Here is a 141,967-nt window from a genome sequence, read left to right on the forward strand (position 1 = left end):
GAGGAAGTATCAGGCGTTTGCAGGAAGGGAAAGTATAGTCATCGAGGAGGGGGGAGAGAAGACGGACCAGAGCATTGGTTCTCAGACCTGAGCAGCTGCGCATGTCAGCCTCACCTGGACAGCGGCTAATGCAGACCGCTGCCCTGCCCCCCAGCGTTTCTGATTCAGTAGATCTGGTCTGGGGCCTGAGACTCGCATTTCTTCCAAGCTCCCAAGTAATCCTGATGCTGCCGTCCAGGAACCACCTTTGAGAACCACCTGACAGGCGGTACAGCCAGCTTGCCCCGCAGAAGGGAGCACTCACTTGGGCTTAATGACCATGACTTCACTGAAGGCCATCAGCGTGGCTCCATTCTTGTCCAGTCACGCTCAGCTGGCCCAGAGCAGCCAGGTGGGTTTCACCGGGTTTGAAATTTAGCCAAAAGGATGCTACAGATCATGAGAAAGGTAAATGCAAAGGAGTGGTGGGACTGATCGACCTTGGAACTAAATGCAGACAAGGTGAGAGGGATGTGAGACCGTGGAGAGGTGACAGGATCCAGGACTTTGAGGCACTGGGGTCTGAGTCCTAGCAGGAGTGAACTGGAAGTTGAGGTTAGGGATGGGGTGAGATCCTGGCAAGGGGTGGCCAAGGTGGGCTGGATGACGGGGTAAATGGAGGATGGGGGGCTCATGGGAAGTCCATCAGTCTTCTTGGGCTTTGAAAACACCAAGACTTAAAAGAGGACCTGGTTAGAGAGAGTGACAGTGAGAGACAGTGAGCCAGGAGCCAAGGTCCTCAAGCAAAGAGGTGCTAACCTGGGGGCCGGGAAGTGGCCACAATAAGGAGTGGTGGCAAGAGCTGTACTCTGATGACAGGAGGTCCAAAGCCAGAAGGTTTTACAAATGACAGAGGAGGAAGGTCTGGCATGGGAGAACAAGGAGGAGCCCCCCCACTCCAGGGCCCCCAGGGCAGAGGCAGGAATGGCAGCAGGGAGCAGCTGAGTACGCTGAGCCAGAGTCTATGTCCTTGTCCTCGAGGCACACATTAGAAACAGCTGGGGACTCAGGAGACCATACCCGCGCCTGGATACCAACCCCCATGTAAGATTTTAATGTTAATAGTCTGGTGAGGTGCCTGAACTTTGGAGGGTTTTCAAGCCCGGGAAGAGATTTGAATGTAGCAAGATGGAGAAGGGGACACTAAGGAGTCTGAGGATGTGGGGGCTTTGCCTGGGATGGGGGTGGGGCGCCCTGCCAGAGATGGAGAGAGGATTGGGTAAGAGCTGGCTTGAGGATCTGAGTCTGGGGGACGGAGTGGAGGCCTGGGCTGGAGGGGGCTCGAGTCCCTGATGTGGTCTCAAGACAGATCATGATGGTGGTGGGGCTCTGACTGTCGGGGAGAGGGAGAGATGGGATCTTGCCTGGAGCACAGAGAGGTCAGTGTTCCCCTCTTCACCAGCAGTGGGGGCCTGGAGACTGGAGGGACTGGCAGTCCTAACAGAAGGCCTGGGGCTCTGGGGCCCGCTTCCCTCCAAGTTTCCTCCTCCCCACATCCGATCCTTCAGTGGGCTCTAGTGAGGCCGACAAAGTACCAGGTAGAGCCTAGCTTGTGGAGTCAGAGGGTCTTGGTTCAAATCTCTGGTCTAGGTGACCTTAGACGAGTTACTCAATCTTTCTGTGTCTCAGTTTTCCAATCTGTAAAATGGGGCTAAGAATAGGACCCATCTGCCTAGGATTTTGAGAACATTGAATTAATTTACAGATGGTTGCTCGAAGAGTGTCTGGCAAACAGTAGGCCCTTGTTCTTTGTAAAACATACCCCAAATCTTCTCCCTTTATCCATCCCCATTATTACTACTCCCGTCTAGGCCACTGTCAGCACCCACCATCATGGCTGGGAGTCCTGTTTTCACACCCTCCCTGCAGAACCACAAAACTCCAAATCAATCCATGCCACTCCTTTGCTTAAGTCGTCCTATGGCCTCCCATCCGTGGCATTTAGAATAATGCTCCTGGATTATGATGTCCCTCACCATCTGGCCTCCTCTCCACCTCATTTCCTCCCCCACTAAATTCCTAATTCACTCACCTTCTTCTTCGGTAACAGGCCACGCACTCTCCTGCTTTGGACCTCTGCCTCCTCCTTCCACCCCAGATCATTCCTTCCCCTAGACCACGCATGGCTGCGTTCTTCTTCCCCCTCAGGTCTCAGCTGAGGCTTTCCATGACCCCAGTGTTGTGTGACCTCTGGTTATTCATTCTTTTCATGACCATTTAAATCCTGCTACATGGTACTGGCTACCCTCTTGTATTTTTTCTTTCTTCTTTTTTGAAAATGCCTGTGCTACTTTGAATTTCCCTGAAAACAGAGACTAAGACAAGGCTCTGAGTGTGGATGTGCTCTTTGGAAGATGTTACCAGAAGCAGTGGGTGAGGATGCAGGGAGAGTACATGGGCTGCCTCAGCGAGAGGAAGGTGTGAAGTCAGCATCAGCCTGTTAGCCTTACTGCTGAGGGGGAGGGGTGGCATCTCACCAGGGCGTCCGGGAAGCATGTGGAATACCTCACAGACTTGTTCTGGCTGAGGGACGGGAGGCTGGAGCCTTGAGCCCATCAAGGGGTTGATGGGCTGCCATCCCCCGTTGGCTGAGGGCTGCCTTTGGGGCATTATTTCCCTGACTTCCCGGTTGTGCTAACCTGAGGGTCAGTCTAATTCTGGAAGCCAGAAGCCCGGCAGCCCTTCCCAACACAGCTGTGGCTGAACTCAGAGACTGGCTACGCCACAGGCTCTGGGGTCTGCTGCCTGATGCATTTTGCCCTCTAGAGTGTAAGTTGTTAGTGAGTGGAGAAATCTTGTGTCCCAAGAGCCCAGCACAGTGTCAGACAGATAATCAGTATTAGTAAATACTAGTTGAAGGAATTTAATTCACCCTTTCTTCCATCTACAGGTATTTACTATTGTTATCTGCATTTTTACATTTTTTAAAGTTTTTTTTTTTTTTAATTTTGAGAGAGCATGCAAAAGCAGGGGGAGGGGCAGAGGGAGAGGGACAAGCACTCCCCACTGAGCAGAGCCATATTAGGGTCAATCGCAGGACCTAGAGATCATGACCTGAGCTGAAGTCAGATGCTTAACTGACTGAGCCACCCAGGCTCCCCTTAAAAATTTTTTTAAGTAATCTCTATGCCCACCAGAGGGCTTGGGCTTATCAACCTTACAACCCTGACATCAAATGTCACAATTTCTAGCTCTAAATCTGGAATCATAGAATGCCAAAGCTGGGCGTGAGCTCAGACGTCTAACCACATCTGCCCCCACCATGGACTCAAATTCCCATTGACAGATGGGGAAGCTGTGATCTGAGAGGAGATGTTACCTGCCTATGGTCAGTCACACAACAAGCTAGGGCAGAGGCTGGCCTGCGCTTGGGTTCCCAGGGCCTTTGAACATGTATGCCAATGGGTTCTGGAAGTCTATCTCGAAGGAAGAGAAAAGAGATTTGACTATATATGTCCTGTAAATTATAAAAGCCCAACATAAAACATAAAGACAGTAGGAAAAATATGTGCAATAAATTCAACAGACTAATTTCTGTTAGTTTTATTATGTAGTCAGCTCTTCCGTTAGCAAAACCTCAAAAGAGAGATCAAGGACAGTTTGCAGAAAAACTGCAAATGACAGATAATCACATTTTTAAATTCCAGTCTCAATGAAGAGCAAAGAAATGTGAACTAAAACAATGTGTTTGATTTCATAATCAGTTTTGGGGAAAATCTAATATACTTTTCTCTCCTTATTTTGTTTGGTGAATGCTGACTTCATTTTGGTGAGGGATCAGGGAAGCAATCACTTTTCTGACATTGTATTGACAGGAATGTGTTTTGGTAGAATCTTCCTGGAGCTTGATTTATCATCTTATTTCAGAAGCCATAAAACTGTTCATACCCTTTCTCACAGCAATTTCCCTTCTAGGAGTGTCTCCTCAAGATATGATTGGAGAGCGTAAAAAAAGTATGTTTTTAGGATTTTTAACTCATTGTTGTCTATAATACACAGAGAAAAACCAGAAACAATGTAAGATTTACCAATAGCCCTTAGTCATAGTTTAAAATATCCAACAATAAAAGATTGGTTCGATACATAATGATTTATCCATCTGATAGGGACTTAATGAGATCAGGAAGGCAACGTTTAAGGGAAAGAAGCTTGCTGGGGAGAAGAAAAGTCTCACAGCTCTCCTGGTCTACCTTCTGATATTTCTGATAGCATACTACACAGCCATTACAGATATTTTTGAAAGATATTTTTTCAAGGTATCTCATGAAAAATGCTCCTAAGATACTCTGGGGCTTAGAAAGAGCAGGACACAAAACGATGTATACATGTGATTACAACTTAATGGCGACATGGTCATTTTGGCTCACACCGATCCAGTGCCCTGTAAACACCAGGTATTATCCCACTTGATCTTCATATAACTCTCTACGGGAGGGGCTGTTCTCATCCCCATTTTGCCAGTGAGGAACCTGGGGTTCAGTCACTAGCTGAGAGTAGCAACGAGAAAGAAGCAAGGCCAAGACTGAAGGCTGAGGCAGTATCACTGAGAGAGAACCTGGTCTTACCCACTGAGCTGTCGGGAGGCAGAAAGGCCAGGGTGGGGGAAGGGCAGTACCTCAGAAACGTCCCTGCTAATAGGGTTAAGGTCCTTGTATCAGTAGATAAACACTTCAGTCTTCAGGTGCTCGGAACGAAAATTGTGGAGGTCTTCCTGATTCCCCTCTTTCACACGCTACATCTGGTCCCTCAGCAGGGCCTCCTACTAGCCTTAACTTCAAAATATGCTCCGAATCTGGCCCCTTCTCACCTCCTCCACCAGGGCCACCTGGAGCCTCTGACCTAGTTTTCCTTGCCCCCATTGTCTCTGTGCACCCTGCCCCCCATACCAAGAATACCATGTGATATAACACAGTGGCCTGGTGCTGGTGGGAGGGTGGGGTTGTTTAGAATCTCAATAATATCTTTGTCGTGCTTAGGAGGAGAGTGATACTTGTGTCATCAAAAAAATTTTTAAATAGAAGACTGCCCAGCCTCCCCTCCCCCTCTCTGGCCTCAGAATCCCCAGGTGGGTGGCTGCTACCCTAATTCCCAGCCCTTCACCCTCAGGTCTCTGCCCACTTGGAAGCTTTGGAAGCACCTCACAGAAGGTGACCTATTGGCGCCCTACTGCAGGCCATCAGGACCTTCCCATCTTGAAGGCCCCACCTGCAGGCCCCAACAAGCTTGTCTGGTTGCTGTTTACTGTCCCAGTCTCAGTTTCCTTCCTGTTCATTGTCTGTCAGAGGAGGGGGTCTGGCAGGCTCAGGGGCTTTGAAGTTAATGGCTGCTTTTATTTCCTCCTCCTGGAATCTGGGTCTTTCTTAGGGTCTTGTGCCATTGTTCCCCACAGACTCCTAGTCAGTCTGGAAGGCTCCTTACCACACACCTATTCCAGAGCTCACAAACTAGGGCTGATGTGCAGTGTGGCCACATGGCATTTTTTTTCTTAAAGCCAGTGTTTTAAAAGTTAAGGGGTACCTCAATTTCTTCTTTTGTTTGAAAAATCTTACGGTCTGGCGGTACCAGGCCCAAATTCTAGAGCTGGAAGAATCAGAGAGTGTTGAAAGGGCCTCTTCCTTTGGATGCGCCCAGGCTCTGGCTTCACAACAGCCCCCCTCACCCCCATATTGCTTCCCTTCACCTACCTGGTTCCTCCGCCCTTGACCCTCACAGAGAGAAATACTTCTCTATCTCCCTCCCTTTTTCCAAGTGTGTCAGGGGTTGAGGGTCAGGGAAGGTAGACCAGGAGAGCTGGGAGACTTTTCTTCTCCTCAGCAAGCTTCTCTCCCTTAAACGTTGTCTTCCTGATCTCATTACATCCCTATCAGATGGATAAATCATTATGTATCGAACCAATCTTTTATTGTTGGATATTTTAAACCGTGACTAAAAGCCACCCAGGTGCCCAACCACCTCCTTTAAATCAGGCACTGTGCTTGTTGTCTTCAAGGAGCTGACACTGTGTGAGGGTAAGTAATAATATTGGTGGGGAAAAAGAGAAAAGTTTCCCCCAGGTGTTATCCAGGGAGGAGGAGGGGTGAGCTCAGATTAAGTGATAGGGCATAGAATGTCTTTGGGAGGAAACATTCGTGGGTGTCTTAGTCCACTTGGGGTGCGATAATACAATACCGCAGTCTGGGTCACTTACAAATGACAGGAATTTCTCACAAGTTCTGGAGGCTGGGAACACAGATCAAGATGGTCCCAGTATGGTCATGTTCTGTTGAGAGCCTTCTTCCTGATTCACAGCCAGCACTTCTCGCTGTGTCTTCACAAGATGGAAGGGGCTAGAGATCTCCCTGGGGTCTCTAATCCCCTTCATGAGGGCTCCACCCTCATGACCTAATCACCGAAGGCCCCGCCTCCTAATACCATGGCTGGTGGGGTTAGGATTTCAACATACGAATTTGGCAGGGAGGGGGCGGGTTATATGTTGGGGGACACGAACATTCAGACCATAGCTGTGGATTGTCCTCAAGGAGGACAGAGGCAGGGGTTGGGTCAGCGACACGATTTGCAGGACCCCGTGCAAAATGAAAATGGGGCTTTGGGTCATAACGCAGGAAAATGTGCTATTGAGGGTAGTAGACTATGAAGGTTTCTCCTTTCTCCTGCCATCTCTCAACTTGCCATGGATTTTCCTAGTTTCTAGTTAATGTTCTAAATAAAAAAACTTAAAATATGAGCATGGAGGTTTTTTGTTTTTGTTTTTTTAGGATTTTATTTATTTGACAGAGAGAGGAGCAAGAGAGGGAACACAAGCAGGGGGAGTGGGAGAGGTAGAAGCAGGCTTCCTGCTGAGCAGGAGGAGCCTGATGTGGGGCTCGATCCCGGCACCCTGGAATCATGACCTGAGCAGAAGGTAGACGCTAAACGATTGAGCCACCCAGAGGCCCCAAAATATTAGCATGAGTTGTACTGTTCATCTTTATATTATGCAATGTCACTTTTCAATACAAAAATAAGAGTATTTAACTCCTATGTAGAATCCCAGAAGTTACACAATTCATGTTTCATAGCTCATATGTGCACATGTATTTAGTTTGTACAATAATGGTAGAAATGCTGCAAAAAGTTAACTTAATCATTCTTAATTTCACTTCTTTTTGTTTATTTTCTTTTTTGTTCTGCTTTGTTTTTGTTTTTAATAAAAATTGTATTTAAGGTGTACAACATGATACTTGTATATATATACACACACACACACACATAGTGAAATGATTACTGCAAGTCAAACTAATTAACATATCTCCTCACATAATTACCTTTTTTTTCTTGTGATGGTGAGAACACCTGAGATCTATTCTCTTACCAAATTTCCAGTATACACTGCAGTGACTATTGACTACAATCACTGTCCTATACTTTAGATCTCTAGAACTTACCTATTCTACATAGCTGCAACTTTGTACACTTTGAGCAACATCTTCCCGTTTCCCCCACCTCCCTGACCCCAGTAACCACTATTCTAGTCTCTGCTTCTACGAATTGGACGTTTTTAGATTGCACATATAAATGATACTACATAGTTACTTTTCACTCTGTAACTGGCTCACTTCACTTTGCATTATGCCCTCTGGGTTTATCCGTTTTATCTATATGACAGCATCTCCTTTTTTAAGGCTGAATAATATTCCATTGTATGTGCGTATTCTCTATTCATTCATCCGTCCATAGACATGTAGGTTGTTCCCATGTCTTGACTATTGTAATGCTGCAATGAACTTCTTGAGATGTGCACATCTTATCAATACTCTACCTTTGGCTAACTGATGGCTAAGGAAGGGCAAAAAGGAAGAGGAGCAATTGGTCGTCCCATCTTTTCCTTTTCTTTGGTGTCACAGATGTGGTTGCCCAATACAAGGAAACAGCACTAATAAGAAAGGAAATGAGAGGGATCCTTGGTCATTCATGTGTCTTAGAACACTATTGCCTTCTGTTATAGGTTGAATTGTGTCCCTCCAACTAAAGATGTTGAAATCTTAACACCCAGGATGCCAGAATGTGACCTTATTTGGAAATAGGGTTATTCCAATGGAGTTAAGATGAGACCAGACTGGAGTAGGGTCTCAACCCTGTGTCCCTGACTGGTGTCCTCTATGAAAACTGTGAAGGTGGAGGCAGAGATCGCATTTAGGCGGCTGCAGAACAAGTGACATGAAGGACTGACGGCCACCACCAGAAGGCACCAGGAAGCATGGCCTCTTGGGATGCCTCCGGGAACGCCCATGTCTAATAGGTCTAATAGGTCCACTGAAATTCTGTGCTCATGAGACATGGAGAATATCATATGGGAAGGGCGGCAAGGAACAGCAGACAGTCTCCTCGGCCCACGTGCCCGCTCCACTGTCCCCTCAGACTTCATTTACAAACACCATTTTGAAAATAAAACTCCAGAATTTCCGGCAGTGACGGTAGGGTATTAAACCAAGTACAAGGCCCTTCTGAGCACTGGTCTGTGCAACCATAGGTTACACACGTGTGAACTGGCCCCCAGTGGGGAGGGAGATTTATTTGTCTACTTTTTGATCTTCTACCTTTTTTTCTGTTTAAAGATTTTGTTTATTTTACAGAGATACACAGAGAGAGGGGGAACTCAGCAGAGGGAGTGGCAGAGTTAGAAGCAGGATTCCCGCGAAGCAGGGAGCCTGATGTGGGACTCGATCCCAGGACTCCGGGATCATGACCTAAGCTGAAGGCAGCACTTAACTACTGAGCCACCCAGGTGCCCCTACCTTTCTCTTTTAATTAAAAAAGTAATATGGGCCAGCTTTCCAAATGTCCTAGGTTTTGAGCTCTGTTTGCAAAATACTGTCTTTTTATTCTTCCTGCCTGGTTCTCAGAGATAATCTATAGAGTTGTATCTCAAGAATTTCTGGCCAAGGATCATAAAGGATTTGGCCAACGTTCTTCTGATTATGTACAGCATACTTCTAGAAACAGTTTGAGAGCGTTGGCTTGGTTTCTGGTTAAAGACCAAAGGGGTAAGTAAACAAGGCTTATGTCTTTAGGTTTATGGTCCAGATGTCTTCCTTCTGTCCCTATAAACAGAGCCAGCCTTCATGAGTCGAGTTCTAAATGAAGAAATGCAAACCATTAAGACTCAAAAGAAACACTGCTCACAGTATATGCTTATCTTCCCCTGAAAAGCCGAGTGCCTGAAGAATTTTTATCACTGACCCCCTTGACCCTGCAGGGTGGTCATGCCAGCAAAAGGCTGGAAACAACCTAAATGTCCAGCAGAAGGAGACTGCTTACATGTCTCATGATGGATCCATTCGCTGGGACACGGGATAATGCGCGTCTCTGCAGCCACAGGTGTGGGACGAGGAGGAAGTAATAAGGTGCAGAGGGATGTGGACCGTAGACTGTCGTTCATGTACAAGGAAAAAGGCAGGAATGTCTAAATTATTAAATGCACAGATCACTTCTGGAAGGAAACATAAGGCGCCAGTTTTCCTCGGGAAGGAGAACGAGTCCTGGGACCAGAGTGAGAAGACAAACATTTCGCCCTACATATTTTAATGTGAGAGCTTGTATCCCATGAAAAAATGAGAGAAAAAGAAAAATTAAAGTGAGCATCTGGTAATATTAGATTGACTTGTCCACTGAAGAAGAGGGGAAAGGCCAGAGAAATTTTCTTTTTCCTTATTTTATACAGAATATATAAAATTTATATAGGAAGGTAGGATGGTCTTGCCCTGAACCTTTGATAGGTAGGATGGTCTTGCCCTGAACCTTTGGCTTCCAACCTGTGGGCTTCAGAGACTGGGGGTGGGCAGGTGTTAAGTGGCTCACAGTGAGCCCTTGATAAAGGTTTGGTTTTGAATGAATGACTGAGTGAACCAACAAATACTTCTTGGCTTGGGTGGGATGTAGTGGCGGGAGAGTAACTAATTGTGTGGTTCCGGGTTGGTGGCTGGAAACCTCTCCTGCTAGGAGCACCGACGTCATTTCTCCCTGTGGACAGGGACTGACCACCCAGACCATCCGTGCATTGCATATTTGTTCTTCAGAGATATCAGGAAAAAGAGAGTCTCCTGTGAATGATACGCAAAGGACAGCAGAGTACCCATGACTTCCTGAATCGTCTTAAAATCGCTCCTGGAGAAAAGCCAAGTATCTGCCTCCCTGGGCCATACGACAGAACTCCCGATAAGGAGAGCGGACATTCTGGAAAAGAGGAGTCCAAGTTAGTGAATCATCAAGGCCTTTCTTCATTTGGTGGACCCTGCATAGAGAGATGATAATGCAGCTATGAGGAAGGAACAACAGCAACACCGACAAAAAGCCAAATGATACCGTGACTTGTTATTCAGTGGAAGGCCCCACCAGTGAGCAAGGACATCATGTCATTTAAAAAAAAAAACAAAAAACATTGATGGGGCACCTGAGTGGTTCAGTTGGTTACACGTCTGCCTTCGGCTCAGGCCGTGATCTTGGGGTCCTGGGACTGAGTCCTGCATGGGGCTCCCCGCTCAGCAGGGAGTCTGCTTCTCCCTCTCTCTCCCTCTGCCTTGCTCGGTCTTTCCCTCTAAACAAATAAAATCCTTTTTTAAAAAATTGGCTTTTTTTTCTGATTATAAAAGTAATACATGTTTCTTGTAGAAAAGTTAGAAAATACAGATGTTGGGGCACCTGGGTGGCTCAGTGGGTTAAGCCTCTGCCTTCAGCTCAGGTCATGATCGCAGGGTCCTGGGATCGAGCCCCACATCGGGCTCTCTGCTCAGCAGGGAGCCGGCTTCCTCCTCTCTCTCTGCCTGCCTCTCTTCCTGCTTGTGATCTCTGTCAAATAAATAAATAAAATCTTAAAAAAAAAGAAAATACAGATGTCCTAGAATAAAAAGCAAAAGAAAATTTCCCATAATCCCACCACTCTGATTATAGTTAATATTTTTACAGATATTCTTCAGTTTCTTTTGTGTATGTGTTTCACCAGTCCCTGTTCTAATAGTTTGGTACAATAGAAAAAAATGTGATAAAACTCCCTGTAAAGAAACCTTTGTACTCATCTGCTTCTTTCTTTTTAAATAAATTTCCAGGGATGCCTGGGTGGCTCAGTTGGTCAAGCTTCTCCTTCAGCTCAGGTCATGATCCCACAGTCCTGACATCGAGTCCTGCATTGGACTCCTTGCTCAGTGGGGAGCCTAGTTCTCCCTCTGCCTGCTGCTCCCCAACTTGTGCGTTCTATATCAGTCAAATAAATACAATCTTTAAATTAATTATTAAAATAAATTTCCAGAAGTGGAATAGTTAGGTCAAAGGATACATTTAAATTTTTTTGAGTTTTATCTTTTAGTAAGAGGGTGTTAATTTATATTCCCAACAACACTTACATTTGTCAAATTTACACGTTGTGTTTCTAAAAATCCTCAACAAGGATGTACCACACTGTTTCTTAAAAAAATTTTTTTTTTAAGATTTTATTTATTTATTTGAGAGAGGGTGTGACTGGGGAAGAGGCAGAGGGAGGGAGAAGCAGATTTTCTGCTGAGCAGAGAGCCCAATGTGGGCTCCATCCCAGGACCCTAGGATCATAACCTGAGCCGAAGGCAGATGCTTAACCAACTGAGCCGCCCAGGAACCCCTAAAAATTTTTTTTGTAGTGTCTTTTCTAGTGAGTATGAACATTTTCAAAATGATACTAATCCATTTGAATTTCTTCTTTCACGGCATGCCTGTTCATCCATTTCTGAATTTTGGTGTTAGTGTTTCACGTAGTACTGATTTACAAGAGGTCCAAATAGTAGTAAGACAAACTTAAGTCACGTTTGTTAAAAACATTTTCTCCAATTTGTCATTTGCCTTTTCAGTGATACTCGACATGTCTAAGTCTTGCACACTCATTCAAATATATATACTCATCCTTTGGTTTCTTCCTGTGCTTTGTATCTGGGCTTTCTCCTCTGAAATAATTCACCTATGTTTTCTCTTAATTGTCTTGTGATTTTGTTGTTGTTTGCTTGTAGTACTTTGGGCTTGATAAAGCTAATTTATAGGTAGGGACCCATAAAATGGAGGCTACCCTAGTGACCTGTTCCACATCACAAACCCAAACCTAAGTCAGACTGCACTCTTCCGGAAACACCTGGCAGGGAAACCTACATACACCAATCATGAATCTCCAAATTAGCTTTAGCTAGTTTACCTTACCTTAGAAAATTCCAGGACCGGCTAGCCTTCTAAGGAAATCCCCATCCTCCTACTGAGCCAATCATACCCTGCTTCTGTATTGCCTTTTCTAACATCCTGGAAAACTTGTTCTTGCCTCAGATCCCTTCAGAAGACAGCTCCGCTGCTGGTGAGGCACTGTCTTCCCACCCCCCCACCCACCCCCCGCCCCCCACCCATGGACTGTCTTCCCTTGAATAAAGGACATCAAACTTGTCACTAAATTTTTTTAGTCATTTGACAGGTTCTTATATTTACCTTGGAGATGGTTTAAATAAATCTCTATAGTTACTAATTTCCCCAGCCTAATTTATTGAAGAATTTATCCTTTTCCCCACAAAAGTGAAATGCCACACTTATTTAAGGATGATACTTAAATATCTTGTATACACATCTTGACTTCAATTATTCCACTGATGCTTACCTGCCCATTGTTGTACCAACACCACACTATTACAATTGCAGCTTGGCAATATGCTCTAAGATTCTTAGTTTTTCTTCACAGATATTTTTCCCTTTGAGTCTTAGAAAAAGTGTTATGTGTCCTCCCTCACCCACCGCTATCTATCTGTAATCATTAGAATTTTATTAAAAGAACTAACTTGAGGGGCATCTGAGTTGCTCAGTTGGTTGAGCATCAGACTCTTGATTTCAGCTCAGGCTTTCAGCTCAGGACTCTGAGTTCAAGGCCCAGGGTGGCCCCACGCTGGGCACAGAGCCCACTTAAAAAAAAAAAAAAAAGTTAATTTGAGTCAAGTCAGTATTTTCACCTCCTTCTATTTCTCCAAACCTTTCTTATTATGTTTCAACTTTTCTAATTTTTTCATTAACAGCCTGCACTTAACAGTAAATTTATTCCTAGGTATCTTATACTTTCACAAGAGCATATATATATATCATATATATACATACACATATATGTGTATATATACACACACACATATATATTACATATATATTATACTACAATAAATATATGTGTTACATTAAAACTGCTCTTTAAGCTCCAGTTGAAGCTTATCAATGCTGACTTAAAAATTTTTTTCCAGGTAGGTTATGTGCTTGCGGGAAATCAGAAACTAAAGATTCTTTAGGCATGCCTATTTTTTGTTGTTGTTGTTGTTCTTTTTTTTTTTTTTAAGATTTTATTTATTTATCAGAGAGAGAGAGAGGGAGAGAGCGAGACAGAATGGCAGACAGAGGCAGAGGGAGAAGCAGGCTCCCTGCTGAGCAAGGAGCCCGATGTGGGACTCGATCCCAGGACGCTGGGATCATGACCTGAGCCAAAGGCAGCTGCTTAACCAACTGAGCCACCCAGGCGTCCCTGTTGTTCATTTTTTTATACTTGTCATGGCCATTATCCTTTTACACGAATTATCTTATGTGATAATACATTATCTCCAGCAGGCTGGTGCAATTTTTATTCCCATTTTACAGAAGAAGGTTCCCAGCCTCAGAGTGTGTGAGGAACTTGGCAAAAAACATACACTTTGTAGGTGTATTTGAGACACATATGTAACTCTCCAAAAGTAACACACACACACACACACACACACACACACAAGTCAGCCAACAGGACAGCTCACAGATGAGCCAATAGATCAGCTGATTCATGGGAGTGCCTTTCCGAAAACAATCAGCTGAATTAAAATAACAATGCTTTCCATCCACCGTACCCTTCCAAAAGACAGGTTTTCCTCCAACCTAAGACGAGATCTACACTCTGCAGGAACCTGATAAATACCAGTTGGTATACTGATCCTCCTTTAGAATTAAGGACTCGTGGATAACCAAGAGTGGCTTTTCTCGAGCTTTCGTGGGAACTGTCCGTTTGGGAATCTACCTCCGGATAGCAGGACAAGTTTAGGGGAAAGAAAGAAAAAAACCGGAAAGAAAAAACAGGTGAAACCTACGTAAGGCTGGCTACAGAGAAGCACGCGGGAGACAGAACTTTCTGGGGGCATCCTGCCCGCGCGTTTCACGCGTGGTGCGCGCAGGTGGCGCTGCGGTCCCTGCGCTCCGCGTGCAAGCCCACGAGGCGCCCGGGAGGCCACCCAGAGACTCCTCGAAGGTGAGAGGAAGCTTTCCACCCAGGCAGGGGAGGAGGGCGGGCAGGAAGCGGAGCCAGCCCTGGCGAAAGAAAAGACTCCAATTCCCAGCCCCCCGCCCCGCGGGGGTGCGGGCCGGCGGCGCATGCGCGACGCCCGGCCCCCAATTCCCCCAGCGAGGGAGGGAGGCCCCCGGCGGCCGGGAGGCTGCGAGCCGCGGCGGGACCCGAGCGCACACAGGGGCGCGGCGGCGGGGGCGAGCGGGGCTGCGGAAGCGGCGGCGGAGAGCCCCGCTCGTCCGCCCTGACGCGTGCAGGCACCCGAGGGCACCGCCGGCTCGGCCCTGATAGGGGCCTGGCGCCCGCAGCCCCCCACGGCCGAAGAGGGATGCGTGAGTTTCGCCCCGGCTCTAGGGCAGGATGTGGGAGCAGGACAAAGGCTGGGCGGCGGGGGAGGAGTGGGGGACGGCGAGCCGGTGGCCGCTGCCGGAGCCCCAGCCTCGGGCGACCTACCGGAGCCGACAACTTTCTCTGCAACTTTTGCAAAAAGGAAGATAAAAATTCTGCCAGTTGTTGCACAGCTCCAGGTCGCTCCGGCTCCCGCGAGCAGAGGGCAGAGGGGCACCGTACCCTCGCCGGGACCGGAGGCGACCACCAGCTCCGCCGAGCGGGGCAGGAATGGGCGCCCGTTCGGGCCGCAGCTGGGGACGAGCTAGGGTAGGGGTGCCGGGGGTCGGAGCCGGGGAAGGGGGCGTGCTGCGGCTGCTCGAGTTGCCGTGTCCACACAGGGTGCGCCCTGAGGGCCCGGTAGCGTCGGATCGCTGCGCTGCAAACCCGATGATGGATGAGCCGTGGTGGGAAGGGCGCGTCGCCTCGGACGTCCACTGCACCCTGCGCGAGAAGGTCAGTTCCTCCCCGCCGCGGTCGTGGGGCTGGGCATTTAATGGGGTCTCGATTCGATGTCCTCACGTCGTCCCGCGTAGGTGCTCAAACTCCCGGTGCCTTGCCTTCGTCCTGCCCTTCCCCTTCTCCCGGAGTGTCGTGGGGGGAGACATTCGAGATTTGGAGAGTTTTAACTGGTCTTACTTATTAAGAACCCAGACGGCTCAACGGAGATAGTCACTAAACTCCTTAAAGCTGCGTTTCCCATAGTATTGACAGCTGAGGTAATTTTAAACAGTGCGTTTAAAAAAAAAAAAAAAAAGGCTGTGTATTTATTTTAATGTGAAATTTAAAAATGTATATCTAGCAAGTTCTGCGTAGGCTAGATGGTAATGATTCCCATTGGTTGTAACGATGTAGCAGTTTAAGATAGAAAAAGTTGTGACTCGATGTAAAGAAATGATAGGTAAATGAAAGTACGTGGTATATATAGTTATGCCCCCCTCAAAAAAAAAAAATCTCTGGGATGGGACTGAATAAAATTGAAGAAACACTAGTCTAAAAGAGAGGTTGCAGAACTGGGAGAATCTAGGGAGAAAACAGACACTCCCCTCCCCCTGCCAGTTGCCTCTGGGGGCAGCTGAAATGTGATCCCTACACTCACTCCCCTCACCTTAAAGGGAGAAGTGCTGATGGGCACGGAGAAGGTAGAACTTCCGAGGTTGGTGGCATGGCCTGTGTGTCTTGCCTCCTGTTTCTGGGCTGAGACTGGGAAGGGTGGTATGGGGAACAGGTGTGAAATAGGGGAGTGTGTTGGTTTTCTTTCTTTCTTTCTTTCTTTCTTGAGATTTTATCTATTTATTTGACAGAGAGAGAGAGCGTGCATGAGCAGGGGAGAGAGAAAAGGCAGACCCAGTGAACAGGGAACCTGATGAGGGGCTCCATGTAGGACCCTGAGATCATGACCTGAGCCACGCAGGTGCCCCCTGTGTATTGGTTTTCTAGGGCTGCTGTGACAAGGGGACTTAAAACAACAGAACTGTGTTCTCTCACAATTCTGGAGTCTAGGAATCCAAAATCAAGGTGTTGGTGGGGCCATCCTAATCCTTGGAGTTCCTTGACTTGCAGATGCGTCATTCCAGTGAGTTTGGTTGTCACAGGGAGTTCTGTTTATGTGTCTGCCTGTTTTCTCTCCTTGTAAGACCACCACTCATTGGAATAGGGTCCACTTTAATCCAGTAAGACCTCATCTTAATTAATTACGTCTGAAAAGACCCTCTTTCCAAATAGGACCACCTACAGAGATTATAGGTGGACATGAATTTGGGGACATAGGTAGATACTATTCAGCCCAATATAGGGAGGGAGAGGTCTTCCTTGTGGGGTACCTGGGTCCCTACACAGACAGGTCCCACAACCAGTGCATTTGTATCCATTGTCTATGGAGTTCTGCTTAAAAAGTCACCAGCTGTTGGGGCATCTGGATGGCTCAGTGGATTAAGCCTCTGCCTTCTGCTCAGGGTCCTGGGATCGAGCCCCACCTTGGGTTCTCTGCTCAGCAGGGAGCCTGCTTGCCCCTCTCTCTCTGCCTGCCTCTCTGCCTGGTTGTGATCTCTCTGTCAAATAAATAAATAAAATCTTAAAAAAAAAAAAAGTCACCAGCTGTTGAGGGTTTTTTCCCCTCAAGGAGGGAGTGGCTGTTTTCCATTATTATTATTACTAACTTTTTTTCCTGTACCTATTAATCTACCTCTGTCTGACCTTGGTTCCCCAGGCTGTAGTTTTTTTCTGCTTCCTTTGGTCCTCTTCTGGGAGGGCAGAATGGCCAGGGTGCAGCCCATTCTGGTCATCTGGAGAAGGAATCCGGGTCTTGGTGGTCAGGTAGAAAGCAGGGATAGCTGTTGGTATACCAGGCAGTCTAGTCTTGGTTCTTTCCCAGAGCTGGTGGCTAAGTGAAGTAGTGAGAACTGCCATGGAAACTGGGCTTCCTTGTCTCTCATAGGCTTGAGTGTAGTCAGTTCTGCTCAGATCTTGGGAGCAATGACTGTCCTTGATTTGTCCCTTTGATGCAGGAAGGCTTTCTGCGAGCAGCATCAACTGAACTAGCTCAGTTACCTGAGGAACCCCCCCATGTTTCATACGAGCCTTCCAGCCGCTCAGAGGAGCAGGGGCTGACAGTCCCCTGTTAACTGTGCCTCAGCCACACTGTGGTGCCATGGTAATTTCTTACGGGCTACCCACCTCAGCGAGGACACATATGTCCAGATTTTACAGGTTAGAAATAGAAGCCTCACCCAGGGGTTGATGCCCGGGGTCTTTTAAGGGCAAATCCCACGTTTCTTTGGCTATGGTGTCCTACTTCCTCAATATATTAACTATTTTTCTTCTTTATTTCTTCTCTCTGCTCAAAGAAACAGATGTCCCTTGAGACAATTTGGCTTTATGGAGAGTTTGCAGAGAAAAGTGAGGACTAGGGGGAACCCACACCAGCCTCTCACCTTTCTTAAGGAATGAGGGCTGGCCTTTAATTTTCCCCAGAGTAATTTTTTGGTAGGCGTCTATCCCAGTAATACGTTTCTAATGCTGTAGGACAACTTCGCAAGTGTCCGGCACTTAGTCGACCCTCATTGTTTGTCACATGTTGCCAGGTGAACACAGAGCACGTTTGCTCGTGTGCTGTTGAATTGTCAGTCATTGAACCAGGCGCGGTTCTGCTCCCTGACAGATGTAGGAAGCAAGGCTGATCACAGAGATAATGGGAGCCCCACTTTGTCAGATGTGCGATTCCAGAATAACATTGTACTAGCGCGTGCAAAATGGGACCCTGTGGAAGTGAACTGTGGTGTTGGATGCGAACTAGTTACCATGGTCAGACTCTGAGCCACTTGTTTAACTTCTCAAAACTTGGAACCTGGCCCCATTGTTCATTCTCCCCACTACCACCAGAACTTAGATCGTGTCGGTTCCCTGCTTAAAGACCTCCACTGTCATCCTGTTGCACTCACAGTGACCTCTGCCTGTAGTACCTGACACGTTGGGCCCTGGCCCGCTCTCGGACCTTGTCTCCTCCTCCTTCGCATACTGACCTCCTTTCTCTTCCTTGAATAAGTCCAGCTTTTTCAGCGTCTCCGGGCCTTTGCGCACTGGCTGTTCCCTGTACTTGAAGTCTGTATTCCTCTTTTACTGTTCTCTGTGTCTCTCCATCAAATCATCCTGATTTCTTTCCTTTATAGTATTTGCCAGTACCTGGCTTTCTTTATTTTCTGTTGATTATCTTATCCCCTGCACTAGAATGTATGTTCTGCAGGAATTGGCCTGTGTCTGTCTTGTTCAGTGCCAGTGTCAGTATCCAGAATAGAGTCTCCCTGATCTGAGCAGAGTGGCAAGAAGAATGAATCTCCTTTGGGATTTAAAAAAAAAAGATTTTATTTATTTAATTGTCAGAGAGACAGGCAGAGCGAGAGAGGGAACACAAGCGGGGGAGTGAGAGAGGGAGAAGCAGGCTTCCCGCGGAGCAAGCAGCCTGATGTGGGGCTCGACCCAGGACACTGGGACCATGACCTGAGCTGAAGGCAGATGCTGAACGACTGAACCACCCAGGCGCCCCTCCTTTAGGATATTTTATAGGAATGTTAGGAGCGAGTGAGGACCTGAGAACTTGGGAGATATGTCACATGACAGGCACTGTGTCTTTCCACTTAATGATTGTTAAATGTGAAGCTCAGTGTTCACATTGATCACTGCTTTCACGTAGTGTGTGGTCAGAGTAAGGCCTGGGGCTTGTGACCACCCTCGGAAGGCTTCACAAGTGTGACAGGTAATCCTTATGAAGAAAGGCATCATTATCCCATTGGGCTTTTGGGTGGCAGGGGGTTGAGGCTGGGAAAGCCTTCAGTTTGCCAAAAGTCACGTCCTTGGGACCTGACAGCTAGACACCATCAGCAAAATCTAAGCAGTTAGCCTAAAGCATCCTGACCATGTGGGGGAGAATGGAACCCTCCTCCCGCCCACATCCCTCTGGAGAAATGTCTCCCTCTCTAGCTACTTTATTCCCATGCTCAGCCTTAAATTCCTCCCTTTGTCATCCTTCCTGGCTCTATTGCTTCTGCTGGAACCGACCTAGAACCCCTTTCTCCAGCTCCTTCCTGCTGGGGGTTGGGCTGCCAGCCGGTACCGGGGTGTGGGGCAGTGGTGGTCAGGTTTCTTTCTTGTAACACCTGTGCCCTTGAACTTCAGTGAGCACGAGGCAGGGAACAGATCCTCACTTTTTTTTTTTTTTTTTTTTAAAGATTTATTTATTTATTTGACAGAGAGAGATCACAAGCAGGCAGAGAGGCAGGCAGAGAGAGAGAGGAGGAAGCAGGCTCCCTGCTGAGCAGAGAGCCAGATGCGGGACTCGATCCCAGGACCCTGAGATCATGACCTGAGCCGAAGGCAGCGGCTTAACCCACTGAGCCACCCAGGTGCCCCCAGATCCTCACTTTTAAAGCATCACATCCTTTAATGTGTCTCTTTCAATGTCCGTGGTGGTTTTTTTCTTCCACTCATTCTTCTCCCTTAATTCCTTAAACTTCCCCACTGCAAGGCCAATGGTGACAGTGAGGCTGTTGGTGATGTTTCCCCATAACCAAGTGTATATATCCCCATGAGTATTCAGTTTAAAGCTGAGAGCCCATTAAAACCTGGGGCACCTGGGTGGCTCAGTCAGTTAAGCATCTGCCTTTGGCTCAGGTCATGATCCCTGGGTCCTGGGATCAAGCCTCACATCAGGTTCCCTACCCAGCAGGGAGCCTGCTGCTCTCCCCTGCTTGTGGTTTCTTGCTCTTGCTCATTCTCTCGAATAAAATATTAAAAAAAAAAAAAAAAAAACTGAGAGCCACCTTTTCTTTTTTCCCCAAAAGAGGAACCCACCTTAAGTTTAAAATTTAAGACCCCCACCCTCCCAAAGCCATGTGGACAAGCCCTACCTGGCATAATCTCATAGCTTTATCTTCGGGACCCTGGGGAACCTGTGTGCCAGAGGCTCCCTCCATCCTTTTCACCTCCTAGGGTCGGGGTCATGTGATATCTTGGGGGTCTTCTTGGCCTGCCCCAGACCTCCAGTCAGCCTACTTCCTGAAGCTTGCCTCATTGTGTCCTTAGAGAACTTTACCTGTCCGAGACACGTTTCATGAGCCAGTAGACTGACAGAGGACATTTTTACTGATCTGTGACTAAATTTATACAAAGCTCTTCCTATACACCATCAAGAAAAATGATGTTTAGTGATGATAATCTTGGCGGCTACTGTCTGTTGAACACTCACTGTTTCCGGTGGTGTGCCGAGCGTGCTCTGCTCCCCAAGCATTGACCCCGAGCGCTGGCATTGACCTTGTTTTTACAGATGGGTAACTACCACACTCAGAGGGTGTGAGTAATTGTTGAGAGCAAACAGATCATTGTATCAAAGCTTGTGCATTTACAAAATCATCCATTTTAACAAAGATTGGAAATCCATGGCACAAGACCATCCAGGCTCTGCCGTCCATGGCACCATAGGCTTTGGGTTTCAGTCGGTGTGATGATGACTCTCCATGTTGGGTTTTCTTTCAGCCATGCTGAGAAGCTAGCAGTCCTGGGCTTTGGCCTTGCCCTGGGCCTTGGAAGGGCTGATTGCCCGGCCGGGGCCTTCCTTATTTGGTCCTGGCCCCTCACCTGTGGGTGATGCTTCTCACCTTGAAGCGGTTTGGCCTCTGCTGTTACATGTCCCTGGGGTGGACATGGTGGTGTTCTGACTTGTCAGGGCAGGGGAGGAATGCCTCCAGGGCTTCTCTGACCTGAACTCTGACAGCTGGAGGTGGGAGAATCTCACCCCAGCTCCCCTGCCCCTGAGTTAAAGCCACATCGTTTTCTAGTGGCTTCTAAAGCATCACATCCTTTAATGTATCTCTTCCAATGTCCGTGGTTGTTTTTTTTCTTCCACTCATTCTTCTCCCTTAATTCCTTAAACTTCCCCACTGCAAGGCCGACATTTGACTTTTCATAGAAAGTGTTGATCCAAGTCCCTGCTCCGCAGTTTGACTGGGTCACGCCCTCATTGGTTTTTCTATTCCCCTCCCCTCCTTTGGGGCTTCTGCACACCCAGGAGTGAATTCTTCCCAAATCAGGAGCCCAGACTAGATCTACCAATAATACCAAATGCTCTTGACACTGGCCACAAGATGTGTCTGCCCAGCTTAGTTCCAGAAATGTGTCATTTAAGCCCGTCAGACCCCATTGGCTGGTTTGGATAAACCCTTACCTACTGACAGAGCTGCCTACGGTTGTGGTCTTCAAGGGAGATCCTAAGCTGTTGGCCCTTAGGGCCCCTTCCTGGAGGGCGAGGTGAGGCTTTTAGTATAAACAGACTTCCCTGCAGCACTGTTGACAAGGGTGATTGGGCTTCCCCCACTCCCCCACCCCTGGGTTGTATAGAGAGGATGGAAGACGGATTGGGAAATGGCGTGCTCAGTGGGCCCACAACACTCACCTGAGGCTTGGTCTCACTGCACCTTACCTGTGGAAGAAGCACATTATTTTGGAGTCTTCCTTTCGCCTGCCCGTCAGGATGGTGTGATCCCTGCCCCACCTGCCTCCCAGGTGTCCCAGAGAAAATACATGGATATGGGCGTACTCAGTCAGCCTTTGGGGCCTCATGGATTTTGGGGTGGGGCAGGGGTTGGCAGGTGCCCCAGCTGACTGAGGAAGCCTGTGCCAAGTGAGGGAGGACGTTTCAGGCTTTGAGCTGGCCCTGTGCCTCTGCCCTTGACTTGTTCTTTGTCTTCCTAAACCACACACCCCCTTGGGTAAAGCGAGCGCAGCCAACGATTCTCTCGTATGTCTGAGCACCTGGCAGGTGACACTGTGGGTCTGCAGTTTTCTCTCTTTTTGTTTTTTTAAAGTTCTTAAACCGGGTACACACACACACACACACACACACAGTGGGGTGGGGTTTTTTTGCTTGTTTGTTTAGGAGACTGCAAAAACAAATAAAAGCAAGCAGAAGAAAGTCAAGTTCCTCCTCCAGTCCCAGCACTTGGAAGTAATCTCTGTTGAAACTTTGGGTTAGGTTCTTCTCTTCCTTTGTGTGGATGTCATCATCATCATGCATTTTATTTTGTTTTCTGTGTTTTGTTTTTTTGGTAAGAGCGGGGGGGGGGGGGGGGGGGGGGGGCTTGTCTCTAAACACTCTGTTCATTTCACAGTGTATCATGCCCACATTTCTGTATCATTCTTCTGTACCCAATTCCTGGTTATTGGACACTAGCAAAAAAAAGTAGAAACAAGTGATTGTGCTTATTTAGAATAATTAATATGAGAACATGGTAACAAAAATTAAGCTACACAAAACGGTAGATAGTGGGGCGCCTGGGTGGCTCAGTTGTGTGTTGAGTGGCTGCGCTGGGCTCAGGTCATGATCCTGGGGTCCTGGATTAGGACCCTTGCTTAGCAGGGAGTCTGCTTTTCTCTCCCTCTCCCCTCCTCCTACTCATGCTCTCTATCTCTCTCTCTCTCACACACACACACACACACTCCCTCTCTCAAATAAAATCTTGAAAAAAGAAAAGGGGGTAGATAGTGTATAGGCTTCTTTCCACCCTGTTCCGTTGCACTGGTCTCCCTTTCTAAAAGGTACCACTGATCCCAGCTTCTTGTGAATCCTTCCAGAGTTATTCTCTGCATAAACAAGAACACCTCTGTGTGTGTGTGTGTGTGTGTTTTCTAACACAGGTGTAGTAAAATTTACACTTCTTGTACCATTTGATTTTTTTAATGTATATTTTGTAATAATTCAGATTTTATCTGTGAAACCAGTGAGCAGAATCTACATGATGAGGACGGATTTTTTTTTTCTGTCTTTTCTGCTCAGTTATATAATAGATACTAATAAATTTTTATTGAATAAATGGCTGAGATATTTCTTTTTGGTCATTTTTAATCTAAATATATATATTTCATCTTACAAAATGCACTGTAGGGATGCCCGAGTGGTTCAGTCAATTAAACATCTGCCTTTGCTCAGGTCATGATCCCAGAGCCCTCCATTTGGCTCCCTGCTTAGAGGGGAGCCTGCTTCTCTCTCTGTCCCTCTCCCCTGCTCATGATTTCTTTCTCTTTCAAATAAATAAAATCTTTAAAAATAAGCCATTGTATAATATATTTCTGGAACTTAATTTTTTTCTTTCTTAACTGTATACATTAAATAACTTTTTATGTCATTAACTATTTTTCTACGATGTCATGCATTGTGTTTAATTGTGTGGATACACGGGGATTTGGTTGGCTCATCTCCTTCTTGGATATTTAGGTGGAGTTATTACTCATTTTGAGTTAAAACTGAGTTACAGTCTGCAGTAAGATGTACAGATCTTAAGAGTACATTCAGTTACAGTGCACGGTGAGTTTGGGTAAATGTATGCAGTCATGTAACTACCACCATATTCAAGATACAGAACAGTGCCAGAGCACCTAGCTGGCTCAGTTGGTAGAGTATGTGGTTCTTGATCTCTGGGTCATGAGTTCGAGCCTCACTTTGGCTATTAAGATTGTTTAAATAAATGAACTTGAAAAGAAAATCGTTAAAGGGGCACCTGGGTTGCTCACTGGGTTAAGCCTTTGCCTTTGGCTCAGGTCATGGTCTCAGGGTTCTGGGATCAAGCCCTGTATCGGGCTCTCTTCTCAGTGGGGAGCTTGCTTCTCCTCTCTCTCTCTGCCTGCCTCTCTACCTACTTGTGTTCACTCAGTGTCAAATAAACAAATAAAATCTTTTTTTAAAAAAAATCCTTAAAAAAAAAAGATATAAGCATTACCAAAAAATACAGAGCATTGCCATCAACCTGGAAAGCTCCAGTGTGCTTCTTCTCAGTCAGTCACTCTCCATCCTGCTCCCCAGTCCCAGGCCATGGTCTGCTGTTTGTGGATTGTATTTGTCTTTCCTGGAGTTTCATGTAAATGTAGTTACCTGCATGGACTCTTTCCTGTCTGCCTTTTTCTATTTTGCATAATGTGTCTGAGGTCCATCCCTGTTGTTGTGTCTGTTAGGAGTTTATTTTTTTCCTGCTGAGTAATACTCCATTTGTTTATGTGTATAACACAAGTCTTTGTTTGAGGCACTCCCTAGTGTACATTTGATTATAAATTGCACCGTGGTGGTGATCCTAGTCTGTCTGTGGGTATGGTCTTGGGAATAAATTCCTAAAATGAAATTGTTGGTGACAGGGTAAAATATTAAGAAGGCACATTGCCCATTAATAAATTTCCTGAAAGATTGTGTCTGTTTGCACTTCTACCAATGGTGTGAGAGAGTGCCTGCTTCCTAGCAGCTTTGCGAGACCTAAGTATTGGATTTTATTAAAAAAAAAAAAAAAAAAATCAATGCCCTTTGGATAGGTCAGAGGGTGTCTCCTGGCTGTGTTTGAAAGGAATGGGAACCCAGAGTGGAAGAAGCTCTGGAGGGTAGTGAGAAGGGAACTCTAAATAGATATTCCCAGGACCTGGGGAGCCCCGTCTGCAGAGGGAACCAGCCTGGGGCACGTGTCAGTCTGGGTGAGGGCTGTTGAGGTCCTCTCCTACCTTGGCTGGAAAATGCACTGTGCTCCTTCTTAGACCACTCCGTGTGTGGTGCCACTGGCCCCCAAGGAGCAGTTCCTTAGAAATTGAATCCTTCTTGAGGCCAAATTTGCATTGTCCTGAGGTTTGGCTCTCTTGGAGGTCACAGGAGCAGGCAGAGCCAGAGGCTGGGCATTCTTTGGGATACAGACATCCACACTGTATCACGAGCTACCCAATCCAGAAATGACTGGGCAGTGACTTGGGTGTGTGGGCTGAGGCTACAAGGATGGGCAGGGAGGGTCATTGAAAGAGAAGCATCAGAAACTAGATGCAGTGACTATAAGGAAAAGTTGGAAAGAACCTAAATACCCATCAGAAAGGAATTGGTTTTACTGTGATTGGTCTAGTACACTAAAATATGGAGGGCCCATGAGGTATGACATTATGGAAGACAGCTTGGCACATAAACACTGCTGGTTTTCTGATCACTGTGAAAAACCCTGACAACTCAGAGCATGTCTGACTCTGGAGTGTCCCTCTGTTTTAATTTTTTAGGATAGAGATTTTTAAAGATACACAAAAGTAGAGAACAGAGTAAAATGAATCCGCATGTACCCTCCACCAGGCTTAGTACTTGTTTCATCTCTGCTTCAGACAGCATGTCAGTTTACCCATAAATATCTGGTAACAGACTTTTTTTTTTTAATGTAGCAACCATGCCATTATCACACCTAACAAAATCAACGACAATCACTGATAATCCATTACTGTCCGGTCCGTATTTACCTTCTCTACGGGTCTAAAAAATGGCTTTAATCATTGGTTTATTCAAAACATTATCCAGATAAGGTCCACATATTACATTTCTTAAAAAAAATTAACTCTTGGGGTGCCAGGGTGGCTCAGTCTGTTGAGCGTCCGACTCTTGATTTTGGCTCAGGTCATAATCTTGGGGTTGTGGGATCAAGCCCTACCATGGGCTCTGCATTCAGTGATGGATCTACTTAGGATTCCCTCTCCCTCTGCCCCCCACCAATAAAAAAAGAATTTTTTTTTTAATTACTCCTAAGTTTTTTATTTGCTGTGGCCTCCCTGCCCAAGTCCCTTAAAAACATTTTTTTTCCTGTAATGTTGACTTTTGGAGAAGCCAGGTCATTTGTTCTGATAAATGGCCCCTACCTTTGATTTGGCCTGTTACTTCCTCATGGTATCATTTAACTTGAGTTCACGGTTCACAGTTTGTTTCCTATACTTTCCTACTTTTGTGGGATTTGAGTATGTTGTAGCCTGCTTGCTGTCAAGCTGTCGGCTCAAACAGCACTTCTCAGAGAAGCCTTCCCTGACTCCCCGACGAGGTTGGGCCTGGGCCCCTTATTGCATTCTCAGACCACCCCGTGTTATTCCTTCATTGCTCAGCATGGTTTGCAATTACACAGTTCTTAAGGGGAATATTTGATTTAGAACCAGCTTCCCCCCATAAAGAGCAAGCCCGTCAGGGCAGTCTGGGGCTATGTCTCTTCAGTTCCAAGCAGAGTGACTGTTGCACATCAGGGATGCTTATCTGGAGTCTCTGCCCTACAGCCTACCCATTGTCTTCCCGGACTTCACTGTTGAAACAGGCTTATGGGGTGGGTAGCATGGCTCCCAGTAACTCCATCCTGCTGGTAGAGAAGAGGCCTCTGAGAGCTTAAATGCTCAGCCAGGGTTTCCCTCTTAAGTGGGAGAGCTGGGACTTGAAAACCGTGGACATGCTGTCTGGAGTCTTAGGATGGCAGGAGAACGGCAGCCAGCCTTGAAGTCAGCGATGGCGTAACATGAACTTCCCTTCAAGCGATCTGAGAATGTGCGGGTTAGTGGCCTAAAGCGCTTGGCTCTGAGTTGTTATCTCTTTTTTTTTTTTTTTTTTAAGATTTTATTTATTTATTTGACAGAGAGAGATCACAAACAGGCAGAGAGAGAGGAGTAAGCAGACTCCCCACTGAGCAGAGAGCGCGATGCGGGGCTTGATCCCAGGACCCTGGGATCATGACCCGAGCCGAAGGCAGAGGCTTTAACCCACTGAGCCACTCAGGCACCCCTCTGAGTTGATATCTCTTGTCAGTATCTCCTTTGGAGCTCATTTTCTGTTTTGAAATAATACCAGACTTACAGAAGAGTTGCCAGCATGGTACAAAAATTGTGAACATTTTATTTAACATGTTTGCCTTACCCTTCCCTCCTTCCATCTTTATTCATTTTTTCTTCTAGAACCGAGTTGCATGGGGCGCCTGGGTGGCTCAGTGAGTTCTCTGCCTTCGGCTCAAGTCATGATCCCAGAATCCTGGGATCAAGCCCCAAGTGGGGCTCTCTGCTCAGCAGGGAGTCGGCTTCCTCCTCTCTCTCTGCCTGCCTCTCTGCCTACTTGTGATCTCTGTCTGTCAAATAAATAAATAAATAAAATCTTAAAATAAAAAAAAAAAAGAACCGAGTTGTAGGCATCATACTCCATTATCCCTTAACTCTTCGGGGTTCATTTTGCATGGGATTTGCCATGAAGTGGTTTCTGGGGGGCATTTTTGTCAGGCCACTAGGGACATCTTCCTAGGTGTCAGGAACCTCCCTGGAGGCCTATTTGGGGAGGAAGGGATTTTAGCACTCTGGTGAGAAGGGAGAAAGCCTAGGGGCCACAGGTAACCTTTCTAGACCATGAGTCTGGGGAAGGCAGAATTCTGGCCGATTTCCTTGGGCCATCTCCATGACCTCATTGGCAGATAGCCTCTTTATTCAGCATTTACTGAGCCCCAAATACAGCCTGTAGACCTATAGGGGGCTCTGCCAGGGTAGTGTAGACTCAGCCATGTCCTGGGGACCCCCAACAGTAGTGTAACAATAGTCCACATTTATGGGTTCTTGCTTGACAAATACTCCCTTCCACAACCCAAGTCCTCAGCAGCCCCCTCTAGTATGTACTATAATTATCCCCTTTTTACAGCTGAGACATCCTTAAGTGTAGCTAGTTAAATGACTTACCTAAGGCCGTACAGCTAAGAAGATGGCAGAGCTGGGATTGGAAGGTACACAGCCTGGCTCCAGAGCTCACCTTGTTAACGGCTGTACAGATGGTGATACCTCGTTGCCTAGAGATGTGTGAAAAGCTTCAAAGAGGAGGTGCGGTTTGGGCTGGGTTCAAAGAATAAGCAGAAGTTTGCTAGGCGGAGGGAGGTGGAGGGAGGTGGAGGAAGTTCATCTCCCAGAGCCCAGGGCAGTGTGTGATGGCCACTCAGTGACCTGCGAAGGGCAGTCTAGTGAGTAGGGGAGGGGGGGAGAGAGACCAGAAGCTTTGGCTCTGGGGAGATGGGGCTCCCAAAAGTGCAGATGTATCCCATGAGTGCTCAGAGTGCTAAGAGGAGGGGAGTGCTAGATCACTGGGAAATGGCCTTGGCCTTGGAGACCTGTGTCTTCATCGTTGGTGATGATCCAAAGAAATGGCATCTGAGCTAGGGCAGGAAGTGGGGAGACGAGAGTTTTAGGAAATAGAGTCAAAGGACCAGTTAGCAAAAGGAGGGAAGGGTTTCAAGTTTCTTACTAGTTGGAACAAAGTATTTTTCTGTTGCTGTGCCTGATTGGCTTTTTTCACAGTGAACATGGTTCTTGGAAAGCTCTTTCTCTGGGAGTGCCTGGGTGGCTCAGTGGGTTAAAGCCTCTGCCTTCGGCTCAGGTCATGATCTCAGGGTCCTGGAATCGAGCCCCACATCGGCCTCTCTGGTCAGCAGGGAGCCTGCTTCCCCCTCTCTCTCTGCCTGCCTCTGCCTACTTGTGATCTCTGTCTGTCAAATAAATAAATAAAATCTTTAAAAAAAAAAAGAAAAGAAAAGAAAAGAAAGCTCCTCCTAGCGTGTGCTAATTTCGGTTTCTTCTTTAAAGACTTACTTTAGTTAAGGGAGTTGATGTGTTTTGGGTGCTTGTGATAGGCCAGATGCTGTTAAATGCTTGGTGCACATTCTCTCATTGATTATTAATGTTGCTTTAAAAAAAGACCAGTTGGGATGCCTGGGTGGCTCAGGTGAGTAAGCGTCTGCCTTCAGCTCAGGCCATGATCCCGGGGTCCTGGGGTCAAGCCCCACATCGGGCTCCCTGCTCAGCAGAAAGCCTGCTTCTCCTTCTGCCTATCTTGTGTTCATTCTTGGATTCAACATACATTGTTTAAAAGCTGATGACATGCCAAGCAGTACCATCTCCTGGGAATAGAAGTGGTGAACACAACTATGTTCTCTACCTTCACGGAGCTTGTAGTCAAGCATCAGGCTCACATGAAGCACATGTAGAGCCCAGGTGGGTGTCCTGCTATGTCCCCGGGAAATCTGAGACGACGATAAGTTTGGAAATGGGGAATTCACTAGACCACTAGGCTGCCTCAGGCTGGGTGGTGGAAAGCAGTAGAATTTTATTCTCTCACAGTTCTGGAGGCTAGAAGTTCAAAATCAAGGTGTCTGCAGGACTGTGCTCCTACCAGAGATTCTCGGGGAGGATCCTTCCTTGCCTCTTGGTGCTCCTTGGCTTATCGCTGCGTTTGTGCATTCTTGGTCTCCATCTTCACCTGGTCTTCTCCTGCATCTCTCACTGCCCAGTCTTTCTCTGTATGTCTGTGTGTCTCCGTTTTCTGTTCTCATGAGGAAACCAGTCATTGTGAGCCCACTCTAATCTAGTACAACCTTGTTGTAACTGGGTCAAGACCCTATTTCCCAAAAAAGGTCACATTCTGAGGTTGTGGGTAGATAGGGATTTTGGGGAGAGATTACCCAATTTAGTACAGGGGGAAGCCTTAATTTTTCTGTGAATTCTCAGAAGAGTCCAGTACCTGTGATCAGCTGACCACAGTGGCAAAAATCCTGAGCGGTACGTCAGCAGGGGAAGCTGGAGAGACTCAGGGGTCGTGGTCATGCTTACCCTCTTAACCTGTTTTGGGCTCCGTGGTTGGGTCAGGGTGCCAGAGGATCCATTAGAAGGAGTCTGAAAATTGAGGAAGGGACCTGAAAGTGTCATGTGATGAGCTATTGAGGCCACCACTTAGGAATGGAGACCCAGGAGGGAAGATTGATCCAGGGTTGGACCTGTTATAGAGAACCACCCATGCACCTAAATAAAGGAGGGTGTGGGAGAATGAGGGGCACCCCCAGTTGAGAAGGTGTGAGGGATGTGGTCATATCGAGAAGCTGCCGAAGTGAAGAACTTGGAGGATGTTTTATAAAAGGCCATGAGTGTTGTCTGTGGAGGTGTTGGGAGGTCTTTGGAGGGGAGCAGAGTGGGAGAGGGACTGCAGAGAGGCAGGTGCACCTGTGTTTGGCCACGGCTGGATACCCAGACATTGTTGCAGGGCCTGTCACCAAATGTGCTTTGGAGGGTAGAGGCTCTGGTTTCTGGGAATAAGGTGTGTCTGGAGCTGGCCCACTCGTGAGTTCAGGGGGCCCGTGATCCATGTGGTGGCTTGTGGAGACCTTTCTGTCCACTGGAGGTACGCTACCGGCCAGAGGTCAGCAGGAGGGAATGTCACTGGCATTGTGGGCTCCATGTGCCACAGGCCACCCTCTCTGAGAGTGTTGAAATGGTTTTCTCGCAGAGATGTTGGTTCTTTACCGAAAATACCCCCTAGGGCTTTATGAAGCAATTGGGGCGGATAGGGGAAGGAAGGTGAGCCTCGGGCCTCTCAGGGCCTCCTAGGTCAGTAGCGTGCGCTCCTGAGGCCTCTGAAGAACCAATCTATCCCCCTCCCCTTTCTTTTTCCCTTTCAATTTGCAAGTCTCCACTTCCTGTTGGTCACCTTGGTTACACATGGTGTTTCTTCATGTCTTGCTACTCTTTGTTCTCAGGCAGACACGATCCCTCAAGCTGTTTCCCAACCAGCTGGCCCCGTGCCTGGAGGCCCAGCCTCCCTAGGGAGGCACCAGTTGGCAGCACTGAGACGAGAGCATGGCGGGAAGCACAGAGGAGACCAGTGTGGTTTTCCCTCAGTGGCTGGTGTGGGAGAGCAGCTCAGCCCCATGCTGCCTCTTGTGCCATTTATGAAGTGGTGGTCACACACAACACAGCATCACACGCCAGGTCCCTGGGCCAGTTCCTCTGATGTCCCAGTCCAAGCTTTGCCACTAACCTGCAGGGTGGCCTCCGTTTTCTGGGTACCCGACCGATCCTGGTGGTGGTACCGCTAACTGGGCCCACCTCAGCAGGATGAGTGCCGGGATGGAGAGCCCAGGAGTAACAGTTGTCTGTAGGTGAGTGAGAGGAGTGGGGGCATGCGTGTGTAGAGAACCAGCTCTGTGTACATGCTCATGCTTACCTCTCAGTGCTGCGATTGCTGGTGAATCTAATTTTCTTTGTATTGATATATGTGTTTCCTAAAATTTCTGTAGTAATGAGTTATTTTGTAATTGGTTGAAGATAACATTACTTTGGATAGAAAACACAAACCTAAACTATCCCATGGAAGCCACAAAACCATGTTACAAGCATGGAGTCAAAAGACCAGATTCAGAGCCATCACTTACGACCTTAAGCAAGTTCCATAGCCTCTCTGAGCTGTCCTTGTCTGGAATACCAGGATGTGGAGCATCCCCACCTCACGGGTTTGTTGGAGGATGAGAGGACTGAATGCATGGGACACAGTATCTGGCAAATGAGATACATATGTATTTGAGATGATGTGTGCAACACATGTATATAAAATGGAAGCTTGTCTAGAACTATTCATCACAATGGGTGATTCCAGATACTTGTGAAGACCAGAGAGGAGTTATAAAAGCCTGGGGATACTGAATTCTAGGGGAAAGAGAAAGCTCTGTCCTTGCCTTGGGGTGGCATATGCCTCAGTCTACCCAATAGGAGATGATTTCCAAGGAAGAATCAGTTGTGGCTTTCCAAGGAGGATTGAGAGTTGAGTTTCTATAGAATATATAGAAAAGATATGTGTACATAATACATGAGGTGGGGCAGTTGGCAGGTCGAGGGCGGCATTTAATTTGGACCCGAGACCCTAGACATGGGGCAGGGCACTCAGCCCTTGGCTGCCTGGTGGCATCTGTAGCCTCTTGTGCTGGTCCTAGGCTCCTAATATCCATGGCTTTGTGGAAATTCTTACCAGGGCAATTCTGCGGGGAGAAGCAGTGGTTTTTGATCTCAGCGAGCTTTTCAGTAAATCTCTCGGCTTAGCATCATCGACTGATTGGGAGTTGAGCCAGGAATTTTCTCGGGAGTCTCACCTTGCAGATGCATTGGGGTTTAATTTCCCTGGCACACCCATGCCCAGCGGCCAGCATCCTGAAGCACCATCTCCCAGAACTCTGGGAGTTCTGGAGTTCTGGGAGTTCCCAAGCTCTCTGGGTTGTTGTTACTCTCCCTGCACCCCAAAAGGAAGGGTGGTAAGGAAGATCTGTGGGTAACCAGATTTAATTGGGAGTGTCCTAAAACTGTGTTCAAGTTTTTTCCCAAACAAGTGTTTCAGGGCTTCTAGTGAGGTCATACATGATCCCTTTTAGGAAGGAACAAAGTAGGATACAGTATAAAGTGTGGCCCACAGATCTCTGTTCTTCAGGGAGTGAACCTTGGGTCTGGGATGTGATGGAACACACATTAGGAAACATTGCCTTGGAAATGACTGAGTGCAGAGTGCATAATTTACCATTCTTGAAGTCCCCTGTAAAACACTACCTGCTTCCTCTGTGTTCACCCTCTGCTGCTGTTGTGTAGACTGAGGCACACACCACCCCAAGGCAAGGACAGAGCTTTCTCTTTCTCCTAGAATTCAGCATCCGCAGGTTTTTACACCACCTCTCTGGTCTTCCTGAGTATTTGAAATTGCACATTATGATCGTTTCTTTCAAGCTAAGATCAGGAACAAATAATTTTTACTTACCTTTTCATTTCAAATATTTGTCTTTGTCCAAATTTGAATGTTTTGTTAATTATTAAGGGTCTTTTTTATGTCAAGTATTGGGGTCACAGAGCTGAACAAGATGAAACCATCCCTTTCCTCATGGTAATTACAGTTGAGGAGTAAAGAAAGACACTAAAAGTGGATGGATAGATGGATGGATGGATTACAGTTGAATTTCAGTTGAGGAGTAAAGAAAGACACTAAAAGTGGATGGATAGATGGATGGATGGATGGATGGATGGATGGATGGATGGGTGGATGGATGGATGGATGGATGGGTGGATGGATGGAGAAAAGTTCTAGATGCTTGAGGAATATCTGACAGGGCATGACTAGGATGTACTTTTCAGAGGTGACTTTTGAGCTGAGATCCAAAGGAAGAGTAGATTAATAATGAGAAGTAAAACCATAAGGCATTTAGAAACAACTCAGTGTAAGACACCAAGGGTTAAAATGAAGACTTCCCTTCCTCCCTTAATAGGAGAAACCAGGGGTGACTGGCTGAACGTTTATAGTGCATGTGACCTTCAAACTTCTCTGAGGTTAGCCTCAAAATGCCGCCAGAGCCTGTGTGTGAAGAACACGGGCTGACTTTTCTCCCCCATCTGTCCTTCAGCAATGACAGGCGAGGGTCCCTGCCTGGCTGTCCTGGCCGTGTGCTCGGGGCCTGTTTAACTAACTACACTTTAGCCTGGCCTCACCTGTTCTCCCATGCACATTTGAGCCTAGCCCAGGTGTAGAATATTTGCCACCTCTGCCAAGGTCAGTGCCTCTGTGGGGGAGGGGAGAGCAGTGGCGGCGAGATCTATGCCTGGAATCTTCGGAAGCCCGTCCAGGCAGCCCTGCTCCCTCTGTGTGCATCCCAGTTTGGGCTTTGTAGGCCTTGTGATTCACTTGTCCGCGGCCTTTCTGGGAGCACTGTCCCTCTCAGATAATCCTCCTGCTTTGCAACCCGCAGACAGAGCTCTTCTTCAGCAAGCAGAGTACTTATTAAAGGACTCAGCCTTTTCTGGACATGTACCAGCTACCTTTCCCCCAGAATGGTGCCCCTAGTCACAGAAGTGTCCTGTGTCATAGCAGTCCCCGCCTCTCCCTCATTGGTTACCCTAGTGAAGGATTCAGGGCTGTATAAGGGAAACTGTGGCAAGGCAGGGATAGCCACAGGCAGAAAAAGCATTCCCCCAGCTGGTGTTGGCTGAGGTCACTCCTGTGTTCATCACGAAACACTCTCTGTCCATTCATTCATTCAAACATTCATTCACTCATTCAGCAGACACTCATTAGCCCTTGCTGTGTGCCAAGTCCCAGGGGCACGGCCAAGACATGGAGGGAAAAGTGACTCCCTCTCTCTCCCAGAGGTCACATTCTGCAGGATGGCGGGAAGAGGACAGTTACTAAGCAAGCAAACCCCTTGCTCGACAGCCACTGCGCAGTGTGGGAAGAAAGGGTCCTGTGGCGTGGGAGGGAGGTCAGGGAAGACCTCTCTGATAAGTGACCAGCACAGACACCGCAAGGAGGAGAAATGGCCCAAACGTCCAGAAGGGGGTTCTGGTGAAGTCATGACACAACCTTACGGTGATAAAACGCTCGGCAGCTGCTGAAAACATGGTTTCTGGGGCTGTCTTGAAGGGAAATTGGGATACCCTTGTAGGTTATGATCCCCTTTTGTGGACATTTGCAGAGAGAAAACATCTGAAGAGTCCATGTAAAACTTAACAGGACTTCTCTGTGCACGAGGGATCAGAAGTGATATTGGTTACTTTTTTCTACTTTTGGAAATTTGTTGGCGAATATATGATTTATAACTAGTAAGGAGGAAAGAAAAAGAAAGATCACTGCTTCCGGGTTAGACTTGGGTGGGATCTTACGTCTTGTGTGGACGAAATAGGCTAGTTAGCACAGTGCTGGTGTGGGGCATGGTCTTATGAAAGGGCTGATTTTCTCACAGTTAAGATGTGGGATTGCCAGGGAATCCTTGGAAATACATTTTGAGTGGGGCCTTAGTACAGTGGGTGTCTAGTCTCTGCCTCTTTTTCTTTTCAGATTGGAAACACAGTCATTGAAATTCAAACTGGTTACACATTGAATGGTTTTTTGTTGTTGTTGTTTTTAATTTCAGTCGTTCTTTTGGAAGTTATTTTTAAATTTGTTTTTAAGGTTTGTTGGACATACAGCGTTCTGTTAGTTCCAGCTTGTACAACACAGTCATTGGATAGTTCTATGCATTAAGCTATGCTCACCATCATAAGTATAGTTATGTCTGTCGCCATATAACATTATTACAGTGTATTGACTGTATTCCCCATGCTGTACTTTTCATCCTCAAAATCATCTTTTTTTATTGACATTATAGTAGTTTCAGGTGTATGACATAAGGACCAAATATTTGTATATATTGGGAAATGATCACCACAGTAAGTATAGTGTTCATCACTTCACGTAGTTACATATTTATCTTGTAATGAGAACTTTTAAGATTGACTCTCTCAGCAACTTTCAGAAGTACGAGTCAGTATTACTAACTCTAGTCACCATACTGCACATTACATCCCCAGGATTTATTTACTTTGTACTTGTAAGTTTGTGTCTTTTGACCATCTTCACCCATTTCGCCCATCTCCTACTCCCTCGCCTGTGGCAACCACCAGTCTTTTCTGAGTTCGTTTGTTTGCTTGTTGGTGTGTTGTACTACAAGTGTTTTTTAAGAATCCAGTGTTGAAAGCATGAAAATAAAAATCACACAAGATCTGAGCCCTCCAGAATACTGCTGTGAACATTTTTTGTCTAATAGTTTTTTCTTGTCCTTTGTTACAATTTTTTTTTTCATTATTACTATTTTGAAAAACCAAAATAAACTGCTTTGGTAACAGAAGGGGTTTTTCGTAAAGATGGATTCCGCCTCCCGCACCTGAGCTCCTCACTGTCCTCTGTCCCTCTGTCCCATCCTGCTCCTCTCTGAATAGGGAGGACGGTGTGCTCTCCTGTCGGACTCAGGTGATGATGGGCCAGGGGCTTGGGAGGCGGAGTTTCTGGAAGCCCCTGCCTGTCCTGGTGCCCTTCCTCATTGATGCGCTCCTGCCCCCACCCCCCGGACTTCCTGCTGGCCACAGAGATGTTGCCCCTGTGCTGCTGAGAGGAAGGTCATTCTGCCTGGCCGGGTTCCTGCCCCTTTCCGCCCACACTGGCTGCTGAGCGTCTGCCAAGTGCCTGCCTAATCCGGGAGGGCTTTACAGGCCGCCCCTCTCAGGCTGCTCTTTTGTTTCTGGAATCCAGGCCCCTCCGGAGGAGGGGCTGGCTTCGTGCACCCTGGCTGCTGGCGGCCAGGGCCTTAAGCTGCCTTAGGTCAAAAGTGCTGGGGGAGGAATGCGGATCTTTAAAGCAGAGCCCTTGCAATGAAGACCTTTCCCCCTCTAATTGGGTTAGGGAAGGAATCAGCTGCGCCCTCCAACTAAACCAGGGAGGCACGCTGGCATTTCGTTTGCCAAGGAATCACCCTTCTCTGCAGCAGAAACCCAGGCTCAGAGCCCCTGATTGCATCTGGCTTGGGGTTCTCTGGAAGACCTGGGGTGGGGGGTTGGTTTCCTCTCCCGTGGAGGCCCTTCGGCCCCCTAGCCCCCCAGCCCCCCTGTAAACTCTCAGGTAGGGAGCTTCATTCCACCGGCAGAAGCAGGTTCCTTTGAGAGTCCAAAGAGCTTTTCACAGAGGCAGATAAGCTCAGTTTATCTGAAGTTTGATTGCCCCGCTCGAGGAAAAGGCCACTAAAGCTTGCTGATTGCCCTTAAGTGCCATGTCCTTTGCAGTTGTGGCAGCGTGACACTCATTTTTTCCGATGATGGTGCCGGGGCTCAGAACTCACCAGGTTAATCAAAAGTGGGGTTGGGACCCCCCAAGCCGCCTGACTTCTGTGCTGGGCGGTTCCCCAGTGAGTGGGGACGGGAGTGGACTGGGTGCAGGGAAGTGCATAACTGATTCATCCTTGTTCTTGTTTTTTTAAGACTATTTTTTGGGGCAGTGTGAGGTTTGCAGCATTACTGAGCAGAGGATACAGAGGTATTCTGTACCCCACAGCTGCCTCCGTTTCCACATGCCCCACGAGGCAGTACCTAGTACCTTTGTTCCAGTCACTGAGCTCAGTGACACAGTGTCGTCACTTAAAGTTTTCGGTCTGCTTCAGGGTTCTGTCTTGGCAGTGCACGTCCTGTGGGTTTGGACAAATATATGATGACGTGTGTCCGCCATCATAGTAGGTTACAGTCATTTTCGTTGACCTGAAAATCCTCTGTGCTTGGCCTCTTCTGTCTGTCACCACCCCCGCAGCCCCCAGCAGCCACTGCTCTTTTTACCCTCTCCATAGTTTTGTCTTTTCCAGAATGTCATATAGTTGGAATCCTGTTAATATGTAGCCTTTTCAGATCATCCTCTTTCCCATCGTTATGTGCATTTGAGTTTCCTCCTGCCTTTTCCTGACTGTCCTTTTTTACTCATGCCCATGGTTCTGGACCAGCTGCCTCGGTGCCGGGCACACACCGGACTCTGGGACAGTGGTATAGGCCACACGGCCCTGGCCCCCATCCTGGGGAGCAAGAGCTTAGCTGGAGGACACGTAAATAAGTAAACTTTGGCCATGAAGAGTAGCATGCTCTGAGAACCAGGGGGACCTGATTTGGAATGGTCAGAGGCCAGAGAAAACATCTCTTAGGAAAGGATATGTTACCTGCCAGAGAGAGAGAGCACAAGCTGATAGAGGGGTGGCAGGCAGAGGGAGAGGGAGGAGCAGGTCCCCACTGAGCAGAGAAGCTCCAGGGGGATTGGATCCCAGGACCCCAGGATCATGACCTGAACCGAAGGCAGGCATTTAACCGAGTGAGCCACCCAGGTGCCCCAGGAAAGGACATTTAAACCAGGACACGGGGAAGGAGCAGAAATGGGTTGAAGAGCCTCCCAGGGCAGCTGTTGTAGGTTTCAGAATCCTGCCCACTTTTGGCACCAGCTGTCTGCTAACTCCTTGATGGGTATTGTTGCCCGTTCCAGAGGTCCATAAGTCTATAACTTTCTCTTTCTTTTTCTTTTTTTTTTTTCTTTTATGCACAAATGGCTTCCTTTGAGAATCTGCTCAAGCCACTGGACCCTTCCCCAGAAAGGATACCGAGGGAAGACCTACAGTGTGTTGCTCTGAGCTCTGTTCTGCCAATTCATCCAAGAGAAAAGTCCAGAAGCTGTTAAGTTTGGCTGAGTTGAGCGGGGAGGGAAGTCCGGACTTTGCATGTCTTCCTTGTTGTGTGGTGGGACTTTGACCTGCCTTGATGAGGGCTGTGCAGACTGGGCCGAAGGTCAGTTGTCTGATGTTCTGTAACCAAGGATCTGTGAGTGTGGTTGCTTCTTGTCAGGAGCCTCCGAGCTCTTGGCCGAGAGGAAATAGCCACAGAGCCTGCAGGTTTGTAGGGGCTGCTGGAGGGTAGAGAGGGAGACTGCTGTTGGAGCTATGGTCCCCCATTGGCTGCTGCTCTCAGCCATCTGGCCGTGGTCCTGGAGGGGCCCGGGTCTTCACACATAGTCATCCTGCCGGTCTTGATGCCCTGCTCAGAGCCCTTCCATGGCTCTCTGGTGCCCTCAGGACAGGCTAGATATTTTAGCAGGGCACATAAGATAGGACTGTGCCCACCATCCCCGCCCGCTCTGTCCAGGCACACCCTGCCTGTCTCTCTGTTCCAAGTGCTTTGGATTCCCTGGGAAGAACACCTGTGTAGCTTTGCAAGTGCTGTTTTTCCTACGTCTTCAGCAGGTCAGTCCCTAGACATCCTTCAAAATCTTGGCCGGATACATCTCTCCTCCTTGAAGTCACCACTGACTGCTCCTTTGTACCGAGAGGCTCAGGGCATTTGCTGCTCGCTGTAATTCAGTCCCTCATTCCTCCCTAGCTCTCCCCGTCCCTGCCTTCATTCCTTCCACAACTGAGTATTGGGCACCTGACAGTGTTCCCCAGTCACCTCAGGGTGGTGACTGAACGGTGAGGAGCCAAAGCAGACCCAAACCCTGCCCTCAGGGGGTTTGAAATCCCATGTTGGCCTCATAAATTCATCATAAATTCATCAGTGAAGATGAATAATACACAAGTCAAGTCTTTCCTTTAAAGAAGTTAAACTGATGATAAAAGGGCATCTCCATTATTTAAACAAAAAGAAAGATGGGGGAGCCTGGCTGGCTGGGGTGGTGGAGCTCTGAACTCTTGATGTCCAGGTTGTGAGTTCAAGTCCCACATTGGGCATGGAGATTACTTAAAATGAAGGGTTGAGAAAAAAGATAAATTGAAAGTCTTGTGGTCTCAGATCTGGTGCAGATTAAGTAAAGCCTGGGGTCTCAGGACTTTTTCAACCTCTGTTTCTTTATGTGTAAACATAAGGGAGAGGCAGTAATTTATTCACTTGGGAGCACCTTCTGTGAGCGGAGCTCCAGGGTTCCTGGGTTCTGTGGGGGAACGCATCAGAGGAGAAGAGGTCCCAGCGTGCAGGCTCATGTCAGGCTTCCCTTCACTGGGAAGGCCTTGCTCCCTCAAAGGTGTGCAAGGCAGTCACTGCCCCTGGCTTTCCTTTGTAGTATGGGTCACAGTTTGAACTTGTGTAATTGCCTTATCATTTGATTTCTAGCTCTCGCTTACTGGGCCATAAACCTCGTGAGAATGGGTGATGTGTCCATCTTCTTCTTTTTACACAGCTGTGTTGAGATATAATTCATATGCCATAAAAGTCACCGTTTTCAAGTAAACAGTTCAGTTGCTTTTAGTGCATGCAGAATTGTGCAACCATCAACACTATCTAATTTCAGAATCTCTCATGATCCCAAAGAGAAACCCCATATCCACTAGCAGTCACACTCCCCGCTCCCCATTAACCTCTACGCACCCCTAGCTCCCAGCAACCAGTGATGGACTTCATGTTTATATGGATTTGCCTATATTGGGTATTTCATATAAATAGGACCACAATATGTGGTCTTTTATGACTGGCTTTTCTCTACATAGCATGTTTTTAAGGGTCATGTTCATGTTCTTTCTTGTGGCCAAATAATATTGCACGGTGTGGATATCCTGTGTGTTGTGTACCCATTCATCAGCTGGTGCACGTTCAGGTTGTTTCCATTTGGAAGCTACTGCCACTGCCGGCTGGTTGGGTTCCACAGACCTCCCCCCCCCAAAGTGGGTCCTTAGCTTCTCACAGGAGAGATATCAGACGTGAGACAAGAGGAAGTGAGAGCAGTTTGGTGGAGACCTAGAGCAGATAAAGAGTGTCTGGGAGACTCAAAGGAAAGAAGAGTGAGTCTCATCTTCTCCTGTAGTCTGGGTTTTTATTGAGGATGGTGGTCTGGTGCAGTGTCTTCTCAGGCATCCAGGAACAAAGAGAAGTATTTAGGTGTCTGCCAGAAGGCTCTTACGCCCTGGAGCCAGGAGTCTCGGTGACTCATCGGTCTTGGAAAACCGTTCAGGATGACCCTATCTCTTCTCTCTTTAGATGTTATCTGTTGTGCTGAAAGACTCAAGAAATCATTAACTCCTTGACCTTTACAAGGAGGACAGCCATTATCTGTACCGTAAGGTGTGTGTGTGTGGTGGGTCGGTAGGTCCTCACAAGAGTAGAGGCAACAAAAAAGTAGTCTTTCTTAGGGTCCTTCTAGTTTCCCTAGCTCATGTTGGCTAATGCTGCTAGAAGCATTACTATGCAAGTTTTTGTGTGGCTGTAGGTTTTTAGTTTGTTCACATCCTCACCAACACGTGTTTCTTTTCTGATTTTTGTTTTTACAGTGGCCATTGTGGTGGATGTGAGGTGCACTCTCAGGTGATTTTGATTTGCATTTCCCTGGTGACTAAGTGTTGCATATTTTCTCATGAGCTTATTGACCATTGCTGTGTCTTTGCAGAAATATCTATTCCGCCCTTAGCCCATTTTTATCTATTTATTTATTTATTTATTTTTAAAGATTTTATTTATTTATTTGACAGAGAGAAATCAAAGTAGATGGAGAGGCAGGCAGAGAGAGAAAGAGGGAAGCAGGCTCCCTGCCGAGCAGAGAGCCCGATGCGGGACTCGATCCCAGGCCCCTGGATTATGACCTGAGCCGAAGGCAGCGGCCCAACCCACTGAGCCACCCAGGCGCCCCCTTAGCCCATTTTTAAATTGGGTTTTCTTTTTATTGTTGAGTTGTAGAAATTCTTTATATATTCTGGATACAGCCTCCTACTGATACACGATTTCCAAACATTTTCTCCTATTCTTTGGGTTGTCTTTTCACTTTCTTGATGTTATCTTCTGAAGCATGAGAGTTTTAAATTTCGAAGTCCAATTTAGATCTTTTTTTCTTTTGTTGCTTCTGCTTTTGGTGTCCCTATCAAAGAAACTGTTGTTGAAGTCCTAAAGATTTGCTTCTGTTTTCTTTTAAGAGTCTTACGGTTTTAATCTTAAGTTTAGGTGCATGTCTGTCTTATTCTAGATTATATCCCCAGTGCCTGGAATAATGTCCGATATATAGAAGGTACTCAATACTTACTGAGTCAGATGAAGGAATTAATTTATCTTGGATGAAGGTGCCTGGGTGGCTCAGTCAGTTCAGCATCTGCCTTTAGCTCAGGTCATGATCCCAGAGTCATGGGATCAAGTCTGGCTCTCTTCTCAGTGGGGAGCCTGCTTCTCCCTCTGCCTCTCTCTCTCTCTCTCTTTCTCTCAGAAATAAAATCTTTAAAAAAAAAAAAAAGTTAAAAAAAAATATCTTGAATGAATGAATGAACAGATATCTCTTGTCCCAGAACTGTTGCTCCCTACGAGAAGCCCTAGGGCTAGGCAAGCTGCATTGCACAGGTGAGGAGCTTCGGTTTGTTTTAATCTTGCCCCCAAGGAACCAGCTGTGCGTGAGCTCCCTCGGTTCCTTTTCTGCCAGCTCTTCCTTGCCCATTTTCCCTCCATGTTGTTTCTCTTTAGTTTCTCGACTGGACAAGATATACTACAGCAGGGGCGCCTGGGTGGCTCAGTGGGTTGAAGCCTCTGCTTTTGGCTCAGGTCATGATCCTAGGGTCCTGCGATCGATCCCCGCATCGGGCTCTCTGCTCGGTGGGGAGCCTGCTTCCTCCTCTCTCTCTGTCTGCCTCTCTGCCTACTTGTGATCTCTCTCTGTCGAATGGATAAAATCTTTAAAAAAAAAAAAAAAAAAAAAAGATATACTACAGCATTTCCTCAGTAAATCGTGTCTGGCCTACTTTGGTTAAATTGCAAATAGGGTAGGTATATAAGGAAATTTTTCCTGTCCTAAAAATCTTGGTTGGTTTGATATTTCTTTTGTTGGCTTTTCTGGTGTTAGAGAAATATGTTCAGATAACACGGCAGTGTCCAAATTACAAAGTAAAAGTTGCCTCCTGGCCGGGAAGTATGTTTGGAATTTACATGTGGGGAAAAAAGTGTATGTACAAGCGGAGAGCATGAAGGTAAAATGAAAACTAAGGATCTGGGCGAAGGGTATTTTAGGAGTGCTTTGTACTCTTATTTTAACAGCTTTCTTTGTACATTAAATATTTTTTTAAAAGTTCTCTCTCACAGTCCCACCCACAGAGGGAATTAAGCCGGGGGACCCTTAGAGGGTCCTGTGTTTACATTCACTTTTCTTTTTTTTTTTTTTTAAAGATTTTATTTATTTATTTGACAGAGAGAGATCGCAAGCAGGCAGAGAGGCAGGCAGAGAGAGAGGAGGAAGCAGGCTCCCTGCTGAGCAGAGAGCCCGATGCGGGACTCGATCCCAGGACCCTGAGATCATGACCTGAGCCAAAGGCAGCGGCTCAACCCACTGAGCCACCCAGGCGCCCCCTTACATTCACTTTTCATCTCCTCCTCAGCTGTTGAGGAGGTGACAAAGATGAAGGCCGGTGACCAAGCAGGCACAACTTGGTGAAATAGTACAGCCAGAATTTGGGTGCTGGTCCCCGAGCCGCAGGCCTGTACATACTCATCTTTTCCCCAGGGAATGACTGTCTTCGGGGCCTGTTATCTCCATCACCTGCCTCTGTCATCATATTCTTGGCACGTCACGGGCCTGTGCTCACTGAGGGCAGATGGGAGGTGGTCCAGGGGTTTCTGGAATGCGGGGGGTATGGCTGCCATCCTGGGACTTGGAAACAGATGAGTTATGGAGGGAATTGCTGCCCGTAACCAGCCAGCAGGCAAACCCTCATGTCTCGCTTTTCCCGGGCATCCGAAGCGCTCAGGAGGCAGCCCTGACCACCCCACCCCCATCCTGCCTGTCCTGCAGGAGCTGAAGCTGCCCGCCTTCCGAGCCCACTCCCCACTCTTGAAGAGCCGCCGATTCTTTGTCGACATCTTGACCCTGCTGAGCAGCCACTGCCAGCTGTGCCCTGCAGCCCGGCACCTGGCCGTCTACCTGCTGGACCACTTCCTCGATCGCTATCACATCACCACCTCCAAGCAGCTGTACGCCGTGGCGGTCTCCTGCCTCCTGCTCGCAAGTATGTGCACTCGTGGCTTCCCACCGTCCCCCTCCTTGGAGCCCGGGTGCTCCTGAGTCATTTTACATTTCTGAGGTCTTTGTATGTCTTCTGTGTCTGTCCTTTGCTGAGTGCAATCTGTAGTCATAATAATCACCATTTTCTTCAGCATCAGTAATATCCTGGACTAAGTCATGAGGATTTTCGTAGCAGATCTTAATGAATCCGCACAGTGACCTTGGAAGACAGATACTTGTAGTACCCCCCCATATTACCAAGGCACAGAGAGATTAAGAAGCTTGCCTCGGGTCATCTAGCTTAGTAGATAGCAGCCAAGATTTGAGCCCAGAATGGCATGATGACAGACCTGTTCTCTGAAGTCTGTGGCCCCTGCTTCCTGGCATAGGGGCTCTGAATATGCTGGAAGGGAAACCTGAGCAACCGCCCTTCTTAGAGATGTGACTGCTTGACCGGGGCCCAGTGGGACCCATTGTGTGGTCACTAGGCCTGGGCACTGGCCGCCTAGGATTTGCATCTTTGAGCAAGGCCTCACAAAACAAGCAGTGTGGTTTTGACCTCTGTCTGTCTGCCTTGGTGGAGATGACCACGTGGCTGTGCTGCTTGGGTCATGCACTTAAAACACAGTTTTGTCCTGCCATCCTGCCCTGGTTTACCAGCAGTCTGAAGAGAGGGATCAGCTGTCCAGGTCTTGTCTGTCTGACCTCGTGCATCTCCGGCCAAGCCCCCTGCTGTCGTAGAACTTTGCACACAGCACACACTGTCTCTTCTGTCTGGAGAGCTTCCCCTACACCACAAACCCGGCCCACCTATATGGTCCTCATTAAATGTCACTGGGCCCTGCATCCCTGAGAAACCAACCCCCACTGCCCTCATGAGATAGCCCTGGTACACGTTTCCCTGCATCGAGTACATTTCATTAACACCCACCTCCCCTGAGAAAGAGCTTCAGGGAAGGTAGGGAGCTGAGTACATCACAGGGCCTCCAAAAAAAAAAGTTGGTGGAGTAAAGGAGTGAATGGAGCTAGGGGTTCCTTTTGTGCTAGGTCCTGCGCTTCTCCAAGGTGGCCATCTGTGGTCATCACTCTTCCTTGACGTCTAGTGTTTTCTCCATAGAAATCAGTTAGATTTGACATTCTCCTCCATGATACGTAATCGTCCTGTTTTATTACATCAGCCGTTCCCGAATCCTTGAGTCGCACGGGTGCCGCAAGAAGATGGTACCCGTTTTCTCCTGTGGCTTTGTCTGCTCTTGGCACACTGCCATGAACCTCTCCAGGCGTGATCACCCAGTTCTGGAAGCATGGCTTTCGAGTTTTAAACACTCTCATTTCCCGCCACGGCACCGTTCACTTGCCGTTACTTGTCACCAGTCCCTTTCGTGGCTTGCAGTTTACAGCCGTCCCTGTTTATGATTTGCTTTCCCTTGGGCCAGCTGCATTGGCTGTGTTCTGCAGAGAGGGCAGCCTTGCGGGGTGGGAATCTGGCCTGCCTGTTCCTTCCAAGTCCCAGATCAACATGCTGCTCTCTTCCATCCTGGGCTTACAAGGCATCCCCGCTAGCCTCAGCCTAGGGCAGAACGGGCATCGCGTTTCAGGCGGCCCGGGAGGAGTCTGCACCGTGGCCTTTGGCCTGCTGCTGTCTGTGATCTGTGGGCTGCATCCAGGCCCCATGGGGGCAGGGGACTTAGATTTCCCCAGGGCCGTGCAGGCTGTCCCCCAGCGTCTGTCTGGGGAGCTGGGATGTGAGGCACACACTGGAGACTCCTTTGTGCTGCTGCCGCCATGGTGGAGGGAAGGGGGCCTTTCAGACGGAGAGGCAGACGCCAGCCCCCTCCGCCCCCCCCATGTCTGAGGGGAGCAGCCAGCCTGGAGCAGCAAGAACGGATTTTGTAGGACACCTGCCATATGCTCAGAGGCCTCCGGAAAGAAAAGTTTCCATGACAGCCTGAAACCCTATTCATTGCTTCCTCCCCTCTGCCCAGGCTGACTGTCAGCCACAAGGGGGGGGGTCACCTTGCCTCAGGAAGCTTGGAGTTCTGCTAATTCAGTACCAAATTATTCTCAAGAAGAGGTGTGGTTCCTGTCCCTGACTTTCAGTTCTTTGGGTTTTAGAGCTGCTTCCAGATAAGGGCCTTGGCACAGATGGAACCTTCTCACCTACATACATTCCCTCTGCCCTCATAAATGGGGTCGATCAAGGGGTCCATGTCCACAGGCCAATGGAAGGAGATGGGAAAAGCAAGAGCCTATAGGTGGTTTCATGGCGGACAAGTGGCAGAGCCGCCCCTTGGTCTTCCTGTGCCTGAGTTAACTGCATTCCCTATACAGGAGAGCACCCCACTCTAATTATAGTCTGGCTATAAGTGTAAATCGGGTAGAGACGCTCTCTCCACTTTCTCCATCTTATACAGCTTCCCATCCCCTCTGTCTTTTTGTTGGTGTTGCTGTAGTTGCTTAATTAAAAGGATAATTGGACATCCTGGAGACCCCACAACTTCCAGGTGAGTTGGCTTTGACAGGACTCCTTCACTGTCATCCCAGAGGCAACAAGCTTTGTTGTTTACCCGTCCCTTTCTGTGCGCCCAGGCCTGGGCCAAGCAGGGAACGATCTTCCCAGCCAGCTTACGTGGTTGTGCCATCATCTGCCCATTCTTGAGGTTCAGAGAGGCTGAGTAACTTGCTGAGGGTCACACAGCTCAGAGTTTTGTTTATTCTTTTTTTTTTTTTTAAGATTTTATTTATTTGTTTGACAGAGATCACAAGGAGGCAGTGAGGCAGGCAGAGAGAGAGAGAGAGGAAAGCAGTCTCCCTGCTGAGCAGAGAGCCCAATGTGGGGCTCCCTCCCAGGACACTGGGATCATGACCTGAGCTGAAGGCAGAGGCTTTAACCCACTGATCCACCCATGCACCCAGAGTTTTGTTTATTCTTAATTGGGGTAAAATACATAACAGCATGAAATTTACCATCTTAACTGGTATAAAGCATACTGCTTCATGCTATTTAATACGTTCACATTGTGGTGCAACTGTCCGTCCCCTCTCTTTATTCCAGAACATTTTCATCACCTTGAAAGGCACCCTTGGATCCACCAAGTGGCTGCTTCCCACTCCTTCCCACTCTCAGCCCCTCATCTGTTTTCCGTCTCTCTGGATTTGCCTCTTCTGGATACTTCCTCTGAAAGAGTCACACAGTCTGTGAGCTTTTAAGTCTGGTTTCTTTCCCTTTATCTCACTTTTCAGGGTTCATCCAAGTTGTAGCACACATCAGTGTTTCATTCCTTGTTGCGCCCGAATAACGTTCTGTCGTAGGACGTACCGCCGCTTACCCTTTCATCTGCTGATGGACATTTGCATTGTTTCTGCATTTCGGCTGCTATGACCAGTGCTGCTGTGGACATTCACTACCAGCTTTGTTTGAACACCTGTTTTCAGTTCTTTTAGGTGTAAACTCAAGAGTGGAATTGCTGATTAGAATTGGCTCTTCAATGTTGAACTTTTTAAGGAAACTCAAGAGTTTTGCTTTTGCCTGGCTCAGAGATGACTGGGGGTTGAGTCCTTGGCCCCGGGCATGGAGCAGCCTGAGGTAGGAGAGAGGATGGGAGGAGCACCTGGGTGGCTCAGTGGGTTAAGTGGCTGACTCTTGATTTCAGCTCAGGTCATGATCTCAGGGTCCTGGGATGGAGCCCTGCCCCAAGCATGGAACTCGTTTAAGATTCTCTTTCCCTCTGCTCCCTTCCCCCTTGCATGTGTGCTCTCTCTCTCCCTGAAAAAATTGAAGAAAGGGGAGAGGGTGGGAAAGAAAATCAGAAGAGCCAGAGGCATGACCAGGGTGGCCTTTTTGCTAGGACAGTATGACCTTAAATATAAGACATTATTATGATGATTTAAAAAAAAGACGTGGCGCCTGGGTGGCTCAGTAGGTTAAAGCCTCTGCCTTCGGCTCAGGTCATGATCTCAGGGTCCTGGGATCGAGCCCTGCATCGGGCTCTCTCTGCTAAGCAGGGAACCTGATTCCTCCTCTCTCTCTCTCTGCCTGCCTCTCTGTCTACTTGTGATCTCTGTCAAATAAATAAAATCTTTAAAAAAAAAAAAAAGTATGAGATACATTTTTATAAAAAATCCAGGTAAGTAGCACTTGTATAAAAAAATTCGTTTCCCCCAAACCTGTTGTCCTGTTGCCACAGTTTGCTGTGTATACTTCCAGACCCAGACTTACTTGTGTTTTTTTATAATTAGGAAAATAAATCTATTTTTATTCACAAGGAGGAAAAATGAATCCTAGATTATGCCCATATGAACTGCCCAGTAAACAAACGTTTTAAGATTCCCCCTTTGTCCCTTCTTTTTCTTTTCTCTCTCTCTGTAACCCTAGTTCCATCATACTTTCTCTTCTGGACCGTGAGCCCCATCCTGCCCCTTGCTGACTACTTCTAGGAAAAGCTAAGGGTGACACGTCTGTTTCTTGGGGTAAAGTTCTGACTTCTAGGATTTTGTAGGTGAAGCCGAATCCTCTGCTACCCTTCATCTCAGCTATCCTCCTCCCCAGGAGAGGGAGGCATCAAGCAAGAGGGTGGTCACGTGCCCTTTTTGCAAGACACTGGTCCCCCTATGGAGCAGGGTCCTTGAGCCCAGAGTGAATCTGCCATGCTGTGCTACGTGTACCCAGAGAAAGGCTCCTTTTCCTACTGTACATTTTTATTTATTTTTATTTTTTTAAAGATTTTATTATTTATTTGAGAGAGAGAGCATGTGCACAGGAGCAGAGGGAGAAGGAGAGACAGGCTCCAGCAGACTTCACATGCTGAGCTCAGAACTCAAGACGGGGCTGCATCCCATGACCCTGAGATCATGACCCAAGCTGAAACCAAGAGTCAGATGCTTAACTTTCTGAGCCACCCAGGTGCCCCTTTCCTGTAGATTTTTAAAATTAGAAATGGTATATTTACTGGGGCAGTGAGATCCAGAGAATAAAGTAAAAAACATGTTGCCCATCCCACTTGCCAAAGATAGCTTCTGTGTTTTCCAAAACCGAGCTGGTGTATTTTTCAGAAAAGTTGTGTGCATGTACAGGCACATGGTTCTCATGATTCAAAGATTCTGTACTTGAGAATTTTCCTATTCACTAAAATTTATTTGTAACCTCAAAAGTCTGTATGTACAGAACTTGGGCAGTCATTTGAGGACACGGGCAGTGACCCCATACACCCTGTGCATGTTCGCAACTGAGGTCGAATAACGCAAGGCTCTGGCTTCTTGTTTTCAGCTCTTGGACCTACAAACGAGGGTCCTTTTCTCTGTTTAGTGCCACACTTCCTCGTTTTTGTGCTTGTTGGTGGTTTTACTGTCCTCAAGGGACGCCTTGGTGGCTCAGTCACTTACGCGTCTGCCTTTGGCTCCGGTCATTAACGCAGCATCCTGGGATGGAGTCCTGCTTGTGGGATCCCTGCTCAGTGGAGAACCTACTTCTCCCTCTTCCTTTGCCTGCTGCTATACCTGCTTCCGTGCTGGCTGTCAAATAAATGAATAAATCTTTAAAAACGTAAAAAATAATACAGCCCTTAAGGAGCTCCTGGCTGGCTCAGTCGTCTGAGGGTCTGATTTCAGCTCATTTCAGCTCAGGTCCTGATATCAGGGTTGTGGGATTGAGCCCTGCCTCGGCTCCATGCTCAGCAAGGAGTCGTCTCTCCTCTCTTTGTCTACCCTCCCCACAAGCACATGTGCTCATGTGCTCTCACCACCCCCCCCCCGCCATAAAATAAGTAAGTGGATCTTTTTATAAACAAACAAACAAATAAATAAATAAATGGGCCCCAAGCATCACGCTGTCTATCATTCCTGAGCACAAGGCTGTGATGTGTCATACAAAGAAAACAATGTGCTGGATCAGGTTTGTGCGGGCGTGAGTTCTCATGCTGCCAGCTGTGGGTTCGGTGATAATGAATCAGCAGTCTATTGACCAGAAATACACCGGTTCGGCATTGATCGATGGATGAAAACATGACAGAGGCTCAGAGGAGCCCAAGGCTGTATGTGCCCTGGGAATGTGGTTCTGTGTTCGTTGGTACAGTGTCCCCAGGGCCTTGATAGAACACAGCTTCTGTGAATAAGCAGAATGAGCTGTGTCCTTACGCAAGGGGGTTAGTACCAAAAACGCGTTCTTTGTAGTCCATCAGGGAGCGTCTTTCCTGTCGGTCTGCAGGGTTTACCTTACTCTCGATCGATCGCAGAATTCTCTGTGTCATAAACACTGCCGTCTGTGGGATGACTCCTGTCGGTGGACATTTCAATTGCTGTCCATTTTTTTCGCTACTATAAATAAACAGTATGACAGCAGCACTCCTTTTGCCTGTAACTCTGCCAGTGTAAGTAAGTGTGTCTGTGAGAAGACTGCCCCACCGTGCCGTTGCTTTGGTCAGAGGTGTGTGCATTCTGTGCATTTCAGATTCGGATGGGTAGTCCTAAATTGCTTTGCAGAGGCTTTAACTAACAGATGATGAGATCCCTTTTTTCTTAAATTGAGCTTAATTTCTGGGAGCCTTTGGAACCACGCTTCTCCACCTAAATAAACCACCAGAAGAGTTGCAGTGTCCCTCCCCTTTGCTGGCCCCTCACAGGTGTCTACTTGTGGCTTTTCTTCTGTGCTCCCAGCAAGGGGTGCATTCATGTCCCACCTGTCTGCCTGTCCTGTCCAGCATGCCCAGATGAGACATGAGCTCCCCAGACCCAGTGGATTTTAAGACTCCTTAAGCCAGAAATCAATAACCTCATCTCTTAGCAAAGGTCCAGATAGAAGCCATTGCCTGTCTAGGGCTTATGCTCTGGACCTCAGGAAATTCTAGGAGAGGCCCTTATCTCTCCCAGTCAAACACCTTCACTCCCCCTCAGTCACCCCTGCTTTGATTACTTAGCAACTGCTGCTTCTTCCAAGCAGCTTCTTTGACAGCAGGGCAAGGGGGGTGGGATGGGGTCTCTGTTGGAGATCTGGAAACTTGAAAGCAGTGTTAATCCCTCCTGGTAGACAGGAGTGAAGGAAGGCCTGAGGAGGTTAAGCACACAGCTCTTCCCCCAAACTGGGAATGCTTGAGATGCCTCTAGGGCACTGATTGTAGCCAGCAGATGCAAAGGGGGCCGTTTTCCCAGGTGTCCTTTTTTTAAGGTGTACTTTAGACAAAGCTTAAGATTTATTTACAGGATTAAACCTTTGGAAGGAAAGAAATATGGCTGCCTCCCTTGACAGGAGGTAATTCGTGTAAGGGTAGTTAGTAGCAGGGGCGCCTAGGTGGTTCAGTTGGTTAAGCATCTGCCTTCAGCTTAGGTCATGATCTTGGGGTCCTGAGATCGAGTCCCACGTCAGGCTCCCTGCTCAGCAAAGAGCCTTCTTCTCCTTCTGCTGCTTCCTCTGCTTACTAGCTCTCTCGCAAATAAATAAATAAAATCTTTTTAAAAATACAAAATAAATTGAAAAAAAAAAACTTTGAAAAGAAAGGTGGCTAGGAGGAGTACTAGCATTTCCTCCCTACCGTGGCCTTACATTTCAGGAATCGGGATGGCTTTGACATTCCACATGTGCATTTCATGTGACAGCCGTCAACATCAATTATTTCCTCCAGAAAGCTGCAGCAACATCGATGTGCATCTCCTAATCAGTGGCATTTCGCTGGCAGCCACACAGCATGGGGCGCACTGGAAAAAATGGCCTGTCTCATGAGGGTCACACCAAGTACATCCGGGCCCACGGCTCTGATGTTGCAGGGAAGTGAGTGAGGACATGGTGACTTTTTCCATTTCCTGTTCCCATCTCTGCAGGCTGGCAGGCTTATTTAGAACTATTTTCAGGGAAAGGATTCTGGGTGATGTGTCTGTCAGAAAGCCGACTGGGCCAGGAACTCAGAAATGTTGTTTGCTTTATAGCAGGTTTAGTGCTCAGGCCTGTTGGTCCAGGGCCTGAGGTTCTGGGATCCAAGTGGGGTTTTGGGGCCGGGGGTTGTGTGTGTGTGTGTTTGGGGAGAATAAGGGAGGAATCTTAAGATGCATGGGTTAGTTGAAAATGGGAGTGTTAGGAGCCCTTGACCCCCAACATGGGCAAGTTGCTCAAAAAACATTTATTTGACTCTGCTGTATACAAGAAGTTGTGTATCTGGGGAGGCGGTGGCAAACGAAATATCTACAGCCCTTGTCACTGAAGATAACTCAATCCACACACTTGATACCTACTATGCACTGAGCCTGGGGTACCGTGGGGCACAAAGCAGATCAAGTCCCCGTCCTCATGTTGCTTAGGATCTGAAGGCATCTCCCAGAGAAGCAGCCTTCAAGCCAGGGATTACCAGCAGGGCTCTGGGCACCTGCCCAGCCCAAGCCAGTGGCCCTTCTAAGAAGATCTAAGTGTCTTTACTTTCAGGAGAATAGCCTGGCCTACGTCTTAGAGGGAAAAGGACCAAGATTGACGTCAGGTGCCTGTCTGATCTTCCACATTTACCTGCAGCTTGGCTGCTGGGAGCTGAGTGTCTTTCTTCTCGTTTACTTTAAACTTCAACCCTCTCTGGATGTGTCTTACCATACCTTGTCGCCTGTTACATCCAGGATTGCATTTAAATATTCTCCTGTTAATGCTGAAGTGAAGAGGCAGACCTATGGGGTTCTTACTCATTGGGCCACTCCCCACTGGTAGAGCCACCGCTGAGTTTCCAGAGCTTTTGCTCTGCTGGTCCCAGCAGCCTGCGCTTTGCTGGGAACCCCCACCACCACCACCACCTAGTCAGCGTGACTCAGAGTCCTACTAGCAGGGCAATGTCCACTTGTTTTAAAACTTTCAGACTCAGCCCATTATACCCTTGGGTGGGGAGATTAGAGATGATTTTTTTCTTAAGATTTTATTTATTTATTTGACAGACAGAGATCACAAGTAGGCAGAGAGTTAGGCAGAGAGAGAGGAAGAGAAGCAGGCTCCCTGCTGAGCAGAGCCCGATGCGGGGCTCGATCCCAGGACCCTGGGATCATGACCTGAGTCGAAGGCTGACACTTAACTGACTGAGCCCCCCAGGTGTCCCAAGGTGATTTTTATGTTAGTTGTGTTTGCCTGGATTTTCAAGATTGTCTTAAAGAAGTATCTGTTGCCTCTTCCTCCTGAGTGTTTAATTACAGGCATGTCAGTGTCTAGACAGGAAAAGTGTCTTCTTTGTCACCGACATGTTGGGGTTCCTGGAACTCTTCTAGGAAACTGTGGGCATTTGTAAAGCAGATTCACACTGAGATAGTCTTGGACTAAGGCAGAATCATGTTCTGGAACCTTCTTTGGCAGTTATTCTGCTGCTTCTGGCTTCTATGGTCCCATCAGTGGCATCCTCTGAGAATTTTAAACTTTTTTTTTTTTTCCAGTGGGAGAGTGATATTTCTTCTTTGTAGAAAATTAGAAAATAGTGAAAACAATCAAGATTAAAATAAGGGGCTGGCTAAGTTGGTGGAGCTTGCAACTGTTGATCTGAGTCGTGAGTCTGAGCCCCGTGTTGGGTGTGGAGCCTACTTAATTAAAAAAATATAATAAAATAAATTACTTGCAAATTCACTACATTATTTTTTTCTGTAATCAAAATTTGGGGGTGGAGGGCAGATCCTGGCCCCAGTGATCAGGGAAGGGTAATACTTGTTTATATGCCAGGCAGGGTTTTGAGTTCTTTGCACGGGTTTACTCATTTGATCCTCAGAACAATCTTATAAAATAGACCGTTGGTGGTTAGGTGACTTGCCCGAGGGTACGGGCATCTCCCCGAGTCCTTGCTTTCAGCCACCACACACAACAGCCGCCTTTGTCCTATAGCTAGCTGGATGGCTCCCTTCCATGGCCGCCCCGGGAAGACAGGCCAGCAGGTGGCGAGGTTTGCTAGGAGACTCCTGGCTCTTTGTGGAGCCTGCGGACCCACGTGTTGGCTGACCAGGGTGAACTCCTCGGTCTTCAGGACCAGGTCTCTTGGCTGGAAGCCGCTCCCCTTCTAGCCTGGAGAGAGAGACGTGGCCGACGTGGCCTCCCCTCCTCCTTTCCCCTGCTCCAGCGGAGGTGCCGGGACCCCTGATGTCCACACCTCTAGCCCTGCAGGCCAGGAGGACTCGCTCCTGGCTCTCCCTGCAGCCACAGCGCCATCAGGCCTGGTCCCGATCGGCCCCCTGCGAGCTGGTGGGGTGCATTCCGCGGAGCAGCGACCTCTGTTACTGGAGAGAAGAGAACGCCGTCCCTCTGCAGGAAGCCCTTGCTCAGCCGCGGCCCCAGGTGCCAGTTGTGTCCCTGACAAGGGGCCTCTCCCCCTGCCACCCCGGCTCTTAAGTAGTCAGGGAAATAATTCGTGAACCAGAGTACAAAGGAGCCCAGGAATTGCCAGAGCCACTGTGTGACACCATTGTACCCGTGGCTCCGTTCTGAGACAGGGAAGTCCTCGCAGCCTGACAGGAAGCCAGTGTGTGACCCAGCTGGCCACATGCCACCTCTGACCTGGGAGGCCCTTTTTACGATTTCCTCCTGAAGAGAACAACCACCCACAACCTCCCCTCTTGTCTGTGGTTCCAAAGTAGGACTCGGGAATTGCCTCAGCCGGTCAGAAATGTGCTGTCATTCCTTCCTTGGTTTGCTCATTCATTCATCCTGCCGGTATTTGAGCCCTGCTCTGTGCAGACTGGAGATGCAGCCGTGGGTGGAGCAGTCTGCTCTGGGGGAGGAGGGAGACAGGTGCTGAGAGGAGGGACACAATGTAAAGCAGCTTGTGGACGGGGCCAGGTCTGTTGTGTGCTCCATTGTCTCTGAGGCTCGGTGCCTGGGACACATATCCGTGTGGAATGAGTCCTCTTCAGGGACAGGGACTGTAGACATTGCTGCTACTCACAGTCTCCCTGGGGCTGTCAGCCACTGTAAGGATCTTTCTTTGCCTCCTGAGCAAGGATGAAACTCACCCAAGCCTGGTCCCAGGTGCACCTTCATGCCAGGTCTCCCCAGCTGGCCCCAGAGACCAGAGGGTTTTTCTCCAGGACATTTCCTAACCTCCAGATCTCTGCAGCAGGTCAAGGGGGAGGGGACACTCCCTGCTGCCCGCCCCTGCTGTCGGCTTCACAGATGCCTCCCTTTAGCTGGAGGGTTTTTCTGCTCCATCCCTGGCTTTTTCTCCCCCCTTTATCAGACCCTGTCCAGAAACCAACCTGTCATTGTCCCTGTGACTACAATTGCACAGTTGGCCCCGAATCGACAGAAGTGCACCGATAGCAAGGACCGGTGTTGGTGGGGCGCCGGGCACCATTCCAGAACACTGAGCTCTCACGTCAGTTATGCCCGTCACAGGGGCCAAGATGTTGAGACTTTGCGAGTGGCTGGGCCTCTGTAGAAGCCGGGGAAGTCACCATAAGAGTCATCATCATGCCCTCTCTGCTGCTCCGCCAAGCAAAACAGCCTTTGAGAGGGATCTGTCCTCAGAGCAGTTTCCTGGCTTCTCCATCAGTCACTTTGCTCAAAGTCTGTCTCCCGTGGCTCCTGAGAAAGACGGTGCCTGCCGGACCTATGAACGGTGTCCCTGAGGGAGACAAGTATGAAGCCCCCTTCTGGCCTCCAGTAACTACAGAAAGCCAAGGAATTTTTTTAGTGGAAAAGCTGGTTTGGGTGGCTGGGTCGGGGTATGGTCCCTTATTACAGAAAGTGTCCCCCGCAGAGACGTGCTCTTCCACATCAGTCCTGTCATTGGAAGAGGAGAGTGGGTCCTGTGGAGCGTACACATCTTCCATGGAAAGGCTCTGGGATCGGAGTGCTAACTAAAGCAGAGGGGGGATGAAGACGAGAGTGGTTGTGCAAACAGGGCCTTTAGCTGGGGAGAGGGCAGGGCACAGCTGGCCTCCTGCCCGCATCCACCATGCACCCAGAGAGCCGTGGAGACTTCCTGGGATAGCGGGGACCCCGTGACTGCGAGATGCTCTGGACTGTGGAGCCATTTATTCATTATTTAAGGAAATAAATTTGGGGGCACCCAGATGACTCAGTCATTAAGCATCTGCCTTCGGCTCAGGTCATGATCCCAGGGTCTTGTGGTCAAACCCCACATCAGGCTCTCTGCTTGGCAGGAAGCCTGCTTCTCTCTCTCCCACTCCGCCTGGTTGTGTTCCCTTTCTCACTGTCTCTCTCTGTCAAATAAATAAATAAAACCTTTTTTAAAAACTAAAAAAAAAAATAAATAAATCTGTATTAAGTTTCTGCGGGATGCTGTGCTGGGTGAAGGGGTGCTGTGATGTTCTTAGGAGACTCACAGGAGCCCTGCCCTCCTGGATCAGATAACCAGATTTCCAATTTTCCTCTGTCACTGACCAGCTGGGTGGTGGGAACAATGGACTCGGTCCTTCTGAGTTCCTGATTCCAAGTGGAAGACACTCCCAGCCCCCAGGCTTACTACTGGAATGCACTGGGAGACTGGCCCTCCCCAGCGGCTGCCTATGTTTCTTGATGTGGTGGAACCAGGCTTACAGCAGAGAACCAAACGCGGCGGTCCCTGTGCTCCCAGAGCTCAGACCCTGGTGCGTGCGCATTCTGCCTCTTGCTGGCCAGCTCAGTGACTGGGAATTCCTGCCCCTGTAGGGAGGACCCATCTGGGAAAGGCTGTGGGCCCTAGAGTCCCCTTTGCCTCCCTCTCTGAACCTTGGAACTTCCAGCCCCAGAGTGGAGTTCAGGGTCACAGTCCAGGGGAAAGAGGCTGGAGCCAATCTACGTCCAACACAGCTGGGCCAGTGGTATCGGCAGCCGGGGTGGGGGAGGGTTGTTGGAGGGGACCTTTTATTGAGTTTATTTTTCCCCTTTCTCAGAGCCTGTAAGAATATGGCTTGGGGCACCGGTGTCTGCCTTTGGCTCAGGTCATGATCCCAGAGTCCTGGGATCAAACCCAGCATTGGGCTCCCTGCTCAGTGGGGAGCCTGCTTCTCCCTCTGCCACTCCCCCTTCTTGTGTTCCCTCTTTCACTGTCTCTGTCAAAAAAAAAAAAAAAAAATCTTAAAAAGAAAAAAGAAAATCTCTTGTAGCGCTGCCTACCAAATTTGGTTCATCTGTACCTTTCAGGACTTTAGAAGAAGATTGCAGATTTGGGGCGCAAAGGATGAATACCATGTTCTGTAACTTACAGAGCAGCAGCTGCTGCCATTTATGGGTGCTGTCTATGCCCGAGGCCTAGAGCCAGTCACCGTGCCCGTGCTGTCCCAAGCCTGCCTACTACCACTGTTGGCGGTCTGGGTTTCCTGATGATCACACCAGTTGTATCTGTATTATGGGGGCAAGGATGGAAAACTGGCACCTGAGCCTGAACTTAGGAGACTTTTAGGGAGGGCATTCCCAACCTGTTTTCAGTCAGGGCCTTCTTCAAAACCTGGGCTCTCTCTGGCCACAGAATTCTCTGCTTTCATTAAATATTCTCAGCTCACATTAAATATTCTAAGCTCACATTAAATATTTGCCCCTTCTGGTGGCCACTTCTTTGCCCTCATAGGAAGGAAGAATCTGTGGAAGAAAGAACTAACAGCCAAAAGGTCTGCATTCAGCTTGGTCCTGCCCGGGAATTCATGGGCCTGTCCTTCTACCCCTGGGCACCGGGGAAAGCTTCCCCTTGGGCTTCTGCTACCTCTACTGCCCAGCCCTTCCCAGTCACCTCCGAAGCTGTTGGGCCCACCCAGAGGGCCAGGTGAGACTGGGAAGCCTCTGGAGTGGTTCTTTATCCCTTAACGTTAGCACCCTACAGAGTAGGACAGAGGGCTTCTGAGGGGTGTGGGATAGCCATGGGGGTCTCATTTCCTAGCCCGATTTTGTTCTCGTTCTCAGATGACAAGGTGGGGGGGCTTTAAAATAGGAGAGTGGCCCTTCTTGGGGAATAGTAGCTTTGCCTGTTTTTAAAAGCATGCAGTTTAGGATGTCAGGGTGCTTTAGTCCCTTACGCGTTTGAATCTTGATCTCAGCTCAGGTCTTGATCTCGGGGTCGTGAGTTCAAGCCCTCCTTTGGGCTCCATGCTAGGTGTGAAGCCTATTTTTAAAAATATTTTTAGGGGCACCTGGGTGGCTCGGTTGTTGAGGGTCTGCCTTTGGCTCAAGTCGTGATCCTGGGATCCTGCCCCACATGGGGCTCCCTACTAGGCGGGGAGCCCGCTGCTCCAGACTCTACCCTCCCCTGCTTGTCTGCACTCTCTCTGTCAAATAAATAAAATCTTTAAAAAAAAAAAAAGAGAGAGAGAGAGAAGAACTGCATTTCTTTAGGTAGGAAGGGGGTCCAGCTGTTTAAAACCTGGTTCTCCTTAGCCAAGAACTGACCTCAGATTGGAACCTAGGTCTAGCTCCTAATTGAGTCTGTAGACGGGCATCCTTTTTTTTTTTTTTTTTTTTTTTAAATCTTATTTATTTGACACAGAGAGAGAGATCACAAGTAGGCAGAGAGGCAGGCAGAGGGGAAGGGGGAAGCAGAGAGCCTGATGGAGAGCTGGAGCCCAATGCAGGCAGGGCTCAATACCAGGATCATGACCCAAGCCAAAGGCAGAGGCTTATCCCATTGAGCCATCCAGCATCTTGCTGGACCTGAAGGACTGACTGGGGCGGGACGGGGGGTTCACAGGGAGCAGTGTGTAAAGCCACCTGCTTAGTCATGGATGAGCAGCCCTATGCCTGGATATCACAGATGGCGCCCCACTGACGTTTTACAGAATTCTACTCTGCACGTGCACTGTTTCATATTGGAATTTTTCTAAAGGGCGTCGAAATGTTGATGATTGTTGGAGGTAGGTAACATCTTCTTGGGGGTTCATTATAACATTTCTCTCTTTTTGGTATATTTAAAATTTTCCAAAATAAAACATTCTTTCAGCTATTAAAAATACTGTGTCTCTTGGCCCTCATTCAGAAAAGTCAGGAATTCTGTTTGCCCAGCTTGAGGCTTGTTTGCTAGGACCTTGGGTGGAAGAAGAAAAGCCAGGCTTTGGAGGAGTCAGTTCATAGAGACAGAAAATAGAATGGTGGTTACCAGGGGAGGGGGGAGCAGGGACAGTGAGTTACTGTTTCATGGGGATACAGTTTCAGTTTTGCAAGATGAAAGGCGTTCTGGTGATTGGTTGCACAACAGTGTGAATGTCCGGAAGACTGCTGAACTGTGATGGTTAAAATGGTAAATTTTATGTTATGTGCATTTTAACACAACAAGCAAAAATGCTATTAAAAAAAAAAAGGATGGGACGCCTGGGTGGTTCATTCAGTTAAGCCACTGCCTTCCGCTTAGGTCATGATCCCAGAGTCCTGGGATCAAGTCCCATGTCGGGCTCCTTGCTCAGCAGGGAGCCTGCTTCTCTCTCTGCCTCTGCCTTCTTGTGCCCGCTCTCTCTCTTTGACAAATAAATAAAACAAAATCTTTTTTTAAAAAGGGGGGGGGCATGAAAAGCTGGCCTGTGAGGGTCCCTTTGGAGGCTTGCTGAATTGACAGCTGTCTTGCCTCTGTGGTTGATTAGGCCACTTGGCTAGACTCACTGTGATCAGCACGGTAATTGTGTGACCTGCGTGGACTGGCTGCGGCCTTCCAGGTTGTGCACCAGCCCCCGGAGAAGCGGGAGGAACCGTCAGCCAGGTGTGCAGAGGGCTCTCAACAGCATTCTTCACAGGTTCCGCTGCACTGAGGGCTCACGTGCTTCTCTGCCTGAGCTCCAGACCCAGGGTGAGTGCTTGGGGAATTTTAGGATTTAAAAAAAAAGAAGTCTTTAAAAGTATGTCGATAAGGTTCCCCCTGCTCAAATTTGGGTGGTGTGACCATCCAAAAAGAAAAATGTAGATGGGGCGTCTGGGTGGCTCAGTCATCAGGCATCTGCCTTCAGCTTGGGTCATGATCCCAGAGTCCTGGGATTGAGCTCGGGCCTGTATCAGGCTACCTCTCGCACTCCCCGTGCCTGTTTTCCCTCTCTCTGTTCAATAAATAAACAGATAAAATCTTTTTTTTTTTTTAAAAAGAAAGTAAAATGTAGATAGAGTGATAGAATTGTTAAAAATTCTTTTTCGGGGGTATTGGGGTGGCTCAGTCCTTAAGCTTCTGCCTTCTGCTCAGGTCATGATCCCAGGCTTCCTTCCCCGGGGAGATGTGCTTCTCCCTCTCCTACTCTCCCTGCTTGTGTTTCCTCTCTCGGTCACTCTCTGTCAAATAAATAAAATCTTTTGTTAAAAAATACTTTTTCAACTCCAATGTAATTTGTTCAGGAAAGACTCATTTGTGAATGCCAAAGCATTGATTGAGTTAGGTTGTTGGAGGACAGGATATTCACGGAGTCTGATGGTGCCACCTCACAGATTCCTTACTAATTTCACAGGAAAATGGTACCTTTAAAATGGAGAGATCTGGTGTCCCCACCACCTTAACCAAGTGATCTAATGTGGCATCGCTATTGCTGGGACAAACTGACATGATGTAACTCCTGATGGGATCCGGTAAGAAGCGACAGAACATGGCCTCTGTAGTTTCCTTACCCAACCTGTTGGGTGCTGAGGAGACAGTCCAGAATATGGGGCGTAATTTTTCTTTTTTCTTTCTTTTTTTTTAAGTAAGCTCTAGGCCCGACGCGGAGCTTGAACTCAACCCTGGGGTCAAGACTTGCGTGCTCCACCACTGAGCCAGGCAGGCATCCCCAGAACTTGGACATTTGAGAAGAAAATGGGTGCAGATTCACCCAGAGTCAGTGCCATGAAGAGCAAAGCATGGAACTAAACAGATGTAACAGGCACCATGTGTGAGCCTTGTCGAATCTGGATCCAGAAAAACAAAAAGTTCCAAAAGGCATTTTGGGGACTGTTGGGGGAAAGTCAGATGTGGATCGAGTATGAGAAAATGCTGTTGCAGAGGCACCTGGCTACTCAGCCAGGAGCCTGCAACTCTCGGTGGAGGATGGATGGTGCGTTTCAGCTCCCTGTTGGGTGTGGGGCCTACTTCAAAAAAAAAAAAAAAAAAAAGAGAGAGAAAGGAAAGAAAATGTTACTGCATTAATGCTGATGTTTGTAGGGTTGGTAATAACGTTATGATTATGTAGGAAAATGACGTCAGGCATGGATGCTGTCCAGGGGTGGCATGTCACGTCTGCAGCTTGGCTAGAAATGGTCCCTCCCGCAAAACCAGTGTGTGTGTATACACACACACACACACACACACCCCTCAAATGTGACTCAGAGTCAGCACTTGGTAAATCTGGCTAAAGGGCCATTTGTGTTCATTGTTAACATCATTTCATCTTTCCTGTGGATTTGAACGTTTTCCAAATACAACGCACGTTGAAGGAGTCATAGTCTGTGAGTGTGTGGCTCTGATCTGACTTGGAAAGACTCAAGACGTTTGTCCCTCACACGTCCCGTGGGACCTGCCTAAAGAGTTCCAGGCATTTGGTGTCAATGCATTTTGTCGATAAGGAGAAGCGGCTGAGTGGCCGCGCTCAGTGGCCGAGGCACCCGGGACAAAGGGCTGGCGCGCTCTTGCGCTCTCGTCGTGGGAGGAGGGGAGGCAATGTCCGCCAGGCACGTGCGGCACCAGGAAACTCATAAAATCTTTTCTGGCCACGAACTGTCTCCTGTTGGGGAGTAGCTGCTCAGCTGGGGTCTGCCGGCCAGCCGCGAAGAGCAGGAACTACGAGGTCACTGCTAGATGTGCAGCGAAGTTCTCTGAGCTTTTGCTCTGACAAATGTCAGGTCCAGAGCAAACTCACTGAGGATTCAGACCCTGCTCTGCTTGGCCCTGGCCTGCAGCAGCTTCTCCAGCCTGGGGAGCAGGTGAATTCAGATGCCTTAGTAATCCATGGCCCCTTCCACTGGAGGGTAATCCTTTAGGGCCTGGTGACGAGGGAAAAGGCAGAGCTCTGAAAGGTTTGAAAAGCTCTGAGGGCAGGCAGGAAACTAATCTCATTGAGCACAGCTGCCGGTCAGAGCAGATTGCTGGGCGAGGGTCTTAGCACCACCCCCAGGTTGATACACGCTTTTGCTGGGGCTATGACCTTCACGGTGCCACCCTCTGCTCTGGGGAAGAAATGAGTCCTTGTATCTCCTGAGTATCTGTGAACAGAGTTGGCTTAGTTCAGCACAAGGTTCAGGGAAAACATCACAATTTTGCAAAAATATTTTCTTTCTTTTTAAATTGCACAAAGATAGGCTCATTGGAGAAAAAACTTAGGGGATGCAGGTAATCTGAGAGAATCAGAGGACAATTAAGATGGCCTAAAATTCAGCTATTAAGAGAATACCATTCATCTTTTCAACGAATATTCATGGGGCAGTTACTACGTACCAGGCAGTGTGCTGGGACCTGAGGACAAACTGCAGATGGGTCACACGAGATTCTTGTCCTCACGGGCTTCAACCTATTTAATGACCTATTGGTTAGGTGCTAGTCATTAATATTACTAGTTGATACTAAGTAGTCTGAGCATGAGAAGTGCCTTGATGACATCCGGTGGCCTCGGAACCGGAGAACGCATGATAGGGTGAGTGAGGGGTGAGTACTCCCAGCTGGAGGAAGGGTCCCCTGCTTAGGGAGGGTGTAGGGGGCTGTAGGGGGCTGGCAAGGCCTCGTCAGCCAGGCCCCACCCCAGGATTTCCAGCCATACAAGCGGCTCTTGCCCCTTGGGCAGCATTGACCTTGCTGTTCCTGCTTGAGTTGCCCTTGTGTGCAGGACAGGGGAAGGTGTGCGCCCTGAAGGTGGCACCCCGCCAGGCTTGGGTCCTGACATTAGAGCTCCGGAAGGAGAAAGTCTGGGCTTGTGGTCAGCTGTGGAGGGGCCACTCTGCCGTCTCTGCTCCTGCCCGGCAGAAACCAGGCTTTGTGTCACACCGTCTTTGCCTGCGTAGTGGCCTCCTTACGGCTCTCTGAGAAGACAGAGATGCTTGCTTCCCAGAGGCCGTGTTTCATTTCTCAGGGACATTTTTTGAGGTCTGCCTGAGATGTGCATTATATCTGCTGTAAGGCAGCCTGAAGTGGTTCCTCGCTTCTCTCTCCTGAGAAGGGTGGAAATCTGATGGGAACTGGATCACGAGGAGCTCACTGTGGTGCACAGGTGTGTAGATGGTTTGTCGTGCTTTTAATCGGCGCAGACAGACGCGTGCTTTCTGAGCTCAGCAGGCTGCCCCGTCTCTCCTGACACTCACTCAGCTGTTCTGTCTGCAGTCAGCTTGGGCTCAGAGGCCACAGGCGACCACGCTGAGGCCAGGCTCGGGAGTCACTGTGTTGTGAGGGTCAGGTGGGACGGGGACTGTGGTCAGGGAAGGCTTCCAAGGGGCAGGGATGTGGGTGAAGGACAGGGAGAGAGGTTGGCAGAGCGAAGAGGGGAAGGGGAAGGGTGCCCCAGGCAGGGGGCTGTGTAGATGAAGGCTGGTGGGCCACCGGGGTTGGGGGTGGGGGGTGCTTCAGAGAAGGGCACGGACGGAGCCACAGCCAGGTGTGTGTGGTTTCTGCAGGGCCGGATGGGTTAAGGCTGGGAGGCCCGTGGCGGCCCCACCTGCAGAGCCTCCCACCGTGCAGGCCGCCCCTGGAGCTCCCCGCCCCTGCAGAGTGCCAGGATTGCTGTGTAAACACCTCGGTTCCCTTGACCCTGGAATGGGGTCGCTGAGGCTCGTGTTTAATGTGTGTTTGTGTCTAGCCCCATGCAGCTCTGTTTCATGCCGTTTGTTTCCAGGACCTTCCGGTATTTATTCATGGTTCCTTCGGTTCCTTCAGTACCTTCTGAGCTGTGTGACGTGCCTGTGTGGGGGGGGTTTCACATCTTTTTGCCGCTGCCATTTGATAGGAATATATCGCAGTTATCTGTTCCTGCCAAACAGATCGTGCCCACACTCGGCGATCTACACAGCAGTGATGTGGGTTGCATGCCTGGCGTTTCCTCTGCCAGTTTCATCCGCGCTCATTCATCCAGCCCCGGAGGGACGCGGCTGGAAGGGCTCATTTGTGTGTCTGAGAGGTGGTACTGGCTGTTGCCTGGGTACCTCTGTTCTCCTCGTGGTCTCCCCACCTCCAGCAGGCTAGACCTGCACTCCCAGCATGGCACTCCAAGGGAGGAAGGAGGAAGTCCATAATGTCACACCCACACCCATTTTCTCTAAGATATAATTGACATTTAACGTTGTATTAGTCTAGTATATGTGCCGCTGAAGCGAGCACATCGTTGTATTATTACACAGTTATTATTACACGCGTGAAACTGTGTAATAATAAAATAATAAAATAAAATAATAAAAACCAGTTGATCTATGTATGTATTGTGCAGTGATCCCCAAAGTAAGTTTAGTTAACATCTGTCACCTCACATACAGTTTTTTTTCTAGTGATGAGAATTTTTTTAAAAAAGATTTTACTTATTTGAGAGAGAGAACATGTGCGAGAGAGCACAAGCCCCGGGAGCAGCAGAGGGAGAGGGGAAAGCAGGCCTTCCCACCGAGCAGGGAGCCTGATGCGGGGCTCCGTCCCAGGACCCTGAGATCATGATCTGACCTGAAGGCAGAGGCTTACCTGACTGAGCCACCCAGGTGCCCCTGGAAGTTTTTGCCTTTGGAACACCTTCACAAGTTTCCCCCACCCCTGCCTCTGGTAATCACCAGTCTCTTCTTTGTGTTTATGGTCTAGCTGTTTGAGATTCCACATATAAGTGAGATCATACATTATTTGTCTTTCTCTTCCTGGTTTCTTTCACTTAGCGTAATACCCTCAAGGTTTATCCGTGTTGTTGCAAATGGCAGGATTTCCTTCTTCATAAGGCTGAATATTATTCTGTTGTATATAAAGACCAAATCTTTACCTGCTCATCTGTCAGTGGACACTTGGGTCATTTCCCTGTCATGGCTATTGTAGTCCGTGCTGCAGTGAAGGTGGGGGTATGGATAACTTCAAGATAATGTTCCCTTTTTGCCTTTCCTCCCTTTCTTGTCTTCTCCCACATTCCCCACCTACCCGTCTTTCCTAGGCTCACCTCCGAAGCAAACCGTTTCTGAGGGAATCCAAGCTAAAAACCTGTTGACAGGGCTTAAACCCAGGGCTGAGGGGATGGGGAGCCATTGTTGGGCTTTTCTACATGGGGGGGGGGGCAGGGTCAGATTTGTAAGGTCATTCTGACTCTGGCTGTCTGACCCCTGACCTGAGATTGAACTAGTGAGGGCCAGACGGGATTGGAGAGAGGGCTCCGTTATTTCCCAGGCCCTCGCTACTGTCGCTAATGGCCACTGAGCACCTCCTGTGTTCCACGTGCTGGCCTGAACATGTGGTGTGCACATCCTCATTGTCCCTGACAAGCTTTAGGAGGTTTAGTTTCCATTTTACAGAGGAGGCAGCCGAGGCACGGAAAGGGTGAGACACCTGGGCACGATCACGCAGCTGGAAGTGATGGCTTGGGGAGCCAAGCCCTAGTGTGTCAGATCCAGAATCTGTGTTCTTGGTCCCTTGGCAGTAGGTAGCTTTCTGTCCTCCATGTCTGCACTGTCCAGGCACTTGAAGGTGGGTCTTTACCTCTTGGGGCAGGCAAGTGCCGTCTTCCAGTAACCTCTGCTTCTCTCGCAGGTAAGTTTGAGGATAGGGAAGACCACGTCCCCAAGCTGGAGCAGATAAACAGTACAAGGGTCCTGAGTGGCCAGAACTTCACCCTCACCAAGAAGGAGCTGCTCAACACGGAGCTGCTGCTCCTGGAGGCCTTCAGTTGGAACCTCTGCCTGCCCACGCCTGCCCATTTTCTGGACTACTACCTCCTGGCCTCCGTCAGCCAGAAGGATCAACACTGCCACAGCTGGCCTGCCACCTGCCCCCACAAGACCAAAGAGTGCCTCAAGGAGTACGCCCACTATTTCCTAGAGGTCACCCTGCAAGGTGAGGCCCGACGGCCGGACCTGTTCCCCTTTCCCAACCACACAGAGGCATGTCCACGCACGGAGTCCTTACTGAGGAGAGCCCATCCACCCAGAACTCTCCTACTTCACAGGGGTCCACAAGGGGTGGGCAGTGGGTCTTCCAGCATTACTGATACTGTGTAACGATAAATAGCAGCTTGGATACCGGCGGCTGGCACCCTACTGATGTACTGATCACCTGCTAATTTTTCTTATGATCATTAGGTCTTAGGTCATTCCAGAAGAGCTGTCATTGTACAGGTAGGGTGGGGGAGGGGTAAGTTTTAGTAATAATGTTTAACAATAAAGTTACCCTGTTTGGGGACATTATTTGAATTGACTCGTCCCACTGTCTTAAAATCCAAGTATCTTGGTATCTTAAAATACCAGGTCAGAAATACTGTTGATACAACCACCCCTGATAACCCGCCCCAAACCAAAATGGTTCCGAGTAACAAGATCAACAATTAGGATATCAAGCATTAGTGGAGCATATACTGTGAACCAGGCCACTTATTTTAGTGCTTTGGGTTATATGATGTCATTGGAATTTCCCAGTGACTCCGCATGAAAATCACTCTGTTATTCTTGTTTTACAAATCTGTTTCCTCCACGGGTGCTCAAGAGGTGAAGTAACTTACCCAAGGTCATTGCTAAGACTTGAATTGAAGGAGTCTGGCTCTGTGCCGGCTCCTGTCACCGTAATGCCACCTGCTTGACTCTGACTTTAACAGGCCGATGCCGAAGTTGTCAGAAATGATAAGCAGTATAAGAACGAGGACACACTCATCCCCAGTGTCCTTCGTGAAAATCCTGGGCCTCTGAGGAGTTGGCCTTTGCACATGAGAAGGGCCGGCTTCCCCGTGGTGCCAGACATGTTAGTAGGACACTAAGATTCATTTCACGTCGTATCCGTGTACCAAAACAGCTCATGGATTCCTTACATACGTGTAGTTTTGATTGGCCAGTCATAGGTCCGTCGAGCTGAGGGGGGAGAAGGTTCCTCACCTTTAGTTCTGAGTATCAGATGCTTATGGCTGTTCACTCATTCAGCAGGTTTTTATTGAGGCCCTGGGAGCCCAGAGCGAGGTTCTGTGGTGCTGACGGCCATGGTTCTCTTTCAGATCATATTTTCTACAAATTCCCGCCCTCTGTGGTTGCTGCGGCCTGCGTTGGGGCTGCCAGGATCTGCCTTCAGCTTTCTCCCTACTGGACCAGAGACCTACAGAGGATCTCAAATTACACCCTAGAACATCTCAGCACGTGCATTGAAATCCTCCTGGTGTAAGTTCCACCCCCTGATCTTTCCGTGTTTCTGGAACTTCCAGGCACTTGCCCTCGAGACCCATGTTACACAGTTTCTCAGAGTCAGAGGATTGTGGTGGCTCCCCTAGGCAGTGTCTCCCGTAAAGTGAGCCATGGTGACAACTGATAGAATTGAGGTTTGCAGAGGTGAACCTTCCTGTTTTGGGTAGCTCTGGGTTTGCAATGTTAAGGTCAAGGGGTGGGGGAAAAGAGAAACTGTGTGTGCATACCCTTCTGAGTGTCTGGGCTGTGTGCTCTGAGCCCCGGTACATCAGTCAGCCTTATGGATGGTTACACTGAATGATTACACTCGTGATAAGCTACTTTCCTTAGACGTGGCCACAAAGCTGACCTCTTAGCCAGCTAAGCTCAGAGGGGCTTAACATAAGAGGCCTCAGTGGGAATACTGGGGAGGACATACTGGGTGTATCAGAGAAGGTGCGTAAGGGCAGCATAGATCCATCGCTATGAAACTGGTATTGAAGGAGGAAGCGTTCAGTGGTGACCTCAGGGAGGAGACAGAGAGAACTGAGAAGTCCCCTGAGCTGCACCCCCTTTCCTCTTTCGCCCAACAGGTGGCAGCATTTGCTAGATGCTGGCCCCACTCACCAAGGGGCCAGGCCCCCTCCCCCACCCACAGCTGCCTCCCAGCCTCCTGGTGAAGGAAGCTTTGCTGGTAGCTGGCTGCCTTTGTGTTGTTCTTCCAAGCCGTCCACCCTGCTCCCTGGACCTTGTTTTAAAATCTGTGTTTATCGAAGGTGCTCAGAGCCAGAGCATATCTTCTGGTCTGAATGCAGATAGGTGCCCCCAGATTTGCAGCCACCAGCCCTGCCTCTTCACCGTGGTGGTGGCTTCTGGGATGCCCAGCTTCTCAGATCCGAGGCCTCCCTGTGCTCCAGTCTTAACCTGAGTCTCTGTTAGATTAATGGAATTGTTATTTCAAGAAGCTTTATGGGAAGCGTTTTTTAAAGATGGAAATAAACCTGTTGATCCCCTTTTCAGAAGGTGAAACGTAGGCCCCAAGGGTGGCTGGCTTGAGATCTGTTCGGGGGTGCCTCGAAGGCAGAGGTTTTTCTCATCAGCTGCCGGGCTATCCCTCCTGGAGCTTGCGCTCAGCAAGGGGCCGGATGGTAACCCGGAATTTATCATCTGGGGGGTTGACTGCTGAGATGGGCCAGTGTAGTAGCTTAGAGGACAGCGAGGCTAGTCTCCAGGGGCCAGAAGGGGTTTCTGTAGGAAGCAGATCCGGGCTTGGTCTGAGGTCTGAGTTTTGTCAGAGAAGAGCGGTGACGGCCCTGCGGGCAGTGAGCATGGGCTGGGCGCGGCCGTGGGGTCACAGCACACAGATCTCGAATTCCACTTAGGGGCTCACTCAGGGGTCTGCTGCTATGGCTTTTGACCTCAGGTCTCACCCAGGTCCTCTCCTTTCAGAGCTTATGACAACGTCTTCAAGGACGCTGTCGCAGTCAAGAGCCAGGCCTTGGCAGTGGTGCCCAGCACAGCCCCTGCCCCCACCCAAGTGCTGTTCCAGCCGCCCGCCTACCCCAGCCTCAGCCAGCCAGCGACGCCGGGCCTGGCCTCGTTCCAGACCCCCGTGCAGGACCTCTGCTTGGCCTATCGGGACTCGCTGCAGGCCCACCGCTCCGGGAGTCTGCTCTCTGGGGGATCCGGCTCATCCCTCCACACCCTGTACCCCACCCTCCAGCCCCTGGATGTGTGCCCTGTGTCCCTCCCCGCGCCCCTCCGCATGCAGATGGCCATCACAGCCGAGCCCAGGCACTGCCTCACCACCAGCTACGGAAGCAGCTACTTCAGTGGAAGCCACGCGTTCCCCACAGGCTGTTTCGACAGATAGGGCACCTTTGGTCCCCACAGGGAGGCCTTGGAAACTCACCTGGGCAGAGGAAGAGGACACAGTTCAGGGGAGCTCAGCTGAGTGAGGCAACGGGGAAGCCGTCCCCACAGAGCCTCGCTGACTTCGAACACAGAGGGTTCATGTTCTTTTTAATGAAAGCCAACAAAAGAGCAAAATAGTCAATGCCATCCCTCCCCCGAGTGAATTCCTCTGGAAAACGTCTTCCACATGTGCAGCTGGGGTGCAGGGGGACGGCTCAGCCACAGTCCTCTGGAGGAGGGACCCGGTGGAGTGAGAAAGACCTGGTAAGAGGCCAGGAGACTGGACACCGGTCAGTCCACGAGCATGTCTGGTGTCTGGCATCAAAGACTTTATTCCTTGCCGGCATCGGTGACACTGAACAAGGAGGGACTGCCTGACGTGTTCTCAGGACCCCCGGCAGATGCCGAATTTGGTGCTCTTTCCCTGGCTCCGTACAGAGGAGCCTGCGTGTGTTTTTGCCTGAGCGTCTGCCTTCTAAGGCACGGTGGGTGGTTGTCTTGCTTTTGTTGTTAAATCTAAAACCTTATTTGGCTTTTTAGATATTTCACCCGCTGCTGCTTCCCGAAGTGACCTAGCTTTCTGTTCAGTAAGATATCTTGTTTACATACTGTATCAGGGATTTTATGATACTTGAAAATTCCTTAGGAGAAGAAAAAGGTAGATTGCCACACTGCCTGTCGCATGCAAGCTGTAGGTTCGAACCCAGCTTTGTAACAGCAGAAAATGCGTTTTCAGAAGCATGTGGTTGGGGAAAGCCAGTTTCCAGGCTCTCACTTCCAGAAGATTCCACGTCTTGGATGCTGTGTTCACCTGTAGAACTTCAACAACCACCCAGAGGAAAAAAGTGATTGAAGGGTAGACAAGGGTTTACCACTAACAACCCCCACCTCCCTCCACCATGGGCTTAATGGTGCACGAGGTTAAACCCAGCCGTGGCTTTGAGTTTGGCTAATAGGGAAGGATAAAAATGTGGAATATTTGCTTCATGCCAGCTGACTTGGGGAGTGGGCTCGTGCATGGGTATATGTCACAACCACTGAAAGGCAAGCGATTGGTTGGATCGAAAGCCAGTATTTGGGTCCCTGCCGCAATTGGGCTCTCAGGAAGACTCCTGTAACCATGTGCAATATGTTTCTATTCTGACTCATGGCTTGTGCTCATTGTTTTGTTTGTTTGTGTTTTTGCTTTTTTTTGGTTGGTTTGGGGTCAGGGGGACACAGTGTTCACCCATCAGAACTGGGGTGCAAAGAACCACAGAAGCAGTTTTTGTTTGTTTGTTTGAAGAAGAACCCATCTCGGTTTTCTTGGCTTCCGAGCCAGTCCAGGAGACTGGCTCAGGGCCTGCCAGGGAGGCAGCTACATGCTGCTGAGTTGGATCCGAAGGTGATTTCCAGAGCGAGTGGAAGCTTCCACGTAGAAGCAGAATAAGAAGAGGTGACATGGATAAGGGCGCTGCTGCCCCTTTGTCACTCGAGTGTGGGATAACTACACGTTCGTTTGTTGCTTTTCTCTTTTTCGTTTGCCAACCTCCTTCTATTTATGTGAAACTGGTTTGGATTCCAAGTTAATATGTCCATCTGTTCTGGGACTGGGGCTTGTGAGGGGCCCCCCAGTAGAGCTCCCAGCCAGCCCAGCAGCAGAAGAAGGCATCCTGCAATAAACATGTCACCTGCTCTTGGTCTCTGTTCTCTTCCTGCCCTTGTCCTCTCCGCCAGCCCCGGGGGGTGTCTTCCCTCCTGCTGGGAAGTTGACGGGGGGGGGGGGGGTCAGGGGGATGGGGTAGGTGTGGGCTACATGAGACTGCCCGCCTTGGAGCTCGGTGCTGCCCCCCGAGTTGGAGCTGGGCCTCCTTGGGGACACCCATGGCGGAAGTTAAGGTTGGACACCCCAGCTCTACCAGTACTGGTCACAGTTCTCTCTCCACAGAAACGGAACCTGTGATATATGTAGCCAGAGGGATGCGTTGTAAGGAATTGGCTCACCCAGATGGAGCTGACAGGTCAGGAACTGTGGAGGACAGGCCAGGAGGCTGGGGTCCAAAATGTGTGGGGCAAGCCAGAAACTCAAGACTTCTGCCACAGTCTCTGGGGGAGAACTCCTTCTTCAGGGGACCTGTTTTTGCTCTACAGCCCTCACCTGACAGCATAAGCACACACACACACCCGCCATGCGCACACACGGAGAGTAGTCTCCCGTACTTAAGACTTACTGATCGGAAGGGTCTCAGTCACATCTACAAAATGCCTTCCCAGCGACACCTGGACTGGGGTTTGACTAAACGGCCACGCACCGCAGCCTGGCCAGGCCACCACGTACAACTCACCACAGCCACTTGCTGGCTGTCGGGAGGCAGCTGCCTCCACAGCCCTGAGCCTCCATCTTCTCACCTTTTGAAGTGGGGGTGATAACACTCCCCCCAGAGGGTTCTCCTGAGGATTAAGCGACGTAATGCATGTTGGAACCAAACATGAAGTCCCCTTCAGGATGCACCATTGTTTTATATGCCAGTAAGAAGAATTAAAGGAAAACCTGCCAAGTAGACCAGGGCACCGTGTTTAAGATACTGCTGATGAAACACTGCTGTCAGGAGGGTTACAAAGTAAAAATTTATGTACCATAGAGTCGATGATGGAATTTGCTGTCAACCCTTCTAGGGATGCGGTGTAAGCGTGGCGCTGAGTGGTTCTCACAAAGCACGGATGCCTTCAGTGAGGATGGGAGTTGTGGGGAGATACATGTTCAGGGCATGAGGCTGAGGTCCAGCCCCCATAGCTGTTTGGGAACCACGTGTGTTGACAGGGCAGGGCAGGGCTGGGGATAGGATTCCCTACCTGCTGTGTGCAGGCCAGGCGAGGCAGGAGGCTCTAGGTTTTGGGAATTCGACAATAAGGCAAGTCATGGCTCTACCAAGAGCACCCACTTCACTATCCCTCTGTCTTTAGGCCTCAGTTTCTCCACCAGTTACTTTAGAGCTGGTTGAGTAGTGTGGTTTTGGGCTCAAGAAGGGGACTGAGCCATAGAGGTCCTGGGCTCCTGCCCGCCTTTGCCCCGAGGGATCCTCTTGTACTTCTTCCACCCATGGGCCGTCCGTGTTGGATTTGATTCGTGCCCATGCTGGGCAGTAGTTCGGAAAGCTTGAAAAAGCGCAGAGATGCATTGAAGGCCCCTCCGGGGCTGACCTGGTTCATTCCAGAGATTTTCAAACCCGAGCAACCTGCACACTGGCATGGGGCATTCTCCAAGAGGAGTGGGGTCTGGAGATCTGCATTTCTAGCTGGCTTCCAGGTGACTCAGACTCGTGTTTTCTCTGACATTCCAGCGGAGGACTTCACACAGGGCCTGCTTTCTGGCCCAAAAGACAGAGGAAGGAAACCGCATGCCTGTCTGAATTTCTGAGCCGCCTGAGCTCTTGACGTAGACCTTCTTCCATCCTTGTTTGTTCTATGCAGTTCTATGCAGTTCTTTCTTTGTTCTATGCAGTATTTCTTTTGCCAAGCCGTGTGGAGGCTTGGGACATGCAGATGCATTTTCCAAGGAGAACCTGCTTCCCTTTAGGTTTAACATCGTAAATGCCTGGATTTGCGTTGGGGTCAAGGTTCCACTTCCTCATGCCTTTTGGGTTCAAACTCCGCCCCCCGCCTCCTGTTCTGCCACCAGCATGCTCCTCTCCCTTCATCCTTTCCATCCGTGATTCTCAGCAGGGCCCATTCTTGGCCTCCTGGAGGACGTTTGGCAATGTCTGGAGATGTTCTGGGTCATCACTAGTGGGGTGGAGGGTGGCAGGCATATAGCGGGTAGAGACCAGGGACCCTGCTGAACATCCTACAGCCCAGGATGGCCCCCACAAAAAAGAACAGTCGAGCCCAAAGTAACAGCAGTAGAGAGGTTAAGAAGCCTCAGCATGTGTTACCTCCCAAAGAGGTCTGTAAGAACCCTAGTCACTCGTTACTCTTATTTTCTTCATAGCTGTTAAAGCCATCTGAAATGATCTTGTTAGTTGGCTTACTTGGTTTGATGGTGGTGCCCTCAGCTACCTTCCCCCAGTAGAACATGAAGGATATTACCACCTGGTGACGGTGGCATGAATCATAGGTGTTAGCATTTATTGAGCATTTACTGTGTACAAAGTGCAATGCTAAGGAATTTGCTCCTCTTGTTGATAATCATCCTAGTAACGCTACAAGGTAGGAACTATTATTAGCCGTATTTTACAGATCAGAGAATGGGGGCACGGAGAAGTTATTTGCAGTGAGGAAGGCAGGAGTCACAGTTCACACCCTGGCAGTTTGAATCTGTTCTGCCGCCTTGTAGTACCTCATTCGAGGGCTTTGGATGAGTAAAAGGCTCTGTAACGGTCCCAGCTCACCACTGCACTCACCTGGTGGGGAAGATATGACAGGATAAGGGATATGGGTTCATAAAAGAAAAGGGTTGCCAGCCGTTTGTTCTCCTGATGGACGACGTGGCAGGCAAGCTCAGCAACAGAAATACAGAAATGGCTTCTTGCACATCTGCCCTAGGCTAACGTGATTTATGGCTCCAGCTGTCTTCCCCCAGCAGGCTTTGATCTGGGAGGGTCCCCGAACCCCATGTGAAGGTGGAGAGCTGGGACCAGGCTGGGCCTTTCCCAGAGCATCCCCTGGGAGGAACCCTGCCTCTGGACTGGCTCTGCCCATCCCTGGCACCACATGCCTAGGAAAGAATCTTACCAGCCCTCATTCACCTCATTCTCGGTTTCTCAGGGAAAACCTCTGTGACTTGAATTTCCGCAGAAAGGCCATAGCATTTCGCAGGAGTCTCAAGTCCAGATGCCTACCAGGACCAGGCAGGAAACACAGTGAGTCCAGCTGAGTGACCGACACAGCATGATGCAGTGGATACTGCGGTGAAACTAGCGTCTCCCTAGAGGATGTGGCTTCTACTCTGCTCTGGTCAGTTAGTACCTTTCAGGGACATAAGCTCCACATTGCTGAACCGTCAGAGTTCCAGAGCCACTGGAATCTGTACTTTCTAGGAAACCTACTAATTTTTCATTTAATTTAAAATTAAATTTTAAAAATTCTTAACACAATAGAAGACCAGTAAAATACATTGTAAGTTAGAATAGTTCTTTGGCTGGAAGTGTGAAACTTCTAGTATATAGGTGAGAGCATTGGGCCTCAGAGGTGGAAGGTCGAGTTTGTCTGATCTTAACTAGATGACCTTGAAAAAAGCCACCACTCTGCTCTCTGTCTTCCCATTTCTAAGGTGGGAAGGCTATCAGCTTGGGCTTATGGTAACTAAGCATGGAATGTACAGTATCATTATTCAACAGTGAGCTCTATGAGATAGAGTGTAAATAATTGGGCCTCTCCCTTCTTTGGGAACTCAGGTGAGTTTCTGAGCTTCACTTCGGACCCAGCTCCAGCTTCTAAGGAAGAACTCGAGTGGTCTGGCTTCTGCTGGGCCAGCTCTGACCAGTATTTCAGGCTGCTGCCCTGGATGGACACAATGGGCAGGATACACAGGAAGTCATGCTTTCTGCAAACATGGGAGGCTTGGGACCCAGAAGAGTCTCCAAAGTCCTTTGTGGCTGGGGAGCACTGCACAGGGACAGTTCTCTAGTCTCCATCCTTAAGGGTACAGTTCAGGAGGACTGGCGTAGGGCCCAGGGGTCCTTTTAAGAGGACCCTCAGGAGATGGCTCGGGCACAGCCAAGTTTGGACACTTTTTCTGCTCTAAATACTCTGGCCCTACCTGTTCCCATTCTCCCCAGTAGAACTGCAAGAGAGGCCCTTAGAGCTGTTTAATGAGCGCTTACAATGTTCCAGGGCCTGTATTTGACACTTCGCTCATGCTCTCTCTCTCAAGAGCTTGTATTATTACCACCGTTTTCCAGACCAAGACACTGGGGTTCAGGAATGCTCTAGGTCTCAGTATGGGTAAGTGGTAGGAATTGGTTTCAAATTTAGAAATGCCTGTCTGAGGAACCCAAGTAGCCTCCAATGCCATGTCACCCGTAGATGACATAACACTCGGCCACCAAAACCCAATCACTTGGATCTCACTGCCCACCCTTCGCCCCGCCCCCACAACAGACACTCCCACCTTGTCCTCTTGGGGCGTCAGGTGGGTGGTGGAGCGCCACCTAGTGGTGGTCTGTGAAGATGGCTTTGAAAAGCGCCGGCTTCGCTGGATGAGCTTTCTGGGGGGGAAGCAGTTACCCACCCCGGAGTGAAAGAAATGACTCCCACGGGTCAGAATGAAAGTCACGAAGAGACTGGGATACGGGGCCCCCGAATTGAGGCCTCTGGAGTGGGGAGTCACTATAGTATCTTGGACAGTGCAGCAAAATGACGAAGCTCTTCTTTCTGGAAGCCCATGAACATGGGTTTTTACCCTAACTAAATCTTTGCAACTTCCCCATGACCCGGGAAGGAAAGGTCCTCTTGGTCCATGTTGCACACGGACAAGGTAAGACCCACAGAAAGCCAGCAGCTTGTGCCTGTGCCTGGAGTCAAGTGAAGGAAGCAGCTAACCCTCTCATCATGCTGGTTGGGAATGGCGGTGGTGATGGTGGAGGTGATGGTGGCTGGTCATGGTGGCCACAGCTAACTATTTAGTGAGCTTGTAGCATGACAGCTCTACAGGTGAGCACAATTATTCTCCCCATTTTTAGATGAGGAAACCGGCTCAGAGGAATGGGTGAACTTACCCCAAGGGGCAAAGCTTCTAGGCCATGGAGGAGGGTGAAATATTTCAAAGCCTGTCAGTGTGTCCCCAGAGTCCAAGCTGTCAGTCAGCCTGAGAAAACCTCCCTGCCAAGATGCCGTCAGAGTGATGCTTTCCTCCAGCTCGCTTTATTCCATCTACCACCTACCCCCCGCCGCCCCTGCCCCCGAAGCTGGATTGAGAAACTGTAGCCTCCATCAGGTGGCAATACCCAAACCCACATTATTCTCAGAGACACTTGCTGTCATGTGACCGTGGGCAATTGTCTTCCCCTCTCTGAGCTGCTGTTTCCGTATCTGTGAAATAGAGTTTAAACTAGTTGAGCTCTGAGGTCCTGCTTTTCTATGCGTGTGTCACTGTAACAAAACTGGCTTAAGAATTTCTCCCCTGCTGGGGCACCTGGGTGGCTTAGTGGGTTAAACCGCTGCCTTCGGCTCAGGTCATGATCTCAGGGTCCTAGGGTCGAGTCCCGATCTCTCTGCTCAGCAGGGAGCCTGCTTCCCCTCTCTCTGTCTGCCTCTCCATCTACTTGTGATTTCTCTCTATCAAATAAATAAATAAAATCTTTAATAAAAAAAAAAAGAATTTCTCCCCTGCTAACCATTTGAATTTGTCCTTGAATCAGTCGCCAAAGGAAGAACAGTCTCTCTCCTCTCCTCTCCCTCCTCCTCCTCCTCCCTCTCCCTGCCTCCCTCTCCCCACTCCTCCCTCCCCTCCCCCCTCCTCTTCCCTGCTCTCCTATTCTCCATCCTCTCCCTTCCTCCTCCTCCCTCTTTCTCTCAATCTCTCAATTTTCAGCCTAATTATGGTTAACTCTCTGTTATTTAGAGACTTATTATCCAAGCTCATTATGAGTAATTATTCAGTCTGGAGGGGAAACAGCAACACTGCTAGTTTAATTTAATGCTTACCTAGTTCACTTAATTAGCAATAAGTCTTGGCAAAACGATGGAATGCACGGGTACTGGCTTGGTGGGGGCTGGGGGGAGGCTGAGTGCTGTTCTTGGGAAGATAAACAAGTTTCAGGGCAGAATGTGGGAGGAGGCAGGAGGGAGCTGCCAGTAAGCTGGGCCATGTCACCAAGGATGGCCTGTGACAGTGAAAGGCTGTTCATGACAGAGGCTGGTAGCACTTATGAGGCACCTGCTGTGTGCTAAACCTTGTGCAAGGCACTAGCAAACCTAATTTCTAAGGCCCCATATCTAGGACTTGGACAATCGAGATAATTTCTCATAGCGGGTACATTCTCTTTTCAGTAGCCTTGCAGTAATTTTGATTTCACCAAGGACAGTGTGGCTTACTTGATGCTGCTTTTCCTGTTACGTCTGTCTTCACTTAGGGAGGCCTCAGGCTCGGGGCTTTAACGGGATGTAGCTGTTGTCCAGTTTTGGCCTTTTTTGATAGTTTTCATCAGTTTGTGGAAAATGATGTTAAAATGTAGAAGTGATGTAAAGTTTCTATTGTAGCAAAAATAAGTGAATTGTCATACAGAAAAATATAGGGTAAGAAGTCAAGGAGGGGTCCTTGGGGGTCTAAGGAGGAAGGAGAATGGGAAAAGGACCATTCAGTGCTCTGGGTTAGGGATTCTCTGGTCAGGGCACAAGCCGCCCTTCCCCCCACCGTGCCCACTCCCATGCCCTGGACAGACAAAATCAAGCAGGGATGACCCAAAGCCTTCCTCAGAATCCTGGACTCAGCTCTAGGAACCCAGCAGGAGGTCAGACCACCTTCAGACCACCTTCCCCAGCCAGCTGAAGCCCCTCACAGTGTGTCCCAGGCACCGCTGTCCAAACTAGGACATCCCAGGTCCTTCTTGTCCCTCTTGGCACTCCCATGACCCCCTTGCCATCTAATACTCTCTCGTTTCTCTTCAGTCCTTTATTGGTCCTCCTGGCCCCCTCGTGTGCCACTAGGTAAACTGAGGCCCAGAAGGATGCCTCCACAGCCAATGAACAGCAGAGCCACGGCCATGCCAGAACACCTTTCTGGCCAAGTGGTAGTGTCTTCCTCCTTCATCTGCCAGCCTTGGAGGCCAGCAGCAGGACCCTCTCCTGGAAGTGCCCCCCACCACCACCTGATACTCCTGCCCTGCGGCCCACATGAAGAGTCAGTGTGTTAAAGGAGCCCTGGGTCTCTACCCTCAGAGAAGTGGATGGCAAGGGTGCCAGGAAATGTGCCCACCCTGCTTCTTGAACAGCAGGGGGTCGGGAGTATTGCTGTCCACATTCAGGCCTTCCTCTGCCACACTGCTGAGCCCACAGGTGTCTCAGGGCCAAGGTTTGCCCTGTGTAGCCATCCTCCAGCCTTTCCCACCCTTACCCAGCTAGAAACTGCCCCACGACACCAGAAAACAAAAACAAAGACAAAGAGGTTCAGAGCAAACAGAATGTTTTCTTCTTCCAGCTTTCCTGGTGGCTTTGGGGCCCTGGCTGCTCAGGCCAGTCTCTTGCTCACACGCTCATAGGTCACACCTCCGATGGTGGAGATCTGAAAGAAGCAGCCAGAAAGAGGGAATCATTGCAGGGGTCCCTAAGTGAGACCGAACACAGCTCGGGGAAGACAGGCCTCCAGTCCCAGCCGCGAGTAGAAGTGAGCAGGTCGCACCACTTCTCTGAGCCTCAGTTTCCCAATTTGTTACACGAGCTCCTGTGTAGACTCAGCGAGGCAAAAGTGCTAAACAGATGTGAGGGCTGACGGGGCTCTTTGTATTGTAACCTTCCATCTGTCCACTGAAGTTCCACCTACTCCAGGCACTTCCCTTGTGTTACCCCATTTAATTCTCCCAACAATGCTGTAGGATTGTACCCATTATAGAGGAGTGAATACTGAAGTCTGGAGGAGTCAAGTAACCCCTTTAAGATGGAGAGGCCACACTCAACTTCACCACACAGCATTTATGGGGCACCTAATCCGTGTGCATGCCTCTGCCCTTGTGCGTGCGTGTGTGTGTGTGTTCATGACAACCCTGAACTCCGGGCACTGCTCACAGCACGCAGACTCCATAGTCAGGAGCCTCTCGGAAGCAGGAAACAGGTTTCTTCAGTTCTGGAAGATTGATCCTCGTCTTGGACACAACCTGCTTCTGGTTCTGCCGCTCTGGGTGCTCCCCACACACCTCACAAGCTGGGAGCTTTGCTTCTGGGAGTCAGAACCCACTGGCTGACATTTCATGTAACAATGTGTCCAAAGCATTTATAGATTTTCTAAGAGGTTAATTTCCATCCAGGAAAAAATGGAGAGTCACTTTTGTTCTTTTATATATATATTTTAAAATACTGTGCATCTCTTTAGTTGTAGATTTTATTTATTTGTTTGTTTGTTTGTTTGTTTGTTTGTTTAAATTAAAGGTCCACTAGCCTGGGGAGAGCTGGCAGAGAGCCTAGTCTAGAAGTCAGCCTTTGGGACCTGCCTCCACCACAAACTAGCTTTGTGGCTTTGAACAAGTTACTTGTTATCTCTGAGCCTCTGTGGCCTCTCTGTAAAAACAGAATAATGGGAGGTCATGTCTCCTCTTCGGTTTCTAGCTGGGTTTGAGATGAAGGAAAAAGAATACGAGGGAGAAAAAGAGAAGAGAAGATGGGGGAAGGGGGTGGCAAACCCCACCTCCCGCATCACTTCCCTTCTGGAGAGTCTTGGGGAGGGCAGTCTGGACCCCAGGGAGCTCTGGCCCAGGACATGTGCTCCCAAGGGGAGAATGAAGTATGGAAGAGCCTACCTTTGCTTTTAACTTCACATCCATTTCTTTCACCTAGGGAAAATTCTGGAACCCCAGGGGAAGAAACGGAAGTGAGGTGAAGGGAGAGCAGCCCCTCCAGGCTGTGTTGACAGAGCACCGGGCGTGGGAAGGGTCCAGCCACAGATGTGTGTGTTACCCCTGCCAGCATTTTTTCAAAGGTTTAATTCATTGCCAACGTTTAGTAGTCTGAAGGTTTCACAAAGAAGTGCAAAGTTCCAGCTTCTCTTAAAAAATCAGAAGATCTAGCAGGGAGGGCTTGAAGTCCCTTGGGGGAGTGGAGCAGCATGGTGGCTGCCCTTTTGGGGCTCACCCAGACTCCCCCCTTGGTTTAAACTCGGAGGAGGGTCCCATGGGCTTCCACGCTTGGGCCGCTGAGGCGGCAGAGTCACTGCCAAGCGTCAGTTCCCAGCACTGTCAGAGAAGCTAGGTGCCCTCCAGCTAACCACTCAGCTCCTAGCCCCTCAGTGCCCTCACCTGGAAGATACAGGGAAACATCCCTACCTAACAGGGTATTGTGAAGGTTGAATGAGATGATGTCCCCCGGGCACTCTAGGGGCACATGGGAAATGCCCCTAGAGCCAGGGCTGGAGGCAGAAGAATGTTCTCATCATCGTCCCAGGAACCAGCAGACACTCACCTCCACCAGCTTGTCACCCACAATCTCCGAGGTCTGGCGATAGTTGGGGAACTCCACCGTGATCTTCCCACCCTCCATGTGCACGGTGGCCTGGAAGAGAAGCATAACACGGAACCTGAGCTGGCAGAGGCCCCCAGATGTGGGCCAGTCCCCTCTGGGACTGGACTTGGCTCGGAGGTGCAGGACATAGACGACACACACAAGTCCCTCAACCTCGCTGTGCCTCAGCTTTCTCACCTCTGAAATGGGGGTAGTAACGGTACCTCCTCCAGAGTTCCTAAGAAGACTAGGATTTCATAGGACATATGGGAAGTGCTTAGAACAGTGCCCCACACGTAAGGAGCACTCCTTGTTAACTGTGGAGTCGGTTAGGATCCTTATTGTTAGGATAATGATGATGTCATCTCGGATGTGGATTGCAGCATTGTCATTGTAAGCAACCTAAACAGCCATCCGAGCTCTCCACCAGTGAATAACCTCAGTGTCTATCAATGAGGGCGTGTTAAAGGAAGGGTAGCATTACCATACTGTAAGATACTGTGTGAGCATTAAAAAGAATAAGGCAAATCGATCCGTGCTGACACAGAAGGGCATCCTGAGAAATTAAAATCCACAAGTGCCAGAAGATGAACTTTAGGAGCACTCATTCTGTACCGTGGTAGCCATGGCTGGGGGTGATAGAGGGGACCCAGCATCGGTGGAAGATCTGCGGGATCAGGTTGGGTTAAGAGAGGACAGTCACCTTTTACTTCTTTCTTAGTAAGATTACAGTTTCGGACCCACGAGAGTCCGATTCTAGGGCTATGCATCGGTAGGCTACGCAGGAAGGCAGCCCGAGCAAATGGTTATGGTCTCTGAAGCCAGGCTGCCTGGGCGTGAAGGTCTGCCAGCGCTGTGTGACCAGGGCCACGTGACTGAACCCCAGGGCTTAGCCTAACTCCCTCCTCTGTAAAATGGGATAGTAACTGTTGCGACTTCGTAGGATTCGCTGCATTAATGTGTGTGAAGTATTCAGCAGGTGTGTGGAATATACATTAAGTGCTTGGCAAGTGTTAGCAGTTTTTAACAGTTTTGTTAGTGTCTGTTAGAGGCCTAAGCATTAAGAACGGGGAGTGGCTAACTTGCTGAGTAACTCAAGCGCTTAAGGCTGGACGCTAGACTCGAGAACCGAGCCTCAGTTTGGGGTGGAGCCCCAGGGAACAGGTTTGAGACCAAGAAGTTAGCCAGAGGCTTAGGGAAAGAGGGAAGGGCAGCTAGTGGCTCTCTCACCTTGAACTTCTTGCCTCCCATGGTCTCCATGTCACACTCCTTGCCGATGGTGAACTTGTTGGTCATGGAGTGGCCACCCGGGTAGTGCTGGGACCAGGTGAAGTTCTGCCCGTCCTGCTGCACCTCCGTGACAATCTTGAAGTTTCGGCCCTTTTCGATAGCATCACTGGGGAGTCCTGGACCAGGGATGAGCAGAACAGCATGTAAGAACTGCTGACAGCCTGTGGCTCTGGGGGAAGACTTTCCTCCCTGGTGCTGGCTAGCATGATGGTCAAAAGCACAAATCCCAGTTCTACCATGAACTAAGAGCTTGGATACCTTTCTGAGCCTCAGTGTTCCCATCAATAAAATGGGGGTAATAAGGTCCATTTCACAAGGCTGTTGCGAGGATGAAATTAAAGTGATTGTGTCTTGTAAAACTCCTGGCATATAATTGACAATAAATACTAGCTGCTCTTCTGACAACACTATAACACAAATAGAACAGACACTGCCACACTCCTAGGGTCTTAGATGAACGGGACCATCAAGACTGTCTTCTAACACTGGTGTTTCACAGATGAGGCAATGAAGACCCAGATCAGGAAACGGGCTTTCCAGCCTCTCCTCAGAGGCTAACAGCAGAGCCAGGTCTACCACTGAGACTGGCCCCATTGCAATTCTACATGAGGCTGTTGTAGGTGACACCAAGTCACTGTTCCTTCTGGGCCACTCCCAGTAACTGACTCAGAAGGGCTCTTGTCTCCCCGAGGCCCCAGAGCGCACGTGCCCTGCTCTCAGGGCCTCTCCCTTGGGGCCTTCCTCTGACTCTTGACAATGGCACTGCCTCGACTTAGAGAGTGCCCCAGGATTTCTGCAGGAGTGTCATGGCCACGGTCCCATGGGTTCCTCACAATGGGCGCTACAAACGGAGCTGTGAAGGGGAGCAGTTTTCTAATCTCGGCCCACAGTTCCTAGCGCAGTAAGAGGCCCATGTTTGTTGAATGGCCAAATGAATGCATGGCTTGTCACACCTGGCCTCTGGGTCACCTCTTCCCCAGCACCACTCATCATCTCATTACTGGGTCCTGGGTGCTCATCATCTCTGCCCCTAACTGACAGCGTGACCTTGGGCATGTCATGCTGAGGCAGCCCATCAGGAACCCGGGCTGGCCCTCGCCTGTAGCAGGTCTTCAGTGTATGTATGAATGAAGGAGTAAACCAGTCAAGTCTGCACCTCACCAACTACTGGCTGTGTGTCCTCAGACTAGTAACTCAGCTTCTCTGGGTTGCAAGGAGTTTGGGTTGGTGGCCCCAAGCTGGCTGTGACAAACTAACCCAGGGAAGGGGTCCTCATGCCCTCACTCACCAAGGCGCTTCATGAACTCGTCATAATTCTTGTCGCTCTCGAACTCGTACTTGCCACTGAAGGCCATTCTGCTGGGACAGCTGGAGGATGAGGAAGAAGGGTCGTGGTGCTGAGGGGCCCGGCGCCCCAGCTTATAAATTGTCGTCACACGCTGGGGCTCGGCCCCTAAGTCACCCCACCTCTCCCTCCAGCCCTGAAGAGGAAGCAATTGCTGTTTTACAACATGGGCAGGACCTAGCCCAGCAGAGCCTTGAGGTTGTTCACCTGGGGGAGTGCTCCCTCTGCCACTCCCAGCAAGGGCGATGGCAAGGCCAGAGCTTCCGAGGTCTCAGCCACCTCTGCCCTCCCTCCCTCCCTTCATCCTTCCCCTACCTTCTAGCCATGCTCTGCACACCCCTTACTTACTTGTTCAGCCCCTCATTCATCCACCAAAGCACAGGGAGCACCTCCCGCTTGCAGGACAGGCACCGAGATGACACGGATGGACGAAACATATGCCCTCACCCCAAAAACTTCCAGTCTGGTTCAGAGACAAAACACAGGACTGCGGAGGACCCTCATGCAGGCAGAATGTGACCAGTCCCTAGACAAACACCGATGTGTGGCCTGGGGCACAGGGAAGGAGCAAGCCGGCAGCTGGGGGGCGGGGAATCTTGGCTAGGAGATGGCATTTGATGCTGATCCAGAAGAAACCATAGGACTTGGATGTTTAGAGAAACAGAGGGTTGGAGAAGGTGGGAAATACAGGAGACAATACTCTAGGATGAGGGAACAGTGTGGTGGAGGTGGGAAGGGCCATGACGAAAGGAAAAATGAGTTTGACTGCAGCAAAGAGCCCTGCAAGGAGAGACAGAAGCAAGTGCTGGTAATGCCAGCAAGGTCAGGCAGCAGCCCAGGGGCCCAGGGAGCAGCTTGGAGCAGGAGCTGCCATGGTGCACCGAAGACCCGCCACATGCCAGCCACAGGCCAGGAGCTCGGTGGATTGTGTGTTGTTCGAAGCTCACAGCTGGCAGGGTGGGGCTTCAGACCCCAGACTTCCAGGTCCTGTCCCACCTGTCTTACAGGACTGCTCCCTAAATCCGACTGACCGTGCCTTCTCTGAGGACTTTCCTTTTTCTTATTATTAAATATGAAAATTTTTGCAAGTCGGTCTCCTTTTCCAGAATCAGCTCTGCGTGAATCCCCATCATTTCTTTCTTTCTTTTTTTTTTCTTTTTGAATCCACATCATTTCTGTCTAAAGCAGACCTCACCACAGCTCTGGGACCCAGTGATTTCTGAGCAGGTGAAACCTACTTTGCCCCATTTTGCCAGTGTTCAGTCTCCAGTCTTGGAATTCCTTACTCCTGCCAGGGGCCTTATTTTTTAGAAGACCATAAACACACACACATACACACACCCACATCCTCATCATCTTTATCATTGTCACGGATTTTCTGATAAGTTACATATATTAACATTTCATAAATCAGAACAAGTAACAGTCCCGTCGCTTGGCAGAGATGGTCCTTGATAATAGTTTGTATCTATCCTTCTGAACTTAAAACATACATATACTTCTTATGTAAATGAGACTATATTGTACCCGAGTTTGTTTGCTTTTTAAATTTTATTGATTTGTTTTGAAAGAGGGCACAAGCAGGGGGAGCAGCAGGCAGAGGGAGAAGGTGAAGCAGGCTCTCCACTGAGCAAAGAGCCCAATGCGGGGCTCGATCTTTGGACCCTGGGATCATAACCTGAACTGAAGGCAGACGCTTAACCCACTGAGCCCCCTGGGCAGCCCTGTAACCTCATTTTTATGTAATGATATGGGTCCATGTCTGTATCATGACATGAAGGTAAATCCTTTTAAACCCTTTGAGTTCATATTCTATTGTCTGTATGTTGTGATTTACATAGCTATTGCTGGATTTTCAGGTTATTTCTAAACTTTTTCTATAACAAATAACTCTGAGATAAAAAATTTTTCAGGGGCGCCTGGGTGGCTCAGTGGGTTAAGCCACTGCCTTCGGCTCAGGTCATGATCTCAGGGTCCTGGGATCGAGTCCCCGCATCCGGCTCTCTGCTCAGCAGGGAGCCTGCTTCCCTCTCTCTCTCTCTGCCTGCCTCTCCATCTACTTGTGATTTCTCTCTGTCAAATAAATAAATAAAATCTTAAAAAAAAAATTTTTTTTTCGGTTTTATGCCCTTGACAGTCAGCAAATAGTTCTTATCTACATTAACTGTCTATAGATTTTCAAAAGTGGGGGTGCCTGGGTGGCTCAGTGGGCTAAGCCTCTGCCTTCCGCTCAGGTCATGATCTCAGGGATCTGGGATCGAGCCCCACATCGGGGCTCTCTGCTCAGCAGGGAGCCTGCTTCCTCCTCTTTCTCTGTCTACCTCTGCTCTCTCTCTCTGTCAAATAAATAAATAAAATATTAAAAAAAAAAAAAAAGTGGTGGCAGGTACTCAGGCAACCAGCCTAGAGAGCTTGTTCGGTGATTCTTCATTCTCGTGGTGTTTTCTGGACAACCACACACCGAGACGGGATGGAACATTCCTTATTCCTTTGGCCCAGACAGCTTTGTTGAACGCGGCATGAATGTGCGTTATCTGGAGTTCCCATCTCTTTCATGGCATTCTTTGAGTGCCCGAGGGGCGCGCTTCCTGAAACCCACTCTGTGGATGCTCCTGTGAATGGTGATGCTGTGTTCTCCGGTCACGACCCCCTGCCGCCCTTCTTTGCCCGAGCCGCTCTGCCGGGGCTCGGTTGGAAAGTTGAGATAAACGTTCTCTTTCACACCCTGGTATACATGTCAGATTATTTACTAAAGGATGAATTTCTAGATGGGAAATCCGTGGAACAAAGGGGTTTTGTATCTATGTTTATATCTGTTACTCGGCTGCCTGCCGGAAAGCCTGGAGCCGTGTCCGCTCGCACCTCGAGCATGTGAGGATTTCCCTTCTTCGATACTGATGACGACAGAGCAACGGCAATAATGGCTACATTTAACAGGTGTTTATTATGCACTGGGCACGCCGCTGAGTGTGTTACACAGATTACCTCATTCATTCTTCAAAGGGAGTTTATGAAGTCAGAGTCATTTTCCCCATTTTGCCAAGGAGGAAACAAGGCTTTAGAGCAGTAACTTGCCCAAAGCCACAGAGCCCCTGTGGAGAATGCCAGCAACTGTCAACAGCATCTAAAGACATTTCCAAAAATCCTCCATAACCCATCGCCCTGACTCAATAAGCGTTCCTTTTCTTCTGCTTTCTTCTTCACTCTTTCGTGCTTCTGTCTCCTCTCTCATCCTTGTTTTCTTTATCACAGACCTCAATTATGGCAGATGAATAAGGGCTATAATCACTACATAAATGCAATACACCTCTCTATTTTTCTTTGCTCAGCATTAGTTTGAAAACACAGTCCCATGTTTCCATGGAGCGGCCACGTTTATTATTAGAAATGGATGCATAATGTTTACTGGTGGACTTTTGGGGGGCCCAGCTTACTCCATTAAATGTGAGACCACAGTGAGTTTCTTTATATGATTTTTTTAGAAAGTGTTTCCTTGAACTAAAGCCCCAGGATGGAATCACAAAGTTATGGGATCTGGAATATTTTGTTTTTAAAGATTGATTGATTGATTGATTGATTGACTGATTTGACAGAGAGAGGGTGAAGGAGTAGGGTAGAGAGAGAGAGAGAGATGCAGACTCCCCACTGAGCATGGAGTAGGGTCTCAATCCCAGGACCCCTAGACCATGACCTGAGCCGAAATCAGGAGTCCAACGCTTAACTGACGGAGCCACCTAGGTGTCCTGAGGTTGTGTTCTTTACAGTGCAGGCTTGTGAAAGGAAAGAAAGTCTTGTGAAAAATAGAAATTTCTGGGCTCTGACCCTCAGAATTTCTGAGTTGGCAGGTGGGGGAGTCCTGGAATCTGCCTTTGCTACAGTTGTGCTGTAGTGGTTGTGCTGCAGTTACCCTGAGAAGCTCCAAGCCAGAGGATGTGCAAAAGAGCCAGTAGGATGGACCACATAACCTCCCCGGGGCCCCACCTAACTTCCTTTCCCATTGACCTCCTTCTGCATTGTCAGAACTGTTTTTTCCTCAATAGCTGCTCATCCAAGGTCAGCATCAAAAGCAAGGCAGGCGTGGTGGGGGTGTGGGACAGGACGACATTGGCACCTGGACGCCTGACTCAGCGGTGCTCCTCTCCCCTTCATGGGAGTTTACAAGCGCATCTGACCCTCCATCCCCCCTCCCACCCATGCCCTGCCCCTTTCCCTTTTCAGCTGGGGTCCACCTGTTCCTTCAGTTACTCATTGTGAACCTTCCAAGAGGGATAAATGAACTCAAACTGCCTCCATATCACAGTGAGGTTTTATGGGGCAATTGAGCTAACAGAGCGACTCTACCCAAGTGGAGGTCAAGAAGAGCCCCAAGGCTAATACCCTGAGCCACCCCCACTTCCCACCTGGACTCTGGCTCTAGTGTCAAATCAGCCACCATTATTCTGAGAGTAACTAGCCTAGGGAGTGAGAAATGTAGATGCTTTAGTCCCTGGTTGGAGGAGAAGCCCTCTGCCTAACCTCCCCACCCCAGGACCTTCTAGCACCTTGCTTGGAGTAAGTGATTGACTGGGGTTACACATACCTTAACCAAACCTCCTTCCACTTCCTTCCTCAACCAAAAATCTGCAAGTGCAACTTGGAGTTGATCCTAGAGTGTCAAGGCTCAGTGGGATCTTTGAGGACAATTTATTCCATGATTGATTTTCCTAGCTGTGCTCTCAGGACTCAGAGAGAGGCTAAGAAACTCAGCATTCCCTCAGGACACCTAGTTAGGACTTTGTTAACATACCATTTAAAGCAGACGTGTTAGAGACTCTGAGGCTAAGAGGACAGGGTTTGAATCCCAGATCTGCCACTCACTGGCTGCGTGACCTTGTACAAATCATTTATCTTCCTGTGTTTCTGTTTTCTCATGAGTTACTTAAATAAGTTACTTAATAGGTGCCTGGGTGGCACAGTCGGTTAAGCGTCTATCTTTGGCTCTGGTCATGATCCCAGGGTCCTGGAACGGAGTCCTGCATCAGGCTCCCTGCCCAGAAGGAAACCTACTTCTCCCTCTCCCTGTAGCTCCCCCTGCTTGTGCTCTCTCTCTCTCTCTCTATCAAATAAATAAATAAAATCCTTAAAAAATAAATAAGTTAATTTTTGTAAAGCATTTTTCACAAAGCCTGGCATACCTCATTTCGTTGTGCTTTACTTTATTCTGCTTTGTAGATGCTGCCCTTTTTTTTTTTTTAAACAAAACCCCATGTTAAGCAAATCTACCGGTCCTATTTTTCCAGTAACATTTGTTCACTTTGTGTATCTGTGTCACAATTTGGTAGTTCGAGCAATATTTCAAACTTTTTCATGACCATTATATTTGTGATGGTGAGCTGTGATTCGTAACTATGACTCACTGAAGCTCTGATGATGGTTAGGACTTTTTTTTAAAGATTTTATTTATTTGACAGAGAGAGAGAGAGAGAGAGAGGGAGTACAAGCTGGGGAGCAGCAGAGGAAGAGGGAGAAGCAGAATCCCTACTGAACTTGATCCTAGGACCCTAAGATCATGACCTAAGTCGAAGGCAGGCGCTTAAATCACGGAGCCACCCAGGCACCCAATGGTTAACATTTTTAGCAATAAAACGTTGTCTTTTCAGACAGCCGCTACTGCGCACTTAGTAGACCACAGCATAGTGTAAACTAAGTTTTATATGTGCTCAGAAACCGGAAACGTCGTCCAACTTGCGGTGGTCTGGGACGGAACCTGCAATGTGTGTGAGGGTTGCCTGTGTGTAAGTGTTAGGTCAGTGTTGCCAGGACTGGCCAGTTGTGCGGCTTCACTGCTACTGTGTCTGGTCACCAGCTTTGCAGTCATAGTCATCTCCCTTTCTGCTAAGTGTCAGAAGCCCCAGAGTTTGGTCCTCATTCTTGTCTGTTCTGGGAGCACTCACGCCCCTGGTGAGCTCGCCTGACTAAGGCTTTAAAGACCAGCTTTATGCAGATGCCTCTCCAACTGCTCATCTTAGACCTCCCCTGCGGACGTAAATCCAACTGACTACCTAATAGCCTTGTCTCATGTCTTATGCCACCTCAAGCTTAACATGTCCCACAGCCCTGGTCTTCAGCCCTCAACAAAGCCTCCTTGATTGTACTGCTCCAGCTCAGCTGGTGAGGAATCCGAGGGACCAGCATCTATTCTAAACCTGCAATGTGCTAAATGTTTGACAGGAGTTAATACTCAGTTCTCTCAACCAAGTGGTTGGGTAGGTCCTGATATCATCCCTACTACGTAGATGAAAAAACAGAGGCTCAGAGATGTCACACTCAGGTGTGAAGTGGAGATGACAGTCTGGCTTCAGGTCCCTGCCCTCATGTCCTCTGACTAAATGCAGCAGTTTAGTTTGGATGGAGCTTCCAGAACCAGCCAGGTATTGGAGATCATTGTTGATCTTGCCATACTTCGAGAGTGATACCAAAGTGCCAGGCACCATGCTGACTGTTTGACACAGGGCACCTCGAACTTCCAAAAGAGCTATTATTATCCCTATTTACAGAAAAGAAAGTCTAGGCTCAGAAAGGTTAGGTAACTTACCCAAAGTCACACAGCTTGTTGTTGATGATGCTTGTATTTGAACTCAGTTCTCTCTGACCTGAGGGGTGCTGAACGCCGCTGTGGATCCTGCCAGATCTCCGATGAAGCAGAAAGTCAGTCTCTGGTTCTAATGGCAGAGTTAGGACCCATGCGTTCATTCATTCATCCAATCTGCATTTCCTGAGCACCAGGTTGTGTGTTAGGGGCAGCGATACACAGCAAGAGAAAGCAGTCCCCGCCCCCAGTAAATGAAGCTCCAGCCTCCCAGATGATCCCCTTTGCCCCACTCCACCCCCTAATTTTAGGCTCACTTCCTTTCCTATCCAACCCGTTGATGCATGACGTCCTCTGCCAGGACCATCAATTGGGCTGGGCTGGGCAGTTTGTGTCAATGTTCATTGGTTACTTTGGCTTCCTGGGCCTCATCCTTGAACAGCCCCCCGCCAAAATTGTCTTTCCACCTTCCATCTCCAGGACTGCTGTCTAGAATTTTTTTTTTTAAAGATTTTATTTATTTATTTGACAGAGAGAGATCACAAGTAGATGGAGAGGCAGGCAGAGAGATAGAGAGGGGGAAGCAGGCTTCCCGCTGAGCAGAGAGCCCTATGTGGGACTCGATCCCAGGGCCCTGAGATCAAGACCTGAGCCGAAGGCAGCGGCTTAACCCACTGAGCCACCCAGGCGCCCCTGCTGTCTAGAATTAAAAGAAAAGGCCCAGTGCAGTGGAAGGGAGGGCAACACTGCCACAAATTCATGGTTGTCCCTCAGTCAAGTTTCCAACACTTAGTAGTCTTTCCCCTCATCACTGGATACTTATCAGCTCTTACCAAGTCTTGTACATCATTCCCAACACCCGAGTCCACTGCAGCCCCAGCCATCACTTTAATGACCATATAACAATCCACAGTACGGATGTATCCCAACTTATTCAACCAGTCCTTATTGTTGGACAACAGGAAAAAGTACATGCATGAATGGGAGACACCACGATGGGGAGAAAACAAAGGCATTATTGAAGACCATGAGTTAATATGAATAGTATTATTTGAGGAAGGCAGGAAGAGGCTGAGGTTCTAGTAGAGGTTCATGGGTCCTGAGATTTATGGAGAGAGTGAGCTCCAGTGAACCGAGCAAGGAGGCAACATTCTGAACACATTTATGAATGTTCTGGAGTGGGTCCCTGGCTTTCATCAGGTGTTCCAAGGGGGCCTCCCCAAAAGTGAAAAGCCACTAATCTGGTCTATAATTTTTAACATAAGCACTGATCAGAAAGGCCCAGAGAATTTATTAAAAAGATCCGTGAAGTGAAAATGTGAGTTTAAATCCCACAAAGGCCTGGGTTCAAATCCTGGCTCTTCAATTTCATTTGTATACCTCTAAGTAAGTTACTAAAAGTTTTTGAACCTTTAAAAGAGGAATTTAGTGGCATCTGGATGGCTCAGTGGGTAGAGCACACAACTCTTGATCTTGGGATTATAAATTCGAGCCCCACCGTGGATGTTGAGACTACTTAAAAAATAAACATATAAAATCTTAAAAAAAAAAAAAAAGATACCCATGGATCATAAACCAGTCTGGGGCCGGGGTGGGGGGTGCCTGGGTGGCTCCATGGGTTACACAGCTAGCTCTTGATTTCTGCTCAGGTCATGATCTCAAGGCCCTGGGATCCGACGCAACAAGGAGTCTGCGGGAGGACTCTCTCTCTCCGTCTCCCTCTGCCCCTCCCCCTGCTCACTCTCAAATAAATAAGCAAGCCAGCACAGGACAGTGACCTCAGAGATGGTACTAGAGATGAGATGGGAAGTCCTATAGCCTTTCTTCTGCAGGGCAACCCCTCACTGGAAACAGTATCGAGCAGACAGGAAAACCCTTGTTTTCTGTTTCTGCTCTGTCTCCGATGGTTCCGCTCTATTTTTGAACTGATGGAATGTCTGACTATTGCAGACACAGACCTCCAGGTTGCAAATAAAGAAACCCACTCGAGCTGGCCTAGGCCAAAAGGGGGAACTTACTAGGTTAAACCATATGTAATTGCTAATATTTGATCTTCTTGACCTTACAAAACAAGAATTTCATACGGTTCAATCTAATGTACGGATGCACAGCCGACTTGGAGAACCCAAGGGGTAGAAATGGAGATAGGGAGGAACCAGGACCAGGAACTGGAAGCGCCAGGAGCCAGTTCTTCTGGCGTCATGGGCAGCTTCTCTCTCTGTGTGTACTTGATCCTGGCTTCCTGCTGTTCTTTTTCTCCTGCCCGCCCGCACCCAGACCTTCAGGGCCTTCTGAGCAACTAACAAAAGCTAAGTCAGAAGATGTAATCTGATGGGTCCATCGTGAGTCAGGTGTCTGCTCTAGTCCAGCCGTCTGGGGGCAGGAAGGCAGGGGTCTTTAGTGCAAGCAATGGAAACAGATGTGAGCAGAAAAGAAAGTTATTGAAAGATTATAGATTAGATCACAGAATTGTCAGGCTTGGAAAACAAGCCCAGACATGAGAGGATAAGCAGCTAGAACCATGGCCTCAGTGACATCACAGCAGTGCTTTTGTTGGGATCTGCTGGGCTGGGCAGTTTGCGTCCTTATCGATGGCGACATGGCTCACTGGCATTGCAGCCACCGTTGCCCTGGGCAGTGGGTATGGCCTCCCTAATCTCCCAGTGCCCCGCACTAGAGTCTCTCTTTTTTTTAAAAAAAGATTTTATCTATTTATTTGACAGAGAGCACAAGTAGACAGAGCAGCAAGCAGAGGGAGAGGGAGCAGTGGGCTTCCCGCTGAGCAGAGAGCCAGACTCAGGGCTCCATCCCAGAACCCTGGAATCAGGGCCTGAGCTGAAGGCAGACATTTAACCGACTAAGCCACCCAGAAACCCCGGGGAATGGATTCGCTCATCCCTGCTTCTTTGCATCACCAGATGCAGAGGAAATGTCCCAGTGGGAGTGTCTGATTGATCCGAAGTCATAAGCAGGTACCTCATTGCCACTGGGTGAGGGGCACAGGAGTTATCTGGCCTTTGCAGCTTCCTATTAGGAAGTGAACCCCACCTTCCACCAGAACCATGCAGTGGTTCTGCATAGATGAGGCTGCAGACACTCCAACCCACCAACAGGGCCACCGCCCGCTCGGGTGGAGAGGGACAGTTTTTGAGGAAGGGGATTGCCGGAACGGGCAGATGCCCAGAAAATGTCCACAACAGTGACCTTTCCCCCAAGATCCTGCCCAGCTCCTGTGCTGTGTTCTCCAAGAAGCCTTTTTCTGCCCCTAGTGTAGTCCACCCTGGCCAGGCTTCCTTCTGCTTATAACCTGCAGGGGATTGAACTGTTACTGCTGCTTTTCTACCTGAGATTGAAGCAGCAGGAGAGCAGGAAGTTTGCCACATGCATCTCTGTAATCAGTACAGACCACCCAGAGCGGACCCGTGGTAGGACTCCAACCAGTCCTTGCTGGTCGACTCAGACATTAGTCAGGGCTCCTGCAGATGCACGTAACAGACACTGATTCTTAGGGATCAGCGAACAAAAAAGAAATTTCTGGGGAGGGTATGGGTAGCTCATAGAAAGGTTGGAAAAGCGAAGCCACCACATCTCAAGACGGCACATAGCCCCAGGCAGCAAGAAGGTAAGATGAGCGACTCACCTTCAACGGTCCCTCATCCTTACAGTGTTCCACTTAAGACTCCGATAACCAGCTTGGCCAACTACTGGCCGTTACCACTTGGGCGGGCGACTAAACTTCTGTGCTTGGGTTTCCACGCTGGCAGAATGGGGCTAAAACAGTCAAACCCATCTGCCGGGAGGATTGGTAACCCCGTACATGAAGACAAAACGCTCGGAAAGGAGACAGCACCTGCTCTTAATGGAGAGAGGGGAGTGCACGTTCTTTCAAGAACTGCAGGTCCACTCTATGATGCCTTAGCTACTAAGGCATGGAAAGGAAGACTGCTCACCCCGACATCTGCAGGATGATCCTGCCTGGGGCCATCGCTGGGAAGGAGGAGGAGAAGTGCAGGAAGCAGCTCCAGCAACATCCAAACAACCTCACCTCCACACTCGCAACCCCAGCAGCCATGACCCTCAGAAAATATGGCTTCAGGCCAAAGTCAGGTGCCAAAAGGTCTTCATCCAGTTGCCTGTGCAATTATTCATCCTCCCCTCTCCTGCTTCTGGCTAACTGTGATTAATTCCTGTGGCCATCATAGGAATCACTCCTAATGAATTTCTAATGAACTCATTTGGTGTTAATGCAGTATGTAATTCCGCAGGACACTCATTATAATTTAGCCTTATTAAGTCTCTAGTTATTGGAAACTACTATTGCTCTAAGCTCATAAGCAGGAGAAAAGTAATTATCCGGAGGAGGCCGTTAAATTATGGAAAGGATTGGACATTCGGAGAAGGCTGGCCAGTGGCTACTCCTATTTTTTTTGTTTCTCCTTGGGCTGTACTGCTCTGTGGAGAGGAGCCAGCCGTGCAGGTCTTTGCGCTGAGGCAATGGTGCCCTCTCTGACCTTCTGTTCAGGGATGTCAGAGCTGCACCGGCTGCGGCCTGTGTGGTGGGAGTTTTAAGCCCCATCCAGAGGTGGCCCTCTTCCCAAATGGTCCACTCGTCTCCCGCTTGCGTCTGAATTTACACCGCCCTGGCAGATGCTTGGGCCTTGAGGCTCTGTTGCCTCTGGGGGAGGTGTCGTGTGCCACACCTCAGAGGTCACAAAGGGTGACAGATAGGCTATCTTATCTGAACATCACGGCATCCCTGTTATTGTCATTAAACTCCTTTGACAGATAAGAAGATTGAAGTGCACAGAGGTGAAGCCACTTGCCCAAGGTCACTGGGCGCCAGAGTGGCAACGGAAGCTGTATCTCCAGGGGTGCCTGGGGGGCTCGGTCGGTTAAGCGTCTGCCTCTGGCTCAGGTCCTATTCCCAGGGTCCTGGAATGAGTCCCGCATGGGGCTCCCTGCTCAGCAGGGAGCCTGCTTCTCCCTCTGCCTCTGCCTGCCACCACCACCACCACCCACCCACCCCTGCTTGTTTTCTCTTTCTCTCTCTCTGTCAAATAAGTAAAATCTGAGAAAAGAACCCACATTTCCAGACCCCCCAAGTGAGCTCTCTCTCTCCAGCTCACCTCTCATATACCGCCTGGCACATTTCTCATGCACACATGACTCACATTTCCTGCCTAGATCAGCCATCCCTTGAGGTTGGAGCTATGTCTGTGACCCCGTTACCTGTTTGACTGGCCTTGGTCTAGAGGATGGGCTGCCAGGCCCCCTTGGTAAGGGCAGGGCACGCCCCCTGAAGACCTGGAGTGTTCTCTCATGTGAGAGTTCATGTAGTTCTCTTCTCGCCTCTCCCTGAAATTTTCTCCTGGTTTCTCACCACCAGCTTTATTACTTTTAGCTAAAATGTAGGGGCGCCCAGGTGGCTCAGTTGGTTTAGCAAGTGCCTTCGGTTCAGGTCGTGATCCCAGAGTCCTGCGATCAAGCCCCGCCCTGGGCTCCCTGCTTCTCCCTCTTCCTGCCGCTCTGCCTACTTGTGTTCTCTCTCCATCTCTCTAATAAGTAAATAAAATCTTTTTTAAAATGTAGATTAAACTTTTTTAAAATTTGAAATCATTTTCTCCTGGAGATAAAGGTAACCTGTGCTATTTGAATAAAATTCAGAAAAATGCAGAAAATTCTAAAGGACATTAAGGATCCTCTGTAACCCTCTCACTCAGGTGTAACTATTGTATAACAGTTGGTATAAATATCTTTCAGCCTTCATGATATGCACGTATAAACACACATATGAACATTTTATTCATGGGATTCTACTCTATATATTTGTATATACTATATGTATATGTACTATTGGGAAATTTTTTTTTTTAAAAGATTTTATTTTTAAATCATCTCTACCCCCAATGTGGGGCCTGAACTCACAACCCCAAGATCAAGAGTCACAGGCTCCACTGACTGAGCCAGCCAGCCAGATGCCCCTGGAAATTGCTTTTTATTAAACTTGGGAACATGAAATTTCTGAAAGATGAATTTACATTGTCAAAGAATAAAAGCTAACTTCAGAATATTCTCGGCAACTGCTCTGGGTTAGGAGAAAATATAGAAGAAGGGGAATTTAGAAAATAAAGCCCAAAGCATCTCATACACAAGCCAGAAAGGCAATGTGCTTCTTGCTACCTTATCTTCCACAGCATCTCCTTCATGACTGTGCATATCAAGGGCATGGGAAGAGCAATGGGTGGCAGACGAAGGTCTGAGTGCAAAGTCACATGGCACCGGGGTCAGGATGAGGGAATGGGCCATGGGAATTTAAAGGTAAACCCAGGGGCCTGACGTGGCCCTCGCCCAGCTCCCCAGCCTCATTTTCTGCTGTGCCCTCCTTCTTTAGCTACAAACTCATTATCACTGGACTCACCCACACCACCTCTGCTACTTTGCACCTACTTGCCTTTACACATACTTTTCTGTCTCTCTAGAATGCCCAGTGGCATAAATGGTGAGAACTCACTTTTGTGCAATACCTAAGTCCATTGTTTGCCTAGAAAGTAAGCAAAGAAAACTCCTTAGAGAGCCAAGTAGGTTTTGGGTCAATATGGAAGGAAGTGTTGGGTGGTTTCCACCCCTTCGAGGTGGAAACAGACTCCTCCCTGCCTTTCTTAGTGCTGTGTTCAGTTCGGCTTCCATGACCATGGAGCCGCTGTACACACGTAAGGCACACTGGAATTGACCTCCTGCTTCCTGGGCTGTGTTCCAGTCTGCAAGTCCCTCTTTCCTAACTCTTTCCAGAACTTTCTGTCAGTCCTGGGTGAGGTGCTGTTGGCCTCTGCCTGTGGTTTCTCATCTCGCTCACAGCCAAGCAGACTCTTGGAGCTGTGGGTATGTTCATCATGGCTGTTCAGACATGGTGAAGGCATGGGCGAATTTGTGTTGATAGCAATGTGACCAGTATGTGTATCTTTGTGCCTCTCTGTACAGAAATGCGCATTGCTTAGGTGCATGCATGTCTGTGATACTGTAAGAGGAATGCACACATGTGTGAGAAAGTGTATGTATGTACACATACATACTGTAGCTCTGTGTGTCCCTGTAGCTCTGTGTCCCTGTAGCTCTGTGTGGGAGAATGTGTGCTCTCCCTGTGTATAAGGTGTGTACACATGTGGAGTGTTATGCACTGGTGTGTACATACAAAGCAGAGTGCGTGTGTGTTCAGCTGTAGTTTTCTGTGAACGGCTCTGGGTCTGTTTGTACACAGACATGTGGGAGTGTGTGTTTACTGAAGGGAAGAGAGATATTAATTGGATGCCTAGACTACAAGTAAAAACAAATAGAGCACTAAAAACCCTCAAACAATAGTTATTATCTCACATAACTGGAGTTTCAGAGACAAGGAGGAAAGGACTCTCAAGCTGACTGAGTGCATTGATCAAAACATCTTTAAGAAGCTGTGCTTTTAGGGCATCTGGGTGGCTCAGTGGGTTAAAGCTTCTGCCTTTTGCTCAGGTCATGATCCCAGGGTCTTGGGATCTCGGACTCTCTGCTCAGCAGGGAGCTTGCTTCCTCCTCTCTCTCTGCCTGTCTCTCTGCCTACTTGTGATCTTGTACAAGATCACAGATAAATAAATAAAATCTTTAAAAAAAAAAAAGAACCTGTGCTTTCCACCTCTGAGCTGGGATGCAGTATCCTTCTGGTCACAAAGTGACTGCAGCATTTCCAAATCCCACACTGAGACACTAAGAATCCAGTAACAGATAAATGCATCTTTGCTTTTGGGGTGACTTTCCTAAGAAGGAAAACACAAGTTTTTCCAGAAATCCCAATCCTATTCCCTGCTCCCCACCAGGCAGCCATGCCTCATTGCTAGAACTTGGTCACATGGTCAAAACTAAATCAGTCTCTGTTAAGAGGACAGAGACCACCAAGTTCCACTTAAACTAATCAGGACACCCCCTCCTGGAGTTAAGGATAGAATTAGCTTTTTAAAGCACAAGGCTGGGGCACCTGGGTGGCTCAGTCAGTTAAGCATCTGCCTTTGTCTCTGGTCATGATCTCAGGGTCCTGGGATCCAGCCCCACATAGGGCTCCCTGCTCAGCCGGGAGTCTGCTTCTCCCTCTCCGTTTGCCCCTCCCCCCGCTTGTGCTTGCTCTCCCTCTCTTGCTCACTCTCTCAAATAAATAAATAAAATCTTAAAAAAAAAAAGGCACAAGACTGCTTAGAGGAATGTCAGTCATTTGACAGAGTTCTGTCAGGACAGCTAATGGATGGGGTACCTGGGGCTCAGCTGGTAGAGCTTGGAGCTCTATCTCTGGATAGTGAGTTTGAGTCCCACATTGGGTGCAGAGATTACTCAAAAAACAAAAAAACAAACAACAACAACAACAACAAAAACTTTAAATATAAAAAATAACTTACAAAGAAACAGGGGCACCTGGATGGCTCAGTCAGTTAAGGGTCTACATTAGGTTCAGGTCATGGCCTCAGGGTCCTGGGATCAAGCCAGGGCTCCCTGCTCAGCGGGGAGTCTGCTTCTGCCTCTGCCCTTCCCCCCACTCGCTCTCTCGTTCTCTCTCTCAAATAAAATCTTTTAAAAAATAAAATAAAAATGTTTTAAAAAAGACAAATGGGAACGGGAACGAATGTTGCGTAGACAGGTGTGTGCGTGTATGCAAGCACGTCTCTGAGTCTACATGGCTTGTGTGTATGACATACGACTGTATAATGTGTATGGGTGTTTCAGTGACCCATTGTTGTATAACAAACCATTCCCAAACACAGTGGCTTAAAACAGCAAAACTGTGGGGATTCACAGTGCCTGGATGGATAGAACATGACTTGTACATGCCTCCCCAGCGGAGACTCCTGGGAAAGCAGAGAAGGAGTGCCCTGAACCCTGGGCCTCCTCTCAAGTTTCTTGGCTGAAGGCGACCAGATTCTTACCGCGGCTCAAGGTTCTCGACTAGGGAGTCAACACAGGCACGGGCAGCAGTCACGGACTTCAGGAACTCCTTGCCTTGCACGTGGCGGATTGATTAAACTCACAATAAAAGCAGAGCTAGAGCTCAGCTCGAGGCCTTTTGCCTCTGGAGCATCGACCTGCAGGCCCTCTCCTTTCTCCTACTTTGGTAGGAGAAAAGTTCTGGAGTGAACTTTTCATTTGCCGTCTCAGGGTTTACCGACCAAACCTGACACAAAACCTGATCAGTCCCCATAGTTCTGTGGGTCAGGAATTTGGACCGGGTATGCCTGGGGGTGGTCATCTCCACACAGCATCATCTGTGCTGACTCATGACGCTATATTCCACTAGTCATTGGGCTGAGCTGGAAGGCGGAGGCTTCCCTCCCATGTTTGAGGTAGTACTTCTCTGCATGGCTCCTCTCTCTCCTCGCACGATGAGCCTGGGCTTCTTCACAGCATGGTGGCCTCGGAGGCTGAGCTTCCTACACAGCAGCTCACTCCCAACGAGGAGGAAGCAGAGGCTGCCAATCCTCTTCAAGTCTGGATTTAGAAATCTCAGAGTGTTACTTCTACCACAAATATTCAGGCGGAGAGAAATAGAAGTGACCGTTGGAGAGGCAGAAAAGCACGCACGTGCAGAGGAGAAAGGAATCCACGGCCGCCATCTTTGGAAGTGGTCTACAACAGGAACAAAATGTATTGAACATGAAGGTGGGTGTTTCTGAGAGTGCGGATCCTCGTTTGCAGGCATGAAACAAGTGTGGCTGTGTCTGTGTCCGTGTGCATGTGTCTGTTAACACCGGCGTGCCTGTTTATGTGCACATATGTACCTGTGGGTGGCAATGTGTGGAGCACTGTGCACGCACACATAAGGAGAGGTGTCCATGAGTACTGGCACACATGTTCCCCTGCACTAGCGGCACACACAGCAGGGAAAGCTGATGGAGTGGACCTCCCCTAGCTGTGGACTTCTGGGTAGACATGCTGAGCCTGCAAATTCTGGCCTGGGTAACAATCTAATCATTACTAGGATTTTATCCTTGACTAGGAGACTGTGGGTCTCAAGTTGGGCAAAAGGCTCAGCCTTTTCCACATCCCTGGAGCCACACTGCTAGCCACAGAGGAGGAGACCCCCTACCTTTGTTTTGATTTCCTGAGATCCAGAGGTTTTTTCTACCTGTGATCTCCTATCCCAGGCCTGCCCTTGGGGCTGTAAATCTCAGGACAGGACTTCAGAGACAGTGGGAGGCCCAAGCTCAAGGCTGGTCACAGGGTGGTGCTGACCCCCTGGCTTCTCTTTTATAGCACATTTCCCGGTAAAGAAAATCTGACAGAAGGGCGGTGAGCAGGGAGGAAAAGACATGGATGGAGCACTACCTTGTGTGTGTGGTCCCTGCGAGTCCTCTCTGGAATTTCACTCAGTCGCCACAGCAAGCTCTGAGGCAAGGACTCAGTGGGTCTTTTTGCAGGTAAGGGAAAGGATGCTCAAACATCCCACAGTCACACCTTTTAAAGAGCAAATGGTTTTGATTTGGATTTCCCTGATGGCTAATGATGATGAACATTTTTTCATGTGTCTGTTGGCCATTTGTATGTCTTCATTTGAGAAGTGTCTGTTCATGTCTTCTGCCCATTTTTTGACATGATTATCTGTCTTTTGGGTGTTGAGTTTGAGGAGTTCTTTATAGATCTTGGATATCAGCTCTTTGTCTGTAGTGTCATTTGCAAATATCTTCTCCCATTCCATGGGTTGTCTCTTTGTTTTGTTGACTGTTTCCTTTGCTATGCAGAAGATTTTTATCTTGATGAAGTCCCAAAAGTTCATTTTCACTATTGTTTCCTTTGCCTTTGGAGATGTGTCTTGAAAGAAGTTGCTGTGGCTGATGTCAAAGAGGTTACTGCCTATGTTCTCCTCTAGGATTTTGATGGATTCCTGTCTCACATTGAGGTCTTTCATCCATTTTGGGTTTGTCTTAGTATATGGTGTAAGAGAATGGTCGAGTTTCATTCTTCTACACATAGCTGTCCAATTTTCCTAGTCCATATATACAATGGAATATTGCTCAGCCATCAGAAAGGGCAAAAACCCAACTTTTGCATCAACATGGATAGGACTGGAGGAGATTATGCTGTGAGTGAAGTAAGTCAAGCAGAGAAAGTTGATTATCATATGGCTTACTTGTGGAGCATAAGGAATAGCATGGAGGACATGAGGAGAAGGAAAGGTAAAGTGAATGGGGGGAAATCGGAGGGGGAGATGAACCATGAGAGACTGTGGACTCTAAGAAACAAACTGAGGGTTTTGGAGGGGAGAGAGATGGGGGGGATGGGTGAGCCTGGTGGTGGGTATTAAGGAGGCCACGTATTGCATGGAGCACTGGGTGTTGTATATAAACAATGAATCTTGGAACACTGCAGCAAAAACTAATGATGTATTTTATGGTGACTAACATAACACAATTTAAAAAAAAAAAAAAAGAGCAAACCGGAGTGAAGAAGAGGGGGATGGAGGGGAGAGAAGGTACATCATTCTTCTTTTGCCACCAATTCCTTTTCATTAAGGAGAGTCTTAAAAATCAGGGTGCCTGGCTGGTTCACTCAGTAAAGCATGTTGACTCTTGATCTCAGGGTTGTGAGTTCAAGTTCCGTGTTGGGTGTGGAGCCTACTTAAAATAAATAAAGTTATTTTTGGAATAGGTAAGATATTCCTAAATTTCAATATTCAAGAATAAGAACAGGGGCTACAAAGCAAATTCCCCCTTCACACTCCTGGCCCCTCTGCCATTCTGGTCCCCATGCCCTGCCCAGGCAACAGAGCAATCCCTTCTAATGTATCCTTCAGAGCAATGTGACGCATATACACAAACATGTATACACTTATGTGTGTTTATATATTCTCCCTGCCGGTCACGCTTTGATTTTTAAATTTAGTAGAGCTTGAAGAATGTTCCATGCTGGTGCCAAAGAGGTCCTCCTGCTGTTTTCCAGCAGCCTGGTGTTCCATTCTGGGGCTCCATCATGTATTCGAGCAATCGCCTAGTGAAGGAATGTTTAGGTTGCTTCCAACCTTTTGGTATAACAAAGTAGCAGTGGAAAATGTGCATTATTCTGTTCCACATCTGTAAAATTGTATCTGTAGGGTCAAGTCCCCTGAAGTACAACAGCTGGGTCAGAGGATGTGCTGGAAGCTGGCAGATCATGCCCTGCGTGGTTCATTCCACCCCCCTCACCACCGCCCCTCCCTTGCCTCTGACATGGGTGAGAGCACCTCCCAACCTCCTCCAACTCCCAGCTCCATCCCTGTGCTGTCTTTGAAGGGAGGTCAGGTATAGCCAGTCAAGGAGGGAGGGTGGAGATGTACCCAGGGAGGGAGGGGGGGACATGACAGACACTTGGAAAAGGTCGTAGGACATCAGCTGATGACAGAGACCTCTCCCCAAGATAAGGCAGCACCCTCTGTGCCCAATGGCCTCTGCCCACATGTGCAGGAAGAACTGGGGCCTAGAAATTAGGAGATGGGATTCTGGGTCCAGGGCTCCCACCTCCACTTACGAGGAGCTGTAGACAAGCCCCTTCCATAACGATAACAGCCATCTCCAGGCAGAGCTCTGAGCTGGCACCTCTGCAGCCTGAGTTCAGAGAGGTTAGGGAACCCACCCAAGGTGGTCCAGCCCTTACATCACAGAGTCAGGATTTGATCCCAGACTTAACACTGTGTTTTATGGCCTTGGTGCAGTGAGGGACTTAAAGAGCAGCTGGTTGGGGTAGAGCAGGTGGGCACGTGGCCCCCTCCATGGAGAAGACTGTGTCAAGTTCCACTTCTTGCCCCAAAACCTGAATCCTCAGCAGTTTTCCTGATTTTTCACGCTGGTTTTGGGGTTCAGCCAAGGCAGTGAGCACCCTAGTATCTGGTACTAGGGCTTACCACAGAACGGGGTACACAGTGGGTTGGCTGATGGAGATGAGGGAGAGGTGTTTAGATGAGGGGTGGGGAGAAGCTGGGTAGGGACAGAGAAGCCATAGCAGGTAGGACAACAGGGCTAAAGCCAGGAGCACCCTCTCCTGCCCCAAGCCTCCTGCTGCCCCAGGATGCCGAGATCTGGAGCGCCCTCTGGTGGCACACTCTGCAGCCTGGCCAGCAAAGGCACCCGGGGAGGTTGGGGGGCAGTCTGGGTCCAGGGGAGAGAGGCTGCGCCTTTCCAATCACTATCCTCTCTGGCGGGCTGGCCGGCCTGCCACTATATCCAGGAGTGTCCTTCCTTGGAGGAAAGTCAGCTTAAGCATAGTAACAACGAGGCACTCACACAAAGAATCACAAAGGGTCCACTAGAAGGAGGAAGGGGACTCTTGAAGCCATGACTGGCCCATCAGAGTTACAGGAAAAGTGTAACAAATCTCACAAATGTCCTCTCCACTGTAACCTGAGACATCCCAGCATTGGCACCCATGCCGTCTCTGCGCCTTCACAGAGCTGCCTGGGTGAGCATCTGTTGCCCTATCATCAGGGGCTGGACCAGCCTCAACCTGTGAGCCCTGCTGAGCTGGAGGACAAAGCCTGCAGTGAGACACAGAGTGTAGAAAGGGGCTCTGAGACCATCTTATCACTTATTCACTTGTCTATTCAATAAATCTTATTGATCCCTACAATGTGCAGACGCACGGGGTCTGGGGATGTGGAAATTAAAAACAGGCAAGGTCTCTGACTTCTGGAAATCCAGAGTCCAGGCTGGGAGAGGCAAACAACAAAGAGACAAGGTCAAGAGTGCTGGGGACACTATACAACAGGATGACGCACCAGCATCTAAGGAGGTCATTTTCACACTGGTGGGCAGGGAAGGCCTGGTAAGAACACGGGGTGCAGACACTTCAGTGCTTGGGACGCAGGACTGCGGATAGCAGGCTCAGGAACTAAAGGCAAACGTTGAGCCCTACAAAAGCTGGATTAGGGTGGGGGGCCAGCTCAGCAGATGGCAGAAACAGAAGGAAGGACAGGGCGGGGCGAGAGAAAGAGCAAGAAGAGCTGGGGTCAGAGAGGGCAGGAACCATACAGGCTCTAAGACTGCGCCAGAGGTTTGATTTGATTCTGAGGGCTAAGGTGGTCACTGCAGGGCTCCGAACCGGAGGATAGCACGATCCGATTGGCATCTTTAATAGGCTGTGCCTTTTGCTTTGTGGAAAGTAAAGGATAAAAGGGATGAGGTGAAAGCAAGAGGCCAGCTAGGAGGGGAGTCCAGGTGTCGAGACACAGAGGTGGTTCTGCAGTGGGGCAGGAGGAGTCATGTTCTGATGAACCTGAGAGGCACAGTGGGCAGTGGGCAGAATTGCTTGGGAGGGGCTGGGAGAGCCCAGAGCGAGCTGGGTGCCTTCGCTCCCACTCCATGCCCCTTTCAGCCTGGGTCTAGGGCCTACTGAGTCATCTCCCTCAGCTCACTTCCAGCAGGGGAAAAGGACCTTACACTCCACTGCCAGAGGTGCCCTCCTGCTGCCCCCCCCCCTCGCCCCCGGGCTGTATCTCCGGTGGGTGTGTTCACTAGGGACCTTGGGACCAGAGGTGCTCTCAGCCTTCTATAGCTCTCCATTTCCTCTCTGGGTCTCCCTCTCTGCACCCCACTTCCTCTCTCTCGCTCTCCTCCCTCTTTCCCTCTCCCCATCCTTCCCTCCCTCCCTCTCCCTCTCTCTCTCTCTCTCTCACACACACACACACACACACACACACACACACACAGAGTTTACTGCAGCCTTAACAGAAGGAAGTCTGCAGCACAAACAAGGGGTCTCCTGGGACAGAGCAAGAGGCGCTGACTGTGGACTTTTCCAAGGAGCGGGAGGCAGCCCTTTGCTGGCTTCCACATTCCATCCTCCTGCTGCCTCCATTGTAACGCCCTCCTGGTTGGTGCAGCCAGAGGCAGTTTTGTCTCCAGCCACTGGGCAGCCTCTGAAAGCATTTTGGTTATGCTGACTGCGGAGGGAAGGAGACAGGCATCTAGTAGGGAGAGGCCAGGGATCAGGCCCCCAAGTCAACCCTCCGTGGGCTTGCTGCCATCAGAAATGGAAGAGCCCATCCTCTTCTCCAAGGTCCTGCTGTCCTCACACTGCCATGACTCAGGGGGCAGCCATCTGTGGCTGCGTTGCTCCCTTAGTCCTCTCAGCAGCGAGGTAGGTGGGACTACCTGCCCAAGGTCACACAGAGAGAGGCCGTGCAGGTCCTCAGACTCCAAAACCAGCCTCCTTCACAGGGGGCGTCACTGTTGCTATCAATGCGACACTTTGTTTCAAGTGAAGTCATACTGGGAAGTCCAGGGTACAGGAGATGAAGTAGGGCTGCCTAGGTTGAAACAGCCTGCAGGATTCTCAAAGCCCCTTCCGTCCCCCCACTTCCATCCTCCCCATGAAGCCTCCGAGGCCATCTCTCTACTCGGGACCACTGTGCAGGGCAGCTCAGGCTGTGCTCTGCGAAATGGGGGACACCATTCCTGGGGGTTACTTCTGGGGCTGGTGGGGCTATGGCGAGCTACCTCCAGGGCAGGGGTGGCAAACAGGTGGTGTCTTGAACATGCATTGCTGGTTAGATGAGGTGCCGTGAGTAACTAACGAGGAGCAGAAGGGGGGCAGGGACAGCTGCGAACGCTGAGGCTCTGCCTTCCCTGGTCTAAGAGATGGGAAATTCGAAACTGAATTTTACAAGATGCCTTGCCACTCTCTACTCCTTACAACTCCATGGTGACTCGAAAATGGAGATATCACCACAGCTTGAAAAAAACCCGCCCAAGGCTGGAGGCTTAGCTACACTGTGGTGCCTGAGAGCCTCCAGCATGCCCTTTCCCAGAACCCGGGCAGGTTTGCTTTTTTGGGTGCTTCTACATCACCTGATACTGACCTAGCATCCTATGTTTGGGCAGAGAGGGGCTGTCATTGAGATTTTTTCCCCCCATCTCCACTATCCTTCGGTGGGAAAGGCTTGTAGCCAGAACCGGCCAGAGGAGCCAGACTGGGGACTGGCGGGACATCTTCCCCCTCAGGGCCTTGGCTTCTTGTTCTCTTCTTCCTCTGTTTTTTTTTTTTTTTTTAAACAAACTTCCCCCAACATGGGCCTTGAACTCACGATCCTGAAAGCAAGGGTCTCATGCTCAACTGACTGAGCCAGGCAGGTGCCCCATAAAGATTATTTGTTTGTTTTGATTTATCAGGTGCTTTTTTTTTTTAATAAAGATTTTATTTATTTGAAAGAATGAGAAAGAGCATGAGAGGGGGAGGGTCAGAGGGAGAAGCAGACTCCTCACTGAGCAGGGACCCTCAAGTGGGACTCAATCCCAGGACACTGGGATCATGATCTGAGCAGAGTTGCTTAACCAACTGAGCCCCCAGAAGCCCCCCACTTTTTTAAAGTAAACTCTATGCCCACCATGGGGCTCAAACTCATGACCCCAAGATCAAGTTGCGTGCTCTACTGACTGAATGAACCAGGTAGTGCTGATGCTTTCCCTAATTTTTTCTTGAAAATCGGTCCACTATAGCGCATATCTCAATAGGTACAAAAGGGTATACATGACGTGTCTCCCTGCCTCTCCTCCCTGGAGGTCAGCTGCTGCTGGCCCTTCCCTGGGCTCTTCTCTCTGTGGTATGTGGCCCAGAGAGGCCTGCAACCTGCACCTCCTGGCCTCTCTAGCCACAGACAAGGGAGAACATCCCTCTTGGCAATAGTGGCCTTGCTCTGTAGCTGGGTCCAGGCAGAGGGATGGAGGGTGTGAAGACAGAGGGCCAGGATGATTCATCCCAGGCTGGAAGATTCCCAGGCTCTGGGCCACTAGGGAAACCCCTGCAGAGAGAACAGACCAGTGCCTGCTGTCCTGCATTACAAGGTCTTTGCTGGTCCTCCTGGCTAGACCCCAGGGATGCCACCCGGCTTGAGTTAACAAATGCACAGATAGGGAATTTCTTGGGAAGGCAGAATTTCATATTTTTCTTCTTTTTTTTTTTTAAGATTTTATTTATTTATTTGACAGAGATCACAAGTAGGCAGAGAGGCAGACAGAGAGAGAGGAAGGGAACCAGCCTCCCTGCTGAGCAGAGAGCCCGATGTGGGAATGTGGGGCTCCATCCCAGGACCTTGGGATCATGACCTTAGAGGCTTTAACCCACGGAGCCACCTAGGCACCCCAGAAACAGAGGAAGAAGAGAAAGTCCCAGTTTGGGGGTTGTTGCTAGGGCCCCTGGATGGGGAGGTGGCCAGGCCAACAGCACACAGAGTAGGCCCCGGCTAGAAAGGTGGAAGGGCTCTGGGTCTCATCCCTTTGTCATAGCCTCAGAAATATGAAATTCTGGGGTGCCTAGGTGGCTCCGTGGGTTAAAGCCTCTAAGGTCATGATCCCAGGGTCCTGGGATGGAGCCCCACATTCCCACATCGGGCTCTCTGCTCAGCAGGGAGGCTGGTTCCCTTCCTCTCTCTCTGTCTGCCTCTCTGCCTACTTGTGATCTCTGTCAAATAAATAAATAAAATCTTAAAAAAAAAAAAAGAAGAAAAATATGAAATTCTGCCTTCCCAAGAAATTCCCTATCTGTGCATTTGTTAACTCAGGAAACAGGTACATTTTAAAGATTTTATTTATTTGACAGAGACAGACACAGTGAGAGAGAGAACATAAGCAGGGGAGAAGGAGAAGCAGACTTCCTGCAGAACAGGGAGCCTGATGTGGGGTTCGATCACAGGACCCTGGGATCATGACCCAAGCAGAAGGCAGACACTGAACGACAGAGCCACCCAGGCACCCCAGGAAACAGGTATTTCTTAAGCTCCTGCTTTGTGCTTGGCACCATGTTGGGTGCTGGTCAAGTTCCCTGCTTCCCTGGAACAGCCAGGCCTATGGCATGTGTGTGAGGTGTAGACAGGGAAACGGGTGGACAGTGTAAAATGCTGAACTGGGACCTACTACCCGGCCTACCATCAATGTGGGGTCTGAGGAGCCAAGGAAGTCCTCCCGGTGGAAGTGGTGTGCAAACTGAGGTCCAAAGACTGAATCAAAGCCAGGGAGGGTTGGGGGTGCAGTGCAGAGGGAGTCTGGGTGAGAGGCCCAGCTCTGAGACAGGGTATGGGGACTTCTGGTAGGATTCAGGAGCCATGTGAATAATCTCCAGCTGCCTTAGAGCCTGGACCCCTTTCAGCAGAACCTGGACCCATATATAGTGTCTGGTCTTACCAGGTGCACCTCTCTCTACCCAGGGGACCAATGCGTCACTAACCCGGGACTGAGTATGGGTTTTTGTGGTTGCCCTGCTGCACTGGCTAACACTGGGCCAGGCACGCCATCAGGTTCTCTTGAATGGTTCTGGTACAAGTTCATGATCTCCCCTCGGAAAAGGACAGAGATCCAGCAATGAGGAGTTATAGCTCATCCCCTGGGGGAGGGACCCAATGCCGGAATGTCAGATAGCAGGACTGCCAGAAAGGAAGAGAACAACACAAGGCTTGTGATAAACGGGGGTGGGGGTGGTCAGGGAAGCCTGGCTGGGAGGGTATCCCTGGGCCATCTCCCCTACAAAGCCCTGAGGGTGAGGTAAGGGGGGGGGGTCCTAGGAACAAAAAGAAAGCCCTTGAGGCTGGAGTGAAGGGAAGGAGGCAGGAGGGGAGGTCAGGGTGGAGACAGGGAGGGACTAGGGAACAGCACCCTGTAGGCCAGGTAAGGTTTCACCTGTTATTCCAAGTCCATGAGGAAACCTTCCAAGTTTCTTTTCTTTCCTTCTTTTTTTTTTTTTTTTAAGATTTTATTTATTTATTTGACAGAGAGATCACAAGTAGGCAGAGAGAGAAAGGGGGAAGCAAGCTCCCCGCTGAGCAGAGAGCCCGACATGGGGCTCCATCCCAGGACCCTGGGATCATGACCTGAGCGGAAGGCAGAGGCTTAACCCACGGAGCCACCCAGGTGCCCCACCTTCCAAGTTTCTAAGCAGGGGTGTAGCAGGACTTGATCTGCACTTTTATTCTTTATTTTTTTAAAAAAAGATTTATTTTAGGGAAAGAGAGAATCTCAAGCAGACTCCCCACTGAGTGCGAAGCCCCATGCTGGGTTATCTCACAACCCTGAGTTCATGACCTGAGCAGAAATCAGGAGTCTGACATTTAACCAACCAAGTCACCCAGGCACTCCTTGATCTGAACTTTTAAAAGATCACAGCAGCCCCAAAGATTCGGGAAATATTTCCAAGGATGAATGAAAACAAGTTGCCAATATGTTGGACGTGGCTGGAGGGAAGGGAGGAGTCCTAGAGGGCTCCTGGATTTGGGGCCTGTGCAGCACTTACTTGAGCTGCTGTCACTAGAAAGAGCTCAGTTTGGGAGTCAGATAGCCCCAGACCTCAATCCGTACTTAATGTTTTCAAGCGTTGGTTTTTCTCTTCTGAAAAATGTCAACAAACTACAGTGACAGTTGCACATTGACGGGGTTAAGGCTAGTCCCTTTGATGAAGGATAATTGGAAGGCAGGTAGGGACAAGATGCCACCCACCCCCAAGAGGAAACCACCCTTAAAAGGATTTTACACCACCCTGGAAGAAGCCCTCCACCCTTTTCCATAGCCTAGATAGGTGACAAAAGTCTGATTGGATGACAGGTGCTGGGAGGGCTAATCACATTGAAACAGTCTGCCAAGTAACCCACAAAACCCCCTAGACTTAGAAACTCTGGTGGCGACCCTTTCAGGTCCCCCCTCCTCCGTGGGAGTGCAGTACAATCACTTTGGTATCGCTCAGTAAGCCTTGCTTTGCTGACCACCATTCTGTCTGGTCCACCTCTTCAAAGTGTTGGTGTGACCAAGAATTATAGGCACGGACAGAAAACCAAAGAGATTACAGATGTCCAGAAAAAAAAAAAAAAAAAAGCTGTCCTAAGGTCCCATACCCAGACTAGGTACCTCCAAGTTTGCTCAGAGGAAAACAAGATTAATAGAGGCTCTGAAGACCAATGTAACACTCCCTTCCGATCTCAGCTCCCTGACCATGTGACTCTTGATCTCAGGATCATGAGTTTGAGCCCCACATTGGGTATAAAGATAACTAAAAAATAAAGAAAGAAAGAAAACCCAAATGAATAAAGAAACTTAAAAACTTAGTTCTGAGCCTCAGTTTCCTTACCTGTAAAATGGGATTATGGAATATGCCTATCTCCTAGGCCTGAGATGATTTTAAGTGAGATACTACACAGTGATCACCTAGCACAGTGCTGTCACAGTAAGCACTCAGAAAAGGGGGGAGGGGAGTGTAGGGCCTATCCCCTAAGTCCCTATGTTCTGCTGGGGACACATAATCAGCTACAGAACAACATACACAAAAAACAACACCTCATTCATGCAGTATCTTCATCTGTGGTCTGACTTCATCCCTGCAACCATGCTGCAATCTGTCACTATTTTGCAGATGAGGAAACAGCTCCAGAAAGGCTAAAGAACCATCTGCAAAGCTCCCACCGCAAAGCCTGGGCTGTAAACCAGGCTTTGTCCATTGTTGCCTGTGGCTGAGTCGTCTGTTCAGTGCAGTGGGCTAGCTAGGAATGGCTTTTAAGTTTTTTTTAAAAATACATAAAAATAAATTTTCTTGACGTGTGAGAATGATAAATTCAAATTTCAGCTGCCATTAACAAGGTCTTTACATAGCCTGGCTCATTTAAATGGCTGCTTTGCCACAAGGGCAGAGTTGAGTAGTTGTGACAGACAGGGTAGGGCCTACCGTATTTACTCTGGCTCTTTATGGGGGTGGGGGAGAAAGCGGGCAGACCGCTACTGGGAGGCACAGCTGTACTTGGACAGTTCTCACCCCAAGGAGGCAGAATAAATGCCATCCGAAATAAACCAGGCCCCACTCCAAGGCCATCCGGGAAGAAGAGTGTCAAATCCGAAAAAGGCAGGTCATTCCAGAGACCCCTCCAACTTGGAGGGACCTCGGAGAAATGAGTCCGGCCGCTGCATTTTAGGTGAAAAAACCCGAGGCCCAGAGGCAGACGGCAACCTCCCCGAGGCCATCGAGCACGTGGCGGGCAGCCAGCGTAGGGGTGGGTCGGGTGGAGGGCTGCCTCCCTCCCCGCGGGCAGATGCGGGCCAGCACCCGGAGTCAGAGTAGTTGGTGCTGGGGAGGGGCGGGGCGGGGCCTCTTCAGTTCAGTTGGGCCCCGGGGGGCTGCGGGGCGCAGGGTGGGGAGAGCGGGCAGCCCGCCTACCCGGCGGGAAAGAGGAGGCGCCTCCGCTAGGCCTCCGCCGGCCCGCACCCCCCTTGCTGGGCCTCCCCTGCGCGCACCACCCCCAACCCACCCCCAGCTCTAAGGAGAGGCCGTGCCCAGCCTGCGGCTACCTGGGCGCAGGGATTTGCCCAGCCTTCTTTTGTCTTTCGCCTTTTGTCTTTCTATTTTGCAAAGCTTGCGGACACGCCCTGCTCCCCCGGCTACGAAAGCAGGGGGGACCCGCGCGGCGGGGGAGCGCGGGCGCTGGGACTCTGCAGGAGCCGGCGGGCGGGCGGGGCAGCCCTGGGTGCGCGGTGTCTCCCGCCGCCCCCGGGAGCCGAGCCCCGCCGCAGTCCCCTGAGGCGAGCCGGGAGGGCCGCCCCGGGGAGTTTCGAAGGCTCCTTTCAATTGTCGCCTGCAGAAATAAGAAATGTAATAGCAAACATTTATTAAGGGCGGGGCTCAAGAACCGCTCGCTGCTCTCAGTTCGTTTTTGCCACCATTCGATGTTCCGCAAGCCGGAGCTTCCCACGGCGTCCCCCGACAGTCACCTGGAACCCTGGCCGCCACCAACCCCGCACAAGTCCTCATCTGATCCAAATCTCCAGCCCCTCCCGCGACTACCCTTCTCCGGGGCCCTTCGGAGCCGCAGTCCACGGCAAACTGCTGGGTACTCAGCCTCTTCTCCGCATGTCGCCTTCACCCCCACTGCCCTCAAACCGGGGCCGCCCCATCCTTACAGCCCTTTCAAGGGAAACTGTTAATTTTCCCACACAGTCCTGTCGATCAGGGCGCAGCGGTAAGGTCACTCTCTGGCTTGCTCCTTGGGGAGCCTTGCAACCCGTTTCTCTTCCCTTCTCCCGAAGTCATTTCTGCCTGTGGACTTAACTACCACCAGCCCAGACAGCCCCACTTGTTACCACAGGGAAGGAAACACCTGAGGTCTAATAGCTGGGTTAAGAATTTAGGTGGGATAGATGGGCAGGAGGAAAAAAAAAAAAATCCATAGTTTTAGTACTGGTCCCCAGAGGCCCAATAGTGAATTTGAGGCCCCAACAAGGCAGGCAGTTTTTATACTTTTTAGGCAAAAAGACAATAAATCTGTGAGGAATCGGCAGGACAAAGAAAATTTAACTTTGGAAACTTTAGGCGGTAAGGAATGCTAAACAGAATTTCGGCTGGGGGGGCAGTAAATCAGTGACAAGTACCAGGACTGTTCATACAACCTTCTGGGCTCTGAATTTCCCATCTCTGAGTTAGGATGTCTCCACCTCCTGGTACAGGGCGGGTGTCTCTCACGTGGGAGGTTTATTTCCTGCCCTCAAGGGGGACAGAGCAGGCTCTGAGTGTCCTCCTTACACAGGCTGTCCCTTCAGTAACTTTTATTTAAAATCAACAATATGTCAAAGTGGCCCATCTTGGCGCAACCTCCCCTGGGTCTCTGCATTACGCTCTCCTGCAAGCTGCTTGAAAGTGACTTTCACTGGTCAAACGTTTCCCTTACTCCTGTCACCTTCCACCCATCTCAGCTCCTTCCTCCCTCCCTGGTATCCTTTTTTTTTTTAAGATTTTATTTATTTATTTGACAGAGATGACAAGTAGGAGAAGCAGGCAGAGAGAGAGAGAGAGAGGAAGAAGCAGGTTCCCTGCTGAGCAGAGAGCCTGATGCGGGGCTTGATCCCAGGACCCTGGGACCATGATCTGAGCCGAAGGCAGAGGCTTTAACCCACTGAGCCACCCAGGTGCCCCCTCCCTGGTATCCTTAATTCTTATCACCAGCATCACAATTTTAGGGTCCTCATTCTCTTTAACCGGCACTTCCTCTCCCTCCTTTTCCCTGGTCTTCCCACCAGCATCTCTTCAACTTCATCCAGACCTCCAACCCACTGTCTCTGTTGGCCGCCTTCTCCCTTCCTTCCAAGGCCATCCACACACACCCAGTTCTTCCCAGACTCTCCACTAGTATTGGTTGTGTGTGTAGTGTTTCCTCTTGCCTAGAATGCTTTCTTTTTTTTTTTTTTTTTTTTATTTGAAAGACAGAGATCACAAGTAGGCAGAGAGGCAGGCAGAGAGAGAGAGAGAGGGAAGCAGGCTTCCTGCAGAGCAGGGAGCCCGATGCGGGGCTCGATCCCAGGACCCTGAGATCATGACCCGAGCCGAAGGCAGCAGCCCAAACCACTGAGCCACCCAGGCGCCCCCCTAGAATGCTTTCTTGAAACGCTTTTGTTCTCCTGCAGAAACGTCTTCTTTTTCCTTGCACGTCACTGGCTGACCCTTCTCAGTCTCCTGAACGCGTTCAGGCATCAGAATGTCATGTCCCTCGCCCCTTCCTCACTTGTGGTCCTTGAACTAGCTCTTAAATCAAGGCGTGTCTAGGTGATCTCATCCTATGCTGTGACAGCACCCCTAGGCTGTCACACCCACATTTCTTTTTTCATTTCTGACTTCTCTGGGGTCCAGCCACTAACTTGGCACTCCCACGTGGAGGCCTAGCAGTTGTCTCAAGGCTAACATGTATTCATCATAGTGACTCTGCTTGTTTCGTGTTGGCAGGATTCTCTCCCTGTGTCTCCCGTCTTGTGCCCCCCCAGTCTCCCCCCACTGCAATAAATGGCATTCACACCACGGTTGCTCAAGCCCAAACAAAGCATCGTCTTTGAAACCTCTCCTCCCTTCTATGGCCACAACCAGCCTCTCAGGAATCTTTGTCAATTCCAAATGCATCCTTGCCTGCCATAGGTCTGAACACGCGCCCCCCAGATTATCACAATATTATCGCTGATCTCACAATATTATCACATTGCTTCCTCCTCGAGCCCTACAATCTATTCACATAGCGGCCAGAGGGATCCGTCACGTCAAACTGTCCCCCTGCTCAAACCCTGCGTGTGTCCCATTTCCTTCCAAGTCAAAGTCCCTACAGTGGCCCACAAGGCCTAATGGCTTGGGCCCTGTGACCTCTTACACAGTCCGTGAGGGTTGCTGTAACAAAATACTACCAAGTGCGGGGCAGATCGACAGCAGGAGTGTGTTTCTCACGGTTCCAGAAGCTGGAAGTCCAAGATCAGGGAAGCAGCACGGTCCACGAAGGGTCCTCTTCAGGGCCCGTCTCTGTGTCTCACATGGCAGAAAAGGGCCAGGAATCTTATCTCTGGAGCCCCCTTTATCAGGGCACTGGTGTCCTTCAGGAAGGCTCTGCCTCATGACCTAAGTATGTCCCAAAGGCTCCACCTCCTAATATCAGCGCCCTGGGGATTAGGAGGTGGACATGAAGTTTAAGGCCAGCACATGGGCCACAGCCCCCCTCTGACTCCTCTCTTGCCAGCCCAGTCAGCCACACCGGCCCTCCTTACCCTGTTCCTTCCACATGCTCGTTCCCCACACAGGGCCATTGGCTGATGGTCTCCTCTGCCTGGGAAGCTTATCCCCTCACCGCCTATATTCCCTCGATGTCACCTTCTCAGTGCGAAAAGAAGAGGCACTTTGGAAGTATTTCCAGAATAAGTGACACCAAATCCCCTGCAGCCTTTCTGCAGGGCCTTTGCTCATCAGTTCCTGTCCCCCAGGGCTGTGTCCCTCCAGAGTCAAGGCCCCCTCCCTGTGCTGGAGCCTGAGCTTTGCTCACATTTCCCCAAAGACACTTACTGGCTAGTGTATCTGGTGTCTGTCCCCTGACTTGCTAGATGAAGTTGGCATCTCCTTTCCCTGTTCTATCTGACCACTGGGAGATAGACTCTCAGGAAGTACTAACCAGATGGGCTTAACATTTGCATTATGATACTTTTCCCTGACCCTCCAACCCAGCCCTGAACAGTGAAGAGGGAGACGTTCCTTGAGTTTTCCATCAACTCTTCCCAAATAACTTCAAGCCACCACAGCCCAGAGAACCATCCATTCATGTATGTATTCAGTTAACCTCTGTTAAGCAATCTCCGCGTGCCCGGGACTAATGTTAGGTGCTGTATACATTACTTGTATATATCCGTCTAATCTTCACAACTCTATGACATAATGTTCTTACCCAATTTACAGATGAGAAAATTGAGGAACATGGTAGAAGTCTGGAGTCTGTTCTCTGCTAAACCTTAAGACCAGGAAGACCCAAAATCCAGACCAGAAATTCCAGCCAGACTCTGGGCAGAGCCGACTGGATGCCCCTCAGGCATTTCATACTCCACAGGTCGCTAGCATTTGCCTCTCCCCCATACCTCTCTTCCATGACTCCTCACCACTACCTCCCCGCCTCCATCCGCCTGTCATCCTGGTCAGAAACAGGCCTCACAGATCTAATCCGGCACCAAAGCCCTCTTTATTTTGGCGACTCCACCAAGCCAACCTCCAGCGCTTGCCTCCAGCCCACAGCACCCTTCCTCCAGGTCCTGAGCTTCCTAAATGCGTAATATCCTGCAGCAGCTCCCCAGTGTCCTGACGGTAAAGTCCGTGCTCCAGTCACTTGCTCCACTTCCACCTTGCTCTTCCCACCCTACCGGATCTAGAGCTCTGGCCGCAGCTGGGGCTGGGATTGGAGCACTGGAGCTGTCTTACACCTCTGGGCCTCTGCTGGGCTGGTCCCAGTTCCTCTCTCTGGACAAATGCTTATTGGACCAGAAGTCTCAGTTTAGCCTTCTGTGAGCCCTAGGACTAGATGATGCTGTGACAGCCAATGCTCTTCCCTACCATGGTGGCATTGCTTGTCTGTCCGTCCTGTCCCCCAAGCAGAATGTAAGCTGAAGTGCTGGGATCCCATTGGCCTTGCAAACAAAGGCCCGGCAGACAGGGCAGCTGCTCAACATTATAGGCAGTGAATGAGTGAATGAACCTAGGAACTAGAGAAGGATCAGTTTGGATACCAGGCATGGAGGTAGGCACGTTTACACGGTTGTCCTAGGATCGGATAGTCATACTCCTGCAGTGGGATGGCCCAGAGCCTTGGCTTTGGAGTGAGACCAATGGGTTTGCATCCTGTCTCTGGCAGTATTTGTGTGGGTGACGTTAAGTGGACTCCTTGGCTTCCCTGTGCCTGAGGTTTTCCACCTGGAAGGTAGGATGATACTATCATCTCCAGGTGGTTACAGTAAAGCCAGTGGGTGAGCAGTGCTTGACCAGTGTGTGACCAGTGGGAAGGGCTCTGCAGACAGTATTGATTAAAGGGTGGTTCTGCCTATTTCTGCGGCTTGGCAGAATGGTGGGGTGACGCTAAGGATTGGGCGAGCAGGTTGCCTGGGCCCAAATATTGACTCCCATGTATTAGCCGTGTGACTTTGGGCAGATGACTTCACCATTGTGAGCCTCAGTTTTGCCATATACATTGGGGTGATAGTGTGTTCTTCCCAGGGTTGCTGCGAGAATTAAATAAGATGCTGTAGAGCTGTTAGCCCGGTGCCCCGAGGGCGGGCGACTGTATTTTCAGCCGCAGCCAACACTAGCACACGTGGGTCCTGTGATGCAGGGAGCCGGCGGGAACCCTGGGCTCTCCAGGAGTGAGTTAGAGACCAGCTCCTTCTCTCTGCTGTTCAGGTGGCACCTCTCAGGAGCCCCGAAGTGCTGTGATTCTGAGTCCTGCCTGCTCTTTGTCATCCCTAACACCCCTGGGCACCGTCTCCAAGGAAACCCACTTTCCGAGGAAAGAGGAAGAGACCCCCTTTTCAACCCTCCAGCTCTGCTGCCTCAGCCCCCACGAAGGGGAAGCCGGCTTACTGGGCTTACTCGGTGACTCATCCCCAAGGGGTGGGGGGGGGTCGCCGTATTTCCGCCTTCCGCCTTCCCCTGGCTGCTAACGGGTTAAGCTGAGGCGCTAATGGAACCGACAGGAACTCAGTGTTAGCTCACTAATGGGTCGCCCCATCTGCCCTCCCTGCAACATAATACCTTCACCCTGGTAAAAGGCACTCAGGGACTTCCTGTTGGCTCCAATGTGCTGGTTTCTGACATCTTGAAAGGCAGAGGCTGGAGAGGGAAGGAGGTGGCTCCATGGAAGTGGGGACAGGATGAGAGAGGCTTTGAACCAGCAGTCACGACATCTGTCTCTCATCCCAGCTGTGTGAGCCTGCACACACCCATTCCCCTCTAGAAGCCTCAGTTTCCTCGTCTGTGACCCCTACAGATTGTGCTATAAAGGTCTGGCTAGAGCAGACATTCTGGAATTTTCCAATCCCGTCACTTTGCAGCTGAATGTCCTTCCAGAATCACTGAACCCCCATAAAGTAGGGAGCACCTACTATGTGCTGGTCTATGCCAGGCACTGTGGACGGGGGCCTGGGTGTGCCAAGGAGGCACCGTCCTACCCCAGGAGCTCCCAGGCCCTGTGTTTTCTGCTCCAGTTTTTCTGTTTGCAAATGGAGGAGTGCAGAGAGGCCTCCAGGCTTCCCGAGGACCTCCTGTCTGCCAGGCTCAGGGCACAGAGCAAGTACAGAGGGCTGGAGATCTTCCTTTTTTTTTTTTAAGTTTTCTGATGATACCATGTTCTCTCCCCTCCTAGCCTTTGCACAAGTCATTCCCTATGCCTAGAATAGTCTCAGCTCCCCTGCTCTTTGCCTGTCTAACTCAACTTATTTCTCAGACCTTGTCTGCCTTTCTCCTCCCTTCCTTCCTCCCCTACTTCTAGAGCATTTACCATCTGCCAGGCTGTGCCAAGAATTTGGGATCCAGGAGTGAACAAGATAAACTTTGTCTCTGTCCCCTGGGAGCTTACAGATTCTTAGGGGAGGAAACAGCCAATTAATTCCACAAAAAAATAGGATACAGTAATTTAAGTCGCAATGAATGTAAGCGGGACAGAAACAGGGCTGAGACAGAAGGTGGAGTGGGGGCACTCTTGGAAGAGGCAATAGCACGTGCACAGCTCAGAGGCAGGAAAGCAAATGGCTTATTAGGAGGGTGGAAGGGCCAGTGTGCTGGAGCGTTGGAAGGGAGGAAGGCAAGCGAGATGCTGGAGAGAAGGCCTAGCGGGAGCCGATCAGCCTGCAGGTCCTTTGTGGGGAAGCCAAGACTCCTCCCCCATGTGTGGGTGGGTGTTCCCCCTTTCCTTCCCTATCATAGCAGACATCACACTGGATCGTCACTGCTCATTTCTCTGACACCACCCCCCCACCCCAAAGAAACCACAACTTCCTAAGGACAGGGCCCTCTTGCTGTTAAGAGTTGTACTCCTCCTTCCTTTTTTTTAAGATTTTTAAAATTTGGGCGCCTGGTGGCTCAGTGGGTTAAGTCGCTGCCTTCGGCTCAGGTCATGATCTCAGGGTCCTGGGATCGAGTCCCACATCCAGCTCTCTGCTCAGCAGGGAGCCTGCTTCTTCCTCTCTCTCTGCCTGCCTCTCTGCCTACTTGTGATCTCTCTCTGTCAAATAAATACATAAAAAAAAATCTAAAAAAAAAAGATTTTTAAAATTTATTCTGAGAGAGGGGGAGGGGGAGGGACAGAGGAAGAGAGAGAATCTCAAGCAGGCTGTACTCTGACGGGGGAGCTGAGCCAGAGACGGGGCTTGATCTCCCAACTGTGAGAACATGACCTAAGCTGAGACTGAGACGGATGCTTCAAAGACTGAGAAACCCAGACACTCCTCCGTTTTAATTTTTTTTTTTTTTTTTTTAAGTAATCCACACCCAACTTGGGCTCAAACCTATCACCCTGAGATCAAGAGTTGCAAGAGCTGCATGCTCCACCGGACTGAGTCAGCCAGCCACCCTGCACCCTTGATTCCAGACTCACTGCATGAAGCAAGACACTTCTCTTCCGTAGAGCTGCCAAACACTGTCTCTCCTGTCAGCCCCGTTTCAGTTAAGGGCTCCACCACTCCCACAACATACGCAGGCATCGTGGTGGACACCTACATCTCACGCCATCACCTGGGCCACCGTGGGAGCTGCTCCACTGCTCTCTCTTCTACCTCCCCATCATACCACTCCCCTGCTTAGAATGTTGGCAAGTACATCTTTTTTTTTTTTTTTTTTTAAACTGTGCAGACTGAAAAGCAAAAAAAATAAAATAAAATAAAATCTTTTTCCTGGTCTACAAGTCCTTGCTGATCTGGCCTTGCCTGGGTCTGAGCTCCTGTCCTACGCTCACCCCTTTCCTTTTTTTTTTTTTTTTTAAGATTTTACTTATTTATTTGACAGACAGAGATCACAAGTAGGCAGAGAGGCAGGCAGAGAGAGAGAGGAGGAAGCAGGCTCCCTGCTGAGCAGAGAGGCCGATGTGGGGCTCGATCCCAGGACCCCGAGACCATGACCCGAGCTGAAGGCAGAGGCTTTAACCCACTGAGCCACCCAGGTGCCCCTCTCCCCTTTGCTTTTTTGCCACACCGATCATTCTCTCTCTCTTCTGATGCTTGCATATTCCAAGACTCATTCCTGCCGCAGGATCTTTACCTGTGCTGTTCCCTTCTTGTTTTTTGGTTTAGTTATTTGTTTACTGTCAGTCTTCTTGCTCTCAAAGTTAAATGGTATGAGAAGTCATCTGCCTCACTCAGAGCTGTAGCCCCAGAACCTGGCACATCAGAGGCTTTCAGTTTTTGGGTATTGAGTGAAAGAATTTATTTCTCTCTTTTATATGCCAGGCTCTGTTCTAAGCACTTTGCATGTAGGCTCTGACTGAATCTTGCAGTGGCAGCCCTGAGAGAGGAGCGGCCGCTTGAAGAGGGCAAGTGACCCACGGGAGGTCACGCAGTGAGGACGTCGTGGAGCCTGGCTTCAAACCGGCCTGCCTCCCAGGACCACAGTAGCAATTACAAGGATGTGCTGATCCCCATAACAAACTGTCCAGTCGTAAGAATGAATGAAGGAATGAGCAAATGATAGTCATGTGCATGAGTGGCATGCTTGAATGACAGACAAGCTCACCGTCTCTAACTCCTTGGGTCACTGTTTTGAAGCAGGAAAAAAAGCAGGGAGCATTCTCAATGACTGAGGGATCGTTGTGGGTGATGTCTTGTACCCAGTGGCCCTCCTGGTTCTCTGCTCTGCCTAGCATCGCTGTCATCAGCCTGTGCAATGGGGAACCCCAGGTAGCATCCTGGTAGCTGTGGGCTGCCCCACCCCCCACCTTACAGGGCAACTCTGCTATCTTGTGTCTCTGCCTGGCTGTCCACCCGCCTGCCAGCCAGAGCTTCTGAGCTCATCAATCACACTGCCGTGCTCTGCTAAGCTGTATCTGAGGAAGACAAGTCAGCTGAAGATGGAATGGGCCTCAGGCTCAGGAAGGAATGGAAGGTATTGGGGGGAGAAAGAGGGGGAGGAAGCCCAGAGAGACAGTCAAGGTCTGGATCCATCCCTGGCTCTGCTAAGGAGGGTCAATTGGGAGAGGAGGCAGGGGCAGGGTTCCCCTTAGAAAAGCAAGGGGGTGAACCGAAGTGGTGAGGAAAAGGCTGGGGTGGGGCTGGGGTAGTTTCCCATTGCAACTGAAATCCAATCTCCCCTGGTGCCCAGGGAGCGGACTGACAGCTCTGGGAGGGCGGGCAGTTTGTGGGGAGGATTGCCAGCAGGCTCAGCTGCCCTCCCACGCTGCTTGGCTGAGCCCTGGGGCTCTGCTTCCCAGCACCCCCTGCTTCCTCACCCCGGTGGGGAGGGGAGTGGCCGGAGAGGCTGGGCGGTCTGCAGCTTCACCCCTCCCTCTCCTTCCTCAGATGGGAGCTGTTTGGGATTGGGATTTGCACTCTCTCCCTGGAGAGGTTCTGCTGAAAGTCAAGATGTCTGAACTGAAAATTCCTGAGAGATGAAGCTTCAGGTCCAGAGAGGCAAATCGGCAGGCTTTTGTGTTTGTTTTGCTTTTCAGCCTGCACAGTTAAGAAAGAAAGAAAGAAAGAAAGAAAGAGTTAGTTGCCAACACTGAAACAGGAATAGATTGCACATAAAAATCTGATTTCTAGTTTGTCTTAAAAAATGCAAAGATATGGCAGCTTCGGGCTGGCTTTCCCAGACCTGAGCAGCGGTGGCTTCCTGCAGAGCCCACCCTGCTGCTCAGCCCTTTGCGCCCCCTCCCAGGCTTGCAGTGGGCTTGGACTTTTCCACCCCTCACCTATTCCAAACCCCTCCTCATTCACCTACGTGAATATGTGTGGTAGTATATGAAGGCTACAGGTAATACCGCCATCCCGGCACAAACCACCCCCACACTGAGCGGCTTACAACAACGTCGTATTACTGTCTCTTGGTTCACATGGATGGCTCTCACCTGAGGTCTCCAGCATGGTGGCATCGTGGTCACACTGTGGCTGGGGGTGCGGTCACCCAAAGCTCGACGGGAGCCGAACGAACGTCTCAGGTGGCTTTCTCACATAGCGGGCATTTGCTCAGATGGGGCTGTGGACTGCAGTGCCCACATGGGGTCTCTCCCTGGGGCTTGGGCTTCTCCCAGCTTGGGTAGCTGGGGGCTGAGAGTGTCCCAGAGGAAGCAGTGAAAGCGGACCAGATGTAGCTGCCTGACCTTGATGTCACGGGGTGGCACTCGCACTATTCTTTATAGGTCGCAGCAGATGTAAACCCACTGAGATTGAACGGGAGGCGACACAGACCCTACCGCTGTTGGGGCCATCTTTTAAAACAATCACAACATATATATATATCTCGAAGCTGAGAAAGAAGTCTCCCTTCCACCCCATTGCCTCAGAGCTGAATTACCCTCCCTAGTAGCCACCAGTAACCCACTTCCTGTGTGCCTTCCCAGGGAGAGTCCACACATACAAGGACACAAGCGCTCTGTCTACACAGATATCCACAGTATTTACTCTGGTGAGCCAAACACGATCCTAAACTCAGGAACCAGATGGATTCAGATAGCCTCTCGGGTAAGCTATTTGCTGTCAAACTCTTGCTGTTTGCTATCTGAAATGAAATGCAGGAGTCAAAGATTCCAATGATGCACCATCCTCTGCTATCTGAACCCTCATTATCTGAATTCAGAAACTAAACAGATTTGGATAGCAATAGATGCTTGTGTAAATATACATGAAAACACCTCTCCCCCACCCTAAACGTGAACGTACTAGGCACACCGTTCTGTTCCTTGCATTTTTCACTTCACAGCGTATCTAGAAGATCAGACTATATGAACAGGGTCTCATTCCTTGTAAGAGCACAGAGCATTCCATTGTTCAAATGCACCATAATCTGTTTAATCAAATTGGCCACTTGCTTTTTCTCCCAGTTTTCTGATAATCGTCATCCACAGTACAGTGAGTAACCTTGTCCCAAGACCTTTATGCCCTTGTGTAAGATTACCTGTGTGATAAATTCCTAGAGGCAGAATTCTAGGTGGAAGGGCAGGGTTCCTGTGACCATCTCTCCTACATCCCAGCAGGACAGGCTCAGACTCCCCCTCTGCTCTTGTGTCCTGGCCTGGCTCTTCTGTCCTTGTTTCTGCTGTCACCTGTGGGATCCTGCCTGCTTCAAGGGCAGCAGGTGGCAGCTGCCTCCTAGCTCCTCATGTAGGAAGTTCAGGGGGCCTGCATCGGGGAGGGGAACAAGAGGACTCTGCATGGACAGAGATGATGGCCTTTGCAAAAGGAAGACGTGGGGAGCCGGGAGGCCCCCACCCGCTTGTCTGCCCCCTGATCTTGAGCAGCATTTGTGTCTGTCAGTCTCAGACCCCACAGAAGTTGCTGAGGAGAATCAGGCTGTTCTCCCTTTAAAGAGAATGAGAGCTTGCTTCTTGTTTGCAGGTGCAGAGCTATCTGTAGAAGCTTCCAGACGTGCAAAGGCCAAGAGGAGGAGATATCGTCAGGGGCACCAGTCGCTCTTTCCTTTGCTTTTCAGTGTCATGAGATGCTCACAGCGGCTGCGTGCTACTCCTGTGCTCACCACAGCCCTGAGCCAGGAATCAGGGACTAAATCCTTGCTCCCACAATGTGTGTCTTCCATTCCCATTTACGGCACAAGTGTCCTTATGTGCCCTGCATGTTGATGAGGTAGCTATACAGAGTGGTTCCCTGCCCTTCCCTAGCTGGGCTCAGCATCGATGGCTCAACATTCCCCAGGCTCCCCTGCCCACTGGTTTCCTATTAGGTCTGGCCCATGGGAGGTCCTGGGCAGGATGTATCTCCAGCACCAGCACTTCTGCAGTCTCTGGCAGTGACTCCACAGGATGGCCCCTTCCCTCAGGGTCCTAGCTGCCCCCTGCTCCTGTGTGGGGGGGGGGGGGGCATGGCTCACGGGCTACAGTGATACGCACTCAGCCTGGGGCGAATGGTGGTTTCCTATAGTTGTTACTCTCTAGGCTGCCCCACCTGTGCTTGGTTTCCATCTCTGCTAGCCTCTCTAACTGGTTGCTTATCTTGACTCCTTCTCTTGAGCTCCCTGCCCTGGGTTTCGATTTCCTGCCCGGACCACTACTGACGAATGAGTGAGCATGTGGAGGCAGGCTAGTTGGAATGTCTGGGTTCAAATCCCAGCTCAACCACATACTAGTTGTGAGACCCTAGGCAAGTCCCTGACCTGTCCATGCCACAGTTCCTTCATCTGTAAAGTGGAAATGATACTAGTACCCATCTCCTTGGCTTATTGTCAAGGTTCATTCGACCAGTAGTTTGTAATGTGCTTAGAACAATGCCTGGATATAGAAGCATAACAATAATATTAGAGTTTGTTTTTGTTTTGTTTTCCATCTTCCTTCTACTCATCCTAACTTCTCTGAACCAGGCTGTCATCTTCCTGATTTTCCAGACATGGAAACACAGGCCAGAGAGATAAAGTAACTAAAGCCACATAGCTGTAGCGACAGGATTCAGACCAGGCCAGTCAGATTCCAGTTGATGTCCACTCTAGTATGCGGCCAGTTCAGATCACATGCAGTGGCCAGGCTGGGGACCCGGGCAGGGCTGCCGCAGCTCCCAAGCTGACTGACAGGCACTGGGTGGTTTGGCCCACCTGTCACCGTAATCCTCTCCCCCAGCCCATCTTTGTAAGAAGCCAACACAGCCAGCAGCCCATTCTCCAGCTCAGGAGGAAAGGGAAGCGTCTGTGTTCTGGAAGGGAACAAGGAGGTGGTAAGGGAGGCATAGAATCATTTTCACCTTCTTCATTGTTGTGACCAGTCACTGAGCACTTCTTATGGTGGCAGATACTGAGCTCATGGCTTTTCATGACAAACAACTTAAGATTTTTGGATCTGCGTATAACAAAGCCCACCATGATTGGCTTCAGGAAAATGCTAATGAGTTGGCTCCAGGAGCTGGGAAGTCCAGGAGTGGATTCGGTTTCGAGCGGCGCATGGCGATGTACACTACACCATCATCACCTTCGTCATCATCATTAAGGCCACCATCTTGGCTCTGTTTCCTTCTGAGAAGTAATTTCATCCAGAGACAGATGGACTTTCTCCAAACTCATGTTCCCCAGCTCAGGAACTTCAGGTGGGAGAGATCCTTCCCCAAGGCTGACTCTGGTCGACCTGCGGGAATCCTGAGTCCACCGAAGGGACCAATCGCTGTTGCCAAGAAGGGGATATCATAATGGGCTGGTATGACCAATGCCCCATCCCTATGTCCAGGAAGAGGCCAAGGCTCTGTGACTGAAAGTCTCAACAGGCCATGTAGGACAATCTAGATCCCAAGGAAAGGGAAATATAAAAAGAGAGTAAATGCATGAATTCATGACTATGTCACTAGTTATGCATTACTTTATTTAATCTTTACTATCATTAGCTTCATTTTTTAGAGGAACAGTCAAGCACAGAGAGGTTGAGCAAGAAGGCTACTTTTATGGGTAGAAGAAGAATCAATGAAACAAGATGGAATTGGAGGGAGACAAACCATAAGTGACTCTTAATCTCACAAAACAAACTGAGGGTTGCTGGGGGGAGGGGGGTTGGGAGAAGGGGGTGGGATTATGGACATTGGTGAGGGTATGTGCTTTGGTGAGTGCTGTGAAGTGTGTAAACCTGGTGATTCACAGACCTGTACCCCTGGGGATAAAAATATATGTTTATAAAAAATAAAAAAAATAAAAAGTTTCAAATGATGAAAAAGTTAAAAAAAAAAAGAAGGCTACTTTTATCCATGATCGCTCCTGTCCTCACAGGTCCAGCAGAGCCCAAGTGGGAAGGGGAGAATCTAGGAGGAATGAGAAGTGGGAGAGAAGATGGCCGACTTTGCTTTGGGCCCTGCCTTCAAGGACCTATAGTTATTTCCAACAGGAAGATCCAAGCTTTCTCTGTGAGCAAGGAGCTCACCAGTAATTGTGCTCAAGGACTCTGTTGCACCCTCCTAGACCCCGGACCCCGACTAGGATCTGCCAGCTTGTTTTCTTCTCTGTGGGCCTGAGTCAGCTTTGCCCTGGGCTCAGGTTTGGGGCTGAGCTATGTTGCTTGTTGTCTGTGCATTTGTGCATTTGGGAATCTGCCCTCCTCAGGGCCCGTGTGCCACAGCCTAGCCTCCCTGTTCCTGATGGAAATCCCCGACACCTCTCCCCGATCCAGCTCTGTGCCAGACAGCTCCCCTGACAGGCCACAGCCTCTCCCGTCTCCTGGAGCCTCTGTCTCATGCTGTTCCTCTCACCTACCTGGAACACACTTCCTTTGCCCTCTATCCGCTGACTCCTCAACATATGGAATTCAGCTCGGGTCACTTCCTTCAGGAAGTTCCTTTGACACGCCTGCTGCTCTTTTCCTGCCATCTGGGCCTCTTCCCTCTGCTTATTCTTAGCCTTGCACTAATCACGTTCTGATGAAATTCTTTTTACTGGTTTGTCTTCTTCACCAAACCCTCAGACCTCTCACGGTAAGAACTTCATTTCTTTTTTTTTTTTTATTTTTTTTATTTTTAAGATTTTATTTATTTATTTGACAGAGAGAGATCACAAGTAGGCAGAGAGAGAGAGAGGAGGAAGCAGGCTCCCTGCTGAGCAGAGAGCCCGATGCGGGACTCGATCCCAGGACTCTGAGATCATGACCTGAGCCGAAGGCAGCGGCTTAACCCACTGAGCCACCCAGGCGCCCCAAGAACTTCATTTCTGAATGTGCTCCATGACTGAGTGTTAAATTAACAGATGAATTAATCAAGGGCACTCCAGGGCCAGTGGCATTTGCTTTGCAGGTCTAGGGACTGACCGGGACGGCTTGGGGTGTGCCTGGGGGGTAGAGGCAGGTCAGGCACGCTGCCAGGATCTTCGAGTCTTTGTGTGGGCAAGCCTCTGATTTCAGGCAACTGAGGCAGATCTTCGGAGGCCCAGGTCTCTGCTGGCTTCTCTTTGCCCTAAAAAATAGATACAGTAACATTTAGTTCTTAGGCAAATTATAGAGTAAATCACAGACTTATGTGGAATGGCGGAGTCACGGACGCCGATGTCAAAGGGAGATTTTTTGATTATCTAAAACATTTCCTGGGGTGCCTGGGTGGCTCTGTTGGTTAAGCATCTGCCTTCAGCTCAGGGTGTCATCTCGGGGTCTTGGGATCAGGCCCTGCTAGGCCCTCTCCCTGCCCCCTGATGGTAGGCTCTCTTTGTCAAATAGACAAAATCTTCAAAAACAACAACAATAACAACAAACTTTTCCTATACCCTGTTAGGCTAATTTTTGAGGCCTGCAAATTAAACAAAAAACAAAAAACAAAAAAAAAGAGAGAGAGAGAGAGAGAGATTTGATCACATCCAGACAGGAATTCACAGGAAAAAAATGACTCAAGGCAGTGGTTAGAATTTGGGATTCACACACCATGTTCCTAGGGGAATGGGAGAAGGGAGAAGGCACTTATGGGAAAACAAACGACTTTAAGGAAAGATAAAGGGGCCCTTAGGAGACAGATGAAATGATAGTTTGTGACTTTGTCTGGTTAGGTGGGGTCATTCCATTCTCTACTCAGTCTTTCCTGGTTGCTTCCCAGAAGGGATTTAGGACAATGGAGTTCTTTGGGGAGGCTATGTATTCAAGCTGATACGTCATATTGGGAACTCAAATGCCTTCTGCCCCCAAATAATTTTGGTGCCACAGTAGCATATCCTTGACCTCGTCACTGAAAAGTCCCAGGATTATGGGGTGCCTCGCTGGCTTAGTCAGTAGAGGATGTGACTCTTGATCTCAGGTTGTAAGTGTAAGTTTCACATCAGGCATGGAGCTAGCTGAGAAAGAAAAAAAGGAAGAAAAGAAGGAAGGAAGGAAGGAAAAGAAAAGTCCAGGAGTTAGATACTGAATCAGTTAAAGCTGAATCCAGGGGCTCAACCCATTTTATCAACTCTTAGGTCTCCATCTCTCTCTCATATACATCAGTTAATTAATTAATCTATTCCACTCTCCCTTTCTCCTCCTCGAATTCTCTCCCTCTCATTCCGCTATCTTCTGTGATGGCTTCATTCTCAAGAAAGCTCCTCCAGTGGCATGGCCAGATGGTTTCTAGCACCTCCAGATGTGCACCAGACCAATTGTTGGCAATTCCTTTTTTCCCCAAGAGTTCCAGCAAAATACCTTGGATCGGATCTCATTGGATCCAGCAAGCTGACGAGCCACTCCAGGCCTGGCACACGTGCCCACCACCGAGCCAGGTGGGTAAAAAGGCCAGGTCAGCCTCACCCAAACTGCATGGACTAAGAGTGGAGGAGGGGTGGTTTCTGGAAGGATGACGAGGGTGCTACTAATAGAAGGAGTGGAGTGGATTCCAGGCAAGGGAAAACCACAGATGTCCTTTATAGAGAGAGAAGTCTACAGTGAGAAAAGCTGAATCATAGTCGTGGAATCACAGACTTACAGAAGGTTGGAGCTAAAAAGCCCCATAAAAATGGTCTCATGAAGCCCTTTTTGTGACAGCTGCTTGTCTAGTGCCCCAGGGAGTTCCGTGCTGTCTGTGGCTGGCTGATGCCTGTGTCCTGGCTGGCTTGGGGTATGGGGGAAGGGTCCCCCTGGTCCTCTCCCTCCCTCCTCACTGCTCTTCTGCTGGAAGATTCTGGGTCACAGCTGCCCACGAGGGCCCTTGTTCATGCTCCTTCCCGGTGAGCTCTGGACTCTGGCCATCTGCCAGCCTGGCAGTCAGCCACGCCGACCATGGACTATACACTCCCTCCTTGACACAGAGGCCCAGTGGGGAAGACATCCGGGGCTCCTCCGGAGCTAGAAGCCAGGCAGGAAGCAGGGAGCAGTACAGCCTGAGGCAGAGGCCTGGGTCCCTGCTGGGACCTAGGCTGCTGAGTCTCCCCCCACCTCCCTCCACCAGCCCCAGGAGCCAGGGCCCGCCACTTAAACCACAAACTGGAGCATCCTGTTCAGACGTGTTCAGACACTTCTGGGGCTTGGGGCCATTGTGCTTCTCCCCAGTGAGAGCTGAAAGCCAGAGGAAAAGACAGTTAACCCAAACAAAGCTCTACAGAGTGGAAAGGCCGGCCTTCCTCTCTCTCTCCCCCAACCCTCTGCTCAACCTGCAAAGGTTTGGAGGCTCAGCAGAGGCTGAACCGGATCTCAGGGAGATTTCTCTGTGGCTCCCGCCATCCTTCCTTCCTTCATGGCCTCCTTCCCGCTTCCCTTCCCCCTTCACTTCTCACATAGAATGTTCCAGCAAAAAGGGTGCTTTAAAAACACCAACTCCAGAGATTGCAGACTGGTGGCTCACAGTTCAGAACATGTTGTATTTGGCCCTCCCACTGTTTAAGAAAAATTTGAGCCAACATTTTGAAAATTGGGAGATTTTACATAAAAATTCACAGTCTAGCTTCTTGAGGAAGCTACGATCTGATAACACTGGGCCCGTGGGTCCACCTGGCCCCAGTTGGCAACGCTGAGGGTCAGCTGCTCCTGTGTATGGGGAGGGCCTACGGTCCCCTTTTGTCCTCTCCACCAAGACCAAGTGCCAGTTTCCATTTTCCTTCATGCTTGCCATTTTTGTTTTTATTACTTTATTTTTATTTTTTTTTAAAAGATTTATTTATTTATTTACTTGAGAGAGAGACAGGGAGAGAGAGCATGAGCAAGGAGAAGGTCAGAGAGAGAAGCAGACTCCCCGTGGAGCTGGGAGCCCGATGCCGGACTCGATCCCGGGATTCCGGGATCATGACCTGAGCCGAAGGCAGTCGTCCAACCAACTGAGCCACCCAGGCGTCCCTGTTTTTATTACTTTAGATCTCCTGCATGGCACCATCAGAAATAGGAAATGAAGGGCTGACAGAGTGGCAGTCCTTCTGATTTAAGCAAATCAGAAGAGAAACGTTTCTATCATTAGCCCGGCCCCAGTGAGCATTTGGGTTTGCAACCCCAATCTCATGAACACCTGAATTTTGCCCAAAGACAAATCAGGGCTGAGAAACGTGCAGTCTAGTTTAGTGTCTTGGCCAAGGATGCATACCGAGCCAGTGGAAAGGTATCTGAACCCGTATTTCTTGGATAGAGAGGGCTTTGGGTTCCCTCCATCCACACCTGCCCCTCAGCAGGGATGAGGACGTCCTTTCGGAAGCAACATCACCCTTGTCTGTGTGCCTCTGGCTTAAAGCGGGAGCCTTTGCTGAGGAGACCAGCCAAAGCAGGATGGGCCTGGGGCCCCTGCTGTCAGAAGCCTTCCAGGAAGGAGGGGTGAGGAGGGATGGACAGAGGGCTGTGGTGAAGAAGCTGCCTGGGAGCGGAGAGCCCACTTGTTGTTTTCTGAGGCTGCGGGCTTTGTGCAGTGGTCTCTGGGAGACAGACATCATCTCACAGACAGAAGTTTTTATTGAAGCTTGCTGTTCAAAGAAAGAGCTGCGGGGGGAGGGCCAGAAGGTCTCACTCGTGGAGATGGCCAAGCAAGACCGAAGCCTACTGTAGGGATGTTGTAGGGAGATAAGAGGTAGAAAGTTTGGGTTGGGCTGAAGTTATTTTTTTGGAGGTCCTCTGAGAAGTTTTGGAGGTTTGGGGAACCCCCTAAAATCACAAAGAGCTGTGTGTCTGAGGATAGCATTTATGGCTCTTTTTCAGATTCCCAAAGGCTCGCATGAGTCAACAAATAGGTTATTGTGCAAATGGGCAGGTAGCTGGCCATGAGATGGGACAGTGCAACGTGAGGAGCACAAGTCTGCCTGTGCGTGGCCTGGGGTCTGCCGCTAACGGCCCCCCCCCTCCCCATTATTGGCCATCAGCAGCATCATGCCAGCGGCCCCCTCAGCTGACCTCTCTCTGCCTCTGTTTCTGCATTTGTAAGACAAGGAAAATAATGGCACCTACTTTGTAGTCTTATTGTAAAGGTTAAGTGAACTTACAACAGTAGTTGACACAGGATTAACTATTATTGTTGCTAATACTCCCTTCAACTCTGAGCTTCTACTGTAAACAGATAGATTCATGCCCCTTGAATATGTGCAAACCTGGCAAGGCTTAGTATGGTCTTTCGTTTTTGCAGAAGGTGAAGCTATGATCCTTAGGCAGGACTCTTTTTTTTTTTTTTTTAAGATTTTATTTATTGATTTGAGAGAGAGAGCACAGAGGGAGAGTGAGAGAGAGAAGCCGACTCCCTGCTGAGCAGAGAGCCTAATGTGGGGCTTGATCCCAGGACCCTAAGAAAGTTTTTTTTTTTTTTTTTTTAAGAGATCTTATTTATTTGACAGAGAGAGAGAGAAAGAGAGGGAACACAAGCAGGGGGAGTGGGAGAGGGAGAAGCAGGCTTCCTGCTGAGCAGGGAGCCTGATGCAGGGTACGATCCCAGGACCCTGGGATGATGGCCTGAGCCAAAGGCAGACTCTTAACCGACAGCACCACTCAGGTGCCTCTATTTATTTATTATTTTTTAAAATGATCTTTTTACCACACGTGGGGCTCGACTATGACCCTGTCATGTGCTCCACCAACTGAGCCAGCCAGATCTCCCTGTTCAGAACTTTCTTAACATGACCTGAGTTCACACTAAGTTAAAGTTAGGTAAACTTCTTATGGTCTTAGTTTCTACAGCTATAAAATGGGAGTCAGGACAGCTCCGACTTCCTAGGGTTGCTTTAAAGATTCATAATTCATTCATAATTCATTTGAAGCATTCAACCAGTGTCTTGCACCTACGAGAAAGCGCTCAACAAACGACAGGCCCTCCTTCTGGGTGAGGTGTTCTTTGTCAAGCTCCTATAGCCATAGGGGCCGGGTGTGCCGCACTGTACATACGAGTCCAGTCCTCACCCTGTAGGTTCCTGAAATTTCCTGTTTACTTCTACAGGCTCCCCTCGTAGACCTAAGGCTCTTGGGGACAAGAAACAGCGGCAACCGCAGGAAGTGGAAAGAGAGCGAACCAAGAGCAGTGGGTTCCAGGCCAGGCTCTGGCATGAACTGGCACTCTCTCTGCTTTATCTCAACATCTCGTTTGTAAGAAAGTGTAGCTAAGAATTATTCAGCCATTCTCTTGTGCTCATCACTGCTTACAATGATTAAAGGAGACAATTTAGGTGATACAAACACATTTATTTAACACTTCATGAAGCAGGCAGTCTCTGGTCGCAAGGGCCCAGAGAATAGCAAAATGGGGCAAAAGGCAGGAAGCTTTTGCAGGGTAGAGAAGATGTGACAAGGAAGAGAAAAGTAGAAAATGCTTAAGGAACAGGAAATGAGTATAGAGCTCAGAGCTCCCTTGGCTTTCGGGGATTGGCTGCCTGGATAGACTGCATTTCGGGCCTGGCAAAGCATTTACACCAACACAAAAGCAGCCGCAATTTCCTCTCGCTGACTTGGCCCTCCCACGCAGGAGTGGCTCCATGCTGGGCCTAGAAGCGGATTTCGACAGCACATTGTGCCGACCTTCACGTGACTGATCTCCCTGAACCACAGAATAACTTTGTAAAGTACCTAGTAGTATTCTCCGTCTATTGTGCAGATGGGGAAACTGAGGCTCAGAGGTTGACTCCAGAGCACACAGGAGATAAGGGTTGGGGCTAGTTTTGGACCCAGAGCCTATGTATTTCACTGTTTAACACAATGATTTCTAAAACCTCAATACGCCAACCCCATATGCAGCTCAGAGTCACATCCTAGAAACGCCAATCTGACTCTGAGCCGTTTCATTCTCCCCACTCTAGCTTATCCACCTGACATCTCTCTTCTTCCTGCTTCTACCCTCAGTACTTCTGGGTTGCCTGGATACTGGGTTCCAGCAAAAGAGCTCCTGGTACCAAAAGCCCTCATTCTATTTTCTCTTCTTTTCTCGGCCCTGGAGATACGAACTACTCTTGGTCCACACAGCTAAATATATCTCCCTTAGGCTGATGGCTTCTCAAAAGCTACTGAAATAATTCACCTAAAGTGCCCATTTGTTGTGTGCTGATTTAAATAAATAAAGCTTGATCTCATCCTAGAGTGACTCTAGAGTGCCCTTTATTTCACAAATGTTTATTAAATGCCCTATGTGCTGGATACGGCCCTAGCTGTGAGGCCAGAGTGAATGATTTTCTCTCTAGCAGAGGGAGGAGGAAGAATGAAACCAACAGGTACCTCCATAAGCAATTTCAGGTAAGGGTAAACACCGTGGAAGTGAGATCTGCAGTGAATAGGTGTGGGGAGGGCTCTGTGAGGCAGTGTGGCTGCCCGCGGGTTTACACTCCAGCATGGCCAGCATTTCTCAGAAGACCTCCAGGAGGAAAGTATTACAACCTTTATTTTACCGAGGATGAATGAGGCTTCCAGAACTTAAAACTTTGCCCGTGTTGCAAAGCTCAGAAGTAGCCAACTGGGATTCGAACCACCTCCCTTATGCTCCAAGTCCCATAACTTCCCTGGTGTTGTGTTCACATTGCTCTAAAATGAGTGGGTTAGATGGGGCACCTGGGTGGCTCAGTGCGTTAAAACCTCTGCCTTCAGCTCAGGTCATGATCCCAGGATCCTGGGATCGAGCCCCGTATCTGCCTACTTGTGATCTCTGTCAAATAAATAAATAAAATCTTAAAAAAAAAAAAAAAAAAGAAAGACTGGGTTAGAGTAAGATGACTTCTAAAGGTCTTTCTTCTGAAGTCATATATATGGTTGTGGGGGTTGGATGCACCTGGGTGGCTCAGTTGGTTAAGTGTCTGACTCTTGATTTCAGCTCAGGTCTTGATCTCAGGGTTCTGAGTTCAAACCCCATGCTGGGCATAGAGCTTACTTAAAAGTAAATAAATAAAGTGAAATAAAATAAAATATACAAAGGAGATCTGGTGGCAACTCATGCCCTAAGAGCAGGTGCTCTGGCTACTCTGTCTATGTGCGAGGAGTGAAACACGCTTTGTGGCAAGAAGGCTGGGATGTCCAGGCTTACTTATGTTCTCTCTGTGCACTGGGGTTTTGGAGAAAACATATCAGTGATTTAGCAGCTGCTGGAACAGGTCAGCAGTCAAGTTACCAGGGCAAATGCCTTCTACCCAGAAATTCCTGCCTTGTGAACACAAGTCTCAGTCTCGGAAGGGCTCAGCTAGGCAGGCCACCAGAGCTCACGCTAAGGGTGTAGAACCTCTTTCTAGAGCTTTACAATATGGTGGTTTCAAGCTCACAGGAGCTGTAGTTTTGGCCTCCCCAACCTTCCCCATCCAACTCTATGGCAAAATCTCATTCCAGTGTCAGCTCGGCTGTGAAACGGTCCCTGTGCAGACCACAGGCAAGGTTGGCCAGTTTGCTAGCTCCCAATTCCCTAGCTCTGCTTCCTCCCTTTTTAAGAATACTTAAAGGGAAAAAGTGATGATAATGAATATCTATTATGCCCTTTCCTAAGAGGCCTTGTGATCTCATTTAATTTTTCTTTGTTGTGGTGGTGGTAGAATATATATAACATAAAAATTTACCATTGTAGCTATTTTTCTTTTTACTGCTGAAAAAAATTTTTTTTAACTTTTATTCAGGAATAATTAATGTACGGTGTTATACTAGTTTCAGGTATACAGTATAATGATTCAATAATTCTATAAATTACTCAGGGCTCATCATGATAAGTGTACTCTTCATCTCACTGCCCCCCCACTTCCCCTCTGGAAACCACGAATTTGTTCTCTGTAGTTAAAAGTCTGATTTTTTTTTTTTTTGCTTGTATCCTTTTTTGTTTGGTTGGGTTTTTTTTTTCTCCCTTTTTCCATTTTCTTGTGTTGTTTTGTTTTAGAGAGAGAGAGTGTGTGCGAGTGGGATTGGGAGGGGCAGAGGGCAAGGGAGAGAGAGAATCTTAAGCAGGCTCCACGCCCTGCACAGAGCCCATTGTGGGGCTCAATCTCACAACCCTGAGATCATGATCTGAGCCAAATTCAAGAGTCAGACAGTTAACTGACTGAGCCAGCCAGGTGCCCATTTGTTCATTTGTTTTTTCCCTAAATTCCACATATGAGTGAAATCATAAGGGATTTGTTTTTCTTTGACCGACTTATTTCACTTAGCATTACCCTCTAGATCCATCCACGTTGTTACAAATGGCAAGATCTCATTCTTTTTTGTGACTGAGTAATATTCCATCACACACACACACACACACACACACAAACACAATCATTCCAATATATATGTATACATATGTATACCACATTTTCTTTATCCATTCATCTACAGATGGACATTTGGGTCGCTTCCATATCTTGGCTATTATAAATAATGTTGCAGTAAACATAGGTGTGCATATTTCTTTTTGAATTAGTGTTTCCATTTTCTTTGGGCAAATACACAGCAGTGGAATTACTGGATCATATAGTAATTCTATTTTTAGTTTTTGAGGTACCTTCATCCTGTATTTACGGTGGCTGTGCCAATTTGCATTCCCACCAACAGTGCACACAAATTCCTTTTTCTCCACATCCTTGCCAACACTTGTTACTTCTTGTGTTTTAGTTTTAGCCCTTCTGACAGGTGTGAAGTGATATCTCATTGTGGTTTTGATTTGCATTTCCCTAATGATGAGTGATGTTGAGCATCTTTTCATGTATCTGTTGGACGTCTGTATGTCTCCTTTGAAAAAAATGTCTACTCATGTCCTCTGCCCATTTTTTTTAAGTACACATATTTTTTAAAGATTTTATTTATTTATTTGACAGAGAGAGATCACAAATAGGCAGAGAGGCAGGCAGAGAGAGAGGAAGGGAAGCAGGCTCCCTGTTGAGCAGAGAGCCCGATGCGGGACTCGATTCCAGGACCCCGAGATCATGACCTGAGCCGAAGGCAGCAGCTTAACCCACTGAGCCACCCAGGCGCCCGCTCAGCCCATTTTTAATTGGATTATCTAGTTTTTAGTGTTGAGGTATAGAAGAGTTCTTTATTTTGGATATTAGCCCTTATCAGATACATCATCTACAAATTTTTTTTTCCATTCAGCAGATTGTCTTCCATTTTAACTATTTTTTTTAAGTGTCCAATTCAGTAGCATTAGGTACATTCACAGCCAGCCCCTAGTAAATATCATTCTACAGTCTGTCTCTGAATTGGCCTGTTCTGGGCAGCTCATGGAAGTAGAACACAAAATATTGTCCTTTTGTGTCTGGCTTATTTTACTTGGCATGATGTTCTCAAGTTTCATTGATGTCATAGCACGTACAAAAACATCATCCCTTTACAAGATTGAATAATATTCTGTCATATGTATATGTTACATTTTGTGTATCCATTCATTGGTTAGTAGACATTTGGAACGCTTCCACCTCTTTGCTCCTGTGAATCGTGCTGCTATGACATGAGTGTCCAAACAGCTGTTCGGTTCTGTGCCTTCGATTCGTTTGGGTATATACCCAGAAATAGAATTACTGGAAGATAGCAGTATCATCTGCATTTTACAGATGGGCAAACCAAGGCTCAAAATAATCAGTTTTCCCAAGGCCAGGAAGTGGGTGAAAAGCAATGTTATCCTTGCTTTCTTGGAGCTTTCTGGGAGCTTTCTCCCCAATCTAGTGGGGGGAGAAGAAAGACATTAAGCAGCTAATCACACAAAATGTTACTCAGTCACAACTGTGACAAGTGCTGGGTCTTCTCTTGTACTACCACAGTTGGTCACCAAGCCCCTCATCGCTCCACAGCTCTCAGGTCCTCCTTCTTTGCTGCTCTCTGTGGCTGCTAAAATCAACAGCCTCCCCAGCAGTCGCCCAGCTTCCATGCACCTCCAGCCCATTTTCCTACCCAGCAGCTAGATGCCTTGCTAACGCGCCAGGCTAAGCCTGCCATTGAATCCGTTAAGATCCTTCAGTGTCTTCCTGAGGTCCTCCAAAAGGGCTTGTCATTCCTACGTGTTCCTGCTTACCTTCCCCTCTCTGTGACAGTAGGACTGAAGGTCAGGATGCACAGATCTCCAATGCAGCTCCAACCCAAGGCTTCTCCATTTTGAAACTACAGACATTTGTGGTGGGAGCATTATGTAGAGGCCTGTCCCGTCCCTTGTAGGATGTTGAGCAGCATCCCTAGTCTCTCCTCACTAGATGCCTGTAGCACCTTCTTCCCCCAACTGTGACAACCAAAAATGTCTCCAGACATTGCCAAAGGTCCCCTAGGACACAAGATCACCATACACCTATCCACTGTGGTTGTAGAAGCTTTCACCCACCTAGCAAACTCATACACACTCTTCAAGTGTCTCTCCTGGATGCTCCCATCCAGCTGTATCTTGTGTTTGCCCTGCCTCTTCCCCACTGCCAGACTCTGAACATCCTGAGAGCAAGGACCGTGTCTAATTCACCTTGGTGTCCCCAGCACCTGGCTCAGTAACTGGCTCTATCCATACTGGGCCCAGGAAAATTTGTTAGATGGAAGGATGCATACATGAAGTACAAACTGTCCATCTCTCCAGAACAACAGTGACTTCCTTTTGAGGAGAACTATCCATCTCTAGGTCTCTAATTGCTCCAGGAGAGCTTGCACCTGGGCAGATATTTCTGTTAACATCCACATTAGACATCTCTTGTCATACCTTGCCATCACTAACTATTGACAGACGGGTTGCTAAGGAAAACAAAGGTGTTTGGGGAATGCCCTAACTTTTGAAGTTGTGAACAAAAGGACAGCATGAGTCGCGGATGCAGGGCAGTGCTGCCCCATAGAACTTTCCATGGTAATGCAACTCTTCTAGTAACCCATGGTCTTAGATGTTGAGCACTTGAAATGTGGCAAGTGCAAATGAAGAATAAAATTCTTTATCTTATTTAACTTTGAATAATTTAATTCTTAAATCTGTACAGGTCGGGGCGCCTGGGTGGCTCAGTGGGTTAAAGCCTCTGCCTTTGGCTCGGGTCATGATCCCAGAGTCCTGGGACTGAGGCCCGCCTTGGGCTCTCTGCTCAGCAGGGAGTCTGATTCCCCCCTCTCTCTCTGCCTGCCCTTCTGCCTGCTTGTGGTCTCTCTCTGTCAAATAAATAAATAAAATATTTTTAAAAACAATAATAATAAATAAATAAATCTGTAGAGGTCTAGAGCATTGGTTTCAGAGTCAAGGTGCTTGGATTCTAGTCCCGCCTCTGACTTTTAACTCATCAGTGTGGCTTTGGACAAGGAAGGGCTTTTCCTTCTCTGAGCCTCAGTTTCCCGATTTGTAAAATGAAGGACTAAGGTTAGGATAGGGATGACAAATAGGTCTCTTCCAGTATCGCAGGCTTCATGGATTGCTGGGGGCTGGCTGGAGCACAGGCCAGGGGAGAATTCTGAAGGCCTGTATTACCTGGAGGGAAGAGTGCAGTGTCTGACAAACCCATGCGGTGGATCCTGAGGGGCTGCTGCAGGCTCACGGCTCTAGGACTGAACTGTTCGTTCTCTCTGCTGCCAGGAGTGCTGGAGTATTATCAGCGCCAGCTCAGCTGAGCCCCTCGGTAGGACTGGCCCTGGGCTGAAAGAGCACCACCCCCACTGGGCAATGTGGGGGTCCACAATAGGAGGCAACTCTGCACGGGTCATTCCAGCTCTGGAGCTCCATCATAATGCAACTTCTCCCTGATTTCCTAACCTGCTTTCCTCTCCCCCGACAGCTGCTCTTCCTGAAAGCATCTCCAGGAAATTTCCTGCATGCATATCTGTCTCAGACGCTACTTCCCAGAGAACCCAGCTTTAAGACAGCGTGGTGATGGTGGGGGTGGGGGAGGGGTGGGGGCTAGGTACTGGTGGAACTTGGGTTGTACATTTGCCATCTAGGGCCTAGAGAAGTTATAAACTAAGCTTTCTCACAATGGCCACTGGTATCTATACCGAATGACAAAAAACAGCCCAGCTACAGTCCTGCTTTTAGGAAACTATATTCCCACCTGAATCCAGCATCTGATGTTGCTGTCATTAAGCAGAGGCCAAGAGTGAAAGCCAAAGGCAAAGCCCACAGTTCATTAATCTTTGACGGTTCTCTGATGATTCTACCTTGCAGAGAAGACTAGGAGGCTGCCCTGAGTTCCCTTACATGCCAGCAGGCCCCAGGGACCTTTGGGAGGCCAGAGAACGATCTGACATTGACAGAAAAGACAGGCCTGGGAGGAGGGGACTCTAGGTGGCACAAGTTGGAAACCACTTGTCATGCAGCCTGGGATGGGGAGGGTAGCATTAGCAGGACAGAAGTCAAGTCTCTTGGTGTATACATATGCTGAGTGTTTCTGCACACTTATGTGCAAGTAAAAAGGACATCACAAACATTACCTAATTTAATGAGTTCCATCCTTTCTGTGTTAGGGACTCTGATCCCATTTTATAGACAAAACTAAACTCAGGTCCAAAGAGAACGAGCTCACCTAAGATTGCATAACCAGTAAGTGACATTGCTGGAATTGAAACCCGTCTTCCTTTTCTACCACCTCCCAGGCCTTGCTTCTCTTGTGATTACAAAACTAAGCGTTCAAATTCATCAGAATATCAGAGCTGGTTATGCCCTTAGAAATGACCCAGTTTAGGCTCATGGACAGTAGGCACCAAACTGTGTGCCAACTCTGATCCATTGTTGGTAGCTGACTAGAAAATCACTACAATATAGTGATCCATGTTGAAAAGGATTCTGAGGGCACCTGGGTGGCTCAGTGGGTTAAGCCACTGCCTTTGGCTCAGGTTATGATCTCAGGGTCCTGGGATCGAGCCCCACATCGGGCTCTCTGCTCGGAAGGGAGCCTGCTTCCCTCTCTCTCTCTCTGCCTGCCTCTCTGCCCACTTGTGATCTCTCTCTGTCAAATAAATAAGTAAATAAATAAAATCTTTAAAAATTTTTTTAAATTAAAAAAAAAAATAGAAAAGGATTCTGAGACTGATTCCCAAGTGCCTTCCTTCATCCCCATCACCCATTTCACCCATTCCCCCACCCGCCCATGGCCATGATGTATCAGTGCCATCTGCCATGGGAGCGGTATGTGTGGCAGAATATAAGCCTCATCTTAGCCATCCCAGCACTGGCCCAACCCCCTCACTTCACAAATGGAGAAACTAAGACCTCCCAAACTGATGGGACTTAAGATACAGGGTTGGTCAATGGCAGAACCAAGGCCAGAATTGGGACAACCAATTCTTCCCCTTGTCTTCTGAGATCAGTCTGCATTTTGTGCCCTCCGCCTCGGGCAAAAGAGCTGCTTGCTGAAGCTCAGAAATACCCACTTCTGGTGGGTGGAATCACTTGGCGGTGAGCTTTCCAAGGTCAGGGGTCTCAGGGTTACCTAGTTCTATACGCACCACTGGGCGATGAGTAGTGTCAAGACAGGGAAAGCCCTGAACTCACTGTGCTCTTCAAAAGGGCCCCTGGGACTGAGCGGACGTCATGGCCTGACCAACTATAAGTTTCATCCCCTGTGGCTCTCCATTTCCCATTAGCTGACAAGCTTGTTGGAGGGTGAGGGGCATTCCCAGGAATTCCAACAAAACCAATGTGTTTAGTCCATGGCACTGATTTTGAGAAAATGTTTGCTTTATATTTGGGTTTTCTCTGCAACTGCTGAATAATTTTTACTTGTTGTCCCAAGGGAAAGCCATTCCTCCCCCCCCGCCACGACCAGACAGAGAAAGGGAAAGATGCCATAAAGACATTTCACAACTTAGAGGGGCACTGACTTGAGCGAGAAAACAGATCATTCGATCAGAAAACACATTGGTTGAAGCTGAGCAGGTAATGGAACAAATTCCTATGGTAACTCTTGGGGGAGCTCAGAGGAGTGGACTAAATGAATGAATCAATCAATCAATTAATTAGAAGCCACCCCTCGAAGAAGCCTTGCTTGGCAATCCTATTTGGAAGGGGAAGCTCACTTCCCCTTTGACCTAGTCACTTTCCATCTTAAAACCCCCATTTGTTCCTTTATCGCATGTATCAGAATCTCGAAAACTTATTCGTTTATATTTTGCCTTTCTTCATGAGAGTGTAAGCCTCATGAGATCAGGGCCCTTCTCTACATTACAAACCACTGTATCCTCCGTGACCAGAACGGTGGGCACGGGGTACCTACTCATTAAGGTTTGTTGAGCAGCTCCCTGAATAAGGAACGAAGTCCCGAGAAGCCAGGTGGTAACACAGCATTATTATTTTTTATAACAGCTCTACTGTGATATAACTCAAGTAACACTTATCCATTTAAAGCATACAGGTTAGGGGAAGCTGGGTGGCTCAGTGGGTTAAAGCCTCTGCCTTCAGCTCAGGTCATGATCCCAGAGTCCTGGGATGGAGCCCCGCATTGGGCTCTCTGCTCAGCGGGGAGCCTGCTTCCTCCTCTCTCTCTCTCTGCCTGCCTCTCTGCCTACTTGTGATCTCTGTCTGTCAAACAAATAAATACAATCTTTTAAAAAAATAAAGCATGCAGGTTAGTGTTTTTTAGTATATTCATAGAGCTATGTGGCTATCACCGAAATCAATTTTAAATATTTTCATCAACTTAGAAAGAAATCTCTACCCACCAGCAGTCACTACCCCCATTCCCCGCAACAGCCCCCAGCCCTGGGCAACCATTAATCTAACTTTGTCTCTATGGACTTGCGTATTCTGGACATTTCCTGTAAGTGGAATCACACAGTACGTGGTCCTTTGTGTGACTTCTTTCAGTTAACGTTCCATTTTCAAACTCCATCCAGGTTATGGCATGCGTCAGACCTTTGTCTGGCTTTTGTTTGTTTATGTTAAATTCCAGTATAGTTAACATAGAGTCTTATGTTAGTTTCAGGTACAATATAGTGCCTCAACACTTCTGTATAATACCCCGTGCTCATCACAACAAGCACCTCTTCATCCCATCACCTATTTCACCCATCCCCCTACCTACCTCTGAGCTGGTAACCATCAGTTTGTTCTCTGCAGTTACGAATCTGTGTCTTAGTTGGTTTCTCTTTTGTTCTTCACTCCTTTTTGTTTGTTTGTTTCTTACATTCAACATCTGAGTGAAATCAGACGGTACTTGTCTTTCTCTGACGATTTCAGTCAGTATTGTACTCTCTAGCACCATCCATGTCCTTGCAGTGGTACTGCATTTATTTTTACTGACAAATAGCATTCCGTTGTGTGGACATACCACCTTTTATTTATTCATTCAATTGATAGACATTTGAGCTGTTTCTGCTCTTTGGAGAAGAGGAATAACGTTGCCATGAACTTTCACATCCAAGTATTTGTGTAGACATATGTTTCCATTTCTCCTGGGTATTTACTCAGGATTGGAATTGTTGTGTCATGCGGGAACTCTATTTTACACTTTTGAGAAATGGCCAAATTGTTTTCTGAAGCAGCTGGACTTCCTTACATTTCCATCAAGAATGTATGAGGGTTCCGGTATCTCCATATCCTGACCAAAACCGTTATTTTGTGTCTTTTTAATTTTTAAAATTTTGTGTATCTATTTGACAGAGAGAGACAGAGTACAAGCAGGGGGAGCAGCAGAGGGAGAGGGAGAAGCAGGCTCTCTGCTGAGCAGGAACCTGATGCAGGGCTCAATTCCTGAACCCTGGGATCATGACTTGAACAGATGCTTAACCAACTGAGTCCCCCAGGCCCCCCTGTCTTTTTAATATAATAGCCATTCTAGTGGGTATCAGTGATACCTTGTAGTTTTGCTTTGCATTTACCTGATGGTTGAAGATTTTGAGCATCTTTTCTTTTGCTTGTTGACCATTTGCTTATCTCCTTTCAAGAAATATTTAGCCAATGTGTTTGCCCATTTTTAAATTGGATTGTCTTTTTACTGATACAACTCCTTTATCAGATATATGATTTGCAAAAATTTTCTCCTGTTCTGTGGGTTTTCAGTTTCAACATGGGCTTTAAAATCAGAAAGAATGGGTTCAAATTTCAGTTCCCTTATTAGCCAAGTTATTTAACTTCTCTCATCCTCAATTTTTTTGTAAAATTGGCATTAAAAATGCCTACCTTGCAGGCATATTGTGAAGAGAAAAAGAGATATATAGTGCAAATTTAGTGGCACATGCCTAGACACCATACATGGTAACTTCCAGCGTGATTAATTATAAAATGGACTCAATGAATAAATCAGAAAAGCGACAATACATCAAACTCCCAAAGGCTTCTGGTGGAGGAGTCCCAAACTTGTTTGGGGGACATCAAGAGAGTCTCTAGTCCTCTAGGGGAATTATGTAAATATCTCTAAACAGAGTTAATATAAATTTATTTTAGATAAAACTTAATTCAGCATGCCCTAAAGGAGTCGGGGAAGGGAACCAGCTCTGTGGGCTGGGAATGAGGAGTGAGGAAGAGAGAAGTGATGACTGTGAGTCCAGCAAGTCCACTTTCTGCCTGTGGTCACTGCCAGGGAGCACCCTCACAGGCTTCCCGTCCAATGCCTTCCTGCTTAGTCAGAGGCTCCGAGAAAGGAGAACAGCTGTGGCTCTACAAGGGCTTCCTGGGAGGCAGGGTTTTGAAGCAACCCAGCAGATTGCAAGGAGCCATTCTGAACCATCAGGATGGCTCAGGGACTCCGTAGTAAGGAGAGGCCCATTTAGTTAGCAAGTGCTCTGGGAGCCTTGGGTTTGTCACCTGTGTCACCCCTGGAAAGAGGTGAGTGTGGCTGTGAATGTGAGGCCACACGAGGTGGATGGCAGTGTGGGGGGAACCAAAGAGGACTGTCTCAAGAGAAGATTCTCTTAGGGCGCCTGGGTGGCTCAGTGGGCTAAACTCTGCCTTTAGCTCAGGTCCTGATCTCAGGGTCCTGGGATCGAGCCCCATGTTGGGCTGTCTGCTTAGCAAGGAACCTGCTTCCCCCTTTCTCAGCCTGACTCTCTGCCTACTTGTGATCTCTGTCAAAAAAATAAATAAATCTTTAAAAAAAAAAAGAGAGAGAGAGAGAAGATTCTCAAAGCCCAGGCACCCACTTACAACTGGGAAAAAATTTTTCATTGGCGGCCTTCAAGAAGACACTGAGGAACATCATCCCAGAGGTTATTTTGGACAGAATGGGAAAATTGAAGTGATGAAATCATGGCTGACCAAGGCAGTGGCAAGAAGAGGGGCTTTGCTTTTGAATTTTTGAGGACCATGACTCAGTAG

General features: G+C 49.0%; 2 protein-coding genes across 7 annotated transcripts; one reads left to right on the forward strand and one right to left on the reverse strand.

Moving 5' to 3' along the window:
* The first annotated feature begins 14,154 nt into the window (after positions 1 to 14,154).
* Positions 14,155 to 69,895, forward strand: CCNJL (cyclin J like). Of its 6 annotated transcripts, none has more exons than XM_045075640.1 (7): positions 14,155 to 14,320; positions 15,085 to 15,199; positions 40,450 to 40,483; positions 42,939 to 43,152; positions 64,697 to 64,999; positions 66,144 to 66,303; positions 67,756 to 69,895. In XM_045075640.1, exons 2-7 carry the CDS (start codon positions 15,141 to 15,143, stop codon positions 68,177 to 68,179), a joined length of 1,194 nt encoding a protein of 397 aa, XP_044931575.1. In that variant the 5' UTR covers positions 14,155 to 14,320; positions 15,085 to 15,140; the 3' UTR covers positions 68,180 to 69,895. The 6 variants fall into 6 exon arrangements, with proteins under 6 accessions (XP_044931575.1, XP_044931577.1, XP_004737748.1 ...); XM_004737691.3 differs by lacking the exon at positions 14,155 to 14,320 and adding an exon at positions 14,353 to 14,688; XM_045075642.1 differs by lacking the exon at positions 40,450 to 40,483 and having other exon boundaries at positions 14,173 to 14,320.
* A 7,408-nt stretch (positions 69,896 to 77,303) lies between these two features.
* FABP6 (fatty acid binding protein 6) lies at positions 77,304 to 82,075 on the reverse strand. The gene is made up of 4 exons (XM_004737696.3): positions 81,923 to 82,075; positions 80,575 to 80,750; positions 79,306 to 79,395; positions 77,304 to 77,419 (listed from the first exon to the last, which is right to left on the reverse strand). The coding sequence occupies exons 1-4, from the start codon at positions 81,987 to 81,989 to the stop codon at positions 77,366 to 77,368; spliced, it is 387 nt and encodes a 128-aa protein (XP_004737753.1). The 5' UTR covers positions 81,990 to 82,075; the 3' UTR covers positions 77,304 to 77,365.
* Between the last annotated feature and the right edge of the window lie 59,892 nt (positions 82,076 to 141,967).

The sequence above is a fragment of the Mustela putorius genome, unplaced genomic scaffold (genome assembly GCF_011764305.1).
Source record: "Mustela putorius furo isolate JIRA1106 unplaced genomic scaffold, ASM1176430v1.1 tig00000145_pilon_pilon_pilon, whole genome shotgun sequence".
NCBI classification, from domain to species: Eukaryota; Metazoa; Chordata; class Mammalia; order Carnivora; family Mustelidae; genus Mustela; species Mustela putorius.

Excerpts from the sequence above, each read along its gene's own strand:
- CCNJL (XM_045075640.1), top strand. The coding sequence starts at position 15,141 with ATGAGCCGTGGTGGGAAGGGCGCGTCGCCTCGGACGTCCACTGCACCC. Across the intron at positions 15,200-40,449 it reads ACTGCACCCTGCGCGAGAAG|TGGCCATTGTGGTGGATGTG; the intron begins GTCAGTTCCTCC and ends TTGTTTTTACAG. Across the intron at positions 43,153-64,696 it reads CTCCTGCCTCCTGCTCGCAA|GTAAGTTTGAGGATAGGGAA; the intron begins GTATGTGCACTC and ends CTTCTCTCGCAG.
- FABP6 (XM_004737696.3), bottom strand. The coding sequence starts at position 81,989 with ATGGCCTTCAGTGGCAAGTACGAGTTCGAGAGCGACAAGAATTATGAC. Across the intron at positions 79,396-80,574 it reads TGGGAGGCAAGAAGTTCAAG|GCCACCGTGCACATGGAGGG; the intron begins GTGAGAGAGCCA and ends CTTCTCTTCCAG. Across the intron at positions 77,420-79,305 it reads TGGGTGACAAGCTGGTGGAG|ATCTCCACCATCGGAGGTGT; the intron begins GTGAGTGTCTGC and ends TGCTTCTTTCAG.